Source organism: Dermacentor silvarum, chromosome 7 (genome assembly GCF_013339745.2).
Source record: "Dermacentor silvarum isolate Dsil-2018 chromosome 7, BIME_Dsil_1.4, whole genome shotgun sequence".
NCBI lineage: Eukaryota > Metazoa > Arthropoda > Arachnida > Ixodida > Ixodidae > Dermacentor > Dermacentor silvarum.
Genome location: NC_051160.1, coordinates 149,729,276 through 149,873,454, shown reverse-complemented (window position 1 = coordinate 149,873,454; position 144,179 = coordinate 149,729,276).

Below are 144,179 nucleotides of genomic sequence, written 5' to 3'. Positions count from 1 at the left end.
GTACACTGCCATGTTACACTTGACAAACATCTCCTGTTTCCTAAAGTAAAAAAAAAGCACTCTAAATCACAAGGAGCTTTTGCACATGTAACCCCGAGCTTTACTAGTTCGCCCTCTAGCAGCCATCGTCATCTTCCATAGCCGCTTTTCACACCGGGTGCTTCACGTAACTTGGCCCAAACTTTAAATATGCTAATGCCACGTAGCTGGACAGAACCAAGGCAATGTTTGTCACCGCTTCGAGATGCTCAGATTATTCTTTGCATTCCACCTAATTACATAACTAGTCTTCATTACTTTTTCAACTTCTCGATTATAATAATTAGATAAGCGTCTATGAGAGAATTGTAGAGCAACATGAAAACCTCCCGATACAGATTTCTGTTGCTCCATACGTGCTAGGTAAAAGTGTTTTTCCGAATGTGATAGAAGCCCCCGAACACACTTAGAACTGCCGACGAGACACACGCGCCGGAGGGCGCCATATATAAAAGGCGGCCGAGGAAGATGACGATGGCTGATAGAATTCCAACTTTCACATGCAAAAATATTTGGCATACAGCCCAGGCAGAATTCCACTGATGAACAGCTTGATAGCGCACCACTTAACATTATTCATTCCCTCTTGCAATGTAAATGTCGCACATGCTGGTACTTGAAATGTTCTTAATGTAGACACACTTGCTGCCCTGGACAAGTACACCTAGATATTTGCACTGGTGCTCCATTTTGTCGAAGTGCACACGTATCCTGCACTACGCTGGTAGTTGAAATGTTTTTAATGCAAATGCAGTGGCTTCAGCAGAAAGACTTGCCCACATACTATCGCTGGCATATACAGGGTGTCCCAGCTAACATTAGCCAGAGTTAAAGATATGCCGCAGCACACTAAGACGACGCGACGAAATGCATCTTATGGACTATTGTTTGCAGTAAATCACGCTATCTTTTGTATTCGGGTCAATTAAATAATTAGCTGATATTAAATAACCAACTTCTCATGCAACGAAGCAAACACAATTCAAATTATTAAGTTGTAGAGCGGTCTACAAACCGTCCGATTAAACAGTTTCTAAATTTCTATTTATTAAGTATTAATTTTTTTCCTCTTACTCCGGATGCCTGCGAAAAAAAATACAACGTGACATGCTCGCTTGCGCGCCGTGATTGCAGTGCTACCAAACGTTCCGCGTACAAAGGAACACAACATTTAGCAGGGTGTGCTGCCGCTTAAAACGCGACAGGGCAATCGTTATCGCAGCGCAAGCGATAACGGTTGCTGGCGTAAATCGCGCAGCCAACGCTTGCGTCGGTGCCCTGTCGCCTTTAAGCGGCAACACCCTGCTAAATGCTATGTTCGTTCGTACGCGGAACGTTTGGCGGCACTGCAATCACGCGTGTCACATGGTATTTTTTTGTATTTTGAGGGCATCTGCAATAAGTGGGAAAATACTAATACTTAATAAAAAGAAACTGTTTAATTGGACGTTTTGCAAACGGCACTTCTTTCCTAAGTGCGTTGCTGGTTCATTAATCTTTCCCCCTCTACCATTCGACAACAGGCCTACCCTACCAAACATTGGTACGCCCTCAACTAGAATATGCTTCATCGATCTGGTCTCCTCATCAACAGTATATAATAGACAAATTGGAATCCATCCAAAATCGTGCTGCCCGCTTTATAACTTCTAATTACAGTCGTCAATCTAGCATTACCCAAATTAAACGTGATATTTCCCTTCCCCGACTTGGATTCCCGCCGCTCTGTTGCCCTTCTATGCCTCTTTCATAAATACTTCTATAACTCGTGGTCCGGGCGTTTGTCACTTGAAATTCCTTCTCGCACATCTAGTCGACTTCATAATAATCTCAGCTTCAGGCGCATTTTTGGCCGCACACAGTCATTCAATAATTCTGCATTGCCACGCGCCATCGCACTATGGAATAACCTTCCAAATGATATTGTTTCAATAAAAGATTCTGCCAAATTTCGTGAACAATTGCAACTTCATATGTTCTCTTGACTTTATTAATATATGTTTTTTTATGATTACCAGTGGTCCTATTTCCCTTCCAATGTACAAATTTACTTGTTTTTTTCCTACTATGTAGTTATTTTTATGCCTTATTTATTGCCTTTTTTCTGTAACCCCCCCCCCTACGCAATGCTCCACTGGAGCCTGTGGGGTAATATGAATAAATAATTAAATAAATAAATAAACGAATTATGCAATAAGCCAGAATACAACAAATAATGACTTACGCCATACAATAGTAAGCAACCTGGGTTTAGTCGCGTTAGAATCCATCGCCATATTTTAAAACTCTTGCTCAAGTTAGCTGGGACACCCTGTATATGCATTTGCTCTTCACTTGGTAGCACCAGAGGTGTAGCACTGAAGACTTCTCTCTAGGTGTGCTTCCTAGATAAGTGGGGAGGCCTACACATTTTTGCAGCTTGTAGTGAAACATATAACGGCACAAGTAAGCTACAATGTTAAAGACATACTAAATTTTAGTATCACTTATGAAAGCGATATGTAGACAACATATACAACAATAACACTGTATCCGGATCATAAAAACGAACCTAATGTGGGGAACTCTAAAAATTATTGCAGGAATTGTTTTGAAGAGGCTGCTGAATGAAATCACGTATGCAGATTCCACAATAAATGTGCCAAGCATTTCAAGTGAAATTAGCGACAGCTTATGTATTACCATATTAAATTGCGTTTACGCGCCCTTCCTGTGATAGCAGTGTGATTGCGTGCATTTCTTAAGCGATTTGGATAACGCCCTTTAAAGGAGATGAGGGAAGATGTCCCAATGTATGTTCATGTGTTCTCCCGCACTTTCACCAGTGGCTGCTGTGTTGATGCCAGTGGACTGAATGAAAACGATCAGTTGGCACATTCCAACGGAGCAAGAATTATTAAAGCCGCTATGCGCATAAAGCATTATCACGTTTTAAGTCACCTGTCAACTGCTCACTCCCATTCAAGACACCACATTCAGTCACAATGAATACGTCCCATACTTCTGAGGTTATTGGTGCACTGTTGCCCTGTAACCGTATTTTGTACTTGGACCTCCTCGCAGGGAACAATTTATGCAACTAATCATGCACGAAACCATTCCGCACTGTCATGGTTAAAATGGCTGTGTAAATAACCCATCACATGGACTCTAAGCAGCAAATGCTATGTACTTTTACCCTTGAACTTACTTAGTGCGCTGGCATGCCTAAATAGAGGCTCCTCTCATCTGTCTGATGTACGATAGGAAAGCTTGTTGCAGAAGGACCAAGAACCGTGGCATGCCCTGTTGCGCGAAGTGCACGAAGAGCGCACAAATAGAAAGAACCGCGCGAGCGCTTCTCAAGCACCGTGCGTACACTGGCACACGCTCCAACTTGGCAGACGGTCGACTAAATGCCACGAAGGCCGCGCAGCGTAGAGTCCGACACCAGTCACAAACTGCAAATAATCGTAACTACCTTGAGTAACAGGATACTTTACGACAAGGGGATTCACGATTCACATATGCAGTATCCACTAGCGAGTTATGCAACGTATATGCGGTATCCATTCGCGAACTCGACAAACTATAAGAAGAAAGGTCCAATAAGCATCGCATTATATCGCAACCAGGCCGAGGTGCCAAAGAAAATTCAATTTGCCCGTGTCACATTGGAAACGAAGTTCCTCTAAATACCATGAAATACCGATAACGTAAGATAAAACGGGCCAAAACACAATCGAGAGAACCTGAATCGCAAGCGATCACAGCACGGTGTGGTACGCAATATTCTATGGCTTCACTGTAGCACAAGGCAAGGGGATAGGACGGGCAGTTGACCTCATCTCTTGCGCTACCATACCCGTAATGATTCATTAACAGAGAGCATGTATGTCAGTTCTCTTGTCTGCAACATTCTTGCGAAATAGGAAACTGAAATACCACGATAAGAGCTGTCTAGAGGATATAGGCAAAGTGCGCAGAGACAGCAATTCTCGCCTTTCTTCGCATCCTGCCAAACTTGATGAAACTTGATAGTTTCACTCCTGATGGCGGATCCCGATGTCAGGCAAACAAAAGCAACATTTCTTCTGACCTTCATCCTCATACTGAGCTTATTGCCTTAAATACAACATCACTGAAAAGGCTCCTCATATAGCGACATGAGAATCAGATTGAAGAGCAAACTAGTGCCCTCCACTGGGCGCTCTTTAATGCAAAACTAAGCTGCTCAGCAAACTAAAACCATACAAACAAGTCACTGCACAGGCAGTGTCGAATAAGACAGCACAACACTGCAATACTTGCATGAGTGTAAAGAAAATCACGAGGACGTTCATCACACTTGTTTGTCGTGCCGCGCGATGAAGAAAAGGACGCAAGAAAAGGAGTTGAATTTGTGATGGGAAAATCCAAGCTACCTTTATGAAAACTAAAACCAAACTACATTTACGAAAACTATAAAATCAAACTACAACCACACTGAACCTTACGTCACATGACACGACACACATACAAGGCTAGAACAGCTAGGGTTGATAGGAGTCCGAGAAAGAAACAGTCAAGAGAGCTCACGGTACGGTGTACATGAGACGAGGGCTTGCCGAAGTGAGGGCCGATGACGTGACGACGTCGGACACGCCTCCATGTTGGAGACGATGCGGAGCGACCGAACTGGAGACGACCACTCACTGGCGCTCATCGGTCAGCCTCCATCCGAGCCGCAGTGCGCGTTGTAGGAATGGTCAGCCTGCCCAGCGGACAGCTTGCGCGCGAGCAGCAGTGCTCGGTGCATATGCGGCCATTAGCTAGGTCACAAACGGTGCTCCGCCGAACAACTGACCAAGGAGACTCCTTGCCCGCGATCCGCAATGCTCGCGGCAAGTGGTAGCACAGCAGGCCACGCCACACTCCAAGCTGCAGTACTCGCGCTGGCGAACCCCTTGGCGACGGGCAACGGTCAGGCGGCATCTCCATGGGTGGCCGCGTTCCTTAGAGCCTTGATTTTCGGCGTCCTACACGTCGGCCTGCTGTCTTCCGTCTCCCGCTGACTAGCCGCGTGTATCGCCACGAAGCATTTTGCTACGTGCTCGCCATACGTGGCCCAATACCACTGGGTCATCGATGATTTGGTGAGATCACTCACATGCGTGGTCAAATCATGAAAGAACCCGCGCACACTTCGTCGTCGTCGTTTTCTTTCACTCATAATAGTGACAAAGGACAGCACAACCGAAAACAGGCAGAACCACACGACAGCCCAAACCAAGCGCAATTACGAAAGTATGCACGGGCCGGTTTCAGGCGGAAGCCGGCAGCCGTGGCCACAAGCTTGGACATGTACACCGTGGACATGTGACCGATGTGACGACGGTATCGCCACCTTGCGTAAGGTTGGATAAATGTCAAAGTCTCCCGCCAAAAATACCACTGTCGAAAACCCGGTACGCTAGGTAATTGAACAGATACGCCTAGTCTTATGAAAACGTTTTCAAGACGTATTCACCCCTCGTTTTTAAGCTGTCGTGCCTGCGACGTTTTGAAAGCGTCGATTTTGGTCAAAAATCTCTTTTAGACGTTTAATCCATTAATACGATGTTTTGAAGAATTTGTTGTGCTACCTGGGATCCAGAACCTCGACGTAAAAGTTGTGGATAAAGTCATGCAAATATTCAACTCCATGTACTGGGAGAAGGAAACGTTCCGTCAGTATGGAAGGATGACAAGGTCATCACCATCCCCCAACCAGGCAAGATCGCGTCTCTCGCGGTGCTTAGACCCATTTCCCTCACGTCGTGTATGGGCAAGCTCTTAGAGAGGGTGGTAAAAACCAGGCTCCAAATTTACATGGAAAAACACAGTCTCTTCCGAAAATAATGATTGGCTTCAGAGCAGAACTATCAACAAAAGAGGCTTTTCTCTTTTGAAAGGAGGAGGTCTTGGAGGGGATAGCCCAGGAGAACGAGCACCCAATATTGGCGCTCGACCTCCAGGGCGCATTCGATAATGTCTTGCACGAGGCGGTCCTGCAAGAATTGGAAAATGCTGATTGTGCAGAACGCATATTCCGTAATCCTTCCTAACTGACAGAACAGCAACGACTGGCATCGGCCAAGCGAGGTCGGGTCAATTCGCAATGTCCAGCAAAGGAACACCTCATGGAACGATGACTTCGCCACTCCTCTTCAACCTAGTGATGTGAGGTCTAGACAGGAGACTGGATGCCATTCCGCGGTTGGCTTACACCCTCTACGCCGATGACATCACTATCTAGGTCACGCATCGGTAACGGGGGAAAACAGGAAACACAAAAAGAAATAGCAGACGTTGTATCGGATTTCGCCAGGAAGAGCGGGCTTAGCGACACACCGGAGAATTCCGAAGTCGTGGGCGTCCACTCCAAATACTATAAGAACAGAGGCGAAACAGTTTAAAGTGGACGGCAACGCAATCACAGAAGTTTCCAAAGCCCGAATACTGGAGTTTTGGATTCAAAGCAACTGCAAGGCATCACACACAATTAAAACGCTACGAACCACAACAAACAACATAGCGAAAATCATTCACAGAATCTCATGTCACAAACAGGGGACGAAAGAGAAGGACACGCTCCGACTCGTTGAAGTCCCAATCATAAGCAGAGTGATGTACAGCATGCCATATCACTCACTCAGCCGGAACGTATAAAAACAAGTAGACGCCCTAATTAGGAGGGCTTATAAAGTTGCTCTAGGTTTACCCAAGTGCATATCAACCGAAAATTCGATGGCACGTGGATTACACAGCACTTACGGCGAACTCAAGCAAGCAGTTCTGATCTCGCAGAGGGAACGACTAAGCCAACCCACATAAGGAGGCAATTCCTACGAGAATGGAAATTCGCTCCTACCCCCAACACTTGGGAGAAGTGCTGGAGGAAGTGCCCACCCAGACCAGGCAAAGGCTCTCGGTGGCACCTATATAAAAACACACGCACCAGGAGTACCAAAAGGCTCGATACCAAACCAGAGTCCAGTGGCTTAGAAAAGAGTATGGCAAACCACAAGACAAGGAAACACTCTACATGAATGTGGCCCGATACGATTTCGGCAGCTACGGCAAACACGGAAACAAGGCCAAAGACAGATGGACGGTAGCCATCACATACAACCATAGTATCAAGGTGCTGGGTGTCTCGCTTCTAGATTCATCAGCTACTGCCGTGGAAGCCAAAGCAATAGCCCTGGCAGTACGTAGAAGCGAGATGGAGGGTAGGAGTTCGGCAAAAATCACGGACTCACAGGAGGCGTGGCGTCTTTATTTGAACGGCCGGCTACCCGCGACGTGCAGAACGTTAAACACCCACACACACACAACCCCAGACTAGTTTGGTGCGCAGGACATGCAGTACTGAAGGGGAACGAAGGGGCGGACGCACTAGCTCAAAGGTATGAATAAACGAGTGGTTGTCGAAAATCCAAACTAGGCACCACCCCACCTCTCCAGCAGACAGACGTGAAGATCAATTCGGCAGAAACCCCCTAACGCGCTAGCGAAATTTTAGCTCACCGGCGTCCGGACCGTCAAAATACGCCCCCTCCCTAAAGAAAGATAGACGGTGAGGAAGCGATAAATCATCTTAGACAAATACAGACGGCTGTTTTTCCGCAGCAGGAAAGACAACAACGACATGTTTCCTGAGCGGTGCCCTAAAATTTCCGTGGTGCGAGGGTATCACGGGGCTGCACAGAAACGCCACGTACAATTAACACGCAGTTAAGCATACATAAAATCCTAAACCTAGAGCAGTAGGAGGTACAACTGTCCAGCTCGGACCTGGAGGAGCAGCTGCCTCTCCTGGGTAAGGTCCTGCGGGAAACTAAATCATGCGGGGCCCTGGACTAGGGGACTCCGACCATCTACTCCCAAAACCCTCTTTCTTTTTTCAATAATAAAGTTTCAATCTATCTCGCAAACATATATCAATGAGTAGGTGCACATATTCAGCGGCTGACGAGGGAATAATTCTCGGCGTTCGCAGGCATCGGTGCACTATGCTCCTTGTCTCGGAGGCGGTCTGCAGGCATTTCGGCAGTGCCACTAGGTAACTCAGCGTGTCGAGAAATAAGCAGAGAGAACAAATGAGGAATACAGCAGAGAAAAGAATCACGAATTGGTTGACTGCATTAGAAGCGATATTAGTGACTTCAAAAAATCGGGCCAGGTGATATTCGTGGGAGATATGAATGCACACATGGACGATTTAGACGGATTAACTGATTACAACGGTTCTCTAGTGCTGGATCTGTGTGATGAATGGGACCTTGTAGTAGTTAACATGGAGAATAAGTGTCATGGACAGGTAACGTGGCAATGCGGAAACATGCCGTCGTGTATCGACTACGCCTTCGTCTCAGAAATGGTCAATGACCGACTAGACCAAATGATAATAAACTGAAACGGAAAACATAGCCTGGGTAGCGATCATAATTATTTAATATTCAAGTTTGCGAAAGATACAAATGCAAAACATGAACCAATAGCATCAGGATTCTAAACATGCATGAATAGCACATAACAGAGATATCAAAAAACATAAAAATAAAAATTTCAGTTTTTCCTACAGCAATCTGGGAATAAATGGAACTGGTAGACGTTATGCAGCAGGATATCAGACAGACACAGCAACAATTGTTGGATTACAAAGAGGAAACCACGTACATGGTGGAAAAAGGAAATAAAGCAAGCTACAAAAGAGCGTAAGCAGGCGTCTAGGGATCACCGAGAAGCCAAAAAGTTGGGATTACACGAAGAGGTGCTCCTTAGATGGAACAAATGCCGAGAAAAGCAGAGGGTGGCGAGGAAGCTCGTGCAAGAGAGAATTAAATGCGTATTTGAACATTGGGTGCCTAGTATAAAAAATACACATAAAAAATGCTGGAACCATATAAAAGCACTCGATGCTCCAACTGAATACTCCCAAACGGTTATACGGGATGAAGACGGTAACATTCACAAAGTTTAACGATGTGCTGCGGTACATCACAAATGTTATTAGGGGTAACTTCGGCACGAAACAAAGCGTAGTGCAGGCAACAGATCCAGCAACAACAGAGAAGCCTGAGAGATCAAAATTTAGGATAGATAGCTTTTATTGGAACAACGCAGCAGAAAATGTCTCTACAACGCAGCAGGACCCGATGAAATCCCAATACAGCTAATTAAAAACCTCAGTCCAGAGAGCAAGGAACTACTGACTAATGCCATAGAGCAAGGGTATAGAACAAAGAAAATTCCCGTTGAATGGCGTGAAAACAAGATGAATCTCATCTACAAAGGCAAAGGAGATAAGGATAAGACGAGCTCGTACAGGCCAGTTACAGTTACGTCGGTGATATATAAAATGGCAATGCAAGCCATAAGATTAGAACTGTCAAAGTGGCTGGACAAAAGCGATGTATTGGGGAACTACAGAATGTGTTCAGCCGAGGCAGACGTTTAGAGGATATGTTTGTACTAACTCAGTGCACAGAGGTTTTAGTAGCTCAGTTACCGACACCATTTCTAGATATTAATAAAGCCTACGACAACATAGACAGGGAAATGTTATGGGATATTCTGAAGCACGAAGGCATAGACGATAATTTCGTGGAGCGGCTGGGGGAGATATATACAGACAAGCGAGTACAAGTTGTATGAGAAGGTCGAAAAGGTAATGAAATGGTGGGAATTCACCAAGGACTGGACCAAGGATGTCCCCTGTCTCCACTGTTATTCACGCTTTAGGTTAAGGGCACAGAAAGACGACCGTAAAAGATCGAATCAGGATTTGATTTATCCTACATGCGTAATGCACAAATGATGGAACAGAAGGTCCCTTGACTGATGTATGCGGACGACATAGTGCTACTAGCAGACAATCGAATAGATTTACAGACACTTGCGAATATCTGCGGCAGCGCAGCGAAAAACCTAGGCCTTTTGTTTAGCACAGACAAATTAGGAATTAAGATATTTAATGAAGAGACGAGTAATTACGTGGTGCCCATTGAAGAAGTCATACCCATAGTCAAAGCAATATAAGTACCTCTGGGTACACATAAACGAAGGAAAGAATTACTCAAGCAACCACCAAGATAATCTGAAAATTAAGGGGAAGAGGAATGCAGCAATAATGAAACGCAGAGTATTGTGTGGCCACAATAAGTATGAGATGGTGCGTGCAATCCGTAAAAGAGTAATGGTGCCAGTGCTAACGTTCGCAAATGCTGTTTTAAAATCTGATATCTTGTCGGGGTTGGAAGTTAACCAAAGATCAGTAGTCCGGTTGGCTTTGGGAGCCCACGGTAAAACCACAAGTGAGACAGGGCACGGTGACATAGGTTGGGCCTCTTTTGAAGTCAGAGAAGGACACAGCAACATTAGTTTTGAAAAAAGACTCAGGAATATGGATGAAACTAAATGTGTGGCTAAAGTGCAAATCTTTCTCTACCTGAAAACCGTGGACACAGAATGGACGAAGAGGTCAAGGAAGTTTAGCAACCAAGTACAGGATAATTCAAACTGTAAATAGGCACCCAGGAGTCATCAGAAAGAAAGAGAAACAGGGACATTGAATTGGATGCAAATAATGGAAACAAAAAGAAACATGTATATTTACAAGGAGGAGAAAGAAATATGAAGCGAAAATCTGTACGATAATACAAAGAGCAGTGCCTTGCAATGTGAGGCTCGAGCCGGTTGCTTAAGCGCCAAAACATACCGGAGCGAGTATTCGCCACTAGATGAGTCATGTGTATGCTGCAGCAAAAATCCGGCTACCACTCCGCACATCCTAATGGTAAGCGAAGGGATTCGCCGAGTGAGACCCGTAAGTAAGACCTACTTTCGAGAAGCGCTTGGGTTTGAAGTGGACGGAAGCATCAACCGGTCAGCAGTAGGGATAAGCAAGAGACGTTTAGAGTATTGGTGTAAAAAATCAAAGAAGACATTGATGGGACCCGAATTGATCTCTTACAGTCATAGGTAGCGGTACAAGGTAGATATTGCGAAAAAAGGATAAATAAAATGTACACAAAAATGCTTGAGGAAAAACATGTATGACATGCCTCATTAAAGCGAGCAGGCTAGGTGACTTTGTAACCACCCCATTTCATAAGGGATGCCATTAAACCACCCTCATCATTATCATCATCAGAAGCGCAAGACGCGTTTCTCAGCGTTTGCATACTCCGCCGCACCATGTATTTTAGATGCCATGCGCCGGTTTCAGTGCAGCCGTGCTAAATGGCGCCGAGTGTTCTTAGGGAGGCGCGAAAGAGCAAGGCCGCTGCAGTAGACGCGTCATGCATAACTCGTTTCGACGATGGCATTACCTTATGTCGCTATATTGATTCGATGAAACAGCATTGCCGTCGACAGTCCTTGTTATCCCTGTATTACGCTACCTGGTTCCGACATCCGCCGGCAAATTTGCTCGGTTCATCACCCCACCCAATTTTCTTATATCTTCGACTGCGCTTCCCTTCCTTTCGCATCCATTCAGTAACTTAATATCACTATAGCATCTTTAATCGAACGCCTTTAATTCATGCACATTTACTGTATGTACTGGGTAGCCAACCACGCAACACGGTTCTGGAACCACCAGATTTTAGCCGAAGCCACCTCCTTGCTAAAATGATTCCTTTACCACTGGTGGTTGATGTGGCCCACGGTGATGACGAAACCTGGACTGCAACAGATTGAGTGGCCCCTCCGGTACCAACTCGAGTGGCTGCTGGTTCCTGGCAGCACCAGCACCTGATAAGGCATTGAAATTTCGAAGGCAAATCCGGCGAGATCTTGGACAAGTGGTTCATCCACAATCGGCTAACAACACGGTTGCGAGAATAGGCATCGTAATCCTGAAAAGCGATATCCGACGATAAGACAGAAACGCCTGATCGCCTGGTTTCTGGTAGGTAGGCAATGTCCGACCGCATAATTGACGCAGTGGTCATATCTCGCATATTGTTAGTGACGGCGCTACAGCTTGTCTGGCGGGCCAGAACGATAGTCGCATAAATGGAAACATTTACGGGAGAAGAAATGGGCTTGGTATTATGAGGTGTCAGGCGTGCGTATCGGTTGAGCTATTCACACACAATATTCCCGCTGTCTCTGCGATGGACTGCACCATAAGTCAAATTATTCAGCAGGTGGCGCCGACATTTCCTGGTTGTTCCCCAAAATCTTCATTGCGACCTTCTCCGTGCCATGCATGATGTACCGCTTTCTAGCCATCTGTGATTTATTGCGTGTTATATCGAATTCAGCCACACTTTTTACTCGCCCGAACTATGTTACAATACTAAGCAATGTGTCTAGCCGTAACCAATACCAGCTCACACGCGACCCACAGGTTCTCCACGCGGCCTTCTTCATCCCGTAATGCCGCCTAGTACGCCTTTCGTAGAAGTTGGTATAGGCCTGCTGGTACCATGAAGTTCTTCGAACCACAGCCACTGGATCATGGGCTGCGTCGGCCTCGTTACTTGACTCATTATTTCATTCAGAAATATTCCTAAAGCCACTTGAATAAAGGTATTACATAAGGTGGTGGGGGGTTGAAAAGCAGTTAGTGTTTTACAGGTAGCAGTGCGCTCAAAGGAAACATGTACTAGTGCACCAGCGAATAGGTTCATCTGCGGCTGAATTCAGGAAGCTTTTAGTTCGCAAGTACTTTTAGTCTGTGGCTGATTACCTTCGCTCACAGTATTTCCAGCTTCAGGAGTGGCTGGAATTCCCTTTCATGGTGATTACCAGCGTAATAACTTTTCCTGAATAGCAGCCCTGATTTTACTCCTCTGTGCTATTCACGACATCTATGCTCTGTGCTCGGGCTCTGGCTTGCTATGAGCTTTGGGATGCGATGGTCTTTGTGGCATCCAAACACTTCAGCGGTCGGTAAAACATTATATCCGCCTTCTGTGTTGCAGTGTCTGAGCTGTATTGACTCTAGGTGTTGGTTTGTGAAGCGTGTGTATACTGAGTGTTATTGTTTATCCTCTCGGGCACCGCATCCCAGGGCCTCTGTGGTTTGTTTCGAAGCAATAGGTAATTATACTTAGAACTAGGTGCACTGTACAGAATTACGTAAGATAGACCGTTATGCTAGATTGAATGCATGCACACTTGAAATCACCGCAAATACCGACGTCAGTACGATCAGAAAAACAGGACGAACGCTGTCTAAGTTAAAGTATTTAACAGCCAGACACCCCAAGAAAAAAGACGCCAATTACATGCATATGTTATTAGTTCCCAAATTGGAATATATCAATATACAGCTGCGTATTGCACTCTGACAAAAGCAGCTTCACGAACACAAATGTTAACCTTTCGTTGTGCATCTTGAAATTTCCATAATACTTTAAATAATTTATTGCAAAGGTAGCAATGACCCACAATGTGGGTTTATACATTAATAAATTCGTTGGCCAAATAAAATACAAACGTTGCCTCTGTCTTGTTGGGCATGGCCTATGCCTCCTGATACAACTGTACACTTCATTAGCTGTGGACATGAAAGAACCGTCCGAGCTTGAAAGGATACCAAGGGCGCTATAACGTAAAATGATTCCAAACTGTTTTGCTTCCAATTTCTGCAATCATCCTTCACGATTGGTCAAAACATTTTCGAGCCACTCCCAACATCACCTGTCTGTGACGCGACGTCACGAAAACCGCGATGGCTTCCCATCTGATATAACGTGCACACACTGATTAAGCATGATTAAACCGCACAAAAGAAAAATAATTATTCCTGATTCGACGCCATTCCACCATTAGCCCTCTGCTATTGGTCCAATGTTTTCTGGATACGCCCACTTGGCCGGTCTGTCACGCGACCTCAGAAAACCGCGAAAGCTCACCACGTCAAAGTGACGTGTATGCGAAAAAATGCATTATATGCCGAACAAAACTGACAATTTATCTGAATAGCCACAGACGGCCCCGTTGCGAAAGGAATCTAAGATAGCTGCCCGCCGATCGCTCAGGCCCTCGCTACTCGCCCCTGCCGGTGAGCATGCATGTATTTGCGCATGATGAACCTTATTGCGTGACAGTAAAAGGTTATCGAGCCCTTTCGGCATGCATACGACATCTCTCTGCCAACTCTTCCTTGCTGAGGATCCGTTTTATCGGCATTCTTATCCTTCCGTTGCACGCCGCCGCGATTTTCGACCAGCCACCGCAATAAGTACGGCGAAGCCGACCATTCCTCTTCCGGCACCACTCTCTTCATGTGGTTATCTATTTTCACTGTGCTGGCTCGGTCCCATCGAAACCCTCTCCACTAGAGCGTGCTCCTCGCCTCTTGTCAGCCAATTAGATAAGAAAAACCGCAGAGTGTAGACAATGTTATTGGTTTTGAAAGCGCACAAAGGTGACCACCTGTAAACGAGGAGAGTGTTTGATTGGACTGTTCGGACAACGCTGCGAGTCACCGCCGGATGCTTGGGTCGGTGGTTACGTAAATTTGACATCAGGAGTTTGGAATCAAAACTGTTCGAATCATTCTACGTTATAGCGCCCCATCATTCGCAATAAGGAAATTATTCAAATAAACGTTACTGCACGATGTTGATTTGCGTTTGTTTAATGTGTTGACTTATGTATTAATATACTTAGTCTTCCACCACACACTGTGGCGGCTACTCTAATGGCACGTACACACTAGCGGCAAAACGCGCGCGGCGCGCCGCCGCCGGCAAACCGCAGCAGCGGCAGGGCGGCCACACGAACCGGCGGCGCGCCGCTGCGGCAATCACGTGACAGACTAGACTCCTTTCCCCTTCTCGAACTATCCGGGAGCTGACGCGTGCAGATGATAGTGCGAAACGAGAAACAAGCGGTGGGGCGGGTCCGCATGCCACCATTTCCCGCGCGCACGTCACGGAAGCGGGCCGCTCTCATTGGTCTCCTTCATCCGCGGCACCCGCCAAACCGCAAAAAATCGGTCCAGGAGCGATCCATGCCGCGGCAACAAAAACCCGTTTCGCGGCTGCTTTCGCGGCGCGCGTCTTGCCGCGGGCGGCGCGCCGCGCGTGTTTTGCCGCTAGTGTGTACGTGGCATAATAAAGAAATATGGTTTAATCTGTATGAAAATTGTTTAGTCATTACACAAACACATATATAATACAAAACATTGTGAGAATGCGCCACCAAATCATAATAATTGCGATGAGCAGATGCTAATAAGTAAAATTTCATACTGTTAAATTATGTTCATGAACCTGATATTGCATTAAAAGAGGCAAGTGCACTGGAACTCAGGCGTGTTTTTATATAGTTTATTCCTTTTGTCATTTTTGTTTCCTGCATAATCGCTTTATGCAGTTGAACATGACTGACGATTTTGCACTTTCCCTGAACATTGTATAAGCGAGCATGATAGTTATATTTTTCTATTCTTATTATTATACCTGTACTAGTTCAGTGAAAATTTAGTTATTCTATTGATACATAGGTTAGTATTACTTTTGAGTGTGCTCAGAAAAGTCCCCGCTCAAACCCGCGTGGGTGAGAACCTGTCAAGCTGCCTTAACAGAACCTTTTTCCTTCCCCGCTCAATGTACGTAATACATGAATAAACAGTTGTTTGATCGCTTGACTGATTGATTGAGTGATTGATTGACTAATTCTACCGTTTTAACTAGATATAAACAGGGTGTTTGCCGGGGGTGCTATATGCAATTACCTCTTAAAGTGACAGTTATTTAATACGTGCCTTAAGGACACAAACTGTGCAAAATATTCAAGGTTTGTTGGTTTCTCTAAGCGAAGAAAATTATACACCAGATAAAAGAGCTAAAACTGTTCAAAGGACTCTTATTGTGCAATAAAGCTTTCATTTTAAATGGGCTATGCTGTTTATTTTGGTGACTTGTTGTTCAAGCCCATTAAAGGCATGCTAACGGATGTTTGTATCCGGTAGTATCGCTTTGTGCGTTGAAAGCGTTATCGACTTGGACCGTAAGTCAATGACTGCACCGTGTTGGTTTAGAAAGTCCATGCCTAGGATGACATCCCTAGAGCAGTGCTGCATAATTACGAAGCTCGTCGGGTAAGTGCAATTGTTAACCGTGACTCGCGCTGTGCAGATTCTATCCGGCGTTATTAGGTGGCTTCCCGCTGTTCGGATATTGGGTCCTTGCGACGCCGTCTTCATCTTCTTAAACTTGGCGGTGAAAAGGCCACTGAAAACGGAATAGTCGGCTCCAGTGTCGACGAGAGTGGTGACGTTATGACCATTGATTAGCGCGTCTAGGGCGGTAGACCATCTAGCGTTGCGGTTAAGTTATGGCTTCGGATCCCGGCTACGTCGGCTTGCTCCGCTGCTGGTACGTTGCGTCGGCAGGTCTTCTTGCGGCGGCGAAGTGTTGTCGTGAAGGCCCTTGCCAGGCGGCGTGCTAATATCTCGTCGTGAAGATTCGCGAATCGTCGCCGTCGTCGGTGGAGGAGGCTCTTCGGCATTGCGTCGTACACCAACTGCACATCCATCAGTTGCTGCTTTTAGTTTCCCTGGTAAGGGCTGGACGATCAGCCCCCGGTGCGACCGGTGTACTGAACCCGATGCGGCGAGATGTGGCCTGGTGACGGCGAGCGTGAGGGTCGTTGTGGTTGCCACTGGGCTCCCGAGAGGTAGTCGGCGATTTCGCGCGGTCGTTCACCTCGGCCTGTACGTGGCGCGTTGACGGTTAATCCCCGCAGACCTATCACGCGGTACTGGCAGCGGCGATAGGTGTGACGGGCCTCTCCACAGTGGTAGCAGAGTGGGCGGTGATTGGAGGTGCGCGAAAGGTCGGTCTTCCTCGGGCCGTAGCGCTGACCGACAGGTGGGCGCGATGGTGTCGGCGGTGGTGGTGGCGGCTTCTGGCTGAGGCTGCGGTGGTTCGGGAAGTCCTAGCGATTGCTAGATTTCTTCCCGCACGATAAAGGCGATGGAAGCAACTTGAGGCGGTGACGACGGTAGCAACTTCTGCAGCTATTCGCCGACGATCGCCCTGATGGTTTCTCGAAGGTCGTCAGAGAGTCCTTGCACTTCGGCGTAGTGTGGCGCCGAACGGCAATGGTATTGCTAGTTGCTCACGTCCAATGTTTTCTCGGTCATCGCAGCCTCCGAGAGAAAGTCTTGGACTGTCGTTGGTGGATTCCGCACCACTCCGGCGAATAGCTCCTCCTTAACTCCTCGCATGAGCAAGCATGTCTTCGAGCATAGCGGGGTCAGCGAGCCGGAACAATCGAGCCATTTCTTTGGTGTACATACCGATGCTCTCAGTGGAGAGCTGTACACGTTTCTGCAACAAGGCTTGCGCTCTTTCTTTGCGCATGACGCTCGTGAAGGTGCCCATAACTGCAGCTCGAAAGAGGTCCCAGATTGTTAGTGTACGTCTATTCTAAAACCAGGCTCTGGCACCAACTTCAAGAGAAAAGTTGACATGACGTAACTATTCTTCGCAGTCCCACCTGTTGAACGTAGTGACCTGGTCGTATGCCCCCAGCCAGCTTCCGAGGTCTTCACATGGCGAACCACGGAAAGTCGGCTGCTCCCTGGATTGTTGCATCACGACCGCAGATGTTGGCACAGTGGCTGTCATGATAGCTGCTGCCGAGACAGACAGACAGACAGACAGACAGACAGACAGACAGACAGACAGACAGACAGACAGACAGACAGACAGACAGACAGACAGACAGACAGACAGACAGACAACGACGGACATACGGACGGACGGACGGACGGACGGACGGACGGACGGACGGACACACAGACAGACAGACAGACAGACAGACAGACAGACAAGACAGACAGACAGACAGACAGACAGACAGACAGACAGACAGACAGACGGACGGACGGACGGACGGACGGACGGACGGACGGACGGACGGACGGACGAACGAACGAACGGACGGACGGACGGACGGACGAACGAACGAACGGACGGACGGACGGACGGACGGACGGACATGAACTGTATTTGGTCTTCAGGAACTACGTGGGGAGGGGGACGTGTGGGACGTCCGTAGTAGTCGCTGGCCGCGTCCACGTAAGGGCAGGAAGACCGTGGTCATCCGCCCTTTCGCAGGCCCTCTGGACAGCCTGGAGTTGGACTGAGAGTACGCTGCTTTTAAGGGTATTGTCCCAGTCCGCTTCTTTGTTTAACGGTGCGTTACGTAATGCAGGGCATTGCCAGAGCATGTGAGCCAATGTACAGAAATGCACACCACAATCTGGACAGTGTGGTTCTATATTTGGGGTGATACGACTTGGAAAGCCCCTGGAAGGAAATGACCCCGTTTGGAGCATTCTAAATGTCGACGATTGAGACTTGTTAAGCTTAGGATGAGGTAGTGAAAAACTCCTCCGCTCTAACTGGTAGTGAGAAACTATTTCGGGGGAAGTAAGTAATGGGTCGCTGTGCTTAATTTCCTCCGGCCCCCCAAAAGCTTCCATACCGCCGCGGCGGGTAACATCTCGCGCACGGTTATGAGCAAGTTCATTGGGGTTTGGGAGATTTATAAGAATATTCGGACCCATGTGGGTTGGAAACCACGTAATGAAGACTAGTAACCACTCTATTTCTGAGGATCACCGCAGCCTCTCGGGAGATGGAACCCGATGCAAAGGCACGTATGGCCGCACGAGAGTCTGTGTATATATTGGGACGCACAGGGTCCCTCATTGCCAAAGCTATGGCTATCTGTTCTGCAACATCGATGGAGATATGGCGGACAGAAGCCGCGTTGATGAGTGTACCGTTCGTATCAACTACTGCCGAAACAAAGTTGCTGGTCTGTCCATATTTGGCCACATCTACGAATGCTGCCAAGTTTGGGCTATCTGCGACTTTCTTTAATATAGCCCGGGCGCGAGCCTTGCGTCGCCCAATGTTATACTGTGGGTGAACATTCCTAGGAAAAGGACTAACAGTGAATAATGCCCGGATTGTTTCCGAGAGTTATTCCTCTTGGAGCTAGGTTGACTGAGTCTAGTAAACGTCTTCCGGCTTTGGATGTAGATAGTCTGACAATTTGTGCAGCTCTTTCGGCCTCTATCACCTCCGAGACGGTATTATGCATGCCCAGCTGCATAAGCTTCTCTGTACTAGTGGTGAATGGTAATCCCAGTACTCTTTTAATGCTCTTGCGCATGAGCGTGTCTATTTTGTTCCTTTCTGTCTTAGTCCAATTTAGTGCAGATGCCACATAAATGATGTAACTCATCAGAAACGCGTGATATATCCTGAGATGATTGTCCTCTCTGAGTCCCCCTTTTCTATTCGAGACTCTAGAGATGAGCCGGAGCATACTCTCCGCTTTGGAGGTGATGTGGGCAACTGTCTTTGCATTACAGCCTCTGGTGTCCAGTAACAGGCCCAATATCCTGATTGCGTTGACTCGAGGAATAGCCTGACCATCCTTCGTGTGTATGGCAATAGGTATCTGTTCCATCGGAACCAAACCCCTAACACCCCGTCCCGCCGGCCTGTACAGCAATAACTCAGACTTGGTAGGTGAGAGGCTGAGCCCTGTATCAGTTAAGAATTGCTTCTTTACATTTGGTGCTTCTTGTAGCGCCTGTTCAACGTCCTCGTCTGATCCACCAGGACACCAAAACGTAATGTCGTCTGCGTATAAAGCATGGCCAATCTTTTGCACGGAGGATAGGCGCTCTGAGAGTCCCGTCAAGGCCATATTAAATAAGAGAGGGAAAATTACTGCCCCTTGCGGGGTCCCTCTTGCCCCCAACTCACTCATCAGATTTCATTTTCTCAATTTTGATGGTAGCAACTGTATCCTTAAGAAAGAATCTAACATGTCTGTAGAATCTCCGTCCGAAATTTAGCTCCGCGACCACCTCAAGTATGAATCTTTGTGAGATGTTGTCCAATGCTTTAGCCAGAGCCCGGGCGAGTATTCCCGTAATATTGTCACGTTCTAGGACAACAGATGACGTGAAGCGTTGAGGCGTTGAGCGTCGAGCCTCTGACCGCCAGCTGAACAAACGCAAAAGCTCAGGCACCCGCGCGTGGATCGGAGTAACTTCGTCTGCCTCTTCGCTGGCGCCCATCAAAGCAGGTGCCGGCGCATGGCGCGTGGACTAGCGCGCGTCTTCGGCTTTCTAATTATGTCCCACATGTTGCAAGGTGTGGCATTATTCTCCCTCCTCGGAAGAGCATCGACTCGATGCTAAAAGAAGCACACACACTACAGGGCGAACGTAGAAGTACACGCGTGGAAGACACATGCACACACGAACGCTTGCTGACGCGCAGTCATAAAACGCAGGGCAATGTCACTGAGGCAATGATTGTCCACGACAAAAATAAATAAAACAAAAAGAATGGCATGGTCCACAAACTATGGTGGTTATGGAGTGTGGTATGGTTTCAGCCGCACGACGTGCACAATCTCGGGTAGTGTTTTTCGACGTCGTGTTGGTTGGCTGCCGTCAGGAAGAACCTCGTAGTGGACGTCACTCACTCGCCGCAGCACTTTATAAGGTCCGAAGTACCGGCTGAGAAGTTTCTCGGATAGGCCTTTGCAGCGGACAGGAGTCCAGACCAGAACCTGATCTCCTGGTTGGTACTCAACTTGGCGATGGCGGAGGTTGTAGTGGCGTGTGTCTATGCACTGCTGTTTCTTGATGTTCGTGCGAGCCAGTTGGCGTGCTTCCTCGGCGCGCTGCACGAAGAGCTCGGCGTCTTGGTCAAGACCATCAAAGGTGTCGCATGGAAGCATTGCTTCAAGCATGGTCTGAACTTCACGACTGTAAACAAGGTAGAACGGCGAGAAGCGGGTGGTCTCTTGCGTCGCGGTGTTGTACGCAAACGTTACGTAGGGAAGTACTTCATCCCACGTTTTGTGCTAAACGTATACGTACATAGAGAGCATGTCATTCATAGTTTTGTTGAGCCTTTCGGTCAGGCCATTTGTCTGCGGGTGATAGGCAGTCGTCTTTCGATGCGTCGTGTAACTTAATAGGAAAACGTCTTCGATGAGCCGTGCCATAAATGCCTTTCCTCGGTCGGTAATGACGCACGATGGGGCGCCATGACGCAGTACAATGTTGTTTAAAAAAATTGCGCTACCTCGGAAGCAGTGCCTTGAGGCAGAGCCTTTGCTTCAGCATAGCGCGTCAAATAATCTGTGGCGATGATTATAAACTTGATTCCCGAAGATGACCGAGGAAACTGGCCCAAAAGATCCATGCCGACTTGGTGAAAAGGTCTTGGAGGTGTGTCAATCGGTTTCAGCAATCCCGCAGGCTTCACAGCTGGCGACTTCCGGCGCTGGCACTCACGACAGGCTTGGACATACCGTTTAACGCAAGTGGCGAGTTTCGGCCAATAGTACGATTTGCGCACTCTAGCAAGGGTTCTGGTGTAGCCTAGGTGGCCAGACGGAGGTTCATCGTGGCAGGCAAACAGAATTTCGGCACGAAGCTCTGCTGGCACGACCAAAAGGTAGGTTTTGTGGCTGGCAGCGGAGTTCTTATACAGTACGCCCTGTCGTAAACAAAAGGACGACAGTCCGCGAGCTAATTGACGGGGCAGAGTGGCGTTGCGGCCTTCTAGATGTTCGATAATAGGCCGTAATTCCTCATCTGCGCGCTGCAGTTGGGACAAATCTGTCACACTTACAGCCCCAAGGAAAGCGCTGTCGCCCTCACTGTCGTTATCAGGAGAATCGACAGGCGCGCGCGACAACGTGTCGGCGTCTTCGTGCGTGCGCCCGGACTTGTATGCGATGGTCACATCGTATTCCTGCAGGCGTAGGCTCCACCGTGCCAGTCGTCCAGAAGGATCCCTCAAGTTTGCCAGCCAGCACAACGAGTGGTGATCTGTCACGACCTTGAATGGGCGGCCGTAAAGGTAAGGCCGAAACTTTGCAAGAGCCCATATGACCGCAAGGCACTCTTTCTCCGTAGTGGTGTAGTTGGACTCCGGGCGCGATAGAGTGCGACTTGCGAAAGCGATAACTCTTTCAACGCCCTCCTGCCATTATACGAGTACCGCACCCAAGCCAATGTTACTGGCGTCGGTATGAATTTCGGTCTCGGCCTGTTCGTCAAAGTGTCCAAGAACGGGCGGTGAAGCTAAGCGGTGTCGGAGCTCGGTGAAAGCGGCTTCTTGGTGAGCGTTCCATGTGAACGGCATATCGTTTCTTTTGAGACGGGTAAGCGGTTCAGCAATCTTGAAAAAATACTGATAAAGCGCCGATAGTAGGCACACAGACCCAGGAAGCGCCGGACACTTTTATTATCGGTAGGGGTTGGAAAAGCGGCCACAGCAGCAGTTTTGTCGGGATCAGGACGGACGCCTTTCGCGCTGACGACATGACCGAGAAACTTCAGCTCTTAGTAGCCGAAGTGACATTTCTGAGGCTTTAGTGTAAGGTTAGGCGATCGGATTGCCTCGAGTACCTGACGTAGTCGGATAAAATGCTCAGAAAAACTGGCTGAAAAAACGACGACATCATCTAGATAGACGAGGCAGCTTTGCCACTTCAGGTCGGCCAGCACAGTGTCCATCATCCGTTGGAAAGTTGCTGGAGCAGAGCAAAGACCGAACGGAAGCACCTTGAACTCGTAAAGACCGTCCGGAGTGACAAAGGCAGTTTTTTCACGGTCCCGCTCGTCGACCTCAATCTGCCAATAGCCGCTTTTTAAATCAAGAGATGAAAAGTACTTCGCTCGTCGTAGCCGGTCCAGAGAATCATCGATGCGCGGCAACGGGTAAACGTCTTTTTTTGTGACGTTGTCGAGCTTTCGGTAATCAACACAAAAGCGAAGCGTGCCATCCTTCTTCTTGACGAGTACGACCGGTGAAGACCACGGACTGCTTGAAGGCTGGATGACGCCATCATCAATCATTTCCTTACTTGTGCTTTGATTGCCTCGCGTTCTTTTTGCGAGACACGATACGGCTGCTGGTGGATAGGACGCGCATCGTCGTAGGTGATTATTCTGTGTTGCGCGATTGGCGTTTGGCTAACTTTAGAGGAAGACGCAAAGCATGCCTTGAATCTTGATAATAGTTGTCGCAGTGCCTTCTTTTTCTCCTGCAGCAGCTCGTTATTGATGTCAATGCCTGCGAGCGAGGCTTCATCGGCGTCGGTTTCTTCAGAAGCGAAACACTCAATCACGTCCTCCAAGGCTTCAGCGTAGGCGATGGCAGTGCCACGAAAAAGGTGCCGATGCTCATCGGTAAAATTTGTGAGCAATATTTCAGCTCGGCCACCTCGAAGGTCAGTGATGCCTCGTGCCGCGCAAATTCCGAGGTTCAGCAAAAGGGACATGTTGCCTTCTGCTAGGACTTGACCGTTGCGCGCCCCTTCAGATATCACCTGAACCATAACGCTGGAACGGGGCGGTATAGTTACGCTGTCGTCGGAAACGCGAAGTCCGGCTCTATGGCGGCAGGCATCATCTTGTGCCGTAGCGTTCCTCGCAGAGAAAGTGATGTAACGCTTCCTGAGGTCGATGATGGCACCATATTCTCGGAGAAAATCCATTCCAAGAATTAAATCACGGGAACATTCACGCAGGACAATGCAGCTAGCGAGAAACGTGCAATTTCGGATTCGTATCCTAGCGGTGCTCACGCCAAGCGGTGCGATAACGTGTCCGCCAGCTGTACGAACTTGCGTCCCAGTCCAAGGCATAATAAATAACTTTCTTGAGTAGGCTCGCCAATTTTCCGCTAATAATTGAGTAATCAGCGCCGGTGTCGACTAGCGCACTGACATCTCTCCCGTCGACGAGCACAGGTATGTTCATCGCGAACTTGTCTGCAGGCTGAGGTACAGGCGTCGTTAAATCTCCGTCAGGTCGCGGTCGCGTCGCTTGGAGGTCCAAACCTCTGGGTACAGGCGTCGTCGAATCTCCGTCGGGTCGAGGTCGCGTCGCTGGGAGGTCTTCAGCACGTCGCGCATCAGCGGCCTCGCCTCGGAAGGTCGCTGACGTCAGTTTTCCAGGCGAGGGCTCGGAGACCGTCCCTGCGTCCTCCTCGACGTACCTTCGCGACTCGGATAGGATCGCCGCGGTGATGGCGATCGCGACTGAAGTCTTGGTGACTGAGGCGTGCGCTGCTGGGCGATGAACGCTTCAATTTCGGGCGGCCTCTGTCCGAACCAGGGTCGAGGTGAATTGGCAGCGTAACCCTGCAGTCCAAGTTGGCGGTAGTGGCACTCGCGGTATACGTGACCCGCCTCACCACAATGATAACAAAGCGGTCGCCGGTCGGGCGTGCGCCAAATGTCCGATTTACGTGTGATAAGGCGGTTGTCGGGAAAGTAAGGTACCGCCTGTGCCGAGTGGAGGGCAACGGGACTTGGCGGAGCTGATGCAGGGATGGAGCGGGCTCAGTGTGTCTCCATACGTCTCACGCTGGAAATCGGTCGCCGCGAGTGGAGATGTTGCCGATGCGGGGAGACGACTGCGTCTCAACGCGTCAGCGTATGTCGTGCGCCGAAATTCACTCGCCTGGGGTGTTCTTTCGGTGCGAGGTTGAGGTACCCCGAGTGCATGCTGCACTTCGTCACGCACGATGTCAGCGATGCAGTTGACCGTAGGCTGCTGCGCCTGGTGCAGCTGTTGCATCTCGTCGCGGACTACCGATCGTATTAGCTCGCGGAGCACTTCAATGTCAGTCGCGAAAGCTCCCAGACCGATGGTTGTCGAAGCAGCATTCACTTGCCGGTCATACTGGTTCGACCGCTGCTGCAGCGCCTTTTCCATAGCAACGGCTTCTGCGAGGAACTCGGTAACCGTCCTCGGCGGGTTACGAACAAGCCCACCGAAGAGCTGTTCTTTGACACCCCGCATCAAATGCCGGAGCTTCTTGTCTTCCAGCATGCTAGGGTCGGCTCGCCTGAAGAGACGTGTCATGTCTTCAACGTACATCAGAACACTTTCATTGGGCTTCTGAACACGCGATTGGAGGGCCCGTTCTGCTCGCTCTCGGCGATCGGGGCTCGAGTACGTGTCCAAGAGCCGCCGACGTAACTCACGCCATGATGTCAGGGCCTCTTCGCGGTTCTGGAACCAGGTGCGAGCACCGTCCTCGAGGCTGAAATACGCATTCTTTAATTTCGCTCGGTCGTCCCACTCGTTGCAATCTGCTACTCGTTCAAAGTCGTCCAGCCAGTCTTCCACGTCTTCATAAAGGTCGCCGTGGAAGGAACGTGGCACTCGCGGGCTCTGCAACGTTAAATGAGTTGGTACTGTCGCCGTACGTTCCACCGCAGCCATTGTGCTCCTGGTTGACGGCACAATCTCAGGGGCCAGTCCCCAAATTCTCCGGCTGGCACGGTGCACTGGTGTAAGCTCCGGTATGGCGCTGATGTTCTTGCTGCTAGGAGGGGTCTGCTGCATAGGTCGAGGGCTACCAAGCACCTCCACCAGAAATGTCACGTTCTAGGAGAACAGACGACCTGAAGCGTTGAGGCGTTGAGCGTCCAGTCTCTGACCGGCAGCTGAACAAACGCAAAAGCTCAGGCACCCGCGCGTGGATCGGAGTAACTTCGTCTGCCTCGTCGCTGGCGCCCATCAAAGCAGGTGCCGGCGCATGGCGCGTGGACTAGCGCGCGTCTTCGGCTTTCTAATCATGTCCCACATGTTGCAAGGTGTGGCAATATCACTAGTCCTACGGTCGATAATTTGGCGTTTGATGAGAAGCAACACATCTTGTGCGGAGAGTGCGGGTCTGAAGCCTACCATATTGTAGGGAAATATTTCCCGGCACTCGATATACTTTGAAATCATATTGTGAATAGCGTGTTTTGCAACCTTACCTGCACAAGAGGTGAGCGAGATCGGGCGCAGGTTTTCCGGAGCTAGAGGTTTCCCTGGCTTTGGAATGAGGACCACCGAAGCAGTCTTCCAGGACTCAGGAACCGTGCCCGATTCCCATATCCTGTTGATTTCTTCCGTCAACTTCGTGATGGACTTATCATCCAAGTTGCGAAGGAGGCGGTTGGAAATACCATCCGGCCCGGGGGCCGAGCGGCCATTAAAGTTATATAATACCTCTCTGATCTCCGTCTCTGTAAAGGGGACGTCGAGCTCCCCCACCTGTTCCCCCCGGTAGCTGGGATAGTCCCGATGACCAGCCGGACGCATCGGAAGATATGGATTAGCCAGCTCCATGATGAGGGCCGTCTCTGAACCTCCCTTCTCTTTGTGCTTCCGCACTATCCGATCAATTGCAAGCCTTTGGTTACTTTTTGCCTGAGAGTCATCAAGCAAATGTTTAAGGAGGTGCCACTTTCCTCCCGTGCGCATTCGCCCATCCACCGCCGAGCAAATTTCACTCCATTGTTGCTTAGCTAGTTCTGCGCAGTCCTCTTCAATCTCTCTATTGAGTTCCGCTATTTTCTTCCGGAGTCTACCGTTGAGTCTCTGTCTTTTCTAACGTGCCTGAATGGAAGTTTGGGCCTCCAGAAGATGCGACAAATGCGAATCCATTTTGGGCACCTCAACCTCTGTGCTGACCACCCTAGTAGCCTGCTCGGAATCTTTCTTTAGTCTTTCCAATAAGTCACCTTGGCTACTGTATTCTTCGGTGTCCTCTTTTCTGTTTTGCGGAAAACATCCCAATCGGTGACTCGAAACTCCCTGGGAGGCGCCGCTTTGACTCGACACTCCCTGGGAGCCACGCTTTCCGCGGTTCGCGTTCCTTTCATCGCGATAGTACAATTTGCGCTGTCATCATTACTGCGCCGTCACCTTCCCTCGTTTTCAAATAAAAGAGAAGCAGAACAGAAACAAAAATATTGCAGGATAGGGGGCGCACCATCGCACAGCGCGATAAAACCGGATGTGCCCGCCTGTCAATGGTGATGACAGGACGGCGCGCACTATACCTTCAGTTATGCTTCGGCCACGCGTTCCGCTGTTCGCCTTTCTTTCCATCGCGATAGTACATCTTCAAGTCCCTTATCATTCGCTCTGCAAGGGAATTCGCTTCCGGATGGTAAGGTGCTGGGAAACGATGGGTGATATTTCTTTTCTCATCCCAATGTCGTACTTTCTCGCTTTTAAAGGCTGGGCCATTGTCTGCGACGACGACCCTGACGTTCTTGAAGAGTTCTCGTTCCAGCAATGATATCACGCAGTTTGCGTCCTCTTTTCCAGCTTTGGCGGCGACAAAATGCGTGCAGTCGTCTACGGCGACAAGGAATGCTTGCGTCTTCCTAACTACCTCCCCCTTCTTTATCAAGATGAACAACCTCGAAGGGGATATCGGAATACTCTGGCAAGACCATCCTGTTGCCTCCTTGCTTGTACTTGGCTTTAACAATCTGGCACTGATGACGTCTTCACATAATTTGCGATGTGTTCTTTCATGTTTTTCAAGTGAATCGCTGGGCTATTTCGTGGTATGTCTTTCAAAATCCGTCGTGCCCTCCTGACTCTGGACTGGTGTGGTAAAGCTTAAAGACTTTCGGCACTTCGGTCTCCGGAACCTACAATTTTCCATTTCTTACTTCCATCTCCTGGGTACCTTCCCAAAGCTGTAACAGGGTTACATTTCTAGTTGGGGTTTCGTGCGGCACGTGGAGTCGAGAAAGGGCATCGGCATCTTGATATTTCTGTCCCGGGCGATGTATGACGTCAAAGCTGAATTGTTGTATTTCGCTAACCCATCGAGATATTCTGCCCTTCGGCTGCGATAGCTCTAACAGGTACGTCAACGCCTGGTTGTGTGTGAACTGCTTGAAGTGGTTTCCTTCCAGGTAGCTTTTGAAATATCGCAAGGCCATCACCACCGCCAGTGCTTCCTTCTCCGTAGTTGCATAAGTTTGTTGTGTTTTCGTAAAAGTGCAAGAGTAGTAACCTACTACCCTCAGTTCTTTTCCTTGGTGTGCTGTCGCATCACGCTGATAGAGTATGGCACCTGCTCCATAATTAGATGCGTCGGTATATAGCTCAAATAGCAACTTAAAGTCAGGGAGCATTATTACAGGGTCTGATGAAATGATGCGGACAAGCTTGGTGTAGCAATTCACGCATTCTTCTGACCACATAAATGGCACAGCCTTTTGGGTCAGTGCAGTGAGACATTTCGTCTTTCTGGCATAGTCTCTTATGAATGCACGGAAATGACCCACCAGTCCCAAAAACACTCGCAGGGAGTGAATATCATACGGTTTCACCCTCTACTTGATGCGTTGCACTCTCTTCCTTGGTGCTTTTCGTTTTACCGTCAAACACCCTACCGAGGAAAACCACCTTATTGCAAAAAAACTCATTTTTCTTCATGTTAATTTTAAGTCTTGCGGCGCTTAGAGCCTGAAGTACTTTACACAAATGTTCCTCATGGTTTTCCCTTGTCCTGGAGTAGACGATGATATCATCCACATACACATTGCAAAATTTTCCAATGAATTTGTTCAGTTTTTCGTTCATCATCCTTTGGAACCACGACCCAGAATTCATCCAGTCAAATGGTAACCGATTATACTCGTAGATGTCGAATGGTGTGACAAATGCCGTAAATTTCTTAGTTTCTTCCTTTAATGGCACTTGCCAGTACCCCTTGTATAAGTATATACGTGAAAACGATGCGCATCCTCCAGTCTCGTCAATGATATCATCTATCCTAGGCATCGGGTATGGAAAAAGATCAGTCTGCTTGTTTATCATTCGGTATTCAGTGCACAGTTGGAATGATCCATCTTCCTTCGGTACAACGGTAATAGGAGAAGCAAAAGATGATGTCGATGGCCTAATGATCCCTGCCTTTAACATGCCTTGAAGTTCTTGCCTTAACCATACTTTCTTTTCATGGCTGAGGCTATATGGCTTTTTTCTGACGACTGTGCTGTCGCGCAACAAGAACGGCACCTCAATCGCTGTTGTGGCTTCGGGATATGGCCCAATGCATATTAGCTCAGGGAACTTCAACGGCACGTCTTCCGCGCATGATAGCATTCGTTCGTCGGGTGTTTCTATCCAAGACATATCTTGATCAGGTTGTCCAATGGCCACCTCCTCATTCCATAATATGTTAATCTTCATGCTCCTCATATCAGGCCGCGATAAAAGCAAGTCGAAGTTCACGTCTGACACGACGAGCGCTTCCACCTTGAACTTCTGACCTTGGAACTCAAGAGCTGTTTTTGTCCATTTTTGATATTCCCGAGATGAACAATCGTAGCTAAACAGATGAATAAGCTTTCCAGAAATGATGCTGGTGGAATCCACTATATTTTCATTAATTAGGCTTACGGAAGCACCAGTGTCAATCAATGCTGACATGTTTCTGCTGTTTATAAGCATTGGCACTATTAAAACGCCTGATTTAACAAGGAACACCGTTTCTTCAGCGTAATGGTGAGGTTCGGTGGTGCCTTGACGTTTCGGAGGTATGACTGGTGAAGGGGTACCGAACCTCATGTGTAGTTATCGCTTGGTCTCGAGTTGTGACCCTTGTCTTATTTGATGGTACATTAAAATATGGGGTCATAACGTACGCCAGTGACTCAATCAATTGGTCCATTGTGCTTGGCGACCTAGCTAGAACTTGTTTTTGGCACTCTCTTGTCATACCGTGTATAATGAGGGCAATGACAGACGATTCTGGAAGTTTCGGCTCGGCTGTACAATTTAAACGCAACTTTTCCAACACATATTCTCTGATGTTAACTGCCTTCTGTCTGTAGAATATGGCGTTATTCCAAAGTTCCACGGGGTTCTTTTTAAATGCTAGAGAGAAACACTCTTTCAACTCATCCCACGATTCGCTCAACTGTTAAGTGAACCGAAGATCGTACCATTTCCGCGCGTTGCCACACAGAAATACCCGCATGTTCTGTATGCGATCCTCGTCAGTCAACCATTGGTTCCTGGAGCAAGCGTACTCATAAAAATGAAGCCAGGTATTTACACCGGACGAATTCCCATCAAATATGTCGGGTTTCAAGAAAAGCTGTTCTCTGTTGCTTCTAGATCTTGATAGGGCATCAAGAAGATCTACCAGCTGCTGCTGTTGCCTCATCTGGCATATCTGAAGGCCAAGTAGTGCATTCGTAACAGTTATATAGTTGTCCAGTGGCACTACAGCTGGTTCAGTTTCACGAGCTGAGATGGGTCCTTTAAAACAAGTTTCGGACTCGTCTTGTTCATTGCAGGCAGGAACGATACCTTTAGGGACGGGGTCGTCAGCCATAAACCCGGAGGCACTTGGAACGCTCCGCAGAACATCAGGCGTGGTGATTTCCTCCAGTGGCCTGACATGTTGTTCGTCACTTGCTTTGTAGCCCTCGATGGTGGTTCGTCCCTCGTTGAACACGACGTTCATCTCCTTCTTCACAGGTTCCTGCTTTCGACTGCCCCAATGTAAAGATTTCACTAGCGTACTGTAGGTAGAACCCATTTATTACTACATTCTTCCGTCTAACCTCGTCGTCGTCTTCTTGCGCTGGCCATGTGGTTCGCCACAATACATACACGTGTCAATATATAGATATATATATATATAATGATTCCACGTTAATTTAGTTGTTATATGCACGCCTAAGTACTCATATGCGCATGTCGTTCCTAAAGCAATGTTAGTACGCAGGCAGGTTGGGGTTGCATCGGGATACTCGCACTAATTTACACTTGGTAATGTTGAGTTCCAGTCGCCACAATCGGCACCAATTGTTGATGTTATTAAAGTCGGCCTGAAGCAGAGTGATGTCGTATTTGTTAGTTATTTCTGTGAAAATTATACAGTCCTCTGCAAATAAGTGTACGTCAGAAGATAGTATTACTGAGGGTAAGTCATTATTACAGACAAGGAATAATAGAGGTCCCAGGACGGAGCCTTGTTATGACCATTAGCTGTTACGAACTGGGAACGATTAACGAGAAATAACTCAACTCATTTTCTGACGTTAAAATCAAGATTAAAGTTGCTTAGTTTGTAAAGTAAAAACGTATGGCACACTTTCTCAAAGGCTTTCGAAAAATGTAATAAAAATGTAATCGGCAAGGAAAGAAGTATTTGGTGTTTTTTCTGAGTAAATGATTTTCGGAATCCGTGTTGTGATGAAAAAAATTGAATTAGACTCAAGAAAACCCGCAAGGTTAGTAAAAATCATGTTGTAGTAATTTATAGCAGGTACTAGTTAATAATATCGGACGATAACTTGTAGGTGACATTTTGCTGCCAGATTTGTGCAAAGGAATGTTTTTTCAATCAGACGGAACAGTATATGTGTTGAGCGATTGCTGAAATATTTAGTTATAGTAATGGCACTATAAGAGAAGACATTTTTCAGAAATTTAGCGCTGATGTTATCAAAGCAGGCTGATGCATGGCATGTATCTTCAACAGTCACTGGACGGCGGGAACATCAACAGTCACTGGAGTCACAGTTAGAAAGTTATTGACATTCAAGACAGGTACTACAATATCAGCAGTGCACGAGAAATTTTAACACAGATATTTTTATGCTAATGCTGCGGCAAGGACGGAAAAAGAGGAGAACGAAGTGCGCTTGTCTTTGAAGCGGCTCAGTGTCGGCGCGGCCCCTTTTCATCAATTCATCTTTAAATAAAAGCACCCGATCGTAACAGTAGTTTTGGTGGAGGTGCTGGGTAAAACAACGGCACCCCCGAAGAACGCCGAATAACCGCCCGCAGTACCGCAATCCTTGGAGCTTCGCTGAAGTCGCCGAATTGCCGGTCTGCCACCAGAGATGGTCTCAGACGGTGACAACCCGCCACCTTTTCCAGCCACCCCTGGCAGCCCTACATCGAACCACGAACCTTCGTCGGAAAAGCCGGGGAAGACGTGGACGGATGACTCAGCTTTTACCAACACGCAAGTCGGTTCAATGGCTGGAATGCCACCGCCCAGCTTAACAACGTTGCCTTCTTCCTCAAGGGAACCGCGTCTGTGTGGCTTGTAGACCACGAAGAAAGCATGGCGACGTCGTAAATGTTCATAGATGAAAGCAAGAACTGCTTCGGAGATCTGGCAGCTAAAAAGAAGCGTGCAGAACAAACCCAACTGCAGCGAGCCCAAGTTCTCTGCGAAACCTGCACGACGTACATCGAGGAAGTGCTGAAGTTGTGCAAGGCTCGGGACCCTCAGATGACAGAAGAGGACAAAGTTGGTCATCTTCTAAAAGGGATCGCCGAGGACGTGAACCAGTTCCTCATCCGAAAAGACAGTCTGGATTCCGTAAGTGACGTCATTCGGCACTGCCGCACGTTTGAAGCCTTGAAAGCTCGGCGTATCACACCAAAGTTCGGCCGCCTGGCCAACGTAACTAACGTCGCCAGTGTTGACGTGGTCCCACCTCCATCCGACCTTGCGTCATGTATTCGGCAAGTGGTGCGCGAAGAGCTTGATCGACGTGAGGCGGCTTCCTTCTCGACTCAGCGGGTTCGAGAACCCTTTTCTCACTGCGACTTCGGTAAGACGTCCATCACCGCCGCCTCCGTAACGCCTACAACTTTGCTCCTCCTTCAAGAGCACCAAACTCTACTATATGAACGCGCATCCCAGTTGTCAGTTTCACGACGGTTACTTACCAAGACCACGTGTGTTTCTCAAGACTGGGACGGCTGTGCCAGTTATTCTGCTACTGACAATTTCAATGCGTCCCGTGAGCGTCCCATCTGCTTCCAATGCGATATTCGCGGTGACATCGCCAGATTTTGTCTGCATCGCCGTCGCACGGCACCACCGCTCTATGAGCCACCGCGCACATTTTATCGGCCTAGCAATCGGCACGATGACGGGATACGCTGGTTTTCTGACTCCGATAGCAGGACAAACCACCAGGCGAGTTACCGTAGCGACTCACCCGCTTCACCGTCGAGCTTCACGCCACCGCCTTCACGCCAGCGCAGGTCTCCATATCCGCGATGACGCATCACTTCATCGCCACCGAGAAACTAGGCGGCGCGAACAATGGAGGTGATGTCGCCAGTCATCATCAGCTACACGCCCCTATACCTCCGCGAGTCACCATGTGTCATAAGAAGATTCGTGTTTTAGTGGACAATGTTGCTACGTTGGCCTTGTGGACACGGGAGTGAGTGTCTCCGTTATCAGCCTGGATTTCGAAATCCGTCTAGGCCTTAAAGTGATGTTTCGCTAAGATAACGCTAATGCATTTTGTGCTGTGAGTGGAGAGTTGCTCCGACCTATTGGAGTGTGCACCACTAACGTTTATTTCTCCGATAACGTGTATCAAGCAGAATTCGCAGTGCTTGCTTAATCCACTCACAACGTAATTCTCGGCCTAGATTTCCTACAACAGCGTGGTGCCACTGTTGACTGCGGTACTGGCGAGCTTTTCCTCTCTCCTCTTACCGACCAACCTGCTACCTGTTCATGCACTATCGCCGTCATTGAAGATGCTGTCTTACCGGCACGATCCTTATCCAGAATTTGAGTTGCTGCTTGCGGTGTCCGCGCCGATACATTTGATGCAATCGTTGAGCCTGTGCCTTCGATTGTTATGACGAAAATTGTGCTCGTACCTTGATGCTTCCTCTCTGTGGCCTGTGGAACAACTACACTGTGTTTGTCATATCCAGCCTCCCAGTCTGTTGTGCTACCCAGCGGTATGCCACTTGCCTCTTTTGAAGTGGATACCAGTCTCCGCATAGTGCCTTAACTGATGACACGTCGCACGAATCCCGAGAGCACGGGGCTGGCCACGGTGTCCTGAAGACTCGTTGCCTTTTCTAAAAATAATCAACAAGTCACTGTCTTCAGAGAAGCGTCAAGCTCTGGCCAGCATTCTTAGCAAGCATGCGTCATTATTTGGTTTGGCGCAGAGTACTAACACAGTTCGCGTTCCAACTACTGCGGGCTCGCCACATGATCAACACGGGGTCCGCGCATCCCATAAGGCAGAAGCCTCAATGCGTGTCCGCGTCAGAGCGCAAGATCATCGCTCAACAGGTCAACGACATGCTAGCCAAGGGCGTCATCCAAGATTCCTCTAGCCTTTGGGCTGCGTCGGTCATTCTCGTGAAAAAGAAAGATGGGTCCTGAAGTTTTTGTGTCGACTACCGGCGTCTCAATAAAGTGACGAAAACAATGTGTATCCACTTCCCCGGATTGATGACGTTAGCGACTGCATATATTCCGCTATATATATCGACTGCTATATTCTGCATCCTACTTTTCAATTGTGCACTTCCTATCGGGCTACTGACAGCTACCCATGCATTCAGCTGACTAAGAGAAAACCGCTTTTGTTACCCCAGACGGCTTGTTTGAATTCAACGTCATGCTGTTTGGTTTGTGCAACGCGGTTGGAACATTCTAAAGGTTTATGGACACAGTCCTGCGCGACCTGAAATGGGAGATGTGTTTGTGTTATCTTGATGACGTCGTCATTTACGGCCGCACTTCTGCAGAGCCCAACCATCGACTGGACATTGTTCTGACGTGCCTTCAACAAGCAGCCCTTACCGTCAACTCAAATAAATGTCACTTTGGCCAACGAGAGGTGCTAGTACTTCGGCATCTTGTGGACAAGCAGGGGGAACTACCAGACCCACCGATGGTCGCTGCAGTTAGCGGCTTAAAACAACCGCAGTCACAACGTGGGCTGAGGAGCTTCTTATGTCTTTGCTCGTACTTCCGATGTTTTGTCCCCGACTTTGCCGATACTGCCTACCCTCTGACTTCATTGCTTCGCAAGGATAACCCTTTCACCTGGACAACAGATTGCGATTTCTAGTTTCATCAACTGAAGTTCCTGCTCTCTTCCAGACACATACTTCGTTATTTTGACTCCTCTGCCAAAACAGAATTGCACACCGACGCTAGTGAAATCGGTCTCGGCTCCGTCCTCGTCCAGCACTTTGGTGGCGCCGTGCATGCCACTGCATACACCAGCCGTTCATTGAGCAAGGCCAAACAGAAGTACAATGTGACCGAGCAAGTGTGTCTCGCTGTCGTCTTTGCAGTCCAGTAGTGATGCCCATATCTCTACGGACACCGCTTCACAATCGTTATTGACCACTATTCACTATGTTGGTTGGTTGGCCTCGGCGACCCGTCGGGCCGCCTTGCTCGATGGGTGTTATGTTTGCCGAAATTTGACTTTGTAGTCCGTTACAAGAGTTACCGACATCATGCGGACGCTGTCTTTCGAGGCTCTCTCTACGAACAAGTGCATGTGACGCCCACAATTCAGATGAGTTTCTGGACGCCATCGACGACATTCTTTTTCCCGACCTGGCCACCTTCCTGGAAGAGCAGCGTGACGACCGCAGCCTGGATGCCCTCTTCACCTCAGCTGCTCAGGCGACAGGTAACAATGGCTTCATCATCCAACATGACCGGCTCTTCAAGAATACCACCAGAACATACCACCGCATTCAGGGCCGATTATACTGAACTATTATGCGACGGCATATAGAAAAGTATGTGGCCAGTTGTAACAAGTGCCAGCAATTCAAGCGCCCTAACATTGCTCAGGTCGGACTCCTTCCCCCTGTAGTGCCACCATCATCTCCTTTCGAAATGGTTGGAGTGAATTTCTCCGTCCATTCCCGCGCTCAACCAATGAGAACCGTTGGATCATAGTCTACGTCGACCATCTGACGCGTTATGCTCAAACCCAAGCGATGCCAACGGCTACGGTTCTTGATGTTTTGAGCATCCTCCTGTCCTCCGTTATACTGCGTCATGAACCCCCTCGTGTTATTGTGAGTGATCGTGGTCGTCAGTTCGTGGCCGACGTAGTGGAAAAGCTGTTGTGTCTCTGTGCTTGCAAGTTTCGCAACGCGACCCCATATCACCAAGTGATTTGGTTTTCAGGTGAGTGAGGGGCTTGGTGTAGGATGCGTAGTGCTTGTTTTGAAATACGACCTTTGATATAATTGCTGATTGCGGTGCGGGAATCGTTCACGATGGTGTGGTAGTCTAGATCGAGGGTGGCCAGGGCAATGGCCACTTCTTCGGCCGTCTCGGCTTTTTGGGTTACGATGCTGGCGGCATGTTTGAGCGAGCCGCCTACTGTGGTAGCCGCCGCGAAGCGGTGCCCGTCTTGATATTCAGCTGCGTCGACGAAGGTGAAGCTCATGGTGTCGCCATAGGTTTTAATGAGGGTGGCAGCCCTTGCCTTCTGACGCCCTTTATTGTAGTCCGGGTGCATGTTTTGGGGGATAGGGTCGGCATGTAGCCAAGTCTGCACGTCACGTGGAATTGGGTATTTGCCTTCATGTTGGTGGTAGGTGATGCCGAGTTTAGTTAGAATGTGCCTGCCCGTTTCTGTGAGGGTGAGACGCTCCAGATGGGACCGACGCTGCGCTTCGATTAATTCGTCGAGGGTGTAATGCAGTCCTAATTGGAGTAGAAGTTCCGTGCTCGTGTTTGGCAGTCCTAAGGCTAGCTTGTAGATGACGAGTATAATGATGCCCAATTTAGTCTTATCTGCTTTGTACTAATTATGGAAGGTGGCGACGTACGTGATGTGGCAGATGACGAACGAGTGAACAAGGCGGATCAGTCTTTCTTCATGCCCTGTCGCCGGTTGGTCACCCGTTTCAGCAGCCGCGACGTGGGGGATCTCGGATATAAACGTTGAATTGGCACTGTTGGTTTCGATGGTAATGCCGAAGACCCGGATGGTTGAGAGGACGGGTATGGTTCCACCATCCCTCATATGGCGTTGGATTTCCTCGTAGTGGCGTTAGTGCGTAGATCCTAGTGGGGGGCATCCACGGAGCGTGGAGCGGTAGAGCAGGAGCTCTGACTTGTCGGGGGAACATCGTAGTCCCGTGCCTTGGCGACAATTTTCGACGGCATCGATGGCGTCTTGCAGAGCAGTTTCAATTTGTCCGTGGCTGCCCGTTGTGGTCCAGATGGTAATATCGTCGGCATAGATAGTATATTCTATGCCGTCGAGCTTTTGTAGTTCCTGTGCTAATCTGAGCATGACCGAATTGAACAGAATTGGGGAAATGACAGAGCTTGTTGGGGTTCCCGCGAATCCGAGAGTGAATTTCTCCGATTGAATACCTCCAACCGAGAGGAACGCCCGTCGGTTGGATAGAATGTCTCGTACGTAGTAGTAGGTTCACTCGCCAAGGCTGAGCAAGAAGATGCGTTCGAGGATGGAAGAGTGCGCGACGATGCTTGAGTTGGAGCACGGCGTCCTGGGTAGAAAGATGCGCTCTAAAGCCAATGGTTGACTAGGGGTATGCGGACGTGTATACGAACGAGGTGAGCGTTTATGCGGGTAAGGAGTGCATGCTCCATAACTTTACCGACACACGAGGTTAATGATATGGGGCGGAGATTGGCAAGGCTAGATGGCTTGCCAGGTTTTGGTATAAGAATTACTTTGGCCGTATTCCATGATGGGGAAATGGGCCTTTGGCGCCAGCAGTCGTTAATGTACTCGGTGAGCTGTTCCACCGAGGGGTCATATAGGTTTCTCAGAGTTTTGTTGGTGACGCCGTCCGGGCCTGGGGCTGAACGGCTGTTCAATTTGCGCAAAGCAACGTGTACCTCGGCCACGCTAAAGTCCTCATCGAGGGCTTCAGCGTGTACCTCGGCCCCGCTGAAGCCCTCGATGACGACTTTAGCGTGGCCGAGATACACGCTGAAGCCCCCAGTGCTCCGCGTACGGCTCATTAAGCTAAATGAGTGCCTCTAGCCAGTGTAGGCAAATAAACAAGAAAGTCACAGGCCTGTGCAGCACACGCAGCAGTCACAGCGTAAGCTGGGATAGCGGCTGCATAGGAGCCTAAATTTCTGTGCAAGCACCACAGGGTCTTCGCGGCAAAGTCTCTTCACGTCGTTTTCACGAGAAAGATTTGAACTGTCCGCCCGGCGTCGACGGCGAGCTGTGGTTTGCGCCGCATCCCATCGGCCTCTGCACAGCCCTCTGCTGAGCCCGACGGCGGCTGGTTGCCGTCGCGCGCGTAGCTCTACGATTCGCTTCTTCAGCAGCGGCTCGTACCCTGCGAGGAGACACCATAACGTGTACCGAAGAGTACACGTTACAGACATGCTACATCTCTTCACCCGTGGCATGATGCGATGCTGTTGATGATGATGACGATAATGGTTTATTCGCATGTCTTTCGAAACGGGGCGGTGACAAATAGTCACCTAGCCTACTTGAGTTAACCAGGCTCAGCTACATGCAGCATGCAACTGCTATATGTCACGACACTTTATAGAATATAGCGCAACTGCAATGCAATGTCCGCACGTATGGACGCTACGCGGCGCGCATGTCACATCGCGCGACAAATGGCGCGATACGATGCTAATGCTGATGATGATAATTAAGTGGCATTCCATATGAAACGGGATGGTGACAGCTAGTCATCTAAATTGCTTAATTTAATCAGCCTGGTTAAGCGCCCTGCCTTTCCCTCGTGACTTTTTTCTTTCTCTCTCTCATTCTTGCATTTTTGCTACCACCACTTTCTCTAATCTCCGTTTTCTTCCTCAAACATTCCCTGTCTACCTTCTATAATTGGCTATGCAGCTGCTACATGGCGTTCCACATGGTGTGTTATTAGGCAACTGCAATATAAAGTGTGCACGTAACCACGCTACGCGGCATGCATCTTACATCCAGTGACAAGTGGCACGCTACGATGATAATGATGATGATAAAGATCGATTGGCATCTGCTTTGAAACAAAGTGGTGACAAACATCACCTAGACAGCTAATTATAACGATTATTATTATTTATTGGCATCTCCTTTGAAACGAGGCGGGGACAGCCTTATTTATCGGGTACTCAATACACACACATATATATATATATATTATAATAATAAATAACAATATTATAATATATATATATATATATATATATATATATGAGAATTTTTGTATACATATCCGTAAACTTCGTTTTCTTCCACCCAGCTACCTTGTACCACTATCTGTGCGATACAAGGTGCTACATGGCGTACCACCTGGTGTAATATGCAAATGTAATGCAAGGTGTTCACGTATCGACGCTGCGTGGCGCGCCTGTCACATTTAGTGATTCCTCGCGTGCTAGGGCGCATTTATGGAGCATTTTTCTGCTGCAAGCTAGCAAGCACTTTGCATTGCTTCAGATCAATTTAGCAAAAGCATTTTAACGAGTGAACCACGCGTTCCTTTTCAAATTTTTAGAATACGTCAATGTTCGCTCCCTTGTTTACAAAGGTGTTTACATGTGCTACACCAACTATTCTACCAGTATAATTCCTAACGGTAATCTGTGCGAGCCCGCGTCTATTCTTTCCTCTGTAAAACAAGGTTGTTCGTTATGGAGTAAGAAACTACTATATGGAAACCTGGAAGAAGCCAACGGAAGCCACGAAGAAGAGAATGCGCGAGCTCGTGACGAACGTGCATGGGAGCTCGGGTCCTTCGCAACGAAAACGGCTGAGCTAGCGCTGCCAAGCTAGCCAGGGTGTGTACGGGTTCGACCTGAGGCACAAAACGGACCGAGCCGGTGCTACCAGACCAGCCGGGACGAGACTGGCGTGTCCCACGGTGAACCTGTGTTCCGGCCAGAGCTGAGATGCGGACCAGGCTGAGCGGGTCGGTGCTGTTCCTGCGGTGAACGAGCGTTCGAGCCCAGCGGTACCAGATGGCCTTGGTCGAGAGTGCGAGGTTCGGGCGAGCCACTGTGAAAGAGTCCGGCACAACCGCCTGCTGGGGTCGTGGCCACGGTGCCGCGTTGCTGTCCGCGTGGGCCTGCCGTGCTGTCGCGCAAGCAGTTCACCTTCTCGTGCGCTGACCGCCTGTACGAGTTCTTCGTACAAACAACGCTGCGTCTGCAAGCGCCGACGCCCCCCGCCATCGTCATCAGTATTGTGAGTGACCATCTTACGAAATGGCCGAAGGACACGCACTGTGATAGCTCGCGTCAGTCGTGGACTGCGTGGACACTATATAGACATTGTACAGTATCTTGTAGCTCTTCCTAAGTGTAATTGTTTCCGCCTGTCGTTGATAAATGTTTGTCCTATGACTTTGCTTTATGTATCTGAGTCCCTGGGCCCACGAACCACCACAGTTATCACCACTTCTATATGTCCCTTATTTAGAGCCATTGTAAAAGCATTGTAAAAGCATAAGCATTCTAAAATGCAGTGACATTCATGGCTTTAACATTTTGGGCAACGAACTGAAAATATTGGCTTACGCAGATTATCTTGCCTTTTTCTTCTCAGACAAACCGAGCATTGACAAGGCGCTATCATTGACTGAAAAAATTTGTATAGCTTCCATTGCCCATAGGACATTGGTCAAAGAGTTCAGGTAATTGGTCTGGTTTATGGGGATGTGGACGGACTCAATATGCTGGTATATAATGGACAACTGTGCCACCTAAATACCTTTGTGTACCTTTTGATGCATATAGCTTAGCGCACATTTCTGTGTACCGGCATGTACACAGAAATGTACACAGAAATGCTGGCACACACAGAAATGTGTACCGGCATTTGAACGCCATGCGGATACCTTTAAGCCACACCGTCTTTCTAGATTTGGTAGGGCGATGGTTTGTAACTTGTTCCTGGCTACAAAAATATTTTATGTACTGGATATACTTAATTGTGCCCGGACTTAAATTCAATGATTTCATAGAATATTCGCTATGTTTGTGTGGTGCTCTACCTTTGAGCCAATGAGACGAGATAATATCTTTAGACCCGTATATGCAGGCGGACTTCGCGTATTGCATGTCTTTGTGCGACGGAATGTTTGGCGTTTCTTCTTTTTTCTAGATACTTCACACCCAATACTACGATCATTCATACAAGTTAACTTATTCAATGTATTACCCAGTCTGGTTGTTTCATCTCAATACTCTGAACGACCTTGTTTGTGGGGTTTTATCTATGAAGTATATTTCGCGGTGCAGTTCCTGCTGGTTCGATTTTCTACTGAGTATCTCTACACAGTGCCCAGAAAAGAACTGTATGAAGATTTGATACAAATGATTTTCACACCTACCCTTTACCGTTCTACATACTCCAGTTTACCGGGGAATAACGTACTTAAACGAGTCGGCAACACGCCTTTATCCCCATGTACAAAAGCGTTTTTCTTTAAATTACACGGTGAAACATTACCTGTAAAAACTTAATTGCACAAAAATAAATTTTTGTATGCACTGCGAATTTTCGCCTTTGTGATGTACCTGAGAGAATACAGCATTGCTTTATAAGTTGTAAACACAATATTATTTTGGGATGTGCTCCAAAGAACTCTTAAAAAAGACTTAATTTTGAATCACCATTCCATTCGATACATGATTGCACCCAACTGAGAAGACGTGCCTTTTGATATGTTTTTCTTAATTGTACTACATAGCTTATAGAAGACACGTATGTTGGACCAAAACACTCAAACTGTTATTTTGTTGAAATTTCATTACGCTCAAATGATTGGTCACTTGAAGGATATGTATGACTTGACAGAGTTTCCATCGGACTGGTACCACTTCTTGTTACGTTGCTTGTCGTTGCCACCTTTTAAAGTTCAAAGCTACTTGTAGTTCTTGCGTGTGCTGCAGGGTGTGCTCAACGAGATTCTAGGTGCTTTCTAGGCCGTGAATATGAGATATATTGGCTAGTGCTTGCACATTATTCGCGTATGATATTTTTATAGCACATACATGATGCAATAAATACTATGTGAGAAATGAAAAAGTTGGTGTAGCTCAGGGGTAGAGCAGCTGAATCCAGCGCAGCGCGCACGGTTTCGATCCCGGCGGAAAGTGGCTTTATTTTTTGTATCATTCTCAGTGATAGCTGCTGAGGACACCGAACACCATCAGCGGCGGCGGCGGTGGACACCATCGCTAACCGAAACGGCTATTGGAATGAGCCCATAACAGCTTACAGGTAAAAAAAAATCTGGAGGCTGCAACACGCACGTGAAACGCAAAGGCTCCCGTCTCAGTTTTCTCATCCGGTACTTTTTAGCCATCTTCAATAATAATCACGACATTGATGTTTATGACAATAATTAAGGAACATTCTATCGTACCATATTTATCATCCCGACTGCGTGGTTCCGGCGGAGCGCGACTTGTTTTAGGCAACTCCTTCCTCTTTGGCTTCTCTTCAGGGGGAAATGATGGATTTTCTGCAAAGCATTCAGAAATAATAGTGATATATGGAGTAATAATAGCACAATTGTTTATTAATACTGCTTGTAAAAAAGAACATGTGTGAAGCTCGTTTACACCTATACTGTATAATAAGCACAGCCAAATGAATACGACAATGCTATATATTCGATAAAGCATGGCTCTATACACACCCTTAAATGCCTACACCCGACGGGAATCAATTTGATACATGGCAACTTACAATCGCTAAAGGCGTGTAAGTTAAACCTGCATTGTTCATATCATTACCAATCGTGAAAAACAAGTTATGCCATCCACTAACCTCGATTCTTAAGCTGACCTATACCTCTGTTTACAGCTCTTTCATGCAACTACCGTAGTACTCAGTTTAATATTTTCTTATTCACTTATACGCACATATCAACTATTCGAGCCATTTTCAATGTGCACCTGCCCCCTCCGGCTTTTGCCATTCTCCTCTAGCTTTTTTTTTGTTGTTTAGTTTATTTTAATTAAAAGTACGCCAGAACGCGGCCTCAAATCCGAAACCTGGCTTGGCTAGCACCGTTCCGTCTGTCACAATGATTCATTTCCTGCTAAAACAGCACGTAAAAAACTGCTTTGGCTTTATTATTACACAAAACATGGTTTGTTTAATTTTGAGGACCTAGTATTGGATTCAGAATTATATAAAACGTAAAAAGTATCAGCTGGCCGGTAAAGTTCGAGGGCAGACCACAAGATTATCGCTCGCTTTGGAACAACTTGTCATCTGTTCTTACTTTTCTTCACTTGATCCTGCATTGTCGGTGAGTAAACTTTATTGAAATATGTAGTATGAGTGAATGAAAGCCGGTTATGTAGATTTTATTTTAAGAACGCAGTATTTTTGTAGCCATATCCTCGTTTTAGACAAAGCCTCGTTCAACACCAGCGAAGAAAGGCCTCGCAGACACATATCCCGTCATTCCCATGCACGGCACCCTTTAAGAAACTCGCATAGACGGTGGCGCCAGATTACCCTCTAGGTGTTATAGTGAGAAACTCTATGGGTGTGGCCCATCCGCCGCTACCATCCGACTGTTGTGACGTATTGACAAGGAGAGGAGGTTATGCGGAGGCCTTGTTATTTTTCTAGGTGGCGTTGGCAAGAGGCGCACTGCGCACTGCGGCGACGAAGGCTGAGATGGCGCCAGAGTAGCGCACGTCGTCTGCGAGATCTGTTCGTGGCGGCTGCTGTGAATCACGCCCACGTGTCGCTAACGCGCTCCTTCCCGTGATCTCCTGATTAGCCAGGCAGTCGCGACACACATCGCTCCGTTTGCAACGTGCCGCACGAGACAGATTAGATGTGCCAGCCAAGATATCCTGAAATGAGAACACGTATTGAGATGCGCTCACTATTTCGCATTAGGGAGAATCGTAATCGTTGAGGACTTCTTTGCCTTTTCTTCATTACTTTTCTTTCCTGCTGCCTCTCTAATTTTTCCCTGTTTTCCCTTCGTCTTAGAAACCGTGCATGCCTGGAAACGTTAAATGACAGCGTTCATATTCGTTTGTCTCTTCCTTTACAGCCAGCTACCGCCGACAGCGACCGCACGCGACATTACCCCACTAACGCGTTAAAGCTATGTCCTGCCGAGGATGGCAAGGCCCCCTTGGACAGAGATAAGCCCACCTATCGAAACGTAGGCCAGGCTTTCTGAGGCACCGCGTCTGTGCTTGTAACTTTTATAACCCAGTCTGCTACTCCATCTTTCGCCCCCCTTCTTGAGTTTAGATGCAATGCCGACATTTTTAGGTTTGAACATTATCTGTATTGCATTGCCTAGCGTGCCGCCGGCAATCTAGCGTTTCAATACAAAAAATACAATACAGACATTCCGTCTGTAGAAAGACGGAATGTCTTTCTACAGAGGAAGTGCAAGCAGTTGATGAGCCACCAAAAGGGCTTTTATTAGGCCTTGCATTGCTCACAACACAAAGAAAACATACTAGTTTACGCGGATCGGTATTCAACGGGATAATTTACTAACACTTGAAGACGAACTGTTAAATGTTAATTTACCAGAATAAACGTTTAAATATACCGTTCTGCTGTGGTTATAAGGTAGTGTTGACCTATTAGAGAACGTTTGAGATCGTAAACCTCCACGAAAAAAATGGCAAGGGTACTAAAAAACGGTAAGTGGAATTAAATGAACAGAGCGCAACCATAGGTACTCATATAGCGAACCGCTGCTCATCAATCCTGCCGAAACAGCTGATTTCTTGAATGTCTGGTGATATTTGAAATATATTCAATTGCTGAGTTTATACTTGCAAGGTACGCGAAGTGCAGTGTGAGGCCCCCCTAGAAAGACTGCGGTAAGAATGCACATTCAAGAGGTCAGGCGGAAACAGCCGTGCTGCTGCAGCAATGAGCACTGTGTAAAATAATCAGTGCACCCATGCGCGATCTTTATTAGGTATAATACGCGCAAAAAACATTCCCTAAATAGACGCGCTTCACTGTACATAAATATATATAGTAGCAGACACATATTACCAAACCTTTGAAACAAGCGAATACACAGAAAAGCTTTATGCAATAGACCCTGTTAGTAATACATATGCAGTCACAGTGAAAACATAAGAAAAGCAGGGCAGATTGCAGTTAGGCTTTCACAGCTCCGAAAAAGAAAAGAAAAAAACGCAGCGCTTGCAACCACAACCGGGCGCCTGCGTTGTAGCGATGCAGGCACCGTTCACGGCGTGAATTACACTGGATGAAGTAACCACCATCACATAAGCGCCTCCTCCACCCTTTGAAAGAATATAAGGTGATTATTTTTAAGTTTTGTAGAATATTAAATATAAAGTGTTCCAGACACCGTAATTCTATCCTTGAGCTGAATTATTCATAGGGGTGTGCGTTACTTCCAAGAAAAATCGAATCGCACATTCAAGTCATAAGAAAATTCAATAATTATCGTTTGAAGTAAAAACTTCATGTTACATATTGCAATATTGCAAGCCGGTGAGCTTGCAAGACGTATGCATTTGGAATGAATTTCCAGAATAACGCCACGTTGGAGATATGCACCATCAAAATTGCCGTAAAAATGCACTGTTGTTCCAGACACTTTTTCAACACTGGAAAAACGTTTCCGGTGAGTGTTTTGTAGGACATTTTCAGATTTATCCGGAAACGTTGAACCCTACATTTATGCAATAGTGAATCAAAGTCCTCATGGCCACCATAATCACCTGCCTGTAGGTTTCTAGGACAATCACTAAAATGATCGGTACGTTCGTACGGCTATGATAATTGTGGGTAACTGTCCCATGTTTTTCTTACTCTTATTCTTGGAGAGCTATAACGTGTATAAAACTTATTAAAGCACGTTCGAACGGGCAAAATGATAGCACTCAGTGTGGAGTAAGCGCTTTCGCTGAATGAATTGCATATAACGCACTTCATATTGCAAAAGCAGAATGTGTGCGGATTTTATGCGCTGTGGGATCCGGTCAAACAAAGCTTTCTTTTCTTATTGTGAGGAGCACTGTTCTTTTTGAGAATTCATGTGATGTGTAAACTATACTGCGAAGCTGGGCACGTTTTTACGGAAATGTTGCTCAAAGTAACTTATGGTGCACCAACAAAGAAAGCACCTCATAGAGGATCCTTAGCGTGTCTCCCGCACTGCACATTGAAACCAATTCGTCCTGCACAAATACATTTTCGCGCTGTCATAAACGTCACCATGCCGTTCCGCTGCGGTCTCTACCTATCGACGCTGCCTGGATTATCGTTTGCGAGCAAGTGTGAAGTCGAGTTCTAAGCCATTCTGCGCTGCGTGTCAACAATCATCCACATCAATTTTTGAGCAAAATGTTCTGCGCTCTCCACTGAGCTTTTTGGCGCCACTCGATGGTGCTCAACTTTGACTTTACAAGCCATCATGCACTCATACTCTAGACCACGCGTTCTAAAGCACAGTACTGAACTGAAACCCACAGTCAATGAACACTACCAACATGGCCAACGCGGCAAATTTGTACCCTTGGTGACTCATCGTGGTGGAACAGCCAGCAACTGCAAATCGTGGGAAGAGCTACAAAAACCTTCTCTTTAAAACGAAAGCAGTATCTCACCCATTCCTCCTACTTCAACTGCTTCGATGTAAGTTTTCGTATCGCCTTCCTTCCTTATTCTCATCAAGATCGTCAAGTTCCTGCAGAAAGCATTACGGTGAGTGAAACAACTTCCTCAAGTGAGCCGCAATAAATGTCAGGTGGTCAGGTCGTAAGATCATCTCAGTAAACTCTTTCAAAAGGGAATATTGGCAAGGTAGTGATCGTTTCAATTACAGCCCGTGCTTTGTACCTGCGTTGCCATGAACTGTTCTTTTAAGCCAATGTCAGGGGCGGGAACCACATTTCTACAGGGCTAAACTACAAATACATTCGAGGGCTTAGAATTGGGTGCGCGCTAAACGAACTCAGGTGGTAGTAATTATAACAAACACTACGGCGTCCCTAATAACCCGTGTGTCGTTTCGGGACCATATATTATTTTACCTATTGTTTGTGCACATTGATAACAAGAACTGTCTCGTAGAACGTGTACATTTACGTTTAGGGTAGACAAAGCTGAGGGAGGGGGGCAGGAGAGGGTGTGCTACATTGAAAAGATAGTTCGCTTTCCGGCAAAAGAAGTGCTACGGTAGCCTTACCGGTATTTGTACTTTTGGTAAAAAACTTGCCTACGCAAAGTGCATCTACCACTGAACGCAAATACATTTAAGGACGTCTACTGGTGGCACCTGAAGGGATATTTTAGCTTATAAATAGATGCAGTAAATTCTATTTACTTCCTCTGTCTTTCAATGAGACAGTAATGGAGCGAAGCGATCGTTTCAGAGGTACAAGAGAACAATGGTGTCCACCATTGTATAACAAAACACAGATGACAAAACTCCAATTCGAAACATGAGGCAAGAATTCAAGCGGTTAATTAGGGAGGCGAAAGACCAATTTTACAATGTAACATTGACGAAGTTCCTTTCAGAAGCACCGGCTAAGTTTTGGCGTTATGTAAATCCACCGAATAAGCAATGCTGTTCTAATCCTGACATTAATGATGCTGAAAGGGCTGATCAATTTAAATTGTTTCTTTTCATCGGTTTATACAAAGGATGATGGTGCGGTGCCTAGCGTATGCGAATTCTCTGCCCGCCCTCCCATTTCACACATTGAAATAACCGAGGAAGGTGTGCTAAACCTTTTGCTCAATATAAACACTAAAAAGAGCCCTGGACCAGACGATATTCCTAATGAATTTTTAGTGAGGTATGCTGAATGGGTGTCTAAGTTCCTTACAAAAATATTTAATTCGTCAGTATTGCATGCTTCTTTCCCTACGGCATGGAAACTAGCGAGAATAGTACCACTTCATAAAACCGGGAACACTTCAGACATTAGCAATTACCGACCAATTTCCCTCACAAGTACATGCTCTAAACTCCTGGAACACATCATATCCAAACACTTGTCACAATATTGACACGTACACATGTTTATCTTTCACTGGTAGCCGCTTTCAACATTGGCTGACAAATGTTAAACGTTATCGCTCGGCGCAGGACGCGCCTGCATTGGAAGCTTCTCGGACGTTATCAATGCTTCTATCCGTCGTCTGTGGTCACCGACGCCCATGTAATCTGATTGTATGAGCGACGCGAATTGTCTAGAACTTTCTGGAAGACACGCGGGCATCAGGGATTAATCTGGAACCTTCGGTGACTCAGGTATAAAAGCCGACGCGTTTCGCCGCTGTTCAGATTTTCGACGATCGCCGACTGTGTTCGCCGCTATCGTTGTGCTTTGAGTGTAGCTTGCTTTTGTGGGCACAGGTTCGCCCAATAAACAACCAGTTTCGTCATACACAGTTTTAAGACTGTTTACTTCAGCGTCACTACTACGTGACATCTGGTGGAGGTGCTAGTTCGTTCATGCACCGAACGCCCCCGCAAAGCCACGACCCAAGCCCGAAACCGGAGAACGAGACCAACGTCGCCAAGGACCAGCGAGCTAGCCGTAGGCAGCAATGACTTGTGCCGGAGTTCGGACTTCTTCCCGAAAAGACCACTGCAATCAAGGCCAAGTCAACGACCAAAATGGCAGCACCAGCGTCCCCCATCCTGCTGCAGCAACCTCGGGAGCCACCGACTTTTCGTGGGTCATCGGCTGAAGACCCTGAAACCTGGCTGGAGACATACGAGAGGACCGCGACGTTCAACAAATGGAGCGACGACGACAAGCTGCGCCATGTGTATTTTTCATTAGATGATGCTGCTCGGACCTGGTTTGAGAACAGAGAGACCACCCTGGTGACGTGGGACCTATTTCGTGAGAACTTCATGAGGATTTTCACGAATGTCGTGCGAAAAGAAAGGGCCGAAGTTTTATTAGAAACCAGAGTGCAATTGCCGAACGAGAACATCGCAATCTTCACGGAGGAGATGACTCGCCTCTTCCGCCACGCCGACCCCGATATGTCAGAGGAAAAGAAAGTTCGGTTCTTGATGCGGGGCGTCAAAGAGCATCTATTCACTGGATTGATGCGCAACCCGCCCAAGACTGTGGCAGAATTTGTTTCGGAGGCCACAACCATCGAGAAGACCCTTGAAATGCGAGCCAGGCAATACAACCGCCGTGCACTGACAAACTACGCCGAAGCTCAAGCTCTAGGCGCCGACGACCTGCACGAGACGATCAGAGCGGTTGTACGGGAAGAACTACAGAAATTATTCCCAAGATCGCATCCTCAGGTGACTTCAATCGCTGACATAGTTAAAGAAGAGGTTCAGCGATCACTAGAAGTGCCAGAAGTTCCGGTATCGCCTCAACCACAGCCGCAAGCGATGACCTACGCCGCCGTCGCCCGTCGTCAAGGCCCCCCTCCGCGCTCGCGCCAGGGCCCCGTAACGCCGCCGTTCCGTCGTCCACCGCCGCCGCCGCCAGCACGCCCGCCCATCGCCCAGCGCAGCTCCCAGCGGAAGACGGACATTTGGCACGCCCCCGACCACCGCCCGCTCTGCTATCACTGCGGGGAAGCCGGCCATGTCTACCGCCGATGCCCATACCGCGAGATGGGCCTACGAGGGTTCGCCGTCAACGCGCCACGTCCACAGCTTGGCGAGCGACCACGTGACATCGCCGACTACCTTGCCGGAGCCCAGTGGCAACCACGACGGCCCTCACGCTCGCCGTCACCAGGCCGCTACATCTCGCCGCATCGCCGCCTGTATGCCGGCCCAACCCGGGGCCGATCTCCCAGCCCATACCCGGGAAACTAAAAGCAGCAACCGATGGAGGTGCGGTTGCTGTACGACGCAATGCAGAAGATCCTCCGCCGCAGCCGACGACGACGATTCGCGAATCATCACGACGAGATATCAGCACGCCGCCTAGCAACAGCCTTGACAGCACATCGCCGCCGAACGAAGACCTTCCGACGCGACGTAGCAGCAGCAGAGCAAGCCGACGCAGCCGTGATCCGACGCCACGAATTAACCGCAACGCCAGACGCCGGTCTACCGATCTAGACGTGCTCATCGATGGTCATAACGTCACCGCTCTCGTCGACACTGGCGCCGACTATTCAGTTTTCAGTGGCGCGTTCGCCGCCAAGTTAAAGAAGGTGCAGACGGCCTGGCAAGGACCCGATATACGGACAGCGGGAGGTCACCTAATAACGCCGGCTGGAATCTGCACAGCGCGAGTCACGGTAAACAACCGCACTTACCCGGCGAGCTTCGTAATCCTGCAGCACTGCTTCAGGGACGTCATCCTAGGCATGGACTTTCTACACCAACATGGTGCAGTCATCGACTTAAGGTCCAAGTCGATAACGCTTTCAACACACAAAGCGATACCGCCGGATACATGCATCAGTTACCATGCCTTGAATGTGCTTGAAGAACAAGTCACCGTTCCACCTCACTCCAGCGTAATGATTTCCGTCGGTACGGAAGTGCCTGCAGACATGGAGGGCGTCATCGAGGGCGATCATCACTTACTGCTGTACCGTGAAATTTGCGTCGCTAGAGGCATAGCTGAGCTACGTGCAGGGAAAGCAACGGTGATGCTCACGAACTTCAGCCCCGAATACAAGCACATTAACAAAGGCACCACGGTTGCCTACATCGACGAAATAGTACAAGCCAGCAGTGCTTTCGCCTTCACGGATTCCAGTGCACCCGCAACGACGACTATAATACCTGAAGCAACTTTCAACGTTAATCAGAACCTTCCCAGGCATAAGAAAGAACAACTAAAAGCTCTGCTCCTGCAATACAAGGATTGCTTCTCGTCGTCGTCAAAAGTTCGACAAACCCCTGTCGCCAAGCACCGAATCATAACCGACGAAAATGTCCGCCCACTGCGTCAGAGCCCGTACCGAGTTTCGGCACGCGAACGCGAGGCCATAAGGCAACAAGTCGACGAAATGCTACGCGACGACATCATCCAGCCGTCCAAGAGTCCGTGGGCGTCCCCCGTGGTGTTAGTGAAGAAGAAGGATGGAACCCTACGTTTCTGCGTCGATTATCGTCGCCTCAACAAGGTCACGAAGAAGGACGTATACCCCCTTCCACGGATTGACGACGCCTTGGATCGACTATACAACGCAAAGTATTTTTCGTCGATGGACCTGAAAACCGGCTACTGGCAAATCGAAGTCGACGAGAGGGACCGGGAGAAGACGGCCTTTATAACACCAGACGGACTGTTCGAGTTCAAGGTCATGCCGTTTGGTCTTTGCTCGGCACCTGCGACTTTCCAACGCGTCATGGATACAGTACTGGCAGGCTTGAAGTGGCAGAGTTGCCTCGTCTATTTGGACGACGTCGTTGTGTTTGCCTCAAGCTTCGAAGAACACCTGCGGCGCCTTGAAACAGTTCTTCAAGCAATCAAAACCTCCGGACTCACGTTAAAGCCAGAAAAGTGCCGCTTCGCATATGAGGAGCTCTTGTTTTTGGGCCACGTCATCAACAAGTCTGGAGTGCGCCCCGACCCTCAGAAAACTGCGGTCATCTCCAAGTTTCCTCTGCCCGCTGACAAGAAGGCAGTGCGTAGATTTCTGGGACTGTGCGCCTATTACAGGCGCTTCGTCAAGGATTTTTCACGGATCGCCGAGCCACTGACGTACCTCACGAAGGCCGACGTCGAGTTCAAGTGGGAGATGCCGCAAATCGAAGCATTTGAAGAACTGAAGCGACGCCTCAATCGCCGCCCATCCTTGCGCATTTCGACGAAAATGCCGATACCGAAGTCCACACCGACGCAAGCGGCGTAGGACTCGGCGCCGTGCTTGTGCAGAGGACTGATGGACTAGAAAGGGTTGTAAGTTACGCTAGCCGGTCGCTATCGAAGGCGGAAGCAAATTATTCCACAACAGAAAAGGAGTGCCTCGCCATCATCTGGGCTACATCAAAGTTTCGCCCCTACCTCTATGGCAGGCCCTTTAAAGTTGTGAGCGACCACCACGCCTTGTGTTGGCTAGCTAACTTGAAGGATCCTTCAGGTCGCCTCGCACGATGGAGTCTGAGACTTCAAGAATTCGACATCACCGTCGTTTACAAGTCCGGGCGAAAGCACTCTGACGCCGACTGCTTGTCTCGCGCCCCCGTCGAACCGCCGCCACAGGATGACCAGGATGACGACACTTTCTTGGGACCCATCAGTGCCGACGAATTCGCCGAACAACAGCGAGCCGACCCGGAACTAAGGAACCTTGTAGATTACCTGGAAGGCAAGACCGTCACTGTGCCGAAGGTGTTCAGGCGAGGATTGGCGTCGTTTTTCTTGCAAAACGACATTCTCCTAAAGAAGAACTTCTCGCCTCTCCGAGCCAACTACCTCCTCGTGGTACCCTCAGCATTGCGTCCAGAGGTTCTGCAAGCTCTCCATGACGACCCAACGGCTGGACACCTCGGTTTTTCCCGCACGCTCGCAAGGATACAAGAAAAATACTACTGGCCTCGCCTCTCTGCCGACGTCGCCCATTACGTAAGAACATGCCGAGACTGTCAGCGACGCAAAACACCGCCGACAAGGCCAGCCGGACTTCTACAGCCGATCGAGCCACCTCGCCGACCGTTCCAGCAGATTGGGATGGACTTACTGGGGCCTTTTCCGACGTCGACGTCCGGTAATAAATGGATCGTCGTAGCTACGGACTACCTCACCCGCTACACCGAAACAAAAGCCTTGCCCAAAGGCAGTGCTGCCGAGGTAGCCCGATTCTTCGTTGAGAACATCCTCCTGCGTCACGGTGCCCCAGAAGTCCTCATCACCGACAGAGGTACTGCCTTTACGGCAGAACTAACTCAAGCCATTCTGCGATACAGCCACACAAGCCATCGCCGGACCACCGCCTACCACCCGCAGACGAATGGCCTCACCGAGCGCCTAAATAAGACCATCGCCGACATGCTGGCAATGTACGTCGACGTCGAACACAAGACGTGGGATACCATCCTTCCGTACGTGACCTTCGCATACAACACGGCCGTGCAAGAAACGACGCACATGGCGCCGTTCAACCTGGTCTACGGAAGGAACCCGGCAACGACGCTTGACGCCATGCTACCGGACGTCACCGACGAAGAAAATCTCGACGTTGCCACCTATTTGCAGCGTGCCGAAGAAGGTCGACAGCTCGCCCGCCTGCGCATCAAGAACCAGCAGAGGACCGACAGCCGACACTACAACCTTCGACGACGCTACGTCGAGTACCAGCCCGGTGACCGTGTTTGGGTCTGGACTCCGATACGCCGACGAGGACTTAGCGAGAAGCTGTTACGTTGCTATTTCGGACCATATAAGATCACCAGACGTATTGGCGCACTGGACTATGAGGTCGTGCCAGACGGCATTTCGCAATCACAGCGGCGCCGGGCACGACCTGAAGTCATCCACGTGGTGCGTCTTAAGCCTTTCTACGCCCGCTGACAAACTTAGGTACTTTGTTACTTTGTTATTGTTTTTTTGTTATTTTGTTTATTACGCATGGTTTTGTTTTCGCTTTCGTGTTTGTTTGTAGCATCGGGACGATGCTTTTTAAGGGGAGGGTATTGACACGTACACATGTTTATCTTTCACCGGTAGCCGCTTTCAACATTGGCTGACAAATGTTAAACGTTATCGCTCGGCGCAGGACGCGCCTGCATTGGAAGCTTCTCGGACGTTATCAATGCTTCTATCCGTCGTCTGTGGTCACCGACGCCCATGTAATCTGATTGTATGAGCGACGCGAATTGTCTAGAACTTTCTGGAATACACGCGGGCATCAGGGATTAATCTGGAACCTTCGGTGACTCAGGTATAAAAGCCGACGCGTTTCGCCGCTGTTCAGATTTTCGACGATCGCCGACTGTGTTCGCCGCTATCGTTGTGCTTTGAGTGTAGCTTGCTTTTGTGGGCACAGGTTCGCCCAGTAAACAACCAGTTTCGTCATACACAGTTTTAATACTGTTTACTTCAGCGTCACTACTACGTGACAATATCTTGAAGTGCATAACTTGTTATCCCCTGTGCAGCATGGTTTCCGTAAGGGACTATCTACGATCACTCAATTATTGAACTGGTTCATGACACTTCCCAAACGATAAATTCACGCGGACAGATGGACCTCGTTTATTCAGAAATTATAACAGATAACTGTGTTTCAACATTTTTAACGTCAAATTCGACTAACCGTCAAAAATTTCGATTGATAATAATTCGATGAAAAGCCCTGCATCAAATCGATTATTCAATGAAATGCAAAAATGATGAATGTATAATTGTTCATCGAATAAAAAACTTAATCAACCATCCCTACAGTGGCGGTGCGCAGTTCGATGGGAATGTAATCGACAGGAAGTACAGGGCCAGCAGCTTACCGAAAAGGCTTGGATTTGAGGCGAACGATGTTTCCGTTTGCTTGAGAGTGAAAATGCAGCCAAAGACGTTGGAGGAGGCCCATTTCATCAAACTGCAAGTGCTTGAGATGACCCACCGCGCCATTAACCAAGCCGCCGTACACGTCGATGCTGATTGCAAGCATGTACGGCTTTCATAAGCATTTTACGAATTTCGTGGGAAGTTACGCACTTCAGCAGTGGTAAGCGGGTGTTGCCGACGCTTTACGCTCTCGTAGTCGGCATCGCTGCAGTAACAATGGCGGCGTCGTCTGCATTAGCCTCGTGAATAGCGCCCTGCGTGTTGCAGGCCTCTACGTCCTTGTTGAGTAGTATAGCCTGACGCCGTGAGGACCGCGGTACTTTGCATCGTATTCGGAGATGAAGCGGGTCTTAAACATGCTAATTAACTCCTTGCTTTACGAGCGCACGACTATCACCGGTCTTTGACCGTGGAGAATATGGCGTTATTAAATGGCGTTGTACAGCCGCCATCTAGTGAGAGCGGGGAGACATAGTTCCCCGTGACTGCGCGTGCTCGGTGATGTAACAGTGCGCGCTCTTCTTCTTTTTGAGATTGAACACGTCTGAGGTCCAATCAACGAGTGCGTGTGTGACTTCTCATCTGGCTGTATCGCTCTTCCCTGCTGGCCACAACATGGTGTCACAAGAACAGGTTCTATCAGTGGACATCAGCTACTAGTCCTCCTCCGTGCGAAGGACGGTGCCAGCAATGAAACGCCCGTGAGCTGCTCCCTATGCGCACATCTCGGTACTCAAGCAACGCGACCCCTTAACGTTCACGACATTGACTTCGTTCGTAATTCAACCGCCGGACGCCTTCAACGTTTCGTCGCCGAACGAGTGGCCGAAGTGGAAACAAAGATTTGAACGTTTCCGAACCTATTGAGGGTTGTGCATGAAGCCCGAGAAGTATCAAGTAGACGCGCTGCTCTACATCACGGGCGAGGGAGCCAAGGAATTCTACGCCACTTTTGCTCTCTCTAAAGAGAAGTCCATGAAATTCGACGCAGTAGTGGAGCAGCTCGACAAATGCTTTATCCCGCGAAGCAACGTAATCTTTGAACGAGCCAGACTTAACACCATAGTGGAACAACACGGTGAGTTGGCCGAAAATTTCATTACTGCGCATCACACACTTTCGAAAGACTGCGAGTTCGGCGCTCTTCGAGAAAAGTTCGTGCGTGATCGCCTGGTAGTTCGGATAAAAGATAAGCAGCTATCCGCCAGGCTACAGCTTGACGCAGACCTCAATCTTCAGAAGGCTTTCGAGTCTGTCCGCCAGATTGAGAGCGTCCATCAGCAACAAGCCGTGCTCCACAAGGAAGTGCCATGTGTGAACAAAGTTGTGTTCGCTCCCCAAATCACTTGGTGTACTTCGAAACAAGACAGAAGCGGTAGCTATTCACGTGGGACAAAAAAGCCAGCTTCATCCTCCCGTAAAAAAATGCATGCAGAAACGATGCCGTTGGTGCTGTCAAGAGCGTCACCAACGCATTCTGTGCCCAGCACGCTCGGAAGTCTGCAGGAATTGCCGGAAAAGGGTCATTACGCCTCTGTATGAATGTCGCGGCGCCTCCATTGTGTCGAAACGCACAAGTCAATTTAGAAGAAGGATTCCTCGGAGTAATCAAGACGTCAGATGCTGGAACGTGGGAGGCAACAGTCGTGGCTCAAGGTCAGCCAGTAGATTTCAAAATTGACACTGGCACAGTCGAAACAGTCCTCCCGAAGCAAGTATTCCGGACGCTCAAGGACAGACCTTTTCTCTCAGCAAATCCTCGCCAGCTACACGGTCTAGACGGCAAGCTTCTTCCAGCCGCAGGAGTGGCACAACTCGGGCTCATCTACCGCGACCATACGATTACTCCGGATGTCTACGTCTTAGGTGAGGTGAGCACTCCGTTGATAGGCAAGCCAGCGATCAAAGAACTCCGGATGTTGACATTTGTAAAGACAATTGCTGAGAAGGTGAACCCGAAAGAAGATTTTCCAGGGACTCTGAAAGCTGCACACGGAACACCGGATTCAGCTGCAAGCAGGAGCGATACCTTTCGCGCTCAGCTCTCCGAGGCGCATCCGGATTCCTTCGTACGAAAGGACAAATTTGGAACTTCAAAGAATGCACAAAATCAGCATCATATCATCTGGTGATGAGCCGACTGAGTGGTGTGCAACATTGTGTGGACTTCACAGAACTGAACCGCCAGCTTCTGAGAGAATGGCATCCTATCCCTTCTGTGGAGCAGACTCTCGGACTTCTTCAAAGTGTTCTCTAAACTGGACGCCAACTCTTGTTTTTGGGAAATGACACTTTGTGTAGGTCCTAAAAAGCTCAGCTCGTTCATCTCACCTTTTGGACGCTTCCACTTTAACCGGGTACCATTTGGAATTGCGTCTGCTCCTGAACACTTCCAGAAACAGACGTCATGCATTTTACAAGGCGTCAGTAGCGTTGTCAGGCACATGGACGACAACCTTATCTGGGGTTCAAATGAGCATGAGCACAATGAGACACTAAGAAATGTGCTACAGCTACTCGTCAAGGCTGGAGTGACATTGAATGAAACCAAATGCTTGTTTAATGTCCAGCGCCTCGCGTCCCTTCGACACTGGCTCGACCAAGACAGTATACGACCCGACGAAAAGAAAGTTGAAACCATCACGAATATGCAAAGCCCAAGAAACAGTACCGAGCTACCCGCCGTGGTTGCTTAGTGCCTATGATGTTGGGCTGCTAAGCACGAGGTCGCGGGATAGAATCCCGACCCCGGCGGCCGCATTTCGATGGGGGCGAAGGACGAAAAACCCGTGTACTTAGATTTTGGTGCACGTGAAAGAACCCCAGGTGGTCCCAATTTCCGGAGTCCCCCCCCCCCTACGGCGTGCCTCATAATCAGATCCTGGTTTTGGCACGTAAAACCCCATAATTTATTTAACCAAGCTTCCTCTTAGTTCCACCAAGCTGACACCCCAACTGCCAGATCAAGAGAACCTTTGGATGTTCGAAGAACAACGCCTAAGGAAAGACTTCGGCAGACGTCATGGAGTCGGCGACCTGCCGGAGCTATTCTACGGAGACAACGTCTGGTTGACAGACCTCAAGCGTGAAGCGACAGTACAGGCCCCGCCGATGAGCCTCGGTCCTACTGAACTAACACCGACACTGGTGCTGTGCGCAGGAGCTGGACCCAGGTAGTTCGCTATTCGCCTGCTAACACCAACGCAGAACGCGTCTGTCTCAGTGAGGGTGTAGCAGACGTCCGTTCGTGTTGCCAAGACACTTCCCACATGCATAACAGAAGTGGAAGGTGCGTGAAGCCGCCTGTGGCAGCGAACTTCGCTTTCTCTGTTGAAGAGATGTTGTACATGCCGCCATCTAGTGAAAGTGGAGGACATAGTTCACCATGACTGCGCATGGACGGTGATCTGGCAGCGCGTGCTTTTCTTCTTGAGATGGAACAAGTCTGAAGACTATTAAACGAGTGCGTATGTGACTCCTCGTCTGGCTGTCTCGCTCTTTTCTCCTGGCCACAACAGTGGAGAGTATGGCCTCATTCACCAGTGACTTGCGGTAGCTGCCGGAAGACACCGCACATGAAGTCCAAGCCACCGAAAGTGTAGTTGTAATTCCCAGTGATCTGTCGCAAGCCGTGCGACACGTGCGAGAGTGTCGCTGCTGATCATACTGCATTCGTCCACTATGACCCACTTGACGTAGCTAAATGCTGTACGGAAGGAGCTTGGGTTTCCGTTGCGGAGGCCTCCATGGGCACGCACTCTGGATTTGAATCGCAACTACTGCTTTGCTTGTTGTGGCGCACGCGACGTACGCGTTGCGCGTACACCTGGAGGCGGTGTTAGTGTAGCGGTTGTAGGCGTCCCTGATAAGGCGCAGAACGAAGGTCTTGCCACCACCGGCAACACCAGTCAGGAAGATTCTCCATGGGTCGGAAGTCGGTGTCGTTAGGTGGTCTATTACATCGCGAACAACTTCTAACTGTTCCTTGTTGGTGACCTGCATCATTTCCCTGTAGACGTTACCGCTCATGACGTCCTAACGCGTGCTTAAGGCATCGCAGTGGTCTTTTGTCGCTACGGGGTTAGCTTCAGGGGCTCCTAGCAGGTATTTGTCGTCGTTTTTCTTGAACAAACGAACGGGCCGCGCATCAGCTGAAGTCTGTAGTTCGTTACATAACCATTGTCTGTGCATATTTGAAAGCGTATGTTACGCAGCTGGTGCATGTCGGACTTAGTGTCGTAGTCAGACCTTTGAGCAGCAAGGTGTACATGTTTTCAGGGTACATATGCTCAAAAGTATTGTCATACAATATCGCCACTTCTCTGCCGTAAGGAAGGAGCAATGTGACTGCTTCTTGCTTGTAGCTGAGTGAGTGTGCCCGTGTGCTTGCGTTGTAGTGCACGTTAAAGAACCCCAGGTGGTCAAAATTATTCCGGAGCCCTCCAATACGGCGTGCCTCATAATCAGAACTGGTTTTGGCACGTAAAACCCCAGAAAGAAAAAGAAGAAGAATGAAGTAGCAGCAGTAACGAATGATGGCTGGGTCACGGCGCTTTTGTTAGGTGTGCACATTAAAATGCACAGCAAAGTCTTCCAAATTGTCTTGCTAGTCTTCATATTTTTTCACACCCCAAACCACCAGAAATACATTTACACCACATCGGAGACCAGCTGCTTCCGTCTGCGCACGCGCTTAGCGAACGTGCATGCGCGCTTCCGGAAGAAAAGGGCACTAAAGGGTGCATCTGCTGGACCCACACATGTCCTTTCGGAGAAGTGTCGAGGTAGCTTCCTGAGCACCCATCTCAACAACCACCGGCATCTTAACGACGAGTAACCAACGCGCCTGGCCTTAAGGTAAGCTTGCAATGGCTGCCAAAATATCCGAGACGACTTTGTGGAGGTTCAAACTCCGCTATTCGACTTATTGACGTCAAAAGTAGCATGCCAGACCGAAGCAACATGCGAGTAGCTGTATAGAACGATCTGAAGGTCCATGTTTAAGTGTAGGGGCGCTATAACGTAAAATGATTCGAAACTGTTTTAATTCAAATTGCTGCAATCAGCCTCCACGATTGGTCAAAACATTTTGGGGCCACTCCCAACTTCGCCTGTCTGTCACGCGACGTCACGAAAACCGTGATAGCTCCCCATCTGATATAACGCGTGCACACTGATTATGTATGATTGAACCGCACAAAAGAAAACCAATCATTCCTGATTCGAAGCCTTTTCACCATTAGCCCTCTGCTTTTGGTCCAATAATTTCTGGCTACGCCTACTTCGCCTGTCTGTCACGCGACATCACAAAACCACGAAAACTCATCACGCCAAAGTGACGTGTACGCGAAAAAAAATGCAATAATATGCCGAACAAAACTGAAATTTTTTCTCAATAGCCAGACTGCCCTCTTTTGAAAGGAGTAGAAGATGGCTGCCCGCCGATCGTTCAGGCCCTCACTACTCACACCTGCCGGCGAGCATGTATTTATTTGCGCATGATAAACCTTTTTGCGTGGCAGTAAAACGTTATCGAGCCATTTCGGCATGCATACGACATCGCTCTGCCAACACTTCCTCGCTGAGGGTCCGTTTTAGCGGCACTCTTATCCTTCGTAGCACGCCGCCGCGATTTTCGACCAGCCACCACAATATAAGTAAGGTGAAGTGGACCAATCGGAGAAGCCGGCACCATCCTCTTCATGCGGTTATCTATTTTCACTGTGCTGGCTCGGCCACATCGTTGAAACCCTCTCCACTAGAGATGAATGTAGACAATGTTATTGGTTTTGAAAGCGAACAAAGGTGACCTCCTCTAAACGAGGAGAGTGTTTTATTGGGTTGTTCATACAATGCTTCGGGTCACCGCCCGATGCTTACGTCGGTGCTTACGTAAATCTGACGTCAGGAATTTGGAATAAAACAATTTGGAATCATTTTACATTGCAGTACAATCGGCGTACTATAGCTCACAAAATGGGTTTCGATTGCACGGAGCATTCTGGAATGAAATCGCAGAAATGCAGCAGTGCTCCTTACGAACTTGATCAACGGATGCGGCCACGTCCCGAAGGGCACTGCAATTGCGTACTGTGATGACATACTACATGCAAAGGACTATGCCACTCTGCACAACCGCGGAATGAATGAAAATACCATTCCGGTCCTGGCAACAATGTCGACGTTAGCTCCACCCCGTTGCCCACTGAGAGGCAGCGCCTACTGCAACTGATACAGTAGTTTGAGGATTGCTTTTCGTCCAGGTCCAAGGTGAAGCAAGCAACACTGAGCAAGCATCGGATAATTACGGAAGATGCTACCAGACTGCTTCGATAGAACCCCTACCGCTTAGTCCTAAAGCAATGCGAAGAAATAGAAAAACAGGTGAAGAAAATGCTCGACGATGATGTGATACAGCCTTCGAAGAGTCCTGGAGCCTCGCCCGTGGTGTGGCCAAGAAAAAAGACGGCAGCTTACGATTGTTCTTACGATCTGGTCCGCTTTCAAGACAGCATTCGCGGAAGTCTTCGGCCGCCCAACTTTGCGAAAGCTTCGGGCTGAACAGTTTCTATGCCAGCGCGCTCAAAAGACCGTCGAGGCGATTGTCCGTTAGAGAAAATCATTTGGTATGTATTTAGGTATATACTATATGACATGCGGTATATACCACATGTCATATAGTATGCCACGACTTATTATATGAGATGCGGTATACGCGAGTTAAATTACCGCAACATTCTATCACTAAAGTTCCGTGTCGTCGGAAGTATCGAGAATGTGAAGCGGGTCAAGGAGCTGAACAAGACCGAGCGCTTCTTCAGAATTTTCGCTCTTCGTTTGATTGCGACCAACCATCCCTGGGACGTACGGCGCCTGTCATTCATAGCGTCCACACTGGTTCCCATCCACCATTACGATAGTGGCCATACCGCGTGCCGGCAGCCGAGCGACAGATATTTACCGATCAAGTCGACGATACGCTGCACCGTGGCGTCATTCGGCCTTTCCGCAGTCCTTGGGCGTCTCCTGTAGTATTAGTACGCAAGAACGACGGCTCAATACGCTTCTGTGTGGATTACCGTCGGCTCAATAAGATAACTTGTAAAGATGTCTATCCGCTGCCTCGCATAGATAACGCCCTCGATTCCCTACAAGGCGCGCAGTACTTCTCTTTGGATCTTCGCTCCGCTTCTACAAGGCATGCACCAGCTACATAGAGGATGTCGTGGATAATTACGCCCTCGTCGATTCCACCATAAGTGAAAAGAACAAGAGAGAAAGAGAGAAAGAAGGAAAGACAAGGAGGTTAGCCAGTGTGAAAACCGGCTTGCTACCCTGTACTGGGGATAGGGGCAAAGGGAATAAAAGCTGATAGAAGAAAAAAAAACATTGAAGTAAGAAAATTAGCGCAATAACGCGACCCTACGCGCTACAACGTTCAAAGCCGGTCGCACAATTCACAAGCCCTTAAAAACTTCAGCAGAGCCCTTAAGGCCTTGAGTGACGAAGTCCGTCTAGACCAGTGTCCTAAAACTTTTTCTTCTGTGAGGGGGCGATTGTCCAGTTTTTCAAGCGCAGTCGCGAGCACTTTTCTTGCCACATTGTAGCGGGGACAGTCACAGAGTAGGTGCTTGATTGTCTCCTCGCGGCCACAGTTGTCGCAAGCAGGGCTGTCAGCCATTCCAATGCGGAAGGAATAGGCGTTCGTGAATGCCACGCCGAGCCACAGGCGGCACAGAAGTGTTGCTTCCGCTCGTGGTAACCCTGGTGGAAGACGGAGTTGCAGACATGGATCCAATTTGTGGAGGCGTGCGTTGCTGAAGTCACTGGTGTTCCACAGAGTCTGCGTAAGCTCGCGTGCGAGGGAACGAAGTTTTGTGGCTGCGTCTGTTCTCGACAGTGGTATCGATACAATAGGGGCACCATCGTGGGCCGATCGGGCGGCGTCATCCGCACTGTGATGTCCCGAAATTCCGCAGTGACCCGGTATCCACTGGTAGATGATGTTGTGCCCCTTGTCGGTTGCGTGATGGTGAAGTAGTCGGATGTCTGCGACTAATTGTGCGTTCGGTCCGTGGTTGAAAGGGGACAGCAGGCACTGGAGAGCTGCCTTCGAGTCACAAAAGATGGACCATGACTGTGATGATTTGGGACCAATAAATTCCAGAGCAGCACGGATAGCTGCGAGTTCTGCAGCCGTCGATGATGTAATGTGAGACGTCTTGAATTGGATGGTGACAGATTTCACGGGAATTACCACTGCTCCAGCTGAACTTTTGGAGGAGACAGAACCGTCCGTGTAAACGTGGGTGCGTTCTCTGTGCTTTTAATGCATGAATGAAAGCACGGTTTGTTTGAGGGCGAATGACGACATGTCCGTTTTCTTTTTGATACCGGGAATTACAAGAAGGGCTTGGATTGGATGCAGGCACCACAGTGGTAGAGATGGTCGTGCTTCAGGCGTGAAGTTCGACGGTAAAGTTCCTTGGCTGGCGGCAATAATCCTGCTAAACGCTGAACGAGGCCGAGCGGCAGGAAGGGAGGTGAGATGATGCGATGGAAGTCGGGCGAAGTGCCTGATATGCATCCTTAAAGCATCGACTTGAATGTACGTAGTGATGGGGTGATCATGCGCGATGGCTATTGTTGCTGCCGTGGATGCACACCTGGGAAGGCCAAGACATATTCTCAGAGCTTGAGCTTGCACAGACTGGAGGACACGGAGGTTGGTCTTACCGGTCCCACTCAGTACAGGTAAGCTATAGCGTAGGAGACCCAGGAAGAGTGCATTATAGAGTTGGAGCATCGCCTTCATAGATGCACCCCATGACTTTCCCGCGAGAAATCTGAGAACATGGGTTACCATGGTCAGCTTCTTTTTTAGGTAGGATATATGAGGACTCCAGGAGAGGTCTCGATCGATTGTCACTCCTAGAAAACAGTGCGTCTTCTCGTAGGTGATTGGCTGTCCATTAATTTTGACAACATACGGTCTCATTGCTTTGCGCGTGAAAGCGACCATGGAGCACTTCTCCGATGACACCTCCAGACCTCGTGCGCGGAGATAACCTGATGTAACTGTGGCCGCTTTTTGGAGTCTGGCGCGCACCTGGGGACGCGTAACTCCTGATGACCAAATGCATATATCGTCCGCATAGATCGACACGTGGACGGATTGCGGAAGGGAATGAACTAGGTCGATGAGCGCTAGATTAAATAGAGTGGGGCTCAAGACTCCACCTTGCGGTACGCCACGGTAGGTGTTGTGCTGCGACGTCATACCATCCTCTGTTTGCACATAGAATGACCTGTCCTTCAAGTAGCTGATAATCCATCGAAAAACAAGGCCACCCAGGCCGACATCGCCCATAGCGTCCAGGATGGCTTGATGAGTTATGTTGTCATAAGCGCCTTTAACGTCCAGGAACATCGCCGCTGACAGTCTCTTTAGGGTTTTTTCGTGCTGAACCGACGAGACAAGATCTATGACGTTGTCTATAGAAGAACGCCCGCGTCGGAAGCCTGCCATAGCGTCAGGGTATATCTCGTATCGCTCTAAGTACCACTCCAGACGTGTAAGCACCATCCTCTCCATCACCTTTCCTAGACAACTGGCCAGAGCAATGGGACGATAAGACGCCACGTCTAGAGGTGATTTGCCTGGTTTGAGCAGAGGCACAAGGCGGCTGGACTTCCATGCTGCAGGAACCACTCCTTCACGCCACGAATTATTGTACACGTCCAGAAGAGCTTGCCGAGCTGTTTGACCGAGGTTGGCAAGAGCTGCGTACGTCACCCCGTCAGGTCCAAGCGATGAGGAACGTCTGCACGCTGCCAATGCCGCTTGCAACTCCTCGGTCGAAAACAGATTGTCCATACGAGAATCCCTCGAGATGGGAACGTCATAGGAATCATGCGCGGTGAACGAGGACGGTTGGCCGGTAACCTTCAAACAGAAGTCCTCCGCTACGTCGATCTCTCGGCGACCTCGGTAGAGAGCCAGGCATTTGAAGGGGTGGCGCTGTTGCGGCGATGTTCGAAGACCGCGCACCGTCCTCCATATATATGGCAGGGGTTTATGGGGGTCAAGAGAATCACAGAAACTCTTCCACCTTAGAGACTGCAGTAAGTTGATCCGACGCTGGATCTTCTTCTGTATGCGCCTCGATTCCCTTAAGTCGTAGATGGACTTGGTGCGCCGGTAGCGTCGTTCAGCGCGACGGCGAATTGCTCGGAGGCGTTCCAATTCCGCTTCGAATTCACAAAATTTTGGTGTAGGCCTAAAAACGCTTGTGGCCTTTTGAGCAGCGTCATTAATTAGCTCCTCGATGTTTCCAGGCACACAGTTCTGAGAATTTTCACACATCTGCTCCATGAGGAGCGTGTATTTCGGCCAGTCGATGCGTTGAACTCTGGTATAGTGTGACTTGCCGATGCCTTCGACCTTCACATATGTTGGAACATGGTCACTACCATGCGTTTCGTTGTCTGGGAACGATTGCAGACTGCTACTGAGGGATCTTGAAACAAAAGTTAAGTCCAGGCAGCTGCTGTAAGTCAATCCCCGCAGGAAAGTGGGACTTCCATCATTTAGGCAGCAGAGTGCATGGTTCGACGCGAAGGTTAGTACATGTCGTCCTCGCCAATCCATCTTTAAACTTCCCCATAGCGGATGATGCGCATTGAAATCGCCGGTAATAATGCATGGTCCAGCTGTCGCTTTTAAAATTGCACTTAGTCTTGCGTTGTTAAATTGGCTCGAAGGTGAAATGTAGGCACCTACGAGCGTAAGAGTGACGTTCTTGCATTTTACGGTCAAGCATATGTACTGATTATCGTCATCAGGTGCCACTGGGTGTAAAACATAAGTGAAATCACATCTGACGTAAACGATGACTTTGCTGCGGTCGCTACAGGTGCCAGACATGAAAGCTTCATATCCTGATAAACGGATCGCGCTATCAATGTTTGGCTCACAAATAACGATGATTGGAAATTTGTTCTTAAAAACAAAGGCACGAAAGTCCGAAATGCGGGATTTAAGGCCACGGGCATTCCACTGGAAGATAGACGCTTCCTTGACTTGTTTAAGGAACGAGTGCAGAGGAGCAGCCATGGTGCTTCTCAAGACTGGCCAGTACCGGATTCAGCGCATCCAGTATCTGAAGCGCACCTCGAGCCGCCGGAGTGTGTATGGACGTCAGGAGAACACGGAACGTGTTCATAAGGGCCCTTATCATGGTGACAACTTGTTTGTCGTCTTCGTGGCTGCTGTCCGAAGGTGAAGTATGATTCGGCGAGCGTGCGTCATGTAGCTTCTCCGCTGGTTGGTCTAGCCTCGGCAACGGAGGCCACTCCTCGCGTGAGGCAATGACATTCGAGACTTTCTGCGTAGGATCCTCGCTGCTAGTATTGCTAGTTGTCTGTGGAAGTGTGTGGACTGTCGGCGGACGCGGTGCATCCTTAGCAATAGCAGTGGGTTTCCTCGAAGATCTCCGGCGATGTGAACGCCGGCGTCGCACCTTAGCGGCAGCCTCCCTGTGCGACGAACCATCCCTGACCATTTGCCTCAAGACTTTCATCTCCTTTTTCACATGTGGGCAATTCTTGGAAGATGCGTCGTGAGAGCCTTGGCAATTGGCGCACTTTTGGTTTTCTGCACGACAGGCGTCGGAGCTGTGTGACCCAGAGCATCGTGAGCACACGGCTGTCTTTGTGCAAACTGCACTAACGTGCCCTATCCTTTGACACTTCCGGCACTGGAGCGGCTTTGGCACAAAAGGCTGTACTACTTGTCGAAAGTGACCGACCTTGACGTGTGATGGTAGGCTGTCTGCTTTGAAAGTTAGCTTCACGCAGTTCGATTTCCCTAGGCGACGGGCTTGCAATATGGTAATTCCCTCTGTCACCGGCTTGATGAGTATAGGCAGGTCGGCATCGCTTATGGAATTGTCTACATCATACACAACACCGGCCGTAGAGGTAGGTACATCTTGTTTGAAGCAGCGTACGTTGATGTTATCCAGCACATTGACGTTGCTCAAAACATCTAGCGCGCTGCGGTCTGCGACATCTATAGCGAGAATGTTCTTACGGGCATTGATTCTAACATCTTCGATCTGACCGGGAGCAAGGGCCTCGAGCGCCACAGATGTAGCTTGACGGTTGAGCCGGTTTATGTTGTCGCTAGCAGCCACAGGCACAAATAAAATTGTGTGCTCCGATGACTTTCGCGTCGGGATCACAGTAGCCTTACTTGCGGAAGGAGATGTCCTGATGAGTCTTCTCTTTGCTTTGCGCTTTGCTACGGGCACGAAGTCACTGTCATCCGAGGTCTCATCACTGGTCGGTGAGTAGATCACAGTGTCCTCGCTGTCAGTGTCACTCGGGTGACTAGACCGCTTTCTCCGCGCGGCCCCTGCTGACGTGGAAGGGCCCGGCACCCCTCCAGGTGACTGCACATCCATCGTCGTAGTTATGGGAGCGGCGTCTCCCACAAAGTAGCTTGGAATTCGCAGAGACAGAAAAGCAGCGTTCCATACAACAAACACTTCGTCGTCGTCTCTTCAAGGTGAAGCATATTCTCAAGGGCATCGAGGGCAACGCATTTCAAATGCATCTAGCGCCAACCCCTTCACCTGTCGCTGCTCTGGTCACTCTTTGCCAGAGGTTCCATGAGCTGCGTCGACAAAGGGTCCTTGCGCGCAGCGCTGTTGCACCTGGCCACTCTCTATCGGGCCTCACGCTTCCCTCCAACTCCAAGCCCGAGTCCTCTCTCTCCGTTCAAATTAAGAATTTTATTCGTGAGGAGGTGGCGCGCCAACTGTCTATGCTGCCTCTCAGCGGTCAATCTCTACAGCCTGCTCCGATTAGCAGAGGCATTCGGGAGGAACTTGCCGAATCGCTACCTTTGGTGCAGCGCGACCTGCACGGCGTACATTAGCGTTTCCTGCAACAGTGTGACCTCAATCAGTGCCAACTCCCGCGTCGCCTCCTATTCTGCCTCGAAGCCAAGTTCAGAACTCTTGGCGCACACGCGACAACCTACCCATATGTTTCACTTGCGGTTTCGCTTTCCACGTCACGCGCTTCTGCCATCGTCACATGCCACCTGCTAACCCTGCTGTCGCAACGACTGGATATGGCTATTCCCACGATGCTACCGGGTATTGCATGCATCCCAACCTGAAGTTTTCCCCGTTTCCTCGACGCCCTTTCGGCAGCCATCGTTCTCCGTCAGCGCGTTGTCGCTCTCATTCCCCCTTACGTCGTCACCAGTCAACTAGCCTGGGAAACTAGTTTCTGCAGTTCTGCAGGCAAGAACTGCCATCTTCGAGACTTCTACAAGGCCTGCACAGTCGCCACGCAATTTACTGGATGTTTTGGTCAAAGGAACTGCCACAACTGCGCTTATTGACACTGGGGCTGCACTTTCTACCGTGGACGAAACGAGTAGTCGTAAGCTTCACAAGGTCACCACGCCGTTGTCTGGTTTGCTACAGCGCACCGCGGTGCACAGCCTATAGCACCGCTTTCTCAATGTGCCGCAAGGGTGGTCATTATCGGCACTGCTTATGTTGTTGAATTTTTCGTACTGCCTTCATGTTCACATGACATCATTCTCGGCTGGGACTTCTTGTCTCACCATCGTGCCATCATCGATTGTGCTCGCGCCGAAGTGGCGCTTTTCGCGCTTTCCGATGCCCCGCTGCCTGACCCTTCTGCAAGTAAAGCCACCAAGCTCACCGTTGTATCCGATACGGACATACCACCCGAAATGTCCGTTGTTGTGTCCGTATCTTGCTCCGCCGCGCCAGTCGCTACGGTGCTTTTTACACCGTCGCCTATTTTTCTACGTCGCAAGGCTCTATCTCTGCCGTTTGCTGTCCTCAACACTGTATCTGAATTATCCGCTATGCTTGTGTGTAACCCGTTTCAATCCCCTGTGACCTTACCGCGCGGAGAATCACTCGGTCGTGTTCAGCCCCGTGACCCGCTTCACATTCTTGATGCTTCCGACGACACGGCCTGATATGAGCTCGACACCCTCACTTCTCCCTTGCTGTGCGCATCATCATCATTATTGTCGCCGTCGTCGTCGTACGCTTCTGTGTGGATTACCGTCGGCTCAATATGATAACTTCTAAGATGTCTATCCGCTGCCTCGAATTGATGACGCCCTCGATTCCCTACAAGACGCGGCGTACTTCTCTTCTTTGGATGTTCGCTCCGGCTAGTGACAAGTGCCGATGGCCGAAGAAGACTGTGAGAAGACAGCTTTCGTCATGCCCGATGGCTTGTACGAATTTACCGTAATGCCATTTGGGCTCTGCTACCCGCCCGCTACATTCTAGCGTATGATGGACACCATCCTTCGTAACTACAAGTGGAAAACATGTCTGTGCTACCTTGATGATATCGTCGTGTTTTCGCTCGATTTCACGACGCACCTCGTTCGCTTGCGTGAGATCCTGACGTGTCTCACCTCTGCTGGCCTCCAACTCAACATCAAAAAGGGCCGTTTTGCTGCCCGCAAGTTAACAATATTTGGACACATTGTTTCGAATGACGGTGTGCTTCCTGACCCAGCCAAGCTTCGCCCGGTCACAGAGTTGCCGATGCCGACTACTCTTAAGGCATTCCTCAGCTTTATAGGGCTCCGCTCTTATTTTCGGCGTTTTCTGCGCAATTTTGCAGCTATCATCGCACCACAGACCAATTTGCTTACCGCTAGCAGCGACATCTCCGCGTGGTCAAATTCGTGTGGTGAAGCCCTCAAGCAACTACGTCGTCTACTTACTTCACCGCCGATTCTTCAACACTACGATCCACAGCGCCCACAGGGCTACGCACGGACGCCAGCGGCATCGGACTTGGTGCAGTCCTAGCGCAACGAGCAGACGCCAACGACGAGTTCGTCGTCATTTATGCGAGCCGCACTTAAAAGAAGGCCAACTACTGTTTGACAGAAAAGGAGTGCTTGGACATTATTTGGGTTCTCGTCAAATTTCGTCCAAACGGATATGGCCGCCCTTTTGTCATTGTTACCGACCACAACGCCTTTGGCTGGCTGTCCTCGTTGAAAGATCCGTCAGGTCGCCTCGGCCGCTGGGCATTTCGCTTCCAAAAATATGGCACCCGCGTTGTCTACCAATAGGGAAGAAAGAACTCTGACGCCGATGCGCTTTCCCGATCGCCAATACCTTCCAATGTGGCTTCAGTATCAACGCCCTTCGCATCCGTGTCGACCATCAAACGTTGCTGATAAACCGGACAAGTAGCGTAAGGATTCCCTGCTTTCAACTGTGCTCAATTTCCTCCACGATCTATCCGTCATACCCTCTTCTCGAACACTTCGTCGCTAAGCCGCTCACTTTGCTGTCCGCGACAACGTCCTTTACCGCAGAAATTATGTGGCTGATGGTCGCAAATGGCTGCTTGTGATACCACGACACATGCGTACTGACATATGCGCTTATTTCCATGCTGCTTCACATAATGGTCACGCCGGCGTTCTGAAACCGTATACTCGTCTGAAGCAGCGTTTCTATGCATCACTTCATGCATCACTTCATTCGTCAGTACGTACGCGCTTGCATGGCGTGCCAACGGCGTAAAATTCAACAGCGCCCTCCTGGCGAATTACAGCCGCTACTCTGTCCGGCCCGGCCATATGATCGCGTCGGCATAGACCTATACGGGCCACTTCCCTGCAGTTCCTTGGGCAACTAAGAATAATTGTAGGTGTCCACCACCTGACGCGCTACGCCGAGACTGCCGCATTCCTGGTGGCCTCTGCGCACGTAGTTGCCTTCTTCATCTTGCGGAACTTCGTTCTTCGACATGGAGCACCACGCGAACTGCTCAGCGACCGGGGGGCGTGTGTTCCTGTCCGAAGTAATGCAAGCCGTTCTCGCTGCATACAGCATCGTTCACCGCAAGTCTACCGCCTACCACCCGCAAACGAACGGCTTGACAGAGAAGTTCAACCGCACTCGGTGACATGTTGACTATGTACGTTGCCTCGGATCACAGTAGCTGGGACACTGTTTTGCCGTTCGTAACGTACGCCTATAATACGGGCACACAAGCTACTACTGGCTTTTCGCCATTCTTTCTGCTATATGACCGCGAGCCCTCGTCTACAATGGACACACTGCTCCCATACCGACCCAAATTTTCTGAATGCGCGCCATTGACTGAAGCCGCCAAATGCGCAGAAGACTGTATGCAGCTCGCCCGTATTCTTAGGACCGGCACTCATGGTCGCCAAAAGCTGCGGCATGGCAGTAACATGCCTACACCACATTTTCCGACTGCTTCCCTTGTTTGGTTGTGGATCCCGCCTCACAGCCCCGGCCTTTCAACCAAACTTCTTGCAAGCTATGATGGCCACTACCACGTCATCGACCGTACCTCCGCGGTCCACTACGTTGTGGAGCCTGTGACGCCATCACACGACCTTAGACACCGCGGGAGTGACACGGTTCATCTCAGCCGACTCAAGTCACACTGTGACCCCCTGATCCTAACTACGCAGTAAGTCGCCAGGATGGCTCATCTTCTCTCCCAGGGGCCATTTTAGTGAAGAAGAGGACGAATAAGCGCTGTTGCGTCTGTCGCTGTGTGCGCGATCAGCGTTCGTGGACTACCTCGATTGTGTGAGACGTCATTATCGTCTAATTAATTGTCGTACAACACACTGAATTTTGTGAATGACAGCCCACTAACAAATGTCATGAAACAAAACACCGACAGTGCATGTATTTTATGTTAAATCTTCTCACACTGAAAGATTAAAAGTGGGAAACGACAACAGAAACCTGAAAATGATGCAGGGTAGTGCGTCTAGGCACTACCTCCGGGATCGGCCCACGCAAGAAGCCGCGTTTCTTCCCGAAATCTTGCATTCGTGCATAGCGTTTGCCGCCAGCGTTTCCCGGCGCAATATACATTACGGTTGCACAAGCTGCAGCTGCCGGGAAACGTGCGAAACCGTCAGGGATCTTTGAATGCTACCGCGTTCCACTCTTAAAGGCAAAGCTTAAGTAAGCGTGTTCCGATTTTTTAATATGGGTACAGTGACTACATTGTTTCATCAGTAGAAAACGAGCTTAGAAATTAATGTGAAGTACATAACTTTGAATCTAGTTATGTAATAAAAATAGAAATTTATCTTTGCAGAAATTATCATGCCAAACTCATTGGCATTTTTACAAATTCTAGGGAAATCTAGGAAATTTTTAATCCAAGGTAAGAGGCAACTGCCTTCGGAGGTTGACAACACTCGGGCAGCATCTACCGTTCAGCGAAGTAGCCCATCGTATATATACATATAGAAAGTTAGCACTACTCATTTTGTCATTGCCACGTGTTAACTTAGCTTGGTGAAAGGATACTCACACGGGGCCAAACGTGGTGGGGGGCCTACAAAAGAAAAGCAGCGAAAAATTAGTTAGGTTTCACCGTAATACTTTTTGTCTACTTCAAGAACGAAACACACTGACTTGTTTGCTTCATCTTATCGCATCAGTAAATAAGGTATGTAGATTCACCCGGTGCGATATGCTCATGCGACGCTCGAATGCAGCAACAGGAAGGCTCTCACTGTGCTCACGTATGCGACAAAAGCGTTTAGTCTCAGAAGCACAATTTTCCTTACACGCGAAAAATTCGTATGTGGTGAAACTACTATGCAAATGTTGAACTCAGTCAATTCAATATACCATGGGTAAGGGCTTAGGATGTGGGCTTGGCTGGTAAGTTCCCCAAGCATTTTACACATTTTACTGCGCGAACCCTGATTTTGTTTATTCCTGCCAACAATCTCTATTACAATTGTCCTTCTACTTACTCGATTACCATAAGCGGCTACATGCTTCGTCAACAGTAACAGTGTAACGGCTCTAACTGTGTGCAGTGTGTAAGACGATAACCTTTTGGACTCCTTCAGTACTGGCGAGACAACTAAGAAAGTTGTCCCGCCCGTACTGTTCTAAGAACGACATTTCTGTTTGCCAGATACAGCTGAACGTAGATTGAGAGCCCACTATGGGTTTTATAGATCACTTGTCCTGTTGTTTTCATTCTTTTTGTTTGCCCTCCTGCTCGTCTTGTATTCGTGGGCATACAGACAGCCGACTGACGCTTCCCAATTAAGGCTCGAATCTGACCGCATGGCGTCCATATTTTTTTAAGGCTGAGGACCGATCTACTCAGGGATCTGACCAGCAACGAACCGACAGACAGGAAGGCCTACCGACCCACCCAGGCAGAAACTATGGCATGGTAAGCACAGAGAGCTTCGCGTCAAATTACTGCAGAGTTGCGTTGACCTTCAACAATCACAATACACATACCTACGAAGTTGTTTCTTAGAGCAGGTGCAAAACACTTTACCTGTATGTAATTAAATCACATTAACCTGACCAGCAACGAACCGACAGACAGGAAGGCCTACCGACCCACCCAGGCAGAAACTATGGCATGGTAAGCACAGAAAGCTTCGCGTCAAATTACTTCAGACTTGCGTTGACTTTCAACAATCGCAATGCACATACTAGCGAAGTTGTTTCTTAGAGCAGGTGCAAAAAACCTGTATGTAAATAAATCGCATTCTCTAAAACGTTGCACTTACATGACTAGTGCGTTTGAAACCTTGCTACCTTATACTCGGACCCTTAACAAATAAATTTTAAAAAAGCAATAGTTTTTTCCAACACATTTTATTTTGCGACAATAATGGTCATATTTTACCCCATTTTAACTAAATGTGATCTTGGAGTTCCTCCAGCACAGAATAATTCTGCTTTGCTTCTAAAACACATTTTAACGTTTCGGGTAGCCTGTATTACGTATTTTACTGCTCAAGGCGTAATATGTTCACACACATTGAACTTCGTTTACACAATATTCATAACCTGCTTGTTGTTAAGAAAATATAACAACGTGCTTTTCAGAGTGGATCTCTTATGCGCCCGTTCCTGCAGGCGAGCGTCGGCGCCACCCAGGGAACGAGCACAACGAAAGATCAAGAGCGAACTCGGAGCGCAGCGGGGGCTGAAACAGGCGAGGAGGAAAGCAGAGAGGAGGGTGCAGCGGAACCATCACGGGGAAAGCTGTGGAAAAAGGTATGGCTAGTATGGCTTAGGGGTGAGAAGACAAGTGTAGTGAGGCGATGGCGCCACAGTAGCGCGCATAGTCTGAGAGGTCTGTCGGCGGCGGCTGCTGTGAATCGAGCCTTTGCCTCATGCATGCGCTGACTCTCGAGATCTAGAGATTAGCGAGTCAGTCGTGCCACATTAAGCGCAGTTTAGACGTGATAGACGATACAGGTTGTCCGCACCAGCCAATACGTAACGAAACGGAAACACGGATAGAGATACGCTCAAATTTCGAAATAGGAGCATCGTCATCATCGATGAATTTTTTTAATCATTTAAACCCCTGTTAGACCTACTACAAACCAAGAACTAAGAAAAAGAGTGTTGTAAATTTATTTGCAATGTTTCTAATAATACAAGCAATGCTAATGTTTTGTCACAAATTGAGGATAATAGGAATGCCATTCCCACTCAACGTAAACTTGACGTGAAATAGACTTATCTCAGGTTCTGGGGAAGCATAGCTGATAACAGACGTATGACATTTTTCAACCACTTGCTTAATTTCTTTGCAAAGGCAGTATTTCTTCCACACGCACTTGATGGCATTTGTAGCTCTGCTAGGGAAACAGGCTAAATTGTTCGTGCTCGTAAAACACTCATAATATTCCGGAGCGCTTACATACGTAATTTATTCAAAATGTCCCATTAAACCCCACACAATGTGAACCTTGCCTACACAAAGGCCTTTACCTGGCCCTTACTTTCCCCAAGCAGAAAGAAGCTGTCTGGTTTAGTTCACCGAGACGACCGGTTGAACGTCGTATAACACAGATTTGACCATGGAGGTCCACCCATCTTCACTAAACTTGTTTTGGTGGATTGTGTGGTTATGTTAGGGCAGCGGGATAAACACACTTGAAACGCACTGGAGCATCGTCATACATAATTAGTTGCAACTGCTACAGGTAGGCTAATTATTTCAACTTAACCTGGGCATTACCCATAACCTGACTGTTATTTGCACGGGATACAAACAAGGCGCCTTGGAATGCGCACAGAGGACATCGAAGAAACCAATTAGAAACCTTGCTTAGAAACCAAGGTTTAGTCATTCTTTGGAACCCGTTTACGTAAACAAGGAACAGGAAAGTTTCGCCACACATCACACATAACATTCGCACTATTAACAATGAATTTACAAGTTGGTAGATTAGGAAATTGTGTTAGTATGTTATTAAATCTTAAGAATAACTTCAATATGACACTCTGGGGCGCTTCATTAAGTATTTTTCTTCAAGGGCTATTATGAACGTACACATAATAAACATTTATTGTTCGTACGCACATCATGCTTCGTTCCTCAACAAAATATAAACTACATATCTCCCCTGTTTTCCCGAGGAGACTAGGCAAAAGCGACTACATGCTTTGTACAACACGTAAAAATTGGAAGTGGATTACTCGCTATTTATTTTCAATGCACCTATGAATATGTGGTTCCGGGGGCAGCGAAGTCGCGAGTGCACGCGTACGGGGTACCGATGGCTCTCAGCGGAAATAGATAGGCAAATGAGCGAGCTGGTAGAATGGGATTTTATCTATCCCGTGCAGAGCTCCTTCGCCCATACGATAGTCCATGCCGCCAAAAAGTTTCAAGTTCAAGTTCAAGTGTGTTAAAAACAAGAATATAAAGCTGTTTAGTAAGACAAAAAATGGCAAAGAAAACTTCTGTAATAAACAAGCAATTCAAATTTACAATACAATAAAAATGGGGGTAATATACAATGTAGTATTATAGCTACGTCAATTATTATTATTACAATCACAAAAGTCTGTTGTTAGGATGAAGAGACTTGTTGTAAAAAATATTTCTTAACTCTGTTCTTGAATATATTTACTGTAGTCGATGATTTAATGGTATGTGGAATAGAATTTCACAGTTTGATTCCCGCAAATGTGATAGTTAACTTACCATAGTTGGTGCGCACTTTAGGTAAAAGGCGGTTATCGAGTTCAGAGAACCTAGTAACGTTAGTACTTACAAAAGTTTGAATGACAAAGCCATCTATATGTGCAAGATTACGAAATAACTGATATATCACGATTGTTAACTTAAACTGAAAGAGCTTATGAAGAGTATGAATGTTTAAACTGCAATAAAGTGGCATTGCATTGGATTGGAAATGGCTGAAAGTCATGAGTCGAAGCGCCTGATTTTGCAGGCGTTGAAGTTGGCTGAGGTGTGCGAAGTATGTGTTACCCCACGCTGATATGCAGTAAGATAAATGACTGTGAATGTGTGCATGATAAAGGGAATGGATAATGTGTGGCTGAAAATATGAGCGGTTTTTGATTATGGCGCGTATTCCAAAAGAAATCTTACGGACAAGCGACTGCGCATGAAGATTGAATTTCAGGTGCCTGTCTAAAACTACACCCAGAAACTTTGTGCTATCAGTTATTGGTATTAGGTTGTTGTCGAGACAAACAGATATAGATTTCGAAATTAGTGTCGGGAAGGAATGAAAAACCATAAAAACCGTTTTTAGCGGATTGATGCACAGCATGTTCTTTGGACACCAGGAAGTTATGTTATGCAGATCAACGTTAACATTTCGCTGTAGCTCGTCGATATTGTTAGCGCAAGTAACAATAGTCGTGTCGTCTGCATATAATATACAGTCGGCAGTGGTCCAAACGTTACGCAGGTTGTTAATAAATAGTAGAAACAGTAGCGGGCCTAGGATCGAGCACTGTGGAATGCCTTGATTTATGTTCTTAGCAGATGAGAGTTTGCCGTCAATCTGAACTTGAGTACAATTGGTTAGGTAGCTAGAAATAAACTGAAGTGGCGGGCCAGTTATGCCGTAAGATTCAAGTTTATGTATAAGAATTTGGTGATTAAAGGTGTCAAAAGCTTTCGTTAAATCTATAAATACACTTCCAACCAGCAAGCCTTGGTCGATTGCCTTCTTGACTTTATCGGTGAAGGTTAGAAGCGCAAGCTCGGTTGAGCAATCCTGCCGAAAGCCATACTGTTTAGGTGATAGTAGATTAAATTTTGGTAGATAGGATGATAAACGTGTATGAATTTATCGTTCAATTATTTTACTAAATAATGAAAGAATACAGATAGGCCTGTAGTTACTCAGAAGTTCGCAATCGCCTTTTTTGTAAACAGGTGTTATTTTACCAACTTACAGAGAATTGGGGAATATGCCTGCTTTAAACATTTTGTTAACAATATCTGCTATGATAGGAGACAGTTCATTAGAGACTAACTTGATACGAGATGGGTGAACAGGGTCTAGGCCAGGTCCAGTAAACCTAAGTGAAGATATAACATGAAGAACTTCCTTTGCAGTCGTAGGTCACAAGTAGAAAGAATGAAGATGACGAGGCAATGTCGGTAATGGGGGGATCTGCTTGAGAATCGCAACTATACTGAAATACTCGCTGAAGGCATTCGCGATATCAGCTGGATGACAGTATGTTTGTGTGTCAGTTTTTATTTTAGTTAAATGCTCACGGCATTTATTATTTAAGAATTCGTTGATAGCCTGCCAGTTGCGCCTCGTATTATTGCCATTATCCAAGATCTTGTTCTGAAAGTAATCTCGTTTGGCACATTTAAGTGTGGCTGCAAGTGTGTTAGAATATTTCTTAAACGAGATTTAGGTTCACAGTTTAATGGCTCACAAATTACCCTTTTGTGGAGCCGATTTTTCTTCAAGATACATCAAAGTAGCGCCCTCGTGACCCAAGGTTTTCGAGGGGAACTAAAAAAACAAGTTATGGTAAATGTAGTAGTGCATTCGTGAATGCAGCGAGTAATTTCAGCCAAAACAACTGATAAGCCTCTTCAGCACATGATTCACATAATACGGTGGTCCAGTCATTTGACTGTATCATAGAAATAAATTTTTGGGAGTCAAAGTATACTTTCTCCTTCTTTTCAGTCGATTTAGAAGTTTCTGTACCTAAACTAAAAAATATAGGGTAGTGGTCGGTTATGCTGTACTCGATGACTCCTGCTATAAAATCTGTACTAATGTTGGTTAATATGTGATCAATTAACGTATTAGATCCTGTCATGTCACATCTAGTTGGAGAAATAATTAAAGAAGCAAGGCCATAGCTAAGAAAACACCAGAGAAAATCAGAACATGATGGAATATTAGGGTCGATAATGTTTATGTTGATGTCTCCGCAGATAATGACATTTTTGTTTTCGTTCGTAACAGTGTGCAACAACTTTTCAAACTGTCGACAAAACTCAGAGTATGACGATGATGGTGAGCGATAAATGCAGGCTAACACTGAGTTCCGGCCATCAAATGAAAAAAACACTGATCCAATTCTAACCATATAGACTCGCAGAGCAAATTAGAAAGGGCAAGATCATTGCGGCGTTTGTATGGCAATGACGATTTAATAAATATTGCAGATCGGCCGCCACGTGGCGTAGCATGATAGCGGTATTCTGCATTGCACTCTGGTAGCGCATATAAATTTCTATCGTCCAGTGACAACCATGTTTCAGATAGACAGATAACAGAGAAGTTATGATTAATTACCGAAAGAAATGCAATGAGGCTGTCGTAGTTCTTTCGTAGACTACGAATATTAAAATGTATCAGCGATAACTTGGGACTTTCATCACTGAAATATTTTTTAAGATCGAGACAAGAAAACATGCTTGCGAATGTTACTATACGCAGCCGCAAACACTTGAAAGCTAGGTGAAAACAGCAAGATCACCCACACTAGAGATACAGTGGACACGGCTTTCATCTGTCCTTCTGGCCTTGATTACGCAGTGGTCTGTCCAGAGGTGTTTCCAGCCTTTAGCTTTTTCAGTTCAAGAGCTTGTGCGAACAGCCGTTTCCTTTCTTGCGTGAGATGATCGTTTACATATAAGGGCTTCTGATCCTTTTGTGGAAACCCAAGGGTCACAGTGGTCAAGCGAGCCGCGCGTGCATTTTTCACGAACTCAGTTTATTTTTCTCGGGAGTAGAAGCGTGCAATAGTATTTGTCTCTTTATTGGCTGGTACACGATGCGCAGTATCGACATCCTCAGGTGCGATTTTGCATCCTATAGCATCACCCATAGACTGAACAACCGCAAGACAGCTTTCACCTTTGGTTGCACGGACACCTTTTGTTTCTGCGTTATTTAGTCGGGAGTACTGTTCCAATTCAGAAATCCTGCGTGCCAAGTGGCCATTTTCATCTTTCAGAGCCGAGTTTTCAACAACAAGGTTGATATTCTGCTTCTTAACCGTCTTGAAAAGTTCATTGAACATGTTAAGACTGCCACGCATTGCAGCAACCTCAGCACGTAAAGTGTCCATTTCTTTTGCCAACTCAGCATTGGTCGGCATTGTGCAAACAGCACGCAATTCGGCAGCAGCGGCAGCGGTACACACAGATAAAAATACAGTTGGGAAAAAAAAGGACCAACCTGTGACAAAAGTAGGAGTAGATTAGCGACTTGCTCGCGACCGCAATCGCTGCTGCCAAAAGTGAAGGACAGCGCCAACGATGCTTGCTTATATGGTGGAATTTGTCCGGTAGAGGGCAGACGCAGTAGACCAGTCACTGTCGTGACGAAGTGGTCAGCTGGGCAGTGCACGTGCAGAGGTGACAGCCTTTCCTTGCTTCAGCTCGTAGATTGTTCCGCATATGCTGTGGCAAATATAGGAGTAGATTAGCAACTTGCTCGCGACCGCAACCGCTGCTGCCAAAAGTGAGGGACAGCGCCAACGATGCTTGCTTATATGGTGGAACTTGTCCGGTAGAGGGCAGACGTAGTAGACCAGTCACTGTCGTGACGAAGTGGTCAGCTGGGCAGTGCACGTGCAGAGGTGACAGCCTTTCCTTTCTTCAGCTCGTAGAAAAAAATGGTTCTGCGGCCATCTACGTGTGCAATGTATCTGCATGTCCGTCGCTTATACTACGCGGCGAGTGTCTGGGGGGCTTCGATACTTTTGACTGCCTTTTCGAGGATAAAATGCTTGAAGATAAGCCATCACTACCGATTTGTGCCGTCGCTCCTGCCGCTGGCACCGATGGCCCTGTCGACATAATTTGCCGTCAATTCCGCGCTCACACCTGCACAGCACAAGGACATCGTGCAACTCCTGCAGCGTTTTCGAGCTTCCTTCGACCACAACCAGTCTTCCTTAGGTCGAACATGAGCAGTTGTACATCGGATCGATAACGGTCAACAAGCACCATTGCGCCAGCGCCCATACCGTGTGTCGACTGCAGAACGCTGTGTCATCGAGGAATAGGTAGACGATATGCTGAAACGTGGAATAATCCAGCCCTCCAGCCGTCTCTGGGTCTCTCCAGTTGTGCTGGTGAAGAAAAAGGACGGATACATCAGGTTCTGCGTAGATTACCAACGTCTTAATCGAATAACGCGCAAAGATGTACCCTCTACCACGCATCGATGATGCCCTGGACTGCCTACAGGGAGCAGAACTGTTCTCGTCCTTAGATCTGCGCTCGCGATACTGGCAGGTACCGATGGCGGAGGCCGATCGCGAGAAAACGGCTTTTGTGACGCCCGATGGCCTGTATGAGTTCACAGTCATGCCCTTCGGCCTCTGCAACACGCCTGCTATTTCCGAGCGCATGATGGACAAGATACTTCGAGGCCTCAAGTGGCATATTTGTCTTTGTTATTTAGACGACAATGTGGTCTTTGTCCCCGATTTTGCGTCCCATCTAACTCGCCTCGAAAAAGTGCTCGCTTACCTCTCAGCTGCAGGACTGCAACTGAACTTGAAGAAATGCAACTTCGCCGCTCGTAAGCTTACGATTCTAGGTCATGTTGTTTCTAAGGATGGTATTATACCCGACCCTGCCAAACTTACAGCCGTTTCAGCGTTTCACAAACCAAGTACCATGAAAGATCTCCGCAGCTTTATCGGCCTATGTTCTTATTTCCGCCGCTTTATCCCCAATTTCGCTATGATCATCAACCCTTTGACCAAGCTCCTCGCTGGCAGTAATAACCTTTCGGCATGGTCTCCTGCTTGCGACGACGCTTTCAACGAATTGCGCCGTCTCTTTACGTCGCCTCCTATACTGCAACACTTCAACCCCTCTGCACCCACTGAGATTCACACGGACGCCAGCGGTGTCGGGTTAGGCGCTATATTTGCTCAACGGAAAGATGGGTTTGAAGAGTATGGCGTTGCCTATGCAAGCCGAACTCTCAACAAAGCCGAAGGCACCTATTCTGTCACTGAAAAAGAATGTCTTGCCATAATTTGGGCCATAGAGAAATTTCGACCTTACGTGTACCGGCGCCCATTTGACGTAGTGACCGACCACCACGCCCTATGCTGGTTGTCGTCACTGAAAGATCCAAGTGGTCGCCTCGCTCGATGGGCATTGCGCATCCAGGAATACTACATCCGCGTCGTGTACCGCTCTGGTCGGAAACATTCGGATGCAGACGCCCTCTCCCGTTCGCCCCTGCCTCCCGACCCTGTCTGCTTCACAAATACTACCTGTGATACCAGCGCTCTTGCCATCGCTGACATGTCATCTGAGCAGCGCAAGGACTCGTGGATGGCTTCCATTCTAGACTTTCAGTCTGGCCGGACTTCTGCTCCCACTTCTCGGACGTTGCGTAGGGAGGCTGAGCACTTCACCAATCGGGAAGACGTGCTGTACCACCGGAATTACACCCCCGGTGGCCGTAAGTGGCTCCTCGTCATTCCCCGCCACCTGCGCTCCGAAATCTGCTCCACTTGCGACGACGACCCACAATGTGGCCACGCAGGTTTCCTGAAGACGTATTCCCGTATTAGGCTTCGATACTACTGGCGTGGCATGTACCGTTATGTTCGACAGTATGTTCGGTCATGTTCCACGTGCCAGCGACGCAAGACTCCTCCTCAACACGCCGGCGGCACCTTATTACCTCTGCCATGCCCCACCCGACCAATTGACCCCGTCGGCATCGACATCTACGGTCCCCTTCCCAGCACACCAGACGGTAACCATTGTATAATCGTTGCCGTCGATCACCTTACACGCTATGCCGAAACTTCACCTCTTCAATTGTCCACAGCCAAAGACGTTGCCACTTTCATTCTTCACAATCTCCTCCTTCGTCATGGAGCTCCTCGAAAGTTGCTGAGTGACCATGGTCGTGTGTTCCTCTCCGACGTCATCGCAGCATTGCTTCGTGAATGCCACGTCGTTCACCGCACCGCCGGTGCCTATCCTCCACAGACAAACGGGATGACAGAACGTTTTAACCGAACCCTGCGTGACATGCTCGCTATGTACGTCTCGTCAGACCACTCCAATTTGGACCGAGTGCTACCTTTTGTGACGTTCGCTTATAACACCACTATTCAAAGCACAATTGGATTCTCCCCTTGCTTTCTCCTTCACGGACGCGACCCTTCTTGCACCATGGGCACTATTCTTTTATACCGACCCGACGCCTCCGAGTCAACGACTCTCTCAAGCAGCTACGTACGCTGAAGAATGCCGCCAATTTGCACGTTCATTCACATCACAAGACCAGTGGCGCCAAAAGCAACCCCACGATGCCTCCGCTACGACTACGTGCTATGCTCCTGGCTCGCTAGTCTGGCTGCGTACCCCGTCCTCTACACCTGGCCTTTCAACAAAGCTGGTCTCCAAGTATCTGGGTCCATATCGTGTACTTCAACAAACATCTCCGGTGAACTACCTCATCGAGCCGTTAGAACTGTCTTCTGACCATCGTCCTCGCGGCCAAGAAATTGTCCACGTGTCCCGACTCAAGCAGTGCTACGATCCCCTTGTGTTTTCTTGCCCCTAGGTCGCCAGGATGGCTCCTTAAATTCCGCGGGGTGTAATTGTACGAAAGGCGAATGACCGCGCTTCTATGTCTGGGAAAATAAGACGATGAGTGGTGTTTGTTGTTGACGCTCTAGCTCGCGCTCGCCAGTACCCAGACCTGCCTTTTGAATAGCCTTCTGCAACGCCTCGTCCAGGGCTGCTTGAAGAGAAACAACCCCATTTTAATATATATATATATATATATATATATATATATATATATATATATATATATATAATTGTGACAAGAGTATTGGCAGGTAGACTTGCGAAGCTTGACGGTTAAAACAAGCTGGCTTGTTGGAAACCGACTTAGCGCGAACCACACGATCGTCAACGTCTTCTTCCACAGTGGCAGGCACTCAGCTCGTGCCGATATCCTTCGGTACAATCACTCCCCACGCAGAAAAGAGCCAACCTGGCGACTTAGGCGAATGACAGCACAGGAGGGTCGTAGCACGGTTTCAGCCGTGCGACGTGAACTGTTTCAAGCCCTCGGCAGCGTTGGTCGGAAGATTGCTCGAGTGGCTCGATGATGTAGTTCACGGGAGACGTTCGTTCTACAACTCGGTAGGGACCATGGTAATTCGATAGACGCTTGGTCGAAAGGCCGGGTGTAGTGGACGGGACCCAGATCCAAAACTAGCATTCTTGGGCAATAGTGAGCACTAGATGCGGATTCATCATGGCGAGATTTTTGCCGACATTGGTCTTGCGCGGTAAACGAGCGAGCCAGTTGGCGTCACTCTTCAGCGTAAGCAGCCGCTTCGGAAACAGGCGTGGCTTCAGAAACATCGGGTCGGTAGGGGAGAATGGTGTCCATGGAACATGATGGTTCACGTCCATATAGAAGAAAGAAAGGAGAGAAGCCGGTGGTAATTTGTGGCGCAGAGTTATAGGCGTACGTGACGAAGGGGAGCACCTGGTCCCAATTGGAATGATCATCGGACACGCACATCGCAAGCATATCTCGAAGGGTATGGTTGAAACGCTCCGTCATGCCATTGGTTTGAGGATGGTATGCATAGGTGGTGCAGTGAACAATGCGGCATTCTTGGAGCAGTGCCTCGATAGCGCTTGAGAGGAAGACGCGACCACGATCGCTTAATAATTCATGGGGCGCACCGTGTCGAAAAATGAGGTGGCGAAGAAGGAAGCGAGCGACGTCTATCGCTGTGGCAGCTGCTGGCAGCGCACATGTTTCAGCGTACCATGTGAGATGGTCGACGGCGACAACGATCCACCGGTTGCCTGCAGGAGTGTTCGGGAGGGGACCGTAAAGATCAAAGAGAGAGAGAGAAAATGATTTAACGAAAGGCAGGGAGGTTAACCAGGACTGAGCCCGGTTGGCTACCCTACACTGGGGGAAGTAAAAATGGGAGAGAGAGATTAGGAGAAGAATAGAAAGTCCACTGTTGATATCGCGGACGTAGCAACAGATCTCTGTTCTATCACTGATTATCAATCAGTCCCGGTCATAGACGGTCACTCAGTCCTGTAGTTTTTAAAAATCGCAGCAGCGCTTTTGTGGCCTTTTGCAGCTGTGATATTCGAGGCCATGGTCCCAAGATCTTGCTCAAAGTGAACGGTCTTCTATCTAGCCTATTGAGAACGTTGCAGAGGTCATGTCTTTCGTTTTGAAAAGATGGACAGTAGCATAGTAGGTGTTCTATAGTCTCATCGACACCGCAGGCATTACACTCGGCGCTATCAGCCATTCCAATCAAACACGTGTAAGCATTGGTGAATGCAACACCCAAGCGTAAGCGGCACAGCATTGTTTCCTCATTTCGAGGAAGTCCAGGCAACAGCCGCAGCTGCATAGATGGGTCGAGAGAATGCAACCAATGTTGGGAGAATTCAGTTGTATGCCACTTCTCCAATGTCATAGTTTGCGCCAGCTTGCTTAGGTGTTGGGCTGCGTCAGTCCTCGATAAAGGTACAGAAACAATATTTGCTCCTTCGTGTGCTTTCCTAGCAGCTTCGTCGGCGATGTCGTTGCCGGTGATACCGCAATGACTCGGCAGCCACTGAAACACGACGTCGTGTCCTTTTCCGATCGTATGGTGGTGCATTTCTCGTATCTCCGAGACGAGTTGTTCGCAGGAGCCGCGACGGAGAGCTGACAAAAGACATTGTAGGGCCGCCTTTGAATCACATAATATTAGCCACCGATTAGCCGGTTGGTTGTTAATATAATCAATGGCACCTCGGAGGGCAACAAGCTCCGAAGCGGTCGATGATGTCACGTGAGAAGTCTTGTATGTGATGCTCATTGATCGTGATGGTATAACCACTGCGCCGGTGGAGCTGGTCTGAGTGGAAGAGCCATCCGTATATATGTGGATTCGGTCAGAGTAGAAAGAGTGCAAGCAATCGAGAACTGCTTGCTTCAAGGCCAAAGTGGGCAGGTCCGTCTTTTTTCTTATTCCTGGAACGTAAAGGCGCACTTCAGGTTGTTTTAAACACCACAACGCTGTAGGTGAACGTGTCGACGGTGTTAACCCCGATGGTAGGGAGGCACTATGAATGCTGACCACGTTAGAGAATGACGCCCGTGGTCGTCGTTCTGGCAGGGAGGCAAGAGAGCTTGATTGCATCCGTGAAACGTGGCGAATATGGGCCTTAGCGTGTCGATGGTCATGTAAGTTGTGATCGGATGGTCTTGAGCCGTGATAACTGTTCCTGCTGTTGAGGCGCTCCGCGGAAGGCCGAGGCAAACACGTAATGCCTGTGCTTGCACGCTCTGAAGGGCTCGAAGATTTGATTTGCATGTTTTAGCAAGCACGGGAGAGCTATAGCGTAGGAAGCCGATAAAAAGTGCTCAGTACAACTGTAGCATAGAGCTCACTGATGATCCCCACGCTTTACCGGCGATGAATTTGAAAACGTGAACCATAGATGTGAGCTTCTTCTTCAAGTGGGCAACCTGAGGGCTCCAGGAGAGGTCTCGGTCAACAAAGACACCCAAAAACCGATGATTTCTCTTGTAGGAGATACGCTGGCCATTGATGCACACTGGATAACCAGACATCGCTTTTCGCGTAAAAGCGACTAACGCACATTTTTCTGTCGAGATGGTTAGGCCTTGTGTGCAAAGATAGCCAGTTGCCTGTGTTGCTGCCTTCTGCAACCTTGCACGAACCTGCGGGCGAATCACCGCTGATGCCCAGATGCAGATGTCGTCGGCGTAAATGGAGACACTCACTGTTTCCGGTAGGGAATCGGCCAGCCCAAGAAGTGTGAGGTTAAAGAGAATAGGGCTTAGAACACCGCCTTGAGGAACGCCACTGCATGTGTAGTGGTCAGTAGTCGGACCATCTTCTGTGCGTGGAAACAAGGACCTTTGTGTCAAGTAGCTTTGGATCCATCGAAATACTCACCCTCCTCATTCCAATGTCAAAAGTGCGTCTAGGATGGCTTGATGGGAAACGTTGTCGTAGGCGCCTTTCACGTCAAGAAAGAGTGCTACTGATAATCGTTTCCAAGACTTTTGCTGCTCAACAGATGACACTAGATCGATGACATTGTCAATCGATGAACGGCCTCGTCGAAATCCCGCCATAGAGTCAGGGTAAATGTTGTGGTGTTCAAGATACCATTCGAGACGCATGAGGATCATGCGCGCCATGAGTTTTCCGACGCAGCTGGCGAGTGCTATAGGCCGATATGATGACAGTTCTAGCGGTGACTTTCCTGCTTTTAGCAACGGTACCAAGCGGCTGCGTTTCCATTCCTGTGGAACGACGCCATCATGCCATGACCTATTAAAAAGGTTGAGCAGTTTACGTCGCGCTTCGCGACGTAGGTGGCGCATATCATTATATGTGATTCCGTCGGGCCCTGGCGAAGACGAACACGTACATAGCGCCATAGCAGCCTCTAACTCTTCCATAGAAAAAGGAGCGTCCATACTTGTATCTCGTGGACCAGGAATGTCGCCTAAAACCATGTCAGGGAGTAGAACTGTTCCACCGGCGACTTTCGCACAAAACTCTTCTGCGACGTCTACCTCACGGCGGTTTTGATGGAGAGCAAGGGCGTTAAATGGGTGTCGTTGCTGGGGACATGAGCGAAGACCCCTTAGGGTACGCCACACACGGGACAGTGGCTTTCGGGGGTCCAGTGACTCACAAAAGCATTTCCATCTTTGAACTTCTAGCTTATTCATCCGGCGCTGTATCTTCTTTTGCATTCGCCGAGCTACTCTGAGGTCAAGAATTGACTTCGTGCGCCTGTACCTCCTTTCAGTTTGACGACGTAGTGCACGAAGTCTTTCCAATTCAATGTCATACTCTGTACGCTTTGATGATTGTGTGAAGCTACGCGTACAATCGTGCATTGCGTCTGCAATGATATCTTCTAGCCTGCGTGCGATTGGTGTCTTGCATGCGTCTTCCACAAGATCTTCAAAGACGGACCAGTCAATTTGGCGAGATATATTGGGTAATGTAGCTTCTAGTCCATCGATTCTCACATAGGTCGGAATATGATCACTTCCATGGGTTTCGATATCAGTGAACCACTGCACTCTCGAAGTTAGGCAACGTGATACCAGTGTTAAATCTATGCAGCTGCTGTACGTTGTTCCTCGCAGATATGTCGGGCTTCCGTCATTTAGAAGACGCAGGTTGTGGCCTGATGCAAAGGATATGAGTGACCTGCCTCTTGAATTTATCCTGGAGCTTCCCCATATCTGGTGGTGAGCGTTGAAATCTCCTGTTATTATCCAAGGACCGTGAGTCGCAGCCATAAGATCTTTTAGTCTTTTGCTATCGAATTGACTTGTTCGGGAAAGGTAGACGCCGATAAGTGTAAAAGACAGCCTCTTCTTTTTCACAGTAACACAGACATAACAGAGACAGTAACACAGACACAGTAACACAAGCTGCAGACACCAACAGCTAGGAGTGCATTGCAAGTGCTGGATGCCATCAATCCGGTTCTCGCAAGCCTTCAGAAGTCCAGTGCTTGAAAACTTATATAGCGGAACCATGGCTCGTCGACAACAGCAGCGATCGTTCCGGGATGATGTCAGAAGCACCTCCATATTCCAGTGGAATGCGAGAGGCCTGAGGTCACGTATTTCGGATTTCCGGCAGTTCGTGTTTGAAAACCGCTTTCCTGTACTGGTCATCTGTGAACCGAATTTATCAACTACCTTGAGACTATCAGGATATGAACCTTTCGTTTCAACCACTTGTGCCCGAAGTAGTAAGGTTCTGCTTTACATTCGCAAGGACCTTACGTATTTCGCCCAGCCCGTACCTCCACACGACGGTAAAGATCAATGCCAACACGGTCAAATGGTCGTACAGGGCACGGTAAAGGTTCAAGAGGTCCCGCGGCGCTATGAGGGGGAGTCTTGCGGCGTTGGCACGAAAGGCATGACCGCACGTACTGGCGAATGTATCGATACGTGCCGCGCCAGTAATACCTCAGGCGTAAGCGGGAGTAGGTCTTGAATACGCCAGCATGGCCGCATTGAGGATCGTCGTGGAAGGCGGTGCATATGTCCGAGCGCAGATGACGCGCGATAACAAGCAGGCACCTGCGGCCATCGGTTTGGTAATTTTGGCGGTACAACCAGCCTTCACGAACGACAAAGTGTTGCGCTTGGCGACGAATGGTGCGTGAAACAGATTCAAGCGAACGGTGGGAGAGAACGTCAAGCACAGAAGCGATCCAGGGACCCTTGCGTTGCTCGGCCGGCTTGTCGGTGATTCTGAGGGACCACGAATCGCAGGTGGAAGTTTGTAAGCAAAGTAGGTGAAGAGGCAGCGGAGAACGGGATAGGGCATCGGCGTCTGAATGTTTACGACCCGAGCAATAAATGACACGTATGTAACATTCTTGAAGGCGTATAGCCCAACGAGCGAGGCGGCCAGTGGGGTCTTTCATAGATGACAACGAGCATAATGCATGGTGGTCAGTAACAACGTTAAACTGGCGTCCGTAAGGGTAAGTACGGAATTTGCCGATCGCCCAAATAATTGCCAAACATTCTTTTTCCGTTACAGAATGGTTTGACTATGCCTTTGTTAGGGTACGACTGGCAAACGCAACGACATACTCGTCATAGCCGTCTTTGCGTTGGGCGAGAATGGCACCAAGACCGACACCGCTAGCGTCCGTGTGAATTTCAGTAGGCGCATTCGGACCGAAATGGCGCAGTACTGGAGGGGATGTGAGGAGCCGGCGGAGCGTCGTAAATGACTCGTCACAATCAGGAGTCCACGCCGAGGGGTCAGCGCTGCTGGAAATTAGCTGAGTCAAGGGGGCGATAATAGAGGCAAAATTACGAATGAAACGCCGGAAATAAGAGCACAAGCCGATGAAGCTATGGAGCTCTTTCAAAGTGGTTGCTTGGGAAACTCGGCAACGGCACGCAGTTTGGCAGGGTCTGGCAGGATTCCCTCTTGTGAGACGACGTGGCCTAGAATCGTAAGCTGTCTGGCACCAAAATGGCATTTTTGCAAGTTTATTGCAAACAAGCGGCTGCGAGACACTCAAGAACTTGCTCGAGGCGATCAAGATGAGATTTAAAATTGGGAGAGAAGGCAACGATGTCGTCTAAGTAGCACAGACAGGTACGCCACTTAAGTCCCCGGAGGATAGTGTCCATCATCCCCTCGAAAGTCGCAGGCGCGTTGCACAGGCCGAAGGGCACACAATAAATTCGTATAACCCGTCAGGGGTCAAAAAAAGCCGTTTTCGGACGCTCTTATTCAGCCATCGGCACTTGCCAGTATCCAGATTGAAGACCCAGGGAAGAGAAAAATTCCGCACCTTGTAGACAATCGAGGGCATCGTCTATTTGCGGTAGAGGAGAAACATCCTTACGTGTGATCTTGTTTAGTCGGCGGTAATCCACGCAAAATCTGATTGAGCCGTCCATTTTCCGCACAAGTACGACCGGAGAAGCCCAAGGACTGTGTGATTGCTGGATCACGCCACGTTGCAGCATGTCATCGACTTGTTCACTAATGAAGCAGCGTTCGGCTTGGGACACTCGGTAGGGACGCTGACGCAGTGGAGCATGGCGACCGGTGTCAATACGATGAACAACCGCTGACGTGCGCCCCAAACAAGGTTGGATGAAGTCGAAAGAGGCCCGAAAACGGTCAAGCAGTTGAACGAGCTGATTGCACTGAGTTTGCGGGAGCGCGTTATCGACGCTGCGCAACAAGCCGTCGTGGTCGGGTGAGGCGGGTGTGGCGGGAGCGGCGGCAGTAGTGACGGCACCGATAGGCAGTGGGGTCGTATCGCAAGGGGCATCAAACGGAAAGATGGCATCAAAAGTGTCGCGACGCCCAGCAGATTCGCCATGTAATAGAGTTGAAGGGCAGGGAAACGGATAGCACGCGTAAACGGCACCGGAATCATCATCAAGTGTGACGACTGCAAACGGTAGGACAAGGTTCCGGGGACGCGCAAATTCGTCAGACGGTGCAAAAAGTGCAATGGAATTGGGGACAGCGTCACAGGTGACGGACACTAAGGCGACAGAGAAAGCAGGGATGACGACGTCGGCAGCGACAACCATTTTAGCAGACGGGCGAGGGTCATCGACGGTTGTGGTACAGAACGGAGACAAGGCGAGTTGTGCACGAGCGCAGTCGACAACTGCATGATGCGCGGAAAGGAAGTTCCAGCCCAGGATAACGTCATGCGACGCATGAGAAAGGACGAGAAATTCGAGAACGTAGAGCACATCTTGAATTAAAACACGAGCGGTGCAGGTGGCTGAAGGCTGGACGTGCTGCGAGCTCGCTGTGCGTCGCGAAATATCAAAAAGCGGAGTCGTCACTTTGTTCAGTTTGCGGCATAGAAACTCACTAATGCCACAAACAGCTGCTCCTGTGTCAAGAAGAGCGTTCGTCGCGACACCGTCTAGAAACACTACAATCTCGTTAGGCGGCGAAAGAAGAGGCCTTGCAAATTTGGACGACGGCGCAGTTCTTGCCTCAGGAACTGCGGCTTTTAGTTTTCCTCCTGGGCATGGTTGGAAGTTGGTGGCTGGGCTGCATGGGACTGGCGTCGGTAGGGCATGAGACCGTGTAAGGGCCTCAGCATAAGTGAGCGGCGCCGTAACCTGTAGCGGGGCCGTAGGCGTAAGTGAGGGAAAGGGAGCGGCGGCGGGGAGAGGGAGATCGGCGTGAATTGAAGGCGGGGCGACGGGAATACGAGTCCGTTGCGTCAAATGCAAGACGGTGTGTAGCTTGTTGAGGGACATGGCCAAGGTTGGGAGCGCCATCACGAAAATAGAGTCCGCGGCGGCGACAGAGGCGCGCAACATGTCCCGGAATACCGCAAGCGTAGCACACTGGCCGGTAGTCCGGAGTGCGCCAGGGGTTGATAGGTGGTCTCGGATGCGGTAACGGTGCATAAACCGGCCGTACAGGACTTGGCGGCGTGTAGAAGTTGGTGGCTGGGCTGCATGGGACTGGCGTCGGTTGGGCATGAGACCGTGTAAGGGCCTCAGCATAAGTGAGCGGCGCCGTAACCTGTAGCGGGGCCGTAGGCGTAACTTGAAGCGGTGCCGTAACTTGCGGCGGCGAAGCAGGGGACGGCAGGGCCTCAGCAACTTGCGTCTGGATAAACCGACGAAGCGACTGGTCCAGTGTGGGGAGAGGCTCGGTGACCGATGCCACAAGAGAGAGCTGACGTGCAACTTCCTCACGTACGTATTGCTGAATTTGCACGTAGCACTGCTGGGAGCCAAAGCTGAAAGGTCTGCCGGTTGCATTTCAGGGCAACATGTGGTGATGCGCTGTTTACGCCGCTCGTCAAAACTTTGGCAAAGTTTAATAACCTGTGTAACGCTGTGCGGGCTTTTGGCCACGAGCATATGAAAGGCGTCATCGTCTATGCCTTTCATTATGTGTTTGATTCTCTCAGGTTCCGACATAAACGCATTCACCCGCCTACAGAGGCCGATGATATCCTCAGTGTAGCTCGTGAAGGTCTCACCAATTTGTTAAGATCGTCCGCGGAGACTGTGTTAAGCGCAAAGCTTGCGCACCGCTGGCCGCCCGAAAAACGAAACGACGGTCTCTTTGAACGCTGAGCAGGTGCTAAATCAGCTTCGTGGTTCTTGAACCACAGGTTGGCCACGCCGGCAAGGTAAAAGATGGTGTAAGATCCCACTTGTTGTGAGCGCTAACACGTTCATACTCGGCGAGCCAGTCTTCCACGTCGTGACCTTCAGTGCCACTGAAGACTGGAGGATCACGCTGACGAAGCACCCCAGAGCACACGATAGGTGTGGGGGCAGAGGCAGCTCGCGAGGTGCCGGCGTCCTCGGTCATAGTGGACACAGATGGTACCGTACGGCTGCGGAGTTCCAGAACGCTGAAAGGGACGACCCAGCACCTCCACCAAATGTGACAAGAGTATTCGGCAGGTAGAATTGACGAAGCTTGACGGTTAAAACAAGCTGGCTCGTTGGAAACCGACCTCGCGCGAACCACATGATCGTCAACGTCTTCGTCCACAGTGGCTGGCACAGAGCTGGTGCCGATGTGCTTCGGTACAATATATATATATATATATATATATATATATATTGTGGGCATTTATTGTGCACTTCTTCACCATCTGTACATTACCATCATCATGCGTGTGCCCCTCATCTTCATCACGCGTGCGGGCGCATCATCATCAGCGTGGACTGTGTCGAAGGCTGTTCAGGCTGGTTCTGGACGCCACCCTTCTTGGTTCCCCGTCCTCTACGCCCCTGGCCTACTCCCTGGAGCTTCGTTCGGGTCGCCGCTTGTGCCCACTGTCCGTCAGCATGTCGCAGGACGAGCAGCCTGGCGCTTCTAACCTAACCATCCCGCCTCCACAAGCCGCACCTTCTGTGATCATCAGCGGTCACCAGCGTGATCCCCATCTGTTCGCTGGTCTTCGCGGTGAAGATGCTGAGGACTGGCTGGATGATTACGAGCGCGTAAGCTCTGCTAATCGGTGGGATGATCCCCACATGCTCCGCCATGTCTCGTTCTACCAGACCGGTGTGGCGAAGACCTGGTTTTTCAACCATGAGATTGATTTCACCGATTGGACGAATTTCAAGCAGCAGCTTCGGCAAGTTTTTGGCACGCCGGCGGTTCGCTCCGCCCTTGCGAAGAAACTCTGGATGCTCGCAAACAACACTCCGGCGAGTCCTACACATCGTACATCGAGGATGTGCTCGCACTCTGTCGCCGCGTCATTGATGCCATGGCTGAGTCAGACAGGATACGCCACATTCTTAAAGGTATTGTGACTGTGGCCTTCAACGCGCTCGCCGTCAAGAACCCGGCTACCGTCGCTGACATCGTCTTGACGTGCCAGCGCCTCGACGAGCTCGAGTACGTACGCTTGCAGCCGGACTTCAGCGAACACCGTTCTGCGGCAGACCCTTAGTTGCGTATGATGATCCGGGCGATCATACGCGAAGAACTGCACTCACTTGCCTTGTCATCTACGTTGATTCCTGCTCAGCCTTCTGGTGCAGCATTGCGCGACGTCATCAGAGAGGAACTTGCGTCAATGACCTGCTCTGCGAATGTGGACCCTCCGGCCACCTTACCAACATACGCGCAGGTTGCTTCCGCGCCTCCAACTAGTGTACGTCCAACGTTGCCTCTACCCACATACGCGCAGGTTGGTGTCGTTCCTCCGGCCAATGTCCCCTCATTACCACTTGAGCCGTCATCGCCCCATCTGACCACACTATCTCACTGCGCACCGAGCGCCCCTTACTACCCACCTTGGCGACCATCTCGTCCTATCTGTTATTACTGTGGTTATCGCGGCCATATATCACGTTTTTGCCGCAAGCGCCAACAAGATGAGCGTCGCGGCTATGACATGTGTGAACGCGATGCGTATTCTGGTGGGGCCTCTTACCAAAGCCGTCGTTACGCTTCCCCTCCGCGCCGTTCGCCATCTGACCGCCGCCCGGAAAACTAAGTAATGCAGTTTTCGGAGGAAAAACTGCATTCACCGACAGGACTACAATTCCTCCAGCGCGCCCTTGTAATATGATATCCGTGTTTGTTGAAGGTGTGCACGTTGAAGCTTTGGTGGACACCGGTGCGACTTTATCTGTTATGCATTCCGATTTGTGCAGGCGTTTCAGGAAAGTTACGACGCCTTATGATGGACCCGCGCTTGTTGCAGCTCAAGGGAAAACAATCCGCCCTTCCGCGTTTTGTACAGTGCGTGTATTCATCGATGGCATCGTCCACTGCATACAATTTGATGTGCTATCGCCCTGCTCCCACCAGCTCATTTCAGGATGGGATTTCCTTGCCTCTGCGTCTGCTGCTATATGTTGTGGGCAAGGTGTCGTACATATGACCGACACCGACTATTCACTCGGCGATGAACCGTACCAGCCACTTCATCTACTAGCTGCAAAAGATACCGAGCTACCCCAAGGCTGTCAGCAAATTCTGACCATCACGTCCGACGTCATCGACCATGGCGATGTGTTAATGTTACCTTGTGCGCGTTGGCTCACAAAAGGGGTAGCCATTGTTTCAGGCCTAGTTGGGTTTGATAATGGTGCTGCGCTTCTCGCAGCAAGGAACACAACACCTGAGAAAATTCTACTTCTTAAAGGCACCACTTTGGCTTGCGTTGCTGATTCAGAGCCTCTGTTTGTCGTTCCCCTCAAGGGTGCTCCCTCTGAAATCCCTCCTGCTGGACATTCTGCCTCTACCTCCGCTCTTGCAGCTGTAATCAGCTCGGACTTGACCCCTTTGCAGACGCAACAGCTCCTTGCCTTGTTGAAGAAGCATGAAGGTTCATTTGACACCCATTCTTCGACATTGGGACAGACGACCATCACAGCGCATCAGATTCAGACAGATGGCAGATCCATCGTGCGTCGCCGGCCATTTCGCGTGTCTCTAGCTGACCGCAAAATTATTGAGCAAAACGTCGCCGACATGCTGCAACGTGAGATAATTCGCCCCTCTGCTAGCCCTTTGTCGTCTCCCATTGTTTTGGTCCGAAAAAAAGATGACTCCGTGCGTTCCTGTGTATATTACCGAGCGCTCAACAAGATCACGAGCAAGGATGTGTACCCCATTCCTCGCATTGACGATACCCTCGATTCCCTGCAAGGTGCCGAGTACTTCTCCAGTCTTGATCTGCGTTCAAGTTACTGGCAAATTTCGATGCACGAAGCCGACAAAGATAAAACAGCCTTTGCAACCCCACATGGTCTTTACGAGTTCAACGTCATGCCCTTCGGCCTCTGCAATGCTCCCGCAACTTTTGAGCGCATGATTGACACCGTTCTGCGTGGCCTGAAGTGGAAGACCTGCTTGTGCTATCTGGATGATATTTTTATTTTCTCGTCGGCATTTGCACAGCACCTGCAACGTCTCGACGAGGTTCTCACGTGCATAGCCAACGCTGGTCTTGAGCTGAACACCAAAAAGTGTCATTTTGCAAGCAAGATGATCAAGGTCTTAGGTTATATTGTAAGCAAGGATGGTATTCGACCGGATCCCGACAAGATTTCGGCAGTGCTTCACTTTCCTCGTCCAGAAAAAGACCAAGGACCTACGCAGTTTCCTCGGCATCGCTTCTTATTTCCGCCGATTTATTCGCGATTTCGCCTCTATAACTGCACCTTTACGCCACTTACTCCGTTCTGGTGCTCCCTTCGTGGGGTCACCTGAATGTGAATCTGCCTTTGACCAGCTAAAGGGCGCCCTCACATCTGAACCTGTTCTGTGTCATTTTGATGAGACTGCAACCACACTCCTGCACACGGATGCTAGCGGCCATGGCATCGGTGCTGTGTTCCTCCTGCGAGACAACTCTTCGCGTGAGAGAGTCGTTGCGTATGCCAGCCGCGTGTTCAAACCTGCCGAGAAGAACTACACCATCACCGAGCAGGAGTGCCACGCTGTGGTTTGGCCCGTCCAGAAATTTCGCGCTTATCTTCACGGTCGCCATTTTATCATCGAGACGGATCACCATGCCTTATGCTGGCTTTCCACTCTCAAGAACTTGTCAGGGCATCTTGGTCGCTGGATTCTTCGTCTGCAAGAATATGACTTGAATTTAATCAAAAAGTCTGGTAAGAAGCACCAAGAGGCAGACGCTCTTTCTCGCTGCCCGCTTCCTACAGCCGCACTCGTCAATGCTTCCGCCACCACCTCCAGTGACGCATTCACTGACGCCTCTTCTACGGCGCTTTTGTCCTTCGCCACTCTTGATCATCTCACTTCGCACGACCATGAATCATTTTCGTCTCAACAACTCGCTGACTCGTACAGTCGCCGTATTATAGACCACCTTCGTGGAGCTTCGCGCCCGCCTAACGCCCGGCTTCGTCGACAGCTGGCTCAATTTAAGCTGGAAAACTCCGTGCTCTACCGCCATATCCACCATCCTTATGGACGACGCTGTTGCCCGTGCTACCTCGTTGCCTTCGTGCGCGTGTCCTTCAGGCCTTTCATGACGATTTGAGTGCTGGCCACCTTGGCATCCAGAAAATTTACGACCGCATAAGAAGTCGCTTCTACTGGCCTGGCCGGTCTACCAGTGTGGCGAGATACGTCGCTTCCTGCACCATTTTTCAGCGTCGCAAACGTCTAATATCAGCTCCTTCCGAGCAACTACTACCAGTCTCTTGTCCCGCGGAACCATTTGAGGTTGTTGGCATCGATCTCTATGGGCCACTTCCCATGACTCCCGCCGGTAGTCGATGGATAGTGACAGCCGTCGACCACCTGACGTGCTATGCCGAAACAGCTTGTGTAAGTTCAACATCGGCTTCCGAAGTCGCTGCCTTCATTCTTCAATCCATAACCCTGCGCTATGGCGCCCCTCGTGTCCTTCCGAGCGACCGCGGAAAGACATTTCTTTCCCAACTGGTAGGCGAAGTGCTCAAAGCCTCTGGCACCACTCGCAAGACTACATCAAGTTATCATCCTCAGACCAACGGCCTGACTGAGTGGTTTCATCGTACGCTCTCTGACATGACAGCTACCTATAATCAACCCAATCACAGAAACTGGGACACAATTTTGCCATTCGTCACCTTCGCGTATAACACCGCCGTTCAACGCACAACCGCTTACTCGCCATTCTACCTTGTTTATGGCCGTTCACCCAGTTCCTTTCTCGATGTTTCTTTCTTCTCTGCCCCTGTCAGTCCATCTCGATCTTCCTGCGAAGAATGTTTCCCGCCTCGTCCATTGTCGCCAGCGTGCCCGCGTCAACACCGCAGCCAGACAGCGGGACCGCAAGGATCATAATGACGCATATCATCGCGTAGTATTCTACCAGCCTGGTGACGAAGTGCTGCTCTGGGCACCAGTTCGCACTCCTGGGTTGTGCGAGAAGTTTCAGTGTGTTTATTGGCCCCTACACGCTTCTGGAAATGACTTCTCCAGTTAATTATCGAGTGACCCCTGTTGTTTCCTCAACTGACCGCCGTTTCCGCTCTACCCAAGTGGTCCACGTTTCTCGTATGAAGCCTTTCACGCGGCGTTCCCCGTTATTTTAGGCAGCGGCCAGGATAGCCGCTTTCGCGCGAGGGAAATTAGTGTGGGCATTTATTGTGCACTCCTTCATCATCTGTACATTATCATCATCATGCGTGTGCCCCTCATCTTCATCGCGCGTGCGGGCGCATCATCATCAGCGTGGACTGTCTCAAAGGCTGTTCAGGCTGGTTGTGGACGCCGCCCTTCTTCGCCGTGTCGTCTCTCGGGCTCAATAAAGGTCCGCCCTTACTGTGACGTCACAATATATATATATATATATATATATATATATATATATATATATATATATTGTAGTGAAGACGAATGCCCGGCGCTGCAGACACATCGCCAGTCGTCCGAGAGGAGGGAGCTCGAGATTGCCTGGCCTGCTCTGGTTAAACACGCTGCCTGCTGCTCTCTCGGCCTATCTGCACATTAGATTCGGGTGGAGGTGCTGCGGTTTCCCCCCAACTTGGAATTACGCACCCGAACTCTGCCATCCGTCATGCCTGACGGCCCCAGCCGGACATCCCCACCTGTTACTCCAGCCATCGTATTTGCGGGTGCCCAGCGTCAGCGGGATCCTGACATTGTCAGCGGCACCGATGAGAAAGACGTTAAAGATTGGCTGGAATCTTATGAGCGCGCCAGTAACACCATCAAATGGAACGATCCCCTCAAGCTCGGCAACGCGATCTTCTATTTATCGGGTGTCGCCAAGCTGTGGTTCAAAAACCACGAAGCCGATCTACGCACGTGGGCTAGCTTTAAAACCGGCATCGCAGATGTTTTCGGCCGCCTTGGCGTGCGCAAAATTCGCGCTGAACAACGCCTACGAAGCCGATCCTAGGAAACTGGTGAAACGTTCACCAGCTACGTGGAGGACATCGTCGACCTCTGCTGGCGTGTCAACCCGACGATGACGGAGGCGGACAAGGTACGTCGCATCATGAAGGGCGTTGCGACGATGCCTTTTATATGCTGCTGTCCAAAAAGCCAGACACTGTTTCTCAGGTCCTTGAGCATTGCCAGTGTTTCAACGAGCTCTGCACACAGTGTCTTCTTACGCGGCGCCCACCTGTGTCCAGCGCCTTTCCGGCCGCGAGACTCCGCCAGTGCCGACTGCCGTTGCTTTTCTCGGGGTGACTGCACCTCTCAACTATGCCGAGGCTCTCGCGCGGCCACCACCTCAGACCTTTGCGCCATTCTCATCAGTCGTGCCATTGCGTCCAGCCCCTCACTTCGTTCAGCCGCGGTACCCACACAGCAATGGACAATGGCGCACTCCTGACAACCGGCCAATATGTTTTGCGTGTGGTCTACCTGGCCACGTTGCACGATTTTGCCGTCGCCGCGCAACATCCTATCGCCGCAGCTTCGACAACGAACCATACGTTTCACCATACCGGTCGTCCTCCGCGTCTAAGAACCCTGACCAGATGTCTTCCTACTCGGACCACTGCCATCTTGTTGACCGCCGTTCGCCATCGCCTCGACGCCGCTCGCTTTCACCGATGCGTCGTCGTCCTTCTGCGTCAGAACCCAGGGCCAAGAACGGCGCTACCCACGAACAGACCAAGGCACGTCATCTTCTGCGACTAATGTTATTGATATATATGTGGACGGCGTCGCTGCACTCGCCCCCGTTTACCCGGGTACCGCAGTTTCAGTTATTAGGGCCAAACTTTAACTTTGCCTTTCGCTCAGAAAAATTACGACGCCACTGTCAAACGTATAACTTCGTACTGCCAGCGCAGACCGCATCACGCCTGCAGCTGCGTGTACAGCTCCAGTTGTGATCAACGGCCTTCTCTACATCGTCGAATTTTTCGTGCTGTGTTCTTCTTCCCACGATGATATTTTGGGCTGGGACTTCGTTTCCGATAATAAGTCCGTCATCGACTGTTCGCGTGCTGAAGTGGAATTTTTAAACCTTTGTCATGCCTCACTCCTTGACGCTCGTGAAACCGAAGATAAAGTATTAGTTGCCGAAGATGCTACAATTCCACTGCACTCATCTGCCCTTGCCACAGTGTCATGCTACATTGTTGCTGATGCCAGGGCACTTTTTACGCCATCTGCAATTCTCGCTCGTCACAAATGTTCCCTGCTGCCTTTCGTCCTTTTGGACGTTCATGCCGGCGTCAGCAGACAGCTCGTCGCCAACTGATTTTCCTGTGCTCTCACTTTGCTTTGTGGGGAGTGCGTTGGCCGTGCCCAGTGTGTCGACCCTGCTGATATCATTGAGTTGCTGACTGGTTCCATCGCCACTCATGAGGTCGCCGGAGTGACCAGTAACCCCGTGAAGTTGTCGACTTCACCCGATGTTTTACATAGCTCCATCGCCGACACGTTGACTGTTTCCCAACGCGCCCAGTTTCTACGCCTTCTCGACAAGTTCCATTCGTCTTTCGACTGCCAACATGTTCTCTTGGGCCGCGCGTCAACTGTTTGTCATCGCATCGACACGGGTACCAGTGCGCCACTGCGACAAAGACCATAATGTGTATCCGCGACAGAGCGCCGTGTTATCGACGACCAAGTAGCTGACATGCTACAGCGCGGCGTCATTCAGCCTTTGGATAGCCCTTGGGCATCTCCCGTTGTTCTTCTTAAGAAGAATGGATCGATTCGATTCTGTGTCGATTACCGTCGTCTTAAAAAATAGCTTGTAAAGATACAAGCTATTCTGAGAATTGACGATGCCCTTGACTGTATCCAAGGCGCGGAGTTCTTCTCTTCTATCGAATTACGCAGCGGCTATTGGCAAGTCCCCATGGCACCCGAAGACCAACCTAAAACGGCCTTTGTAACACCAGATGGCCTATATGAATTTCGTGTCATGCCTTTCGGGCTTTGCAACGCCCCCGCAACATTTGAGCGTATGATGGACAACCTTTTGCGTGGTCTCAAGTAGAAAACGTGCCTGTGCTACTTAGATGATGTGGTTATTTTTTCGCCCGATTTTCCCACCCATCTCTGTAGGCTGGAGGAAGTGTTACAGTGCCTAACTTCCGCCGGCCTTCAGCTCAACCTGAAGAAATGCCACTTGGGCGTGAGTCACCTCCCCATCCTTGGCCATGTAGTATCTAAACACTGTATTCTTCATGATGCCGCCAAGCTCCGTGCAGTTGCTGATTTTCCCAAACCTTCGTCCGTAAGAGAACTTCGCAGCTTCCTTGGCCTGTGTTCTTACTTTCGCCGCTTCATTCGGAATTTTGCGTCCATCACGCTCCCTTGAATGAGCTTCTACGGAGCTACTTGAACGATTACGCCTGGTCGCCCGCTTGTGACGATGCCTTCCAAGATTTTCGTCGTCTATTGAACTCGCCGCCTATACTGCGTCACTTCGACCCGACAGCTCCGACCGAAGTACACACCGACGCCAGCGGTGTCGGACTCAGCGCTGTGCTCACGCAGCGCAAATCTGGATTCGACGAGTACGTCGTTGCATACGCAAGCCGCACCCTCACCAAAGCCGAGAAGAATTATTCCGTTACAGAGAAGGGATGTTTGGCCATAATCTGGGTACATGTTAACTTTCGACTCTACCTCGATGGCCGCTATGGCCGCTTACAGACCATCACGCACTTTGTTGGCTGTCCACGTTGAAGGAATCCTCAGGCCGATTAGCTAGCTGGGCTTTGCGGTTGCAAGATTTCGACGTGCACCTTGTCCACAGGTCTGGCCGCCGCCACACCGATGCCGACGCGCTTTCCCGTTCGCCCGTGTCAGCTGAAAGCGATGTCTGCCTCTCTGCCGTTGACCAAGTACTTTCGTTCCCAGCAGGCTGCGACATGGCTTTGGAGCAACGCAAGGATGCCTGGATTAGTGCTCTTATCCGCTTCCTTTCAAACCCGTCGACGTTCCTCCACCTTCTAGAGCTTTGCGCTGTCAAGCATCCCACTTCGAAATTCGGGATGGACTTCTCTATCGCCGGAATTACGTCTCTGACGTCCGCAAGTGGTTGCTGGTAATACCTCGACATCTTCGTGGTGGAATATGTTCTGCCTTCAATACTGACCCGCAGTGTGCACATGCGGGTGTCTTCAAGACGTACACCCGGCTTCACTCCAGGTTTTATTGCCGTGGCATGTACACCTTTGTGTGCAAGTACATTCGGTCGTGCCCTCAGTGCCAACGCCCGATGGTTCCTGCTCAGCATGTCTCTGGTCCAGTCCAGCCAATTCCGTGTCCTACCAGGCCCTTCGATCGCATTGGCATTGACCTGTATGCACCCATTCCGGGCACGACTTCCGGAAACTGCTGGATAGTCGTCGCCATCGACTATTGACGAGATACGCAGAAACAACCGCTCTGCCTGCTTCCGCCGCGATGGATATAGTATCCTCTCTCCTGAAAACTTTATTCTCCATCACGGTGCATCTCACGAACTTTTGAGTGATAGCGGACGTGTCTTCCTCTCCGAAGTCGTAAACACGCTCCTTGCTGAATGTCGCATCGTTCATCGCACCACCACCGCCTGCCATCCTCAAACTAATGGTCTGACGGAAAAATTTAACCGCACCCTTGGCGACATGCTCTCTAAATACGTCGCCTCTGATCACACTGATTGGGACTTCATTTTGCCATTCATCAAGTTCGCCTACAACACTGCACCACAGGCGACCACAAACTTCTCCCCATTTTTCCTCTTGTATGGCTGCGAGCCTTCGACTAACCTCGACAGCATTCTTCGGTACAGACCCGATTCATACGAATGTACGCCCATCTCTGAAGCTGCCCGCCGCTATGAGGAATTCCGTCAACTCGCCCGTTCCTTTACAGCCGTCGACCAACGGCAATAAAAATCACGACGTGACGATGATCACCCGCATTGTCACTTTCTTCCGAACTCCCTTGTGTACTCTCTTGTGTGGCTTTGGGTTACTGCCGTTCCTGTTGGCCTCTCATCCAAGCTTTTTTCGAAATATCAAGGACCCTACCGTGTTGTAGCGCAGATATCGCCAGTGAACTATATTGGCGAGCGTGTCACGCCACCCACGGACCAACGGTGTCGTGGTCGTGAAACCGTCCACGTACAGCGGTGAGCACTGTTAGGGTGAACACGCGAGCGCGTGGCCGACGGCACTATCAGCGCCGCGTAACAGCCATCGTTGGAAACATTGCACATGCGCAGCATGTGCTTTGCGAAACACTCTTTCCACCACGCGCATCACGTCATCGATACGCTTGTTCGTCGTCTGCTAGCCGCATTTTTTTGTTCGCTGAGCTGATACCTTCTGCATTTCAAGGTCCATCTGGATTGAAGATTGGCGCGTGAAGGAAAAAAGTGAGTGTAAGAGGGATAATTATTAAACTTTTTATTCAAGAAAATTGCACTTTTGCAATTCAAGTTAAACAAGACCATGAGAACAAATATAAAAACATGAGCAAATCTAATAGCGAGTCATGTGACCACTTACAGCAACGACTGCAGCTATTCTGGACGGTAACGAGTCGTAAAGTGATCGAACATATTCCCGATCGGCTTTCAGCCTTTCCCACTCGTTGCTGACTTGCGCCCACAACTGGTCCGAAGTCGCGGAATAAAGGGGCTTCCTTGCCAAAGAAGCTTTCAGACGGCCCCACACGTTTTCTATCACATTCAGGTCCGCTCCTTTCGGAGGCCATTCCAGTAGCTGCATGTGCTGCTCCGCCTGGAACTCCTTGACAGCCAGCGCCATGTGTATCGGTGACTGGTCCTGTTGGAACAGGTAATCACCGTCTGGGAATAAACTGCTCGCATATGGCAACAGCACATTGTTCAAAATGTTGCAGTATTGTTCCGACGATAAGTGTCCACGTATACGTTGCAGGGGCCCTAAACCATATCTTGAAACAGCACCCCACACGTTCACACTCGATCTCCCACTGGCAGAAACACCTTGCACGTTGTCCGGGTCGTTCCTGCGTGGCATTGTGACGTTAACTAAAACAATTGCTTTTCAAAGCAGGAAGTTTGCCTCACCGTGTGCCTGGTAGTCTCCAAACACGCAATCTTTGGCCTTGTCGCGTCGAAAACGTCGACTCATCCGAAAAGATGACGCGACCCCACTCTTCTGATGTCCATGCTTCGTGCAGCTCAGCGAACTGCCGTCGTGCGTCCTTGTTTGCCGCCGTTAGTAGTGGCTTCCGCGCTGCGACGCGACTGCGAAGGCCCGCTGTACGCAGGCGACGTCGAACAGTGGTGTCCGAAACGTCCAAATCCAAGTCCTCGCGTATTGCTGGGGCTGGCAAGAAAGGGTTACGAACAGCAGCTGCAACTATGAGGGCGTCTTCATCGTCTGTGGTAGCTTTAGGGCGGGGCGCGCGGGGTGCATCCTGAATGCGACCTTCATACTTGTAGGCTTGAATTATCCTGTTCACAGTCTTCAGGGGCCTATTAACTAAAGCGCCAATATACCGCTGGGAATAACCTTTCAGGGAAAGATCGACAATTGAGCGCCGTTCATCATCGGGAACCCTAGCCATAATACGATCTGGCGACAGAATGAACGGCTGCGAAAGATGTTTGGTTGTTTTATATACGGCGTTGCATGCACAACAACTTTGAAGGGAACGAATAGACACGCCCCCATAGATATACAAGTTTTTTTTTTGTCTTGTTCTGTTCAAGCACAGATGTTTAAAGAAATCTTAAAATGCAGGATGCATGGGCTTAGAAAACAAAAATGCGGCTAGCAGACGACGAACAAGTGCATTCATGACGTCATGCGCGCGGTGGAACAATTATTTCGCGGAAGGCGTGATGCGCATGCGCAATGTTTCCAGTGATGACCGTAACGGGGCGCTGACAGTGCCGTCGGCCACGCGCTCGCGTGTTCACCCTAACAGTGCTCACCGCTGTACAACGCCTGAAGCCGTATTACGACCCCATGATTCTCTGTTCAACATGAGTCGCCAGGATGGCTGCTTTTCCGAAGGGGGTTGATTGTAGTGAAGACGAATGCCCGGCGCTGCAGACACATCGCTAGTCGTCCGAGCGGCGCGATCTCGAGATTGCCCCACCTGCTCTGGTTGAGACACGCTGTCTGCTGCTCTCTTGGCCTGTATTCACATTAGAATATATTGTCACGTAGTAGTGACGCTGAAGAAAACAGTCGTAAAACTGTGTACAACGAAACTGGTTGTTTAGTGGGCGAACCTGTGCCCACAAAAGCAAGGTACGCTCAAAGCACAACGATAGCGGCGAACACAGTCGGCGATCGTCGAAAATCTGATCAGCGGCGAAACGCGTCGGCTTTTATACCTGAGTCATCGAAGGTTCTAGATTAATCCCTGATGCCCGCGTGTTTTCCAGAAAGTTCTAGACAATTCGCGTCAGTCATGCAATCAGATAACATAAGCGTCGGTGAAAACAGGCAATGGAAAGAAGCATCGATAACGTTCTAGAAACTTCCGATACAGGCGCGTCCTGCGCCGAGCGATAACGTTTAACATTTGTTAGCCGGTGGAAAGCGGCCACCGGTGAAAGATAAACATCTATACGTGTCAATACCCTCCCCTTAAAGAGCATCGTCCCGATGCTACAAACAAATGTGAAAGCGAAAACAAAACCACGCGTAATAAAGAAAAAAAATAAAGTAACAAAGTACCTAAGTTCGTCAGCGGGCGTAGAAAGGCTTAAGACGCACCACATGGACGACTTCGGGTCGTGCGCGGCGCCGCTGTGATTGCGAAATGCCGTCTGGCACGACCTCATAGTCCAGTGCGCCAATACGTCGGATGATCTTATATGGTCCGAAATAGCGATGTAAGAGTATTTCGCTAAGTCCTCGTCGGCGTGTCGGAGTCCAGACCCAAACACGGTCTCCGGGCTGGTACTCGACGTAGCGTCGTCGAAAATTGTAGTGTCGGCTGTCGGTCCTCTGCTGGTTCTTGATGCGCAGGCGGGCGAGCTGTCGACCTTCTTCGGCACGCTGCAAATAGGTGGCAACGTCTAGATTTTCCTCATCGGTGACGTCCGGTAGCATGGCGTCAAGCGTCGTTGCCGGGTTCCTTCCGTAGACCAGGTTGAACGGCGCCATGTGCGTCGTTTCTTGCACGGCCGTGTTGTATGCGAAGGTCACGTACGGAAGGATGGCATCCCACGTCTTGTGTTCGACGTCGACGTACATTGCTAGCATGTCGGCGATGGTCTTATTTAGGCGCTCGATGAGGCCATTCGTCTGCGGGTGGTAGGCGGTGGCCCGGCGATGGCTTGTCTGGCTGTATCGCAGGATGGCTTGAGTTAGTTCTGCCGTAAAGGCCGTGCCTCTGTCGGTGATGAGGACTTCTGGAGCACCGTGACGCAGGAGAATGTTCTCAACGAAGAATCGGGCTACCTCGGCGGCACTGCCTTTGGGCAAGGCTTTTGTTTCGGCGTAGCGGGTGAGGTAGTCCGTAGCTACGACGATCCATTTATTCCCGGACGTCTATGTCGGAAAAGGCCCAAGTAAGTCCATCCCGATCTGCTGGAATGGTCGGCGAGGTGGTTCGATCGGCTGTAGGAGTCCGGCTGACCTTGTCGGCGGTGTTTTGCGTCGCTGACAGTCTCGGCTTGTCCTTACGTAATGGGCGACGTCGGCAGAGAGGCGAGGCCAGTAGTATTTTTCTTGTATCCTCGCGAGCGTGCGGGAAAAACCGAGATGTCCAGCCGTTTGGTCGTCATGGAGAGCTTGCAGAACCTCTGGACGCAACGCTGAGGGTACCACGAGGAGGTAGTTGGCTCGGAGAGGCGAAAAGTTCTTCTTTAGGAGAATGTCGTTTTGCAAGAAAAACGACGCCAATCCTCGCCTGAACACCTTCGGCACAGTGACGGTCTTGCTTTCTAGGTAGTCTACAAGGCTCCTTAGTTCCGGGTCGGCTCGCTGTTGTTCGGCGAATTTGTCGGCACTGATGGGTCCTAAGAAAGTGTCGTCATCCTGGTCGTCCTGTGGCGGCGGTTCGACGGGGGCGCGAGACAAGCAGTCGGCGTCAGAGTGCTTTCGGCCGGACTTGTAGACGACGGTGATGTCGAATGCTTGAAGTCTCAGACTCCATCGTGCGAGGCGACCTGAAGGATCCTTCAAGTTAGCTAGCCAACACAAGGCGTGGTGGTCGCTTACAACTTTGAAGGGCCTGCCATAGAGGTAGGGGCGAAACTTTGATGTAGCCCAGATGATGGCGAGGCACTCCTTTTCTGTTGTGGAATAATTTGATTCCGCCTTCGATAGCGACCGGCTAGCGTAACTTACAACCCTTTCTAGTCCGTCAGTCCGCTGCACAAGCACGGCGCCGAGTCCTACGCTGCTTGCGTCGGTGTGGACTTCGATATCGCCGTTTTCGTCGAAATGCGCAAGAATGGGCGGCGATTGCAGGCGTCGCTTCAGTTCTTCAAATGCTTCGATTTGCGGCGTCTCCCACTTGAACTCGACGTCGGCCTTCGTGAGGTATGTCAGTGGCTCGGCGATCCGTGAAAAATCCTTTACGAAGCGCCTGTAATAGGCGCACAAGCCAAGAAATCTACGCACTGCCTTCTTGTCGGCGGGCGGAGGAAAGTCAGTGATGGCCGCCGTTTTCTGTGGGTCAGGGCACACTCCAGACTTGTTGATGACATGGCCCAAAAACAAGAGCTCCTCGTATGCGAAGCGGCACTTTTCTGGCTTCAACGTGAGTCCGGAGGTCTTGATAGCTTGAAGAACAGTTTCAAGGCGCCGGAGGTGTTCCTCGAAGCTTGAGGCAAACACAACGACGTCGTCCAAATAGACGAGGCAAGTCTGCCACTTCAAGCCTGCCAGTACTGTATCCATGACCCGTTGGAAAGTCGCAGGTGCCGAACAAAGACCAAACGGCATGACCTTGAACTCGAACAGTCCGTCTGGTGTTATAAAGGCAGTCTTCTCCCGGTCTCTCTCGTCGACTTCGATTTGCCAGTAGCCGGTTTTGAGGTCCATCGACGAAAAATACTTTGCGTTGTAGAGTCGATCCAAGGCGTCGTCAATCCGTGGGAGAGGGTATACGTCCTTCTTCGTGATTTTGTTGAGGCGACGATAATCGACGCAGAAACGTAGGGTTCCATCCTTCTTCTTCACTAACACCACGGGGGACGCCCACGGACTCTTGGACGGCTGGACGATGTCGTCGCGTAGCATTTCGTCGACTTGTTGCCTTATGGCCTCGCGTTCGCGCGCCGAAACTCGGTACGGGCTCTGACGGAGTGGGCGGACATATTCATCGGTTATGATGCGGTGCTTGGCGACCGGGATTTGTCAAACTTTTGACGACGACGAGAAGCAGTCCTTGTATCGCAGGAGCAGAGCTTTTAGCTGTTCTTTCTTATGCCAAGGAAGGTTCTGATTGACGTCGAAAGTTTGTTCAAGTACTACAGTCTTCGTTGCAGGTGCACTAGAATCCGTGAAGGCAAAAGCACTGCCGGCTTGTACTATTTCCTCGATGTAGGCGACCGTTGTGCCTTTGTTAATGTGCTTTTATTCGTCGCTGAAGTTCGTGAGCATCACTCTTGCTTGGCCTTCACGTAGCTTAGCTATGCCTCTAGCGACGCAAATTTCACGATCGAGCAGTAAGTGATGATCGCCCTCGATGACGCCCTCCATATCTGCGGGCACTTCGGCACCGACGGAAATCATTACACTGGAGCGAGGCGGAACGGTGACTTGTTCTTCTAGCACATTCAAGGCATGGCAACTGATGTCTGTATTCGGTGGTATCGCGTTGTGCGTTGAAAGCGTTATTGACTTGGACCTTAAATCGATGACTGCACCATATTGGTTTAGAAAGTCCATGCCTAGGATGACGTCCCTGGAGCAGTGCTGCATGATTACGAAGCTCGCCGGGTAAGTGCGATTGTTAACCGTGACTCGCGCTGTGCAGATTCCAGCCGGCGTTATTAGGTGGCCTCCCGCTGTCCGGATATCAGGTCCTTGCCAGGCCGTCCTCACCTTCTTCAACTTGGCGGCGAACGGGCCACTGAAGACGGAATAGTCAGCTCCAGTGTCGACGAGAGCGGTGACGCTATGACCATCGATTACCACGTCTAAGTCGGTAGACCGTCGTCTGGCGTTGGTGTTAAGTCGTGGCGTCGGATCACGGCTACGTCGGCTTGCTTCGCTGCTGCTACGTCGCGTCGGTAGGTCTTCTTTCGGCGGCGAAGTGTTGTCGTCAAGGCTCTTACTAGGCGGTGTGCTGGTACCTCGTTGTGATGATGCGTGAGTGGTCGTCGTCGGTGGCGGCGGAGGATCTTCGGTATTGCGTCGTACAGCAACCGCACCTCCATCGGTTGCTGCCTTTAGTTTCCCGGATAGGGGCTCACGGACCGGCCCCGCGCTGGGCCAGTGTATGGTCGGCGCTGCGGCGACAGGTAACGTCCTGGTGACGGCGAGCGTGAGGGTCGTCGTGGTTGCCACTGGGCTCCGGCGAGGTAGTCAGCGATGTCGCGTGGTCGCTCGCCAAGCTGTGGACGTGGCGCGTTGACGGCGAACCCTCGTAGGCCCATCTCGCGGTATGGGCATCGGCGGTAGACATGGCCGACTTCCCCGCAGTGATAGCAGAGCGGGCGGTGGTCGGGGGCGCGCCAAATGTCCGTCTTTCGCTGGTAGCTGCGCTGGGCGACGGGTGGGCGTGCTGGCGGCGGCGGCGGTGGACGACGGAACTGCGGAGTTACGGGGCCCTGGCGCGAGCGCGGAGGAGGGCCTTGACCACGGGCGACGGCGGCGTAGGTCATCGCTTGCGGCTGTAGTTGAGGCGATGCCGGAACTTCTGGCACTTCCAGTGATCGCTGAACCTCTTCTTTAACTATGTCGGCGATTGAAGTCACCTGAGGCTGCGACCTTGGGAATAATTTCTGTAGTTCTTCCCGTACAACAGCTCTGATCGTCTCGTGCAGGTCGTCGGCGCCTAGAGCTTGAGCTTCGGCGTAGTTTGTCAGCGCACGGCGGTTGTATTGTCTGGCTCGCATTTCAAGCGTCTTCTCGATCGTTGTCGCCTCCGAAACAAATTCTACCACAGTCTTGGGCGGGTTGCGCATCAATCCAGTGAATAGATGCTCTTTGACGCCCCGCATCAAGAACCTAACTTTCTTTTCCTCAGACATATCGGGGTCAGCGTGGCGGAAGAGGCGAGTCATCTCCTCCGTGAAGATCGCGATGTTCTCGTTCGGCAATTGCACTCTGGTTTCCAGGAGAACTTCAGCCCTTTCTTTTCGTACGACACTCGTGAAGGTCCTGACGAAGTTCTCGCGAAATAGGTCCCAAGTCACCAGGGTGGTCTCCCTGTTCTCAAACCATGTCCGAGCAGCGTCATCCAACGAAAAATAGACATGGCGCAGCTTGTCATCGTCGCTCCATTTGTTGAATGTCGCGGTCCTCTCGTACGTCTCCAGCCATGTTTCAGGGTCTTCAGCTGCTGATCCACGGAAGGTCGGTGGCTCCCGAAGTTGCTGCAGCTGGATGGGGGACGCTGGGGCTGCCATTGAGGTCCTTGACTTGGCCTTGATCGCTGTGGTCTTCTCGGGAAGAAGTCCGTATTCTGGCAAAAGACCTTGCTGCCTACGGCTAGCTCGCTGGTCCTTGGCGACGTTGGTCTCGTCCTCCGGTTTCGGGCTTGGGTCGCGGCTTTGCGGGGGCGTCCGCTGCATGGACACAAAAGCACCTCCACCAGATGTCACGTAGTAGTGACGCTGAAGAAAACAGTCGTAAAACAGTGTACGACAAAACGGGTTGTTTATTGGGCGAACCTGTGCCCACAAAAGCAAGGTACACTCAAAGCACAACGATAGCGGCGAACACAGTCGGCGATCGTCGAACATCTGATCAGCGGCGAAACGCGTCGGCTTTTATACCTGAGTCATCGAAGGTTCTAGATTAATCCCTGATGCCCGCGTGTCTTCCAGAAAGTTCTAGACAATTCGCGTCAGTCATGCAATCAGATAACATAAGCGTCGGTGAAAACAGGCAATGGAAAGAAGCATCGATAACGTTCTAGAAACTTCCGATACAGGCGCGTCCTGCGCCGAGCGATAACGTTTAACATTTGTTAGCCGGTGGAAAGCGGCCACCGGTGAAAGATAAACATCTATACGTGTCAATATATATATATATATATATATATATATATATATATATATATATGTGCGTGTGTGTGTGTGTGTGTGTGTGTGAAAGAAAGGGAACCGAGGTGGCCACATTTTTATTATTCATAAGAAGCCAACAAACAATGACACGAAGGACAACATCGATGAAATTACTTGAACTTACTAATTTATTTAAAGAAATGGTAAATTAACTAAAATGAAAATGGATAAAAAAACAACTGGCCAGGGGTGAGGAACAAACCCACGTGTTCGCATTAGGCGTGCAAAATTTCCTACCAACTCAGCTACCGCGGCGCGGTAACCCAGTTGGTAGGAAATCGCACGCGTAGTTGGTGGGAAATGGCACGCGTAATGCGAAGAGGTGGGTTCGTTCCCCACCTGCAGCCAGTTGTTCTTTCATCTAATTTCATTTTCAGTAATTTATCATTTCGGTAATTCAATCAGTAAGTACAAGTAATTTCCCCCATGTTGTCGTTGGCGTTATTGTTTGTTGGCTTTTTATGTTATATACAGGGTGTCCCAGCTATCACGCAGCACGATTTAAAAAAGAGGAACGGCGTTACGCGAAGCAAACCTAGTGGGTATTGTTTCCAGTACACTGCAGTAGCCGCCAGTATTTTTCTGGTTACTGAGATTTAATTACCTAATAGTAATTAATTATCTAACTCGAGAAGTACTGGCCTAATTAACAAAGTGTGAATGAGAAGGTTGTGGAGCAACATGAAAAACTTCCGATACAGCTTTCTGTTGCTCAATACCTGCTATAAAATGCGTTTTTCAGAGCATGAAAGAAGCCCGCGAATACAAGCAGAATTGCCGCGTGACTGGCCACTCGTGGCATTTTGCGTTTATTCGAAGGCTTCTTTAACGTTCGGCAAAACACATTTATGTGCCACGTATTGAGCAACATAAAGCTGTATCGAGAGTTTTTCATGTTGCTCTACAATCTTCTCATTGACACTTTGATAATTAGTACGGTACTTCTCGAGTTAGATAATTAGTTACAATTACCTAATTAAATCTCAGTAACCAAAAAATTACTGGCGGCTACTATACTGTACTGGTAACAATACGCACTAGGTTTGCTTCGCGTAACGCCTTTCCTGTTATTTAATATCGTGCTGCGTGGTAGCTGGGACACCCTTTATACGGTGTCCAGCTCCCTCTCAATCACTCTCTCTCTCTCTATATATATATATATATATATATATATAACATAGAGAGAGAGGGAGCGAAGGGGTTGCAAACCCAGTGTGAAATACTTGTCAGGCCCCAGCCTCCCTCCCTCACCTCAAAAATATTTGAGATCTCCGACCGCTTAGGTGCTTCATTTGCATGAATAACCATACTTTGTGTTAAGCGTGGTGCTTACATCCGTAATCACTTTTCTGACCTTGCCAATATTGTATTGATGCTATAGTAGGTTGTAAAGAAAGGGCCATGACATTTGTGCTGATGTACCAGCCAAGATTTTATTCAATATTTCAAGGATTGGGGACATTCTAATTCCTTTGTGAATTTTACAGCTACAATGAGACAACCAAATGGTTTATAATTAATCTAATAATGCGAGAGAGATTGTGTTTCTGAATCCTCGTGTGCATGGAAAAAATCCGTAAGGAGAACTTTTCCGTGACAGTCAGCTGTATTATATTATTCCATTTGCGAATCACAATCAGTATTGACAACGTAAGTAAAATGATGTTGGGTCTTCCCAGACCATCGCTTATGTGGAGCGTATACCGCTCCTCGCCAGATCACTACTAAAGCTGAACATTTCGTTGGACAGTTTATATCTAACGCAGAGTGTTAGGATTGGAATGATGCGAATGAATGATTGCTGCTTCGCAATGTTTCAAATGCCGTCGTCTCTGTTCCATCGTTTCCTCTGACACTCATGTTTCCTCTGTGATTTGACATTTTTGCTAGATGCTGCTACTAAGTAGCCGACATCCCAATAAGTACTCGTAAGCACTGCTTTTTAACTCTCTTAAAATTTTGACAGTTGCATTAATAATAAGCGTTCCTGACAAGGCATTGCGCCGTTACTGCTTAATAATTTATTGACGAGAAGTGCCTTCAGGCAACATACCACAAAAAGTTTTCTTGTTGAGTTTTGGCATTGAGTACGCAGTTACTCGCTAAAATATTCAGCGAGCATTGAATGAAAGGCAGCAAGTGCCATGCGTTGGTTTGGAGCAGGAACGCGGGACGAGGAAGATGATTGGCATGTGACTCGCGTTCTTTTGAAAGCATGGTCAGAGAAGGTAGACCGATGCAAGATCGGAGAAATGGCGTCGCCCATTTTATGTAAACCAAATCAAATGTATGCCTATGGGTCACTTATAATGATAGCTAGTTGTTCAAGTTTCGAATGAAGCCATAGATGCCTTTGGGTGAAGTTCACTTCTAATTTACTACTTGGTGTTACCCCATTGTGCTGAAAACTTTTCCAGAAGATTTCTTCCCTTTTCGTTGTATATGACGATTCTCCATGGATTTTAAATATTGACATTGAAAATAATTTTATCTCGTGTTTCTGTGTCGTCACTACAGAGGGAAACAATTTTCAAATGGCTTGCGTATGTCATCCTGCAATTCTAAAAGTACCTTTATTGAACAGAATGTGCGCCTGAGTTATCTGAATAAACAGACTGGAAGGTGTAATACCATGATCTTCCAAAACCTGTTGACACTTAAAAAAAAGTTTTTAAAACGGATGCACAACGTTTTGAAAAACTACTTGTTCTAAAGTTTGCTGGTGAATTAGATTGTCTTCACGGCGAGTAAAAGACCTATTAAACATGCGATGAAGTTGCGTCAAGATGGTCATAATGCCTTCCAAAGCTTTCTGAGAATGTCTAGAAGACGTGTTGTAGGCGTTACACGTGATTGCCAGGATGTTTAGCTCACCTTGTCAAGACGCATTTTAGGCGGCTAAAAGACGTATGCGTGTTGAGTGGAATTGCCTTTATTATGAAGGAGCGATGCCTTCCAAGTAGTTCTGTGTTTTGAAAGCGCTCGGTAACATAAGGAATTTCCAAATATTACGATTGTAAAAGCACCTTGTGAGTAGGAAGAAAGTTGTTCAGCCCAGAATTCATTTAGGAATAGAAACCATGCGAGGAAAATACTTCATAATTTTCTCGAAAATATTGCAGGTGGTCGAGAGCAGTGCATGAGACATTGCCGCAGAAGCTGCAACGTATTGTAGAAAATGAGTGAGAAACAGGGCTTACTACGTTACGTCTTACCAGCTGCAGTAAGCTTTTAAGCGAAAGGTACGGCCTCGAATGTTTCCGGCAAAATGAATGATTTTACCCATGCAGCTACAGAGCTGAGTGATCATAACAATGTTCTTCAGATAACAACAATATTCGCTCAAGCTGTTCGTACATTTGACATAATGAACATGTCTCTACTCACCGTTGCCAGCCCCAAAAATACAAACTACGTTTGTATTCTCCCATGGCTTTGTTGAAACTCAAATATTCCGACTTCATGCACATGCTGTTGCTTGTGGTCCATCCTTTTGGTGGTGCACGGAACAAGTAAATATCTTCAGGCGATCCAAGCACCTAAAAATTATAGAGCAAATAGCATCAATATTTTAGACTGTTAGTATAAATCAACTAGATAATATTTTGCACAGGCGATAAGAACAATACACATGTTGTGCTTAGTGAATTGAAATGCAACAGTGAAAGAGTGAGAGAGAAGTGACTTTATTTGCCCCCGTCAAATAGATGACGGGGTAGAGTCTTCAGCCTAAACCCACACGCATCCTCCCTAACCGTCGGCTGGGATCCCTTGGGACGCGGCGGCGGTCAGGGCGAGACCGATGACTTGTCCTTGAGCATTTCTTCTTCGTTAAGTAGCAAGGACTCCCAGGATTGTCTACATCTATCTGGCTCATCAAAGCTAGGACAAATCCAAACCATGTGGACTAAGTCCGCTATACCATCACAATGCCTACACCGAGGGCTATACACCGAGGGATGCCATTTGCTCAACAGTTGTGGGTTCGGAAATACCCCCATTTGCAGCTTCCTCCATGTAACTTCCTCGCTTTTGGTAAGGTTCTCTCGGGTAAGTCTTACGTCCCAGCTTACACTGGTTAAGAATTTCATGAAAAGTGTTCAGTTCGCCAGCGGTCTGTAGGGATTCCTGGCTTGGGGGTGTTGTCGAGACAGCGCTGGATTCCAGGAAAGTGAGACCTCGGGCCAGCGCGTGCGCCTTCTCGTTCGCTCGCAAACCCTGATGAACCGGTGTCCAGATTAGCGAAACCTGCTCCGCCGGGGGCGGTCCGACGGATAGTACAGCTGCGGCTGAGATCCTGCCCGTATCAAATTTTCTGATTGCACATTTCGAATCAGTAACAATAATTCTCACATTCTTTTGAGTCCAAGCCAGCGCAATGGCGACTTCTTCCGCCTCCGTTGCTTCTAATAGTCTGACGCTGCAGCATGAGGTAGGGCCTCCGTTTTCGCGTGTAATTACGGCTGCGCATACTTTGCCTTGCTTGTATTCGGCCGCGTCCGTGTATATCACATCCTGCCTGCTTTCCAGTTTTTTCTGCAGCAGGTGATGCGCCGGGTGCATATTCTTGGGCAACGGGAGTATTCTCAGCCGTTCCCTGACTCCCGGTGGGACTTTGCCTGTCTGCTTAGAATATGCCTGGGGCTCGAACCGCAGCTGCTCCAGGATCCTTCTACCAGTCTGAGTGTGCAGCAGTCTCTGATATTGCGATACTGTCGCCGCTTCAATGAGCTCGTCTAAGGTGTTGGACACCCCAAACTTAAGATTCTGTTCGTTGATGGTGTTCAGGGGAAGAGCGAGAGCCGTCTTGATCCCCTTCCTAATAATGATCACGACATTCTCTTTCTCTGCTTTGGTGAATTTCAGGTAGGGGGCTACATATATGATCCTGCTAATTTCGAAAGATTACATTAACCTTAGGATGTTCGCATCCTTCATACCCGCGTGTTTGTTTGCTATTCGCTTGTGTAATCGGAACGTCTCGCTGGTACTCTCTTCCAGTCGTTGGATCGTTTCGGCGTTTTTGCCGTTCGCTTGAATGCGCAAACCCAAGAACCTGATACTGCCGACAGTGCGAATAATGTTACCGTTTACCCGCAGGTCGACTCCGTCCCCCGGGTCCTGTCCCCTTCCCCGTCCACGCGCTTGCGATGTTAGGAAAAGGGCTTCCGACTTCTCCGCCGAGCACTTGAAGCCAATCGGCTCCAGATATTTCTCGATAGCTTCAACTGCCCTTTGCAGCGTTTCCCTGATCTGGCCGTCACTGCCTCTGCTCATCCATAGCGTCAGATCGTCCGCGTAGAGCGTATGGTTCATTCCTTCTATGCCTGCCAGCTTCCCGGGGAGACCCATCATCGCGACGTTAAACAAGGTGGGCGACGGAACTGATCCCTGCGGCGCACCCTTGCTTCCTAGTTTAATACCTTCCAATGACTGCCCTCCCAAGCTGATCGTTGCCGTTCTATTCGTAATAAAATCATTTACATAATTGTAAGTCTTCGTGCCCACATTGAGAGCTCCGACACTCTCTAATATGGCCGTATGATTCACATTATCGAATGCTTTAGAAACATCTAATCCCACAACTACCCTAGTGTCTACCGCTTTGTTGTCTATCACCTGTTCTTTGAGCTGGAGCATGACGTCACATGCCGGTAGATGAGACCTAAAACGAATCATGGTGTCGGGGTACACTCCCTGATCTTCCAGAAACCTATTCAACCTGCTCTGAATAACATCTTCCATTAATTTGCCCACGCACGAAGTAAGTGAAATGGGCCTTAGATTTTCAAAACTAGGTTTCTTTCCCGGCTTTGTAATGAAGAGGAGGTTGGCATCCTTCCACGCCAGCGGAAGCTGCCCTCTGTCCCAACAGTCCTGCATGTACGCTGTCAGATTTCTGACCGACGCATCGTCCAGATTTCTAACCATTTTATTGCTTATCCTATCCGGCCCTGCAGTCGTCACCGTCATACTCGGGCAGGGAATACTTTAAAAGATAACTTACGCGGCATTTATGGCGGAACTTCTTATTGAAGAGCAGAGTAAAAGTAGGAAAACGTTGTCATTACATTTGTTGTAACGTGGGACATGGAAAACACGGCTTGGTCAATTGGTCTTGATGGCTGACAGGTGGCGCCGACAGGTGGCGCCGTGCGGTTTGAAAAATGAGCTGTGGGAGGAGATAGCGGCTCTTCTAAATAAACAGGGGCCAGCTGTAAAGACAAGCCGCTGGCGCAATCACTGAGCTAGCATGTGCTGACCTCTGTAATAATTGTATCAGTAAACAATCATAAAATTTACATGTAGTGCTGTGATGGTCATTTCTTGTACACATGTGCAGGTATATAATAACTGGCAATATCTCGGCACTTATGTGGCTAAAAAAAAAGTCAAGGTCAAGGAAGCAGGTATAGCCATGTAAGGCAATGAAATGGGACGGCAGAATTATGAAGAGCTAGAAATATATTTTCGCTGACTCAATATAGAGTGACAATAGCATTATCACAGTAACACCAAAGCCTGCGCATGCCGACGAACACAACAACATACCAAGGCCTTGTTACTGAGCTTCTGTGAGTAAACTAATTTTACATTTGTTTACAAACAGCACCATGAGGTACAAATGCCTGGACTGTGGCAGCTGGCAGGGAAAGTGCGCAGCTTGCGGGACATACAGCAGCAGTGCATCGAACAGGAGCGCCGGTCTCAGGAGTCGAGTCAACGCCTCCTGCAGCTGTTGCTGTCTGCACTTGCTCATGCTGAAAACCCCTGGCCCCTCTCAGCCCCTTCATGAAATGTAACGAAGCACAGGCAAGGAATTTTTCACCCCATTTTTTATTCGCTTTAAAATATTTGCTGATGTAGTAATGATGATATGAAGCCATAATATTGGTGGTTCGCAAAAAATAATTGCTTACGTCACCCCTTAGTGCAACCGCAAATAGCATAGCAGATGCAGCATGATTTTATGCTTGAATTGATACTGCAGCAAATCAAGTCCACACGATCAGGCTCACCTGCACAAGTGCCAGTAAGCCTCGTGGTGCGGGCATTCTGACTGGGGACCTGAAATTTACAGGCGCTTGATTGTTATCATGTCAATGTGCGCACGAGGCCGCACAACAATTGTTCTACAATTTCAATTTCATCCTGTCTAATGAAATGGCGACAATCGTTTCTTGAGAGGCGGGGGAATTCAGACCTTAGTATAACATCGAAAGCCACCTATGAACACACAAAAAATGCGATGAAAATTCTTTGCCTGTGGTTCTTCATTTCACTTGTGTATTTGTGAATATCATAGTACGACATTATGTTGCTTTTTTTCTGTATGTAACTCCACGACCGTATGTTCCTTTCACATGTGTTGATGTGCCTACACATTCTATTTGGCCGTGATAAATATGGTTCCGTTGGTGCGTGATGATTTATGCACCTGTACATTCTTTTCTGGTACAGTTTAAGACGGATGCTATTTCTGTGTAACTATGGATTGCAGACTAGTTTTCTGAAACAACGTGTGCCGTTAGCTGTGATATTTAATGAGGCATGTATATGTGATTTTTTAGATGCAAGCGCAAGGTGATGTGATATTTCTATGCCATATTTATACAAGGTGATGTGATATATGTTGCATATGTCTGTACTACTGCAGCCTGATCATTTCCACAGTTCCTTAATATAGAGGCTATTGCATGTTATGTGTGCATAAACATGTTTCACTTTACAAAAGCGATCTAGGTTGAAGGTATAATAATAAAGAAAGCTGCCAATTGGTCAAATGCTTTTATTTACATGTCACTGCTAAATTTGCAATGCTAGATTGCACCGTAAAATATTACTGCGTAAAATTTCGATTATTGACTCTACTATTTACAAATGAGAGTACCTTGTCAAAATCAATCATGTGCTCATGCGGGAACACACTTCACCGGAGCCACAGTGTTTGACATATTGGATGACCAGTTGACACCATTTTCGTCACTAGGAGGAAACTTTGATGTTGTTCAGAGAGAAAATGGTGGAGGATCTAGAAGGTGTGCGTTAACAGCACGTTCGATGGAGCGCAAGGTGTGAGATGTGCAATATGCATTTTGGCGTTTGTGAGGTTCCCTGCCCGAGTAGAAAGCGAGGAGACGAACGCTTATGTCCTTCATTGCATAAGGGGAGCGCAGAACTGTCAGGAATATCAATAAGATAAAAATGAGTACAAAACAAAACCGCACGCTACATCCATGGCACACGGAGCATCTAGATGACGAAAACAGCAGCAGCTGCAAGCAAATCATGGCAAAGCCACTTTTAAATGGCACCTAACTTCAGTTTGCTTTCAATCTTATGTGTCACCACTAAATAATTTGTTTTACTTATTATAAATGTAAGGTCTACATAACCCCCACCTACACAACTTTTACATTTCTCTACAAGCCGCGAATGCTTTGCATTATATAGAAATCAACTACAACTGAGTAGGGAAAATGTTTCAGCAATTTCACAGCATTAAATGCACAATGCAATCATTTCGTATGTGTTAGACCACCACATCTTGCTGACACTACAACAGCGTGTACGCAGCTATCGATGCTCACGCTGCTGCTGACGTAGCAAATGCCGCCGCACACCCCTCAAGTAATGCATGTGCTGCACATGGGTTGTGTGGAATATGCCAATCACACTGACTCGGACAGCCCGCCCTCTCAAATAATTCAAGTGAGACTCCCTGTTTCGGGGCAGAACATGATGGGGTCGCCGTTGTTATCGAACTCTCTACTACTGCTGTTGCTCCTGTCGTAATCACTTCCATCATCGTCGTCTACGTCGCCCTCAGACAGCCTATGGTTCTGCAACACATGCTGCGACAATGTTGGCCGCACGTTCCGGCTCGTAGAGGCGGGTGTGGTACAGCTGCAGGCCGCGGAAACGGCTCTTTAGGAGACCAATACACCTCGCCACTACGGAACGCCTGGCGGCATGTGCCATGTTCTACTTCTCCTCGGCTGTTTGCGTTGGAGGATGGCCGGGAACCGGGGTGAGGAGCCATGGCTTAAAGGGGTAGCCACTGTCACCTGCATCAATATGAAAATAGTGCATTGAGTACTACTCTGACGAGAGGCAAGTTGACCAGTGAAGAATAAAATTGGGAGGACGCTTAAGCTTCTCCTTTAAGAGTAGAACGTCATAGCGTTATGGGGACCCGTTCGCACCGCAACGCGTGGCTGTAGGTCTGGTAGAATTACTGGAAAAGGGGTTTGTGTTTGAGTTTTCTCGTAGCAGAATTAGGTTTTCTCGTACACTAGGAATTACAATCCGACGCCGATTGACAAACAATCCGACGTCGAATCCGACGCCGAATGGTTAAGTCGTACTTTACCATTTCGCTAACGGATTACACTATGAGAAATTCAATTTTTGTTCACCAAAACCTTGCACCACGTGCCAGGGCCTGCGCGGTCGGGGATGATTTTCTCCGCCACCCACATCGCGCGCCGACGCCGGTTGCCGACGCCGGGTTTTCTGCGACACGCGTCCCTTAATGCTATCGCGTTAACTGCATTTTTCAACAAAGGTAGGGTTCAGAGGTTGCTGACCCTAGAGATTACTGTCGTGAGTTCCAAGTGAAAGCACGAGTCGAATATAAGTTGCATGATTTATTCCAAATGCGATCACTGCAGGAATTGAAGAGCAAATTCACCGGTCTTCAAGTTGCACACACAAGGTGAGGAAAGGCCGTTTGCCGAGTGCAGAAATGTGGGTGGTTGGCATGCATGGTAAGCACGCACATTACTGCAGATTGCTGGTAACTGCGCAAGGTATTTTTAATATTATTTATACTATTGTACATATTCTTGCACGTTGCTCGATTCTAATCTTTCATTTATTGTATTAATTACACAGAGTGTTGTCCACCTCATAGGATCGTAAGGGTTAGTTGCTACGGTAACATAATTTTCTTGCAACGCGAAAGGACAACGACGTGTAGACGAGATGCACAGGGCGAGCGCTGTCCGTCTGTATGTCTTCTTCCTTTCGTGTGGCCAGAAAATTATATTTTCCACCTAATCTGTTGAATGCTAACACGGCACGCAGAAGCATATATGAAGAAAGCACACGTACACGATTGTACAGACATTTCCCAACGGAAAATATTATATTGTCTAAGTGGTGTGCAGGATAACTAGACTAATGCTTGAACGGTGGTTTGTGGCGAAAACAATGCGTAAAAAGAGCTGTACTGAGAAATTAGAAAATTCGAAATTCTCATACATTGATAAAATGTGCACATGGCGTCGACCGCTCAGTATAATTCTATTGCTACCTGCAGGCTAGCGCATAATCGAGGCTACAACGCAACATTTTTCACCAGGGAGACATAAAAAGCACATATACACAAGTGCAGGCGTAGAACTTGTTTAGTAGGCCTAGCAAAGCCGTCGGTTCAAGAGCTTATTCTTTGTGTCTTTGACGTTGCATGCTCAATTTTTCTTCGCAGAATGCTTGGGAAACTAATACAGAACTGACAATAGCTTGTAGTGCTACATAAAAAGAAACATAGCGTGTTATAAGGCCGTTCTGCAGGGAAATACTTAGGCGCAGGGCCTCTCACCGCTTGCAGATGGCAAAACATGATGAATGGATGGATGGATGGATGGATGAGGCTGAACCTTTTAAATCGGGCGGTGGCATACGCCACCTAGCCATGACTATTAACATATTTTGTACTTTGTGGTGGGTGAAATTTCACCCCTGCCTCGATTTTAGCCATCAATCAGATAACCTCCGTTTGGTTATTTCTACCCGCTTAAAGGGATACGGACTCAAAGTTGGCGGGTGGTTTTTTGCGTCGGAACAAAAGTTGAACTGTTGAAAATGACGAATACAACAAGCTGCTTTGAAAAAAAAAGAATGAGAAACATCTTTTTTTTGCGATTTTCTGTTGCACCTTGCCTCCAAGCGGCCGCCGGCAGAAGCTTAAATTTCACGTCATGACCCCCACCGGCGCGCGCGCGGCCAAGGTCGGCCACAGCCGTCGCAGTGTTTCCGGGGGTGTCGGTCCCTTGCAGCGTTTGTTTAACCCCTTTCGGTGATCTTCGCACGTGGTCCGTCCGAAACATTATCCCCGTCGGCGCTCCACGCAGGTGGTGCGCCTTACATGTGCCTTCCCGCGGTCGTCGCTCGGTATTGACGCGTTCATCGCGGCGGAAGGAAATGCCCAGACATTGCTGTTATACCAGCATCGTCGGTCGTGACACGCCGTCGCACACGTTTCTCAGAGACGAGAAGGTGCGTAAACTTTGGATACATGCCTGTTAGTAATCACGCACAGCCTGGAGACCTCTAAAAATGACTTCGTTTGCGCGGACCACTCCGTCGACGATGATTATGTGGCCAGCCCGGCTGTGCTGAAAATCCCTGTCATGCCGCTCAAAAGGCAATGCTTGCCTTACGCTGTGCCATCGGACTTCTCCCGAAAACACAAGGCAGAAATGATCAGCGGCGCGTTGGAAAAGAGGAGGCGAAAAGATCTCGGTACTGTTTTCGTTCATTTGCAGCCTTCTTGAGCAGTGTGTGGGCGAGGCTGGGGCGAGATGCCCGAGGCTGGGCACGAAGGCAGTAATGTCTTTTAAAATGTTGGCAAAGCGTAGTAAAACAATACAAGGCTAGCGAGCGCTACTCACGAGATCAGACACACACACAGCTCTGCTTCTCCACAGAAAAAAACTGGGCAGAACGACAGACAGGTGCTGCCATCTGTCGGCATAAACTACTATTCAGTCATCCACGCTGTGCTGACAAAATTAAATTATGGGGTATTACGTGCCAAAACCACAATCTGATTATGAGGCACGCCGTAGTGGGGGACACCGGAAATTTGGACCACCTGGGGTTCTTTAACGTGCACCTAAATCTAAGTACACGGGTGTTTTCACATTTCACCCCCATCGAAATGCGGCCGCCGTTGCACGCAGTGCTGAAGTACCCCGCAGCTGCCTCGCCTGCGTGCGCTCTTGAAAAAGCAAGTTTACAGAGGAAATGACAAACAATACTTGCACAAGTGTCTGGTGCAAAGCGAAATCGTGGAGCTACGGTTCGCGAAGACCTGACCGGCAGTTCCACGGCCACCTGCTCTCCTTCGTCGCTTGACGCGGAAGGCTCGTAACCGTAAGCGGTAATATTTTTTGCCAAGTTCGAGTGGTCCTCGTGTTCAGAAATGTTCTCATCGCTGGTAGAGGCACCAGAACTCGAATCCATGCTCGCGATGGCGGCGTCGGCGCGCTTCGAATGACCGCGGCCGGCCGGCTGGTTATCCTACGAGAGAGTCGTGACGTCACGCCTTCCAACTCCCGCGGGTCGGGCGGCGAGGCGCGCGCTCACAAAAACGCCAAAAATAAAGCCGTGGGCTCAAAAATGAGCTAAGTGACTACTTCTTTTCGATATAATCACACACGGAGTATTCATTTTCAGCATTTTCGTAAAATTTTCAGATTTCGTGTCCGTATCCCATTAAAGTCTATTTTGCCTTCACTGTCCCTAAACCCCAATGCTTTGAAAAAATCAGCCCCGTTGCTTTGCACTGTAGGGTTAAGCCCTTTACAGAAACGTATTAGGTGTTCAGCCGCTTCCTCTTCTTCTCCACACGCACCGCACAACGTGTCTATACCTTGGTACTTGACTCGGTACATCTTAGTCCGCAATACTCCCGTCCTGGCTTCAAACAACAAAGAGCTTCCCCTAGAATTATCATAGATATTTTCTTTCGCAATTTCTTGCATGAAAGTTCTGTATGTTCCCAGTGCTGATTTCGTCTGCATCCCTGTTTGCCACAGACCCCTCTCTGTTTCCTTAACCTTTTTCTTAACCGCTGTTTCCTGGTTTGCACCCCTCCTGCAGTCCAAATATTTCATTGACAATTTTCTGGTCAGCTTCCTCCATTTTGTGTCAACATTCCTCATGTACAAATAACTGAAAACTCTCCTTGCCCACCGCTTTTCTGCCATTTCTCTCAATCGCTCCTCAATTCCATCTTGCTGCTGGCTTCCCTGCCCTCAAATGACGTCCATCCCATGTCACCCTGTACCCCCTGATTTGGTGTATTTCCGTGTGCTCCCAGAGGAAGTCTACCTACCCCTCGCTGCTTAACTTCCAACCTTGCTCGAACATCTGATCTCATGCACAGAACCGCGTTGCCGAAAGTCATGCTAGGTACCATCACCCCTTTCCAAATCCCTCTCAACACTTCGTACCTATTGTAATTCCACAGTGCCCTATTTTTCATCACAGCTGCATTTCTGCTACCTTTAGCTGTTACACATTTTTCATGTTCCGTTAGGTACTCAGCCCCATTGCTTATCCACACTCCAAGATATTTGTACTTAGCCACCACCTCCAGCGTAACCTCCTGTATCCTATGTTCGCTGCCCGGATTATCATTAAAAATCATGACTGCCGATTTTTCTTCACTAAACTTCAAACCTAAGCTATCTCCCTCTTTACCACAGATGTCCATTAATCTCTGCAAGTCTTCCTTGCTGTGAGCCATAAGTACAATGTAATCCGCGTACATCAGTCCTGGTAATGACTGTTTAATCCATTCTCCTTGTTTGAAAAAGGAAAGGTTGAAGCCAAGTCCGCTCCTCTCAAATTTTTTCCCTAGTCCTTGTAAATACAGCATGAACAGCAGAGGTGACAGAGGGCACGCCTGCCTAAGCCCCTGCTGTATCTCTATAGGCCCAGATACCTTGGATACCTTGTTTTCCCATTTTATAAGCACCTTATTACTTTTATAGATATCTTTTGAAAGACTACTTACTCCATCTTCCACATCCAGAGTGCCCAGTATGCCCCACAAATCCTTTTGGATTACACTGTCATAGGCTCCCTTGATATCCAGAAATGCGAGCCATAGGGGCCTGTGTTCCTTTTCTGCTATTTCAATACACTGCGTCAATTAGAACAGATTATCTTCTAACCTTCTTTGTTTCCGGAACCCATTTTGTAGTTCCCCCAGCACCTCCTCGCTCTCCACTCATGCCTGCAGTCTGTCCTTTATAATCTGCATCACCACCCTGTAAACCACTGACGTCACTGTTATGGGACGGTAGTTGTTTATGTCGGCTTTGTCCCCCTTTCCCTTATATACCATGCTCATCCTGCTCAGTCTCCACCCATCGGGGGCTTTACCATCCATTATCATTTTGCTCACTGCTTCTCTTAATGCTTTCTTTGATTTTGGGCCCAATGTCTTTATTAACATAATTAGGATGCCATCAGGAACTGTCGACGTGCTACTAGGAACCCTCTTATCTGCCCTTTCCCACTCGCTTTGTACAAGTGGAGCCAATGCACTAACTAGTCTATGCTCACCTGATTGAGCACATGCTATGCTTCGTTCATTCAATTTTTCTGTCATCATTAAGCTCCCGCAACAACTCGATGAGATCAAAGGTTTAAGCCATGCAATATACGCCGACGATATAACGTTATGGACAAAAGCGTCGACAACCGGCCGACAGAAAACTACCCTCCAAGAGGCAATCGATCTGATAGAACAGTACCTATCAAGATGCGGTCTCCAGTGCGCCCCCGAAAAATCAGAGCTACTTATACTCAAGGCAAGGACCCGGGGAAGACCACCAGCCTACGTCGACCCAGATCCCAACGTCACACTCAATGGAATCGATATACCTCAAGTTGACTCCCTCCGCGTCCTTGGCCTCACCCTACATAAAGATGGTTCTGGCGCAGCTACACTTCCGAAGCTTCAGAAGACCCTAACACAAGTAACTCATCTCATTAGGCGTAAACCACTCAAAGAAGAGGACTTAAAGAGCAAGAAACCGTCCAAATTATCCAAGCACTCCTTATAAGCCGGATAACATATGGCACTCCGTATCTACTCCTCAAGAAAGCTGAAATTGAAAAACTCAACATCGTCATCAGAAAGGCAATCAAGAGCGCACTAGGACTTCCCAGTACGACCTCAACCACGACACTACTCAAACTTGGCCTCCATAACACCTGGGAAGAAATGAGTGAAGCGCACAGGGCCAGCCAGCTGGAACGCCTTAAGCTGACTCAAACAGGAAGAGCAGTACTTCGCAAACTCGCATACAGCGAAAACTTTATAGCAGACTCAGACGTGAAAGCCCGATTGCCACCACTTCTCCGTGACTCTATTTCAGTCGCTCCAATACCTCGAAACATGCATGCAACACACCACAAAGACAGAAGACAAGCAAGAGTTCGAGCGCTAAGCAAGAAATACTCAAGGAACCGCAAGACGAGATATACAGATGCGGCAAATACCCAGGTAGAAGAGCCTACGCAATTACCGTGACCAACAACAAAGGGAATGAGCTAGTCGCTGCCACCATACCGGCCAGAAATCCAGAAACGGCGGAGGAAGTGGCCATCATCCTCGGCATCGCCACATGCAAGGACACCGCAATCATCTTGAGCGACTCGCAAACGGCATGTAGAAACTTACAAAAAGGCCGAATCTCTGCCGCAGCCGTGAAAATTCTAAAAGAGCTATCAAGACGCCAAGAACTACCCGAAACCTACGTCGTATGGACCCCAGGCCACGAACACCTGGCAGGAAACGAAGCAGCACATGCTGTCTCCCGAGAACATACCAGCCGGGATTTCCTGCCGCACGAGATCCGGAAATCGACGAGGGTGGAGGACATTCCCATCAACTACGCCGTAATACTGCAACATTACCCACTCGAAAGAAGAGAATATCCTTTACCACATCCAAAATTAAGCAAGGAAGAAGCCACCGCCCTCCGCAGACTACAAACAAATACATATGTCCATGGAATTATCATGCACCGGATGCATCCCACTAAATTATCATACCTATGCCGATATTGTGATGTACCAGACACCCTACAACACATGGTGTTGGTGTGCCCACACCGCGAGAAAAACAGTCAAGACGATGCCTCAGAAACAATACAAGCCACCGAAGAAACGTGGGAGGCAATGTTAACGGCACAGAGCCTGGAGGATCAGCGAAGTCTGGTGGACCGGGCACGGGCTGCGGCATTAGCCAACGGCTTTCTGGACTGAGAGAGCCGCCCACCTAGGGCGAAGAAAGAACACTTTCTCGCTGTTTCTAGCAATAAACGTTCATTCCTGCTCCTCCTCCTCATTGTTCTTATATGTTCCATTGCCTCATCTCCTTCTAGCCGAACACCTTGAGCTGTAACTATAAACCTCTGCTCTAGGCTAGTCTCATTACTCAAGGAGTTGAGATGTTTCCAAAATTTCTTCGCTGCTTTTCTATTCTTTTTGTTTACTCCTGACAACCATCAGCTCCCCTTTCTTCTAATCTTCTGATTGATCAACTGGGTTGCTTCCCTTCTACAGCTTAAGAAATTATTTCATTTTCTGCCTACATCAGCTTCTGGTTCACCCCTCTGCTTTGAATATCTGTGTTCCCTCGATGCTTCCTGACGCTTCTCTGAGGCCTTCTTAACCTCCTCATCCCACCAGCTCTTGGGTTTACGTCTTCTGTTCCGTTTTGGCCTGACTCGTACCTTAGCAAGCTCTAGCTCAAATAGCCCTGTTAAATTTGCATATGTCCATTCTGTTTTTGTATCCTCTGAAATTACTTCTTGAATTTCTTGGGTTGCTATTTCAAGCTGCTTTTCCGAGTAAAATATCCCACCTGCTTGTTCATCTTGCCTCCTACTTATTTTCATTTCTCTTCTAAAACTTACCTTAATACGTTTGTGATCACTACCAAGACTTCTGGAGCCATATTCATCTATGTTCATTACCTTTAGCCTATTGCATAATGCATAATCTATCGTCGACTGCAGGCTCCCTACCTCCCATGTTATGTGCCCTTCACACTTCTCAGTACTGTTGCATACAACTAAGTCATGAATTTCACACATATCCAGCATCATGTTGCCTGTTGAGTCTGTGTACCCGTCCATGTCTTCTATGTGTGCGTTCATATCTCCTAGTATAATAATCTCGCACCCTCCTCCTAGCTCATTAATGTCACTTGGTATGCATTCCAGCATTTTTTTTGTTTTCCTCTTTAGCATTTGCTCCCGTCCACAGGTATACAAAGCCAATGAGTGTCTGATCTCCTGCAACTTTCCCTTTTAGCCATAAATGCTCCTTGCATTCCTGCTTGACCCATTGCCAATTCATACTTTTATGAATGAACGCTCCAATTTCACTCCCTTATCTGCTGCCCTCTGTTCTATTGCAATATTCCCATGCATAGTCAGGATTACAGGGTGGTTGCTCCATGTCCCTAAGATGTGTCTACACAAACCCGTATACCATCAGCTTTTCCTGCCTTAGTTGCTCGTCTATCTCCTCCCACTTCAGCCTATTCCTGCCACCTTGCATGTTAATGTACCCTATGTCAGAATAATCCTTGCGCCTGTTGCTTACGTCTATTTTTTCTCCTACCGATTCTACGTTTCTTGAATCTTGGGGCCTCTCTGGGTCCGTCTTCGTCTACACTGGTGGCCTTAGGGCTCTGGGTCCCCCCAAAAAGCCGTAGCTTGGCGCCCTGTCCTACTACCTAACCTCTCGCCCGTGGCACCACTGTAGTGAATGCCATCATGTGCAAAAGGGTGGGAGTCAGACTTGTACACTTCCCGGTTTACTTCCATTACGCCGTACCCAAGTGGTCGGCTCAGACCCCTATGACCCTGTTAGCCTCAACCACACTCCATTCCATCTCGCTAGTCTGGCCCTGGACCTCTGGGATTGTGCATATGGTCACATGCACATTCACAGGGGCTTCTCTGAGTTTACGCAACCCAACCTCTAACTGTCTGTTTAGGTTCTGGCTCCTTCCCTTCATCACATCGCTGAGACCAGCCTAGATAACGACCAGATTTTCGTGCTACATGTTGTCCCATACCACCTTCTGAGCTTTTGCCATTGCGTCAACCATGGACTTCCCTGACTGGGTATCCACCCTGACCCGCCCGTTTGCCTTCACTTTTGTAAGGACGCCCTCCTCAACCCTCGCTACGTTGGAGTCCCCCACCACTATGACCCTTCGCTCTACACGTTTGCCTCCCGCCTGCGATTGTCGTCCTCCAGTTCGCGCTAGCTGGTTCTCCACCCGTTGTGCGCCACTGACATGCGACGACGGGCTCCCTGCCGTTCGTCCCTTCCCACCCGAAGCCTGCCGCGCTACCTTGCTGTAGCTTTGTGTAACCGCCGTGTTGCCGCTGACTCTCGCCTGCTGTTCTATGGCCCCTAGGCGTCCCTCCCTGCTCTCATAGCAAGCCTCTGCCTGAGTCTCCGCGCTGTCCCCGCCGCCCGCCTGACGCAGCTCTGACCCGGGATTACGCGCCCCCTGTCCCATTACCGCCTCCACCCGCTCTTCCAGCACGGCCCGCGTTTCCCGTTCATCTTGTAGCTCGCCAACTATTCGCTTTACCAGGATGGCCTCGGCCCCCTCCCTGTCAAGCAACTCGCCGATCCGAGTTTTGAGCTCAATCCGCCGCTCTCGCTCGACCTTCAGCTCCCCTTTGAGCTCCTCCACACTAGCTGCCCATTCCCCTTCCATCCACCGCACAGCCCCCTTAAATCCTTCACACGACCTGCACGCGAAGTTAGCCTCCTCAGCGTCGGCTAAACTTGCGAAGTGCGACTCGTCCAAATAACACCAACGTTTGCACTCCTCGCACTGCACCAGCTCGTCATCACCCCTATCCTTCCTAGCCTGCCGCACCATCGTCCGCCCGACCACCTAACGAGAAAGCCCACCAAAATACCTGAACAAAGCCCCACGGTAAGCCGTACCGCAATCTCGCTATCCGGCTACCTCCGCTAGCTTCCCTATAACACAGTTTAAAACTGCCGCTTTACACTGCTTTCACCATGCAACACGTGCGCCACTACCCGCTTCCAAAAAATACAACTATTCGTTACCTACTAACGTCCTACCAAAATAACCAAGAAACTAAAAAGCATGAAAAACAATATATATAGATAGCTCGGTTAACCTAACACTTCTACAAACCAAATAAACATAAACAAAAATTGAACTTATTCTTTGGTATGCTGCTCCTGCTGCGCTGCGATCCACTCGGCCACCAACTCTACCACTATGATCACCAACTCTACAGCGCTCCTGTCGGTGAAGGAAGGAAGCGCGAACAGAGTCGTAGTCAGCTTGCTCTGCACACACACGGTGCCGCAGAGACCGCTTTCTAGTGTAACACAGTGGCTCCGGCGCGGACATGTCTGCTTGAGTCTGCGTTAACTCCGATGGAAGCCATGACGCTCGCATGAGGGGGGCTGCTGGCACGGTCCTTCAACACTTTAGCAGTGACGGTGCGGTGAATGTTTTTCTGAAGTGTAAGTGCAGCCGCCGAAGTGTAAGTGTAGCCATGCAGTACGTTATCATGTAGGCATTATGAGGTGGCAACCTGGTGTTCAGATATGATGAGCACTTGTTTCATATGCCTTATCTTGTAGTATTCTTTTTCGAGAAACACGTATTCTTTCTGCCCACACAAAATAAATAATGATGTTCATTGCTCAAACGACATTTTTCATTGTTAACGTATTTAGCTTAAGTCGCAAGGCCTTGTTCAGACGCAAGAGAACAACGTTCTTCCCAGGCTCGTGCAAGCTAGCTCTTTGGTACTGTTGGAACGTGGGCTGCTTGATATCGTATTGACTTTTGCATCATCCTAATTTAACAAATGCACTGCGTGCGGAAGGGCACAGGTAGCACCAGACCAGATTGTCACGTTTTCATTCTCAGTACTTTTCCATCCATTGTGGCTTGATGCTGGCAACTCATATAGAATGTACTCCGTCACAACAACATCTTGATCCAAATGCTGACGCATTCGAGGATCTAGAATAATACTTAAGAGCTATCTATCTGCGAAATGCATGGAACAACACCGATTGCCATACATCCTCATAACTGCATATTTCTGTCGTCTGGATGGCCCGAAAAATAGGTAAAATGAGAGGTAATTTCTAATTTTATCTTTTATATAATCTTTTATATTATTTTGTCCATTTATTTAAAAGTACACTTCTTGCCTTGAAAACGAGGCCTGATATTAGTGTTTTGTATAGCATATACAGAAATGTTAGCGAGACCATCTAACGAACTACATAGAGTCTGCTACCTTGCCTTTTAGACGGAATCAGAACACAAGGAAACATAATCACTAATGATAAAATATTTGCTAGGATTTCGCTGTACAGTGTGCTTGTGCATCGTGTAAATGTATGTGAAGGTAACGTTACTTGAATCGAGTCATATCGCATGCTGGCATTTTAAGATTCATTTTAGAGTTCTGTTGCAGCGCGCCTATGCAATACTGCCATGCGCAACATGTTCAGTGAATCTGTAGATGCCCCCCACTACCAATGTAATAGACAGCAGACGATACCTAGAAAATTCTAGAACGCAGCTTTCCTACAGTTAGAGCACTGCACGGGCTCGGGGTTACCCGAAAGCCCGGGCCCGGCCCGGCCCGCGGGCCGGGCTGGGCCCTGTAGGGCAGTTCTTTCACGGGCTCGGGTCGGGTTCGGGCATAACATGTGCTTTTTGACCCGGGCCGGGTTCGGGTATTTTGACGCGGGCCCGGGCCGGGCTCGGGCTTTCTGGTGGAATGCATGTAACGTGCAGCGAGTTATCCTCGCGCGTATCGACTCTCAAAAACTTGTTGCCCCGGCGCAGCTGGAAGCTAGCAATGCGACTCCTGTGTACTTCCCTTTTCTTCTTCCATCGTCTTTTGCGCTGTTTGAACAGAATGTTAAAGTCCAGAAAGACCGAAGTTGCCTCAAATCAAAGGATGTCACTGTATTCATTACCTAAATCAATGTAATTTATGTTTTCAACGTGGTGTAAGGGCGTTCGCGACTTGCTGATTCATCAAAGGCGAATTGGTAAAACGATGACTGGTAAGATAAGATAATTCGTCACGCGGCTGAAATATGGCACTCTAGGTGGCGCGTTACTCTAGGTAACGCGTTCTCGCAGAAGCACTACTAGGTGGCGTTCACCGTACTCAGCACAGCGGAGCGTGGCCTCCGCAATTAGCTCTGAAAATGTTTCTGAAGTTGATCGCGGAGGCTGCAATTACGACGCGCTGTACGCGCTGATTTGACTCGGTGACGATTCAGTTACGTGCTTTGTCTTGCGCGTTGTATTAGTGTGTCAGTTACGTGCTTCGTCTTTCGCGTTGTGCTAGCGTGTGCAGCGTAGTGCAGCTTCCATATGCACGACGGTTGCTCATGGTCATCGACGTTGGTAGTCGTGATGGAGGAGACGTGCCACCAGGCGTCAGCGTGGGTGCATCAACGCCTAAGGGCGCTTTAGCCACAAAACACCAATAGACATTATATATCAATGTGCAATAAACATTACACTACTTCTGTGAAGACACGTTTCACTTTCGTGTTCTATACCGATTCCTATATAAGAGGGATCAACCACATTTTTTTTTCTTTAGCTGTGCACGGCGCGCTCTTTTTTTTTGTGTGTGTCTCGGGCGTTATCAGACGCACCGCCGGACCAAAGCGCGCGCTCCGCGCTCCTCACCTGTCCGGCCATGCCATTCGTGCATTCGTGCTGCGTGCTTGTGCGCAGTGGATTCTTTTTGCGTTTTCATGCACGCAGTCGCGCTCATTATTACAATCAAGCAAGCATGTGCCGAAATTGCATTTCAAAAGAATTCCACTTACAACACAACAGTTCTTTGGACTCACTTTATTGTGCTCGTTTGTGAAAACCAGAATTGGAGCAGACAGTGCAACGCACTGCAGAATGCAACAAAACGCGGATGGTGTTTCATGCACGCACATGTAAAAAAACATTTATTGTAATTACTCTAATGCCAATGCGCTGCATGGCTTCTCACGGGCTGCTTCTCGCTCGGTCCATAAAATCCACCTCCGTGAAGTGCGCCGAGCATATTCTGCGGTTGTTGACCTTGTCTTCAGGCAAACCCATGAGGTCCATCCTTCCAGCGTAGGTTAAAAACGCTTCCACCCTGAAGAACAGTGAAGATCACAAATTATAACATCATAGTTGGAACATACAAAACTGAGCTTGTTTCGCGTCACGGCAGAGTACAAGTTGTGATATGCCACCCTTAATTCTCAGAAACGCATTTTTAAACGATGGCGACCAATTAGCTAGAAATAAGTGCAATGCGCACACCTACACATGTGTTCTTTGCGATACGCACAGCTGTTACTATATTTATAAATAGCTTTATGTTCGCTGCTTGTTGACATAACGATTTTCTGCGTCGTTGTGGTGTTTTCAAATCAGTTAGCTGCTGCCTCACCACCGGACAGCCATGTACGACTGCGCACAATTACTATCACAAATAAAAACCGGGAAGTAAACTGCACAGTGCTCACCTGGTGTCTTTAGGGATGCGGTAGAATTTCACGTCGCATGGCTCACTTCGTCTTGATGTGTTCGCACACCATTGAACCACACACGAACAGCGACAGCTACGAGAAATTGCGGGGAAAAGCCGACAAACGTGCAACGGTAGAGTACCACACGGACAACACTGCTAGCGCGGAAGGCGAAAACGGCAAAACTGACCGCATAATGGCAGAAAAAAAATTGCTGCCGTTTTGGCCGCTATCAGCACGGTCGACGGCGAGCACGGGCCACGCCAGCCGCGCCGCCGATAATTGAAGGCGAGAGAGAAACGACAAAGTTGAGAGAGGGTTAAGATAAAAAAGGAATAGCGATTTTGGTTTCGCATCCATCTCATGGATGGTGCTGCAATTCGCGTTGACAAAAAACCATCAGAGTTTCCGAGGCCTGGCTTCAGTCATTACTTTTTAAATCGTCAAAATAGCAGAGGAGGAAGGGTGTCGATACAGGTGGCGCTACCTGGCTTTGACGTCATAAGCGAATTTACCATTGTCACTAGAGACTTCGAAATTTGGTGTTGGGCTGCTGAACACGAGGTCGCGGGATCGAATCCCGGCCACGGCGGCCACATTTCGATGGGGTAGAAATGCGAAAACACCCGTGTACTTAATTTAGGTGCACGTTAAAAAACCCCAGGTGCTCAAGATTTCCGGAGTCCGGCACTACGGCGTGCCTCATAATGATATCGTGGTTTTGGCACGTAAGACCCCATAATTTTTTAGAGGCTTCGAAATTATCTGTATTAAACGAGGTCAAAGTGTGTTTGCCGTATTGTACAGACCGCCAACTGGCAATGTTGGCACGTTCTTAAACTTTCTCGACTCTCTGCTCTCGCGTGCCGAGGAGTACAAATGGTTGCTTACAATTGGGGGACACCCCTGTACTTAGATTTAGGTGCACGTTAAAGAACCCCAGGTGGTCCAAATTTCCGGAGTCCCCCACTACGGCGTGCGTCATAATCAGATCGTGGTTCTGGCACGTAAAACCCCATAATTTTAACAATGGGGGTGACCTAAACATTGATATTCTAGCGAGCTCGGGCCGCACCATGGAACTCTTATTCTTATTACAAGGAAATTTCTTTGAGGACATTATTGCCACTCCAACACTCGTCACGAAATTAACGGCATCTCTGCTAGGCTTTTTTGTTACTAACGCTATTACTGAAGACGTTGCACCTGCCGTAGTAACTTCAGTGATTAATGATCATTTGCAAATTTTTTGTATGCTTAAGCGGAACAATTATTTACAAAAACATGCATTGCCTGATTTACGATATCGTAAAATACCGCCAAGCACATTATATATACGCGTGTTTAGGCGCGAAATTCCGCGGTTGATTGGAGCCAAATATATTCAATCTAGGATAGCAACAAGAGCTATCATAGCTTTTTCAGCATTCTGAAAAAGCATTGCCTGTGTTCTTTTCCTATGCGGACATATCGCAAGCAAAAAAAGCTGCGCAAGCCGTGGATAACGTATGACCACATCAAGCTAATAAAAAAAACCTTTTCGAGCCCTTTTCATACCGAAGGACCGAAATATTTATTCATAAAATATTTCGAAATCACCTTAATAAAATTTTAAAGAAAACCAAATATGAGTGTTACAGTCATATGTTTGATGAAAATTTCCTTCGAAATAGTGACATCTTATGGAAGAACCTTAACGATGTTTTCAACGGACAAAGAATTAAAACAACCGTTGAAAACCTGAAGATTGTAATCATGAAGTTAACTGGAACAGACCTTGCAAATTGCTTCAATAAATTTTTGACTGAATCGGTAGTAGCACATATTGTCCTGAAGCAACACATAATATTTCTCGATTGCAACATTTAGCATTTTTCCACCCTACCAATGTGCATGAAGTAACCGGCATTTTTCAGGGACTCAGAAACAGTCGCAGTCAAGACGCTGATGAACTTGAAATTAAGCCAATTAAGCATGTGATGGATTTACTTACACCGATATTAGCGCACCTATTTAATAGGGCCCTCACGACGGGTGTTTTTCCCAGTAGAATGCAAGTAGCAAAAGTAAAAGTGATCTACAAAAACGTCGCTAAAAACAACTTAGGCAATTAACGACCCGTGTCTGTGTTGCCTATTTTCTCAAAATGACCGGAAAAAATTATAAACGGTCGGATAAAATATTTCTCCAAAAAACACAACCTCCTTAATGTCTGTCAACATGTTTTCAGAAAGGGACGAAGTACTGAAACTGCACTTATCGTCAATAAGGCAACTATTCTGAAACATTTCGAAAATAAGACCATGACATTTGGTATATTCTTAGACTTCAGCAAGGTATTTGATAAAGTCAACCATAGAATAATACTAGATAAATTTCAACGCTATGGTTTTAGAGGAACGGCTTTGGAACTAATCCAAAACTATTGTAACTCTCGCCTCCAATACGTCAAAGTAAACAAACTATAATCCAGGTTGATGCTCATTGAGTCGGGGGTTCCACGGGGAAGTATACTGGGACCAATATTATTCGTTCTTTACATAAATGATATCGTATGAATTTATAATAAATGCCAGTAAATTATATATGCAGATTTCTCAGTCCTTACAGATGGCATAAATATGAAAGAAATAGTACCTAAGGCTGCGGCCTTGTGTCAGCTACTATACCTGTGGTGTTAAAGAAATCGGCTTAGCCTAAATGAAGCAAAAACGAAGTGCGTCCTGTTTCGTACACTGGGAACTGCGGAAATACGAACAATATTCATAACCCTAGGTCCTTACCAAATCACCATTGAAAAATCGGTATAATTACTCTCAATCCGATTTGTTGGAATGAGCACATAAAAAAACCCACTGACGAAGTTGAGCAAAGCTTCCGGTGTGCTATGTCCTTGTCGCCACATTCTACCAGCAAATGGGAAACAGACTTTAGATTGGGCCTTGTTTGAATTCCCACTTGTATTACTGCGCATCAGTCTGGGGAAACACCACACTTACAAAACTGCACAAATTTACATTAATGTCGAAAAAATGCACTGCAGTCAATCCATAATGCCCCGTTTCTAGAACATACAGATACACTATTTCGCAAGTATAGAATTACAAAATCTGACATAATCTACATCCACGAATTATTATATTGCATAAAAATGCTCAACACTGCAAAATTGAAAAGTTTTACACCTAGCAAGTTTAAAGGAAAACGTTGTATCCGTTGTATCCATAGCGTTGTATCCCTTTAGGTACCGGCCACCTTTTGAAATTGGTTTCTCCCGTACACATTATGGCACAAAAAAGATTCGACACAGAATGCCATTTACATTGAACGAATGCTATGCACGAGCTATAGATTTACTAACACTAACGAAAAAGCAAATATTTTATCTTTGTACAGTTCCTAGTATCTAGTATCTTGATTAGTTATTGATTTAATGAGGATAAAATGTTTGACTAATGTTTATGGTGATATATAATACGTGTCCCCATGTAGTTTCTGTTTATATGATGTGCGTATTTTGTTTTCAATTACTCATATTATGTTATTCATACATTCTGTGAGACGGTTAACCTTCATTTAAAGCTGTAAAAGGAGAGCTTCTCTGTATGCTCATTTCCTGCATACACATTCGCTGCTGTACGGGTGGCAAGAGCTCAGTCAAGCTGCGACAAAGCAGTTTTTTCTCTTGCCACCTATTTTCGTTGTATTGTGTACACGACAAAGACAGAAATAAACAGATTGATTGATTGATAGATCGATTGAACCTCTGGATTGCGGTTATATAAGAAAGAGGCCTGCGCGCCTGTGGGGCTTTTGCTGTTCTGTGGCTGGCTGAGCGGCATCTCATGTGATTCAAGCGGAACATGTCATGTTATTCTTGTACTTGCTCTGTCGTACAGACGGGAAACAGCAAGCTTACAGTGCGTAGTTGAAATATTGTGGAAAAAAAGCAAGACTACATCTCAAACAAAAGGTACAAGTCGGGAACAGGCATGCTCAATCGCATCCATGGAGTAGCACAGCATATTACTACTCGAAGGTAGGGCTATCAATGAAATACATTATTTACCTTGCTGAAGCGGATTCACGTTGGACCATTAACTAAAATGTGTACCATATAGTTTTATCGGCTTAATATTAAAAAAAGTACGATATGTGACCTAACGGTTATAAACTGGGTAATGTATTACAGTTGAGGCTGTTGTAAAGGGCTCCGGAATAATTTATAACAACTAATTTACAATCACAAACACGCAAACCTGGCCCACGAGTATTGTTGCGCTGTGCCTCTATCGTAATCTGCTTTAAATAAGTGAAAGAAGTATAACATTGCACAAATACCTCTGATGGATCTTGATAGTTTTGCAGCTCATTTGGAGCTGACAGGTCGTCTTCCGTTATTTCGAGACAGCATACTGACAGTATAGCAGACAGTAGCCAGTGCAGTAGCAAAAAAGACATCGCTCTTACATGCGGCGCCTCTTGCAGTGTAAGAACATTTGTGTGAACTACCGTTGTGACACATATATTTCTTTCGAATTCAGGGATGGAGAAAATTATTAATATTAAAGCTAAGCGCTTGATAAATGCTAACGCAGGGCGACTGACGTCAAGAGTTTTATAAGATAGAAGGTGAACGAAACATCTTGATTCCGGGTAACGTCAACACCATTTCAGACATCATGCTCCTAGGCTGCTTTTTCTATATCAAAGGTAGTGCAGTTTAACAATGAACCCGCAATAAAGCGCCAGAACAAGAAGCTGTACATTAGCTTTCGATGATTCTGTAGCTATAATTATTGATATTGCTGTAAATATATCTGTGCCTTGTTCTACTTTTGTATTTTGAATTGATCCAAGTACTCAATACAAGAAGCCCAAAAGGGTATTGTGCGTAAATTAAGCCATGCATAAAATTTACGTTTTATTATCGTCTATCGAAATAAAAAGACCCCCAGCAAATTTATAGAGCTACTCATATTTTTCTTCTGTATTACCGTTAACAAAGTGAACACGTTATAAAAAAGTAAGCTGGAAAATCGTATTTACTGGATCGTGTAAAATGTTTCATACAAATATAAAACACATAACAAGCCATGTCTTAAATTGCATAATTGAGAAATATGCGGGGTTCCATCAACCTCTCTATATCGCTTTCATAGATTATGAAAATGCATTTTGTTTCAGTAGATATGCCACCAGTCATGGAGGTATTGCACAGTCGAGGAGTAGAACTACCGAAGAGCCTGTTTTGGCAGCATTAAAACTGTAGATGTCGTATTGTTAATAGTTTTGTTCCATTTCATATAAACGTCTCAGAAACTAAAAGCTATGCAGATAAGACTTTATAAAACTGAAGTATTACGTTGCTTTCAAAGACGACCATTGATACAGAGCATGGTTTAAGACGACTATGATTTTGCAAGCATTTCAACATGGCTCCCCTACCAATTTGGGGCAAAATGCACCTAGCTCTTTGATCTCGTTCACAAATTATCATCATATGTATTTGGACAATGTATGACAGACCAGATGATCGTATGAGAAAGCAGCATTAATGTTTTGAAATTAATTTGATGCGATAAGGTTCTCAGTTTGGTCAGAGGGGGTCGCTTGCTAAAACTGCATGCAACGAAAAAACGATATATTATTATTGCGTATATACTTGTAACTGTACTTCTCACGCGCCTTTACTCAATCATGCATGTGTGACGAATAAAGATGGCGCGGTTGTCGCACCATAAAAAAGAGTGAGAGAAGTGCAGGTAGTTAATTTTATGCAAAGAACGGGAACAAAAAAAAGAGAATGCAGATTTGAAGTATGGCACAAATGAAATGGAGTAGGAAAGTCAGCACGATAGCACAATAGGCTTAGTATTGATGCGATATGTGATATGATACTGTACCTTGATAGTAGATGCACGAGCTGATTAGCTAGGGCAAAAGCAAACTGGCGCAAATATTCACAACTGGATGAGCATGCGTCTTCGGCAGCGAAAATTTGAAGAGATCTGAGCATATCCTATCGGAACGCGAAAGTATTCACCAGGCGAGACATGCAGGTAATGTCCAACTGCCAGGAACGCTGGGATGCGATTCTCAGTGGCTGGTAGTATTTACCGGTCACGACTAGATATGAGTAAAGGACATTTAAAGTGTTGGTGCAAAAAGCACGAGGAAGACATTCATTGATAAGACCGCGTTTCTTAAAGGCATACATGATTGTACAATGTAGATATAGATGTTTTCAGGAAGAGAGAAAATATGAATGAGAGACAGGCAAAGTGCTAGGCATAAAGAGTGTTATTAGCGGATCAGCTCTAGCATGCTAGGTTACTGTTTAGCCTTGTCCCCTTTCGAAGGTGATGCCTACAAATCAAGAAGAGCAGCAAGCATGACACAATTGATAGTTAATTTAGCCTCCCAACGCTGCCTTCTGGCACACCATGGCCCATTTCTGGATTTCAACACCCATGTCTTCCGGCGCACGGACGTCACTGCTGCACCCGCCATCTGTGAACAACTGACGCAAGTTCTTAATCTTATCGCTGGTGGCTGGTGGGCGTGGAACTGTGGACTTTGGCAGCGGCGGCAGCGGCCCACGGAGGCAGGCTAACATCGCTTGTTGTTTTTCACATTGGTTTCACTTTTTGTTGCCTACTATGTAATGCTGATGCTGCCACTGCCATAAGTGCTTGTAAGTGTTGCGTCTTTTGTCAAGTGTTGCATTGTTGTGTGGAGAGTTGCTCCAACGCTATAGCTGGGCTTTCCTAACTACGTGTCAGGCGTACATAGTGGTCGTATTAAGGAAGTAGTAAAGGCGCTTGCCGAGAAGGCTCCTAGTAGTATCAAAGAGGTTATCAAAGTCATAAATGAACTAGCCACTAAGCTTGATGCCTTCGCAGTTGACATTAAAGTTCAAATTGGCAAAGTTGGAGACTCCAACTCGGAAACTAAGGTCAAGGTTGGTAAAATGCGTGAGTCAGTCGAATTTATGAATGTGACCTTTGAAGAGGTTAAGGAAGATGTTCAGACCTTTCGACGGGAGCTAACACAGGTGAAGACGCAAAATCAAAAGATAGCGAAGCAAAACCTAGAGTTGACCAGACAATTGGCTGACGCAAAAAGGGAGATAACTGAACTTAAGCAGCACGGAAGGACCATGAATGTGGAAATCCTAGGGTTTCCACGCGCTGCGGATGAGAATATAAAGGCGACAGTGGGTACAATGGCCACTTGCCTGGAAATTAAGCTGTCCGATGGAGACATCGATCGTGTCCCAGCGTGTCCCATCCAGGGGTAAGGATAAACCAAATGTTGTGGTTGGATCCGCAACCAGGACATCTCGCGACAAATTTGTATGCAGCTATGAAAACAAGACTAAACACGAGTCACCTGTATTTGGAGGCTACAAATCCAATTTACATCAATGAACACATCTCCTTAGAAAATGAGATATTGTGCAGGAAAGATCGTGAGGCGAGAACAGAACAAAATGGAAGTTTGCATGGATATCTCGGCCAGATTCTGATGCGGAAAACTGAAAACTCGGCGGTTCTACACATTCAGTCTCACAGTGACCTTGCCAAAATTGTGTAACTGCTTGTTTTGAATTGAGCTCTGTATTTATCGATATGCTTAATCTTTCAGGTGTTAAAAAACTGTGGCTCCCATCCACGCTGGGAAGGTGGTTGGACAACGAAGCTGTAAACGACACCCACAACGATTACGCATTGTGACGTAACTTGAATTCACACACGTTGCTCTACAAAGATAGAAACCGTGAGACAAGTGAAATGTACTTAAACACACCCTTTATTACTTCACAACGACATTATATTCACGATGCTCTTATGGCGTCTTTACTTTCCGTGACCTACGCATGGCAGCCTGGAATGAACAAAATGAGTTGCTTACCGTGGTGACGTCACTACGTCATTCCTATTCTGTTGGGTACTTTTACACTCGGAATAGCTTACACAACCGTAATATTTACCGGGAAACACGAGGGATAAGGTACATGCTTCGAATTATTCGCTGACGTCATTCACACGAGGATTTTGAAAGATGTCAACCCCTTTCGAAGCAGCTGCAAACCGAATCTTTACCGGAATGTGTCAAAGGGTGTTCCCATTGTTTTCACATGCGCCTTATCATCCATCATGTGGTTTTGATGCTTGTTTTGTGGTTTTTATTTTGAAAACGAGTACTGAGCTGTATGCTGTATGCCTGATTTCAAAGGTGATATGCTGTTTGTATTCGATTTTTTTGCCTAGCGTTTCTTGCTTTCGCCAACAAAACGAAAATTTCCTTGGCTGGTAGAGGTAGACAGCTTGACTGTAAAAACAGGAATGTAATAATTTTTCCGTTTTCCATTGCAATGTGCGAAGTCAGCGTATGAATTATAGACACTCTGGTTACCTATATAGTGTGGCTAGATGCTGTTTCCGACATAATTTTTTTGACTGAAACATGGTTGAAGGCTGATGAAACAGTCAGTATGCAGGGTTTCAGGCTATTATCACAACCACGGAATTCGAGTGCGCGAGGGGGTGGAGTTGCCTTGTTGGTACGGGAGAGTAATGTGTGCGCTGTCATGCTTGATGCATCTGTTACTAATGGAACTATAGAAACGCTATTTATCAAGCTTGAACGAGGGCCAGCCATTAGTGTTATGTACTGCCGGCCCGGTTCTTCGATCAAAACGTTTCTGACGGAATTTGAGTCTCTGCTTATGAGAGTTTCCTACCAGTGGTCCAATAATTTTTTTTTGTCGGGGATTTTAATATTGCCTTGTCCTGCGATACGTGGAATGAATACACGCTGCTTTTGAGATCTCTTAACTTGCATAACATAATAACTTAGCCTACACGTATCACTAACACGTCAAGTACCTTTATTGATCATGTCATTTGCAACGTTGACAACGGTGTGTATGCTGGTGTGGTTCCTGTTCCGGTAGGCGACCACTTGCCAATTTTTGTTTTGCCATCAGAATTGAGCCTCTCAATACCAAACCTTCGAGGGTAAGAGTGGCTACAAAGGTTGATTAAAGTTAAATGAAGTCAAATCGATTTTAGTGCCATGTAGGATGAGGGTGTTAATATAAAATATAACAGTTTCATAGGTCATCTTAAAAATGCTATATCACAAAGCACCACTGCAACCAACAGTAAATATACCAATCCACATTGCCCTCGGATGAAATCCAGTATTGTGGAAACATTGAAACAAAAAGACTGCTGGTACCACAAATGGAAGCATCGTAGAAATAATGAGTACTACTTAAACCAATTCAAACATTATAGGAATAGGTCAGTTTCCTTGATGAGGAAAAGAAAAAAAGAATACTACGATGAATGCTACGTAAAAAAGAATGTTCATCGAGGAGGATGAGGGCAACACGAAAGAGACTGGGCGATAGTAAAAGCTGCAGTTGGCCTTGACTCTGACAGGCGCGTACTGCCTGATGTTATAACCCAAAACACGGTGGTTCGTTAAAGAACTATTTTGCAGACGTCGGGCGTCTTTATTTGCTCAGTTTCCTGACACTTTGGATCTGAAGCGCCCGTCAAGACCCCTTTCTGATAGCTTTGCTTTGTTTGAAAAAGAAATGACACACATCTTATCAATAGTAAAAAATCTAGACGCTAGTAAAGCGGCCGGGCCTGATACTATTACAGTTAAATTAATAAAAATGATACATATCTTCTGGCATTCTACCTGTTGCACATGTTCCATCACTGGAAGGAGGGTGGTATGTAGCCAAGTAAACTTAAGTTGGGCAACGTCGCCCTTTTATAGAGACCGAAACCGTTCAAGTGCCTCCAGTTACAGACCGATATCCGTGTTAAGTGTGATCAATGCATTATTGCAGGTAGATAAACGAACGAAATACTTACTATTCTATTACCCACCAAGATAATAGGATAATAAAGCGGAAACGGCATGCAGCAATATTGAAACATGGATCACTTTGAAGCCAAAATAAGTATGAGGCAGTGCGTGGAATCTGTAAAGAAGAAAGACTACCAGCGCTAACGTTCGCAAATTCCATTTTGTGCTTAAAATCGTATATCTTGTCGGGCCTAACAGTTAACCGAAGATCAGTAGGCTGGTAGGCTTTCAGTACCCACCATAGGCGCCGACTACGGGGGGGCTCCAGGGCTCGAGCCCCCCCGCTCCTAAAATGTCATTACCAGAGTCCTGTTACCCAAATCGTTCATGGTTTCTTTTCAGTTGCCTGTACTTTTTCCCTTAAGCTGTTATTGTGGCTAAAAGCTAACTGCATCATTGTTGACGCGGTCGTGCACGGCTTTTATTCATACTTTCGCTTTATTTATGAAAAACCTGACAATAGGAAAACAAGCCCATTAGAAGCACCAACCGCATCGATATTTTTTTCCTTCAACTTGTTATTTTAATTTCCAGTGTGAACAAACACCATGCACAGACACATTATATTTCAATGTGTACACAGGACAAAGTGTATTATATTTCAAAGAAAAAGAGGTAGCCAACTAACAATTATTTCTAATGAAATGGATAGCCTATGTCTATAGAATGAATATGTTGCTATATGTTAAACTCGCTACAAATTACTTTGCGCGCTTTTGTGACCCTGAAAAAGACCTGTAGACTTCAGTGTCCCGTTCGGCAGAGTCTTTTATCAGGGGTGTATGAAATGCACATGAGTGATATGTGTCTCAGCATTGCTTCTCTTTCCAGCAGGTAATGCTAGCGACTCATGAAAAAAAGCCTAATAATTTACAAAATTTATTGGGGATGCAAATATCGCAACGTGCATGCAGAGGTCCTAAATATATATATAGAGGCTAAGATGACCGCCCGGTATGCCGCCTCATTTTTCATCCTCTAAACTACAGCGGCATCCCAGGCGTGTGGTCGGGCTGAAAAAAAAAAAAAGCATCGCCTCGACCCTCTCCAGGACTTTTCTTTCCTTGTAATGGGTAATGTGATCCTTTACTTCGATGATGTTATTTGAAATAGTTACTCGTAGAAACCAGGAACGACGCCATCCATTTTCAGAGACTGACAAGTTCTTTTCCCCCTTGCCATTCGCGGAACACAGATATTAGTCGCAAAAAAAGCAGAATAGAACGAGTATGTAGGCCAAAGTTTGCTTATTATATAACAAATGCACTGCTTAAGGTAACTGCAAAATAAACAAAATATCTAGAGTAATGAGGGAAGTACGTAGGCGTCAGAACTTCGTCATTTAACGCAAACAGCTGACAGCATTTTCTCGGCAGTACGCCGTATGAATAAGACCATGCCCGAGTAGAACATTTAACTTAGTAACCGAAGTGAGGCCAAGCCGGATTCACTAGAAATCAGAATCAATAGCACTCATGCGCACCAGAGCATTTACTAGGACTCAGAAAAAAAAAGGCTGCAGTTTCGACGCAAAGGCGAAGCGGTATTAGTGATAGTGAAACAGAACACAATTACACGAACGAAGATTCTTCCCGTATAAATCCGTGTAAGAGCCGCACCCCCAACTTGAAAGCAAATATTTTTATTTAAGTCCAACCAAGAAGCAATCGCGTTCAGCGCGTCGCAACTATGAAAAGGTCGGTTACAACTTAACAAGACAGGAGAGGCGCTCCGCACTGATCACGGAAGCGCTGCAGCCCATTGCCACCGCGACTAAAGAAATAGTACCACTGACGCGACTCGGCCCAGCTCGAAGCGCGGGCTACCATCTCATCCGTCGGCGTAGTCACCGGTCGTCCGGCTCATGTAGTCAGTCTAGAGTGCGCACCCATTGGTGTGTGCTCCTGTGCAGCCGCCTTTGTGGAGCACATGCCGCTGCGTTCTAAACTTGTACACTCCTATAGATGGCGAGAGGAGGTGATCGCGGAGGTTTACGTCGGATTTCATACTCGTAGTTGGAAAAATTAGATAAAATGGCCCAGTCCCATGTAAGGCGCGTCAAAACTGCGGCAAAAAAATGCGGCCCCCACACGAGTCTCTACGTTGCTTATAACGTCTATATGAATTCTAGTAACATTCACTCACTAATTAAAATAACAAACATCCTGCAATGCACAGACCATGTAA